Raw genomic sequence first — 144,179 nt, 5'->3', positions numbered from 1 at the left:
AAAAATTTGTTCTTACATTGTTGAGCAAGAAACCATAATATATATGTATTGTATATGAGTAAAAAATAAAAATATAAAAGAAAAAGAAATTAAGATATCGATTTGATTTTGTGATCGCATCCTCGACTCGATCGACATACATCTATCTCTGTTTTCGTTTCAATCTCCGTCCCGAGAAGCTTCTCCATCTTCTTAGTTTATTGCTGCTCCATTAAACACATTAGTATAAGGTATTCATTCTTGTTCTTCTTTCTTTTGCTTCCATCTATCATTTTATTTTGCATTTTATTCCGATTTTAATTTGTTACCAATTAATGTCACTACTGTTCATACTAATTAAAACCTTAAATTGAATTTTGATTGAGTTGCCATTTTGTAACATGGTTTTAAAAACAAATTTTGATTTTTGAGTGTAAAAACTTATATAAAAGGGTTCTTGTTTCTTCACCTTTCACGTTGAAATGGCAAAAAGTATAAAAAAATCATATCTTTGGGAATAATATATTATTTTTTTTGTTGTTAACCTCCCTTTCCCGGGGAAAGGGGTTGTGGTAATCTGGAGTTTGACATGGAGATAAGTAAAGTCTGACTAAGAACCGTGTCACTCAGGGATCGAACTCGGGTTCTCTCAAAGAATTTGTCCTTGGAGAGCTCCTTAACCATTTGAGCTCAATGACTTGATCCGTCCTTTGGGGATGGTATATATTAGACGCTTGTTGTGATAGACACAGACACTGTTGGAAGTTACAACTCGAGGAAGATTTAGTACCCTTTGACATTATCATGTGATTTTTCATAGAAAAGGGTTTTTTGTGCATAAAGGAGTTTGTTTTATCAAAGGGGAAAAGAATCTAGTTTGGATAATTTATACTTGTAATTTTCATGCATGTTATTTTGTAGTCATAATTTATGATGTGACGCAAATATCCAATCCCTTTGGTTCTACTCACGTGATTGATTCCTAAACATAATACATGACAATATAAGTTCCGATTCAAATAACTTGCTCCATGGCTAAAGATAGTTTCTAATGGTCTATCTATTCTATACCGATAATTGGAATGCTATATATGTATTTTGTAATTCTCTTTGGTAATATTTTTATTGCACTTTTTGCTGATTTTATATCATGTTATGTATCTGAAAATGTATACATTATGTATCAGAGAAAAACCCTTGAACTAGAAGAGTTACTTGATTTGATCAATGGCTACTGTGGGAGTAGAAGTGAAGCACGCACACAGTGCACTGGAGGATAATTGCTCTGCCAAACCCACCAAACCAGGTGAGGGTCTCCGCCAGTACTACTTGCAGGAGATCCATGATCTACTGCTCCAGCTTCGCCAAAAGACACATAACCTCAACCGTCTCAAGGCTCTACGGAATGATCTAAATTCTAAGGGTCTGTTAACTCTAATCCTCTTTTTATTCTTTAGTTCTTGTATTTATCGACAATTTGTTAGTTTTTTTCCGTTGGTCTCTACTACAATTATTCAATTCGATAAATAAGAGGAGGTGGTGGTTTTAGAGGATGGTCAAGTAGTGGGGAATTAGACGTTGGTGGTTACTAGGTTCAGATCGATCATATACGAGGAAACACTTCATGGTGCTGAGGGTGACGGTCTTTGGCTAACTTTGTTGTTTTTGTGCGGGTTTGAGTGTGGCTAGCATGGGGAATAGGTTTGGGTTCTGACTTGTGGGTGCATCTTGATGTCCATATCCTTATTAGGTGGATAAAAAGGTTTGGGGCTATTGCACCTTGCACGGTGTTGGGGAGGTTGACAATGGTAGAGAATAGTGGAGTATGGTAAAGTAAGGAGGCAGTGCTGAAAAAGAAGTAAAAAGGGGACAAGATCATGTTTTGTTTTTAATTTTCTATTTGAGATAGTGTTTTTGGATTGTATAGTTTTGCAATGAATGTTGCTCTTTTGGAAGTGTTTTCAAAGTCCTAGACCATTCTGTTTTGGAACTTTGTGGCTCTCAGAATTTGGGTTGGGTCTAATTCTAAGAGGCATGCCTCCCACTTATAAACACACCATATCTCATTTGACATGATATTTCACAAAATTAGACTGAATGAGCCAATTGCAAATAATCAGAATTTGACAATAGCAGGTTACTACTGATGGTTGATGATAGTTAAATCAAACTGTTGATTAAATTATTAACTTATCCAATAAAGGATACATGGGGGCATGGGGCAGCGTGGGCTGTAGCCACACTTTCCAACTTCATATTTTCTGTTTCACAAATTCATTAGGAAGTTTATTTAAGAAAAGTGCTTTTTTTTTTTGCAGTAAAATTAGTTTGCCTATCAATTGCTTTATTATAACTTTACATGCAATTACTTATGCGTGTGTGCACACACACTGGTACCTCCAAATTTATTTAAATTCATCAATGCTTAACTAATTTCCTATCATTTTTACACCTCTAATAATATGATGTATTACTGTCTTGAAAGCCATTGTCAAAAAATTTTGCCCCCGCCCCCTAATAGATTATGTATCTGTCCCTTATTCAATTTCAATATGGACAGTGAGGATGCTCCGAGAAGAACTGCAGCTTCTCCAGGAGCCTGGTTCATATGTTGGTGAAGTTGTCAAAGTTATGGGCAAGAGCAAAGTATTGGTCAAGGTCAGCTCATTTTCTATTCTGATTTCCTTTGATCGACCACAATGAATCAAACCTTTTTTCCTTTCTCTTTTATATTATCTATCATTATCATCTGCTTAGGGATGGCAATTTGACCCATACCTAGAGGGTACCCGCAAAAATTACCCACAACGGGTAGGGTAAAAACCCGCATTTTGGGTACGGGCACGGGTATGGGTAATTACCCGCAAAAATGAACGGGTATGGGTGCGGGTACGGGTACCTTAGTACCCACCCCGCCCCATACCCGCATAATATATATTTATTTATTTTATTTATATTATTATATTATAATATATATAAATCAATTTAAAACAATACAACTCTACTATACTATTACATATTTTTAATAAAAATGTTTATTTATAACATAATATAAAAATAATGTGAATATTTAACATAAATATGAACTTTAACATAAGGTTAGTAATAATTTTGTTTATAATTTTTATTAGTCAATATTAAAATCTTTGAAATTTTTTTAATTATATTAAAATTATATGATATTTTATAATTGATCAATTTATTTTTAGTAAAAATGCGGGTAACGGGTACGGGTATGGGTACCTAGGTACCCATAGGGTATGGGGACGGGGGTAAAAGTTGTTACCCACGCGGGTATGGGGATGGGTACGGGTATTTTTTCAATCTGCGGGTATGGGGATGGGTACTATAGTACCCTACCCATACCCTACCCATTGCCATCCCTACATCTGCTTGACTTGACATCTCTCTCTCTCTCTCTCTCTCTCTCTCTCTCTCTCTCTCTCTCTCTCTCTCTCTCTCTCTCTCTCTCCATTAATCATTGTTGCAATTGTCTGTGTCTCCCTATAGAAAAATAAATAGGAATGTTGTTTGAGCTTCCACTCTGAATCATGAATTAATGCAGTTTTGTAAAATTCTTCACTTACCTCGAGCAGAATGCTATCTGAGGGACGAATATGCATCGTGTGCTCCCTTGGCTTTAGTGTTTCATCTACTTTTATGGTCCTACACTTGTAGTCTTGCTTATTTGCATAGTGCATACCTTTTCTGTCCTTATATCATGCCGAGTCTTGTATGGCTTATGGAAAGTTTTATTCTAAATTTCTAATACAAAAATAAAATCACTCTGATGGTGCATCAGACTAACATCCATTCTTCATTTTCATGTTACTTCTGAACTCATTACTTTATCTAATGGTGGGCAATATTCTTCTGTGCATGAGAGTTGAGACTAATAAAACAGGAATAAAACCCTATTACCCTAGATGAAGTATTGATTGCTCCTTTCTTTACTTTACTTCAGGTTCATCCGGAAGGGAAATATGTTGTTGATATTGATAAAAATATTGACTTTACGAAGCTTACTCCTTCGACTAGAGTTGCTCTCCGCAATGACAGTTATGTGCTTCATTTTGTTCTGCCAAGCAAAGTTGATCCGTTGGTCAATCTGATGAAAGTTGAGAAAGTTCCTGATTCTACGTATGACATGATTGGTGGTTTAGATCAGCAAATCAAAGAAATGAAAGAAGTAAGTTGCATGACATTCTTTTGATATTAGTATTTAAACTTTAAATTGTCTGGTATATATGTTTTGTTTCCACTTGCTTATTTCACACAGATTAAGAAAAGACTAGATGAAAGAAAGGTGATAGTAATTTTACCAAATTAACCTTATTATCAATTATTGGTGTTTTCACTATTACCATAAATACATAGTGAAAGATATTGAGTTGGGACTTGGGAGTGATGCACACATAGTATTAATTAGGGGGTACAATTGGAAAAAATAACTAATATTACATTGAAAAATGAAAGTGGCATTCATTTTGGCACAATTTTGTTTTTGTAAATGTGACAATTATTGTGGGACAAATGCGGTAAAGTATATTAGAAATTTTTTTGCTGTTTTTTTGGGCCTCATGTATGTGTTCGAATTCGCAGGTCATTGAGCTACCGATTAAACACCCTGAGCTGTTTGAAAGTCTTGGAATAGCTCAACCAAAGGTAATATTCCCTCTGATTTATGGCGGAATTTTACATCCTCCATCACCATACGCAGCTGTTAATATTTTTGTTGATTTGCTCTCTTTTACATATCATAGGGTGTCTTGCTCTACGGGCCACCTGGTACAGGAAAAACTTTGCTGGCTAGGGCAGTTGCACATCATACCGATTGTACATTCATCAGGGTGTCTGGTTCTGAATTAGTTCAGAAATACATTGGAGAAGGTTCTAGAATGGTCAGGGAACTTTTTGTTATGGCCAGGTTAAAATCTTTTCACTCAAATTCTTCCACTTATTATCTGTTTCCTCGCAGCAAACATAGAAGGTAGAAAAAAGAAATCTTTTGACGATATGAATTTCGGAAGTCAATATATAAACCCATCTAATGGTAAAAAAAAATCTGTAGTAAATTAGTTTACCAATCTCAAGCTGAATTTTGTTGTAGAAAATCTATTTGGTGTGCACATTGTCCATTTCCCAATTTCTACTAACCAGTCTTTGAAAAGACTAAAATGAACCTTTTTATAACTCTAAAAAACTGTGCCTCACGATTTTAATTCACAAGTTCCCATGCCCAGTTAATGTAACATAATGAAATATGTGGGCTCGTTTGGCCCAACTTTTTTTAGAGCTTATGCAAAGAGCTTATGCAATTTTTATATAATATTATAAGTTTGTCAAGGTAGTTTATGATAAAATAGCTTATAAAGTTACAATTTTTACTAGTGTGAACTTATAAAATAGCATAAAACCTAATTTATATTGCATAAGTTGTTTGCACAAGCTCTAAAAAAAGCTGGGCCAAACGAGCCCCTTGGTTAACCAATGCTATCACGGAACACTATTTTTTCACAGGGAGCATATTCCGTCTATTACCTTCATACTCAGATCAACAACTATTCTTATATTCTCATATCATTGAATAATACTCTTTTTTCACAGGGAGCATGCTCCATCAATTATCTTCATGGACGAAATTGACAGTATTGGATCCGCCCGGATGGAATCCGGAAGTGGCAATGGCGATAGTGAAGTGCAGCGCACTATGCTGGAACTTCTCAACCAGTTGGATGGTTTTGAAGCTTCAAATAAAATCAAGGTAATACATTTGCTTTGTAACGAGGCTATAGTGTATTGAAGGGAATTCTAAAACTGGCATCATGCGTACTTCAGTAAATATAAATCTGTCACATAATGGACATTTATTTCTATCTGACTCATTTAAGATATACGTTCACAATTTGAGAAAACTCTGAACAGAAATATGCAATTATAGGTTTTGATGGCTACAAATCGGATTGATATCCTGGACCAAGCACTCCTAAGACCTGGACGGATTGACCGGAAGATTGAATTTCCAAACCCTAATGAAGAGGTTTGTATACTACTTCATGTTACTCTTTGATATGATTGTACCAAGAATGATGCACTTTCTGCATACGTAACAAAATTCCTGAAAATGACGTTATTTTTATGCAGTCTCGCCTCGATATTGTGAAAATCCATTCAAGAAGAATGAATTTAATGCGAGGGATTGATTTGAAGAAGATTGCTGAGAAGATGAATGGAGCATCTGGTGCCGAGCTTAAGGTATATTTTACTTAATTTGCAATGCATCTTCGGTTTTTCCTGCCGCTCTGTTATGATCTTAATATTTGTCTTTGTTGAAGCTATTTGTGAGGGAAAAGCTGAATACCTTTATCATTTCTCTTTTCACTTGTTGGGACAATGGATGCCTTTTGTTTTTGCAATATAATATTCCCATGATGCCAAGCACAAGCATGCATGTGTTCACTTCGTTTGATGGATAAGGTTTCAGAAAAATATTACATTGTAAAAATGAAATAAAAGTTTCAACTAACCTTAACTTGTGTTATTGTTCAAGATATTATCTCAGGTTATGAGGAAAAATGAAGTGTTTTGATAGTAAGAAATGTAAAACCGACGCCGGTGAGGTGATATAGATAAGTTCATCTGAGTGTAGAGCAAATAAACTGCAAGAAAGACTATATTTTTTTTTTACCAAATGCAAGAAAGAAACTTAAGAATAACTAGTTTGTGCTTATAAACTGCAATAATATTAGGAGTGAGTTGATCAAACAGAATCTGCATCATGCTCAACAGTGTGTATACTGCAGAAATCGGAATCATGAACTTGTTTGGTGTTTGACATGTAGGAGTATGACAAAAAATGCAGACCCTGTTATGAAAAAGTGAGGAGAGCCTCATTCTGCTGAAAATTTGTATGAAAAAAAGCCATAATGGTAAAAATGATTAGCTATGAATTTCAGTACTCATTCACTCTGATGACTCTGATGAGAGTGTAGAGTAATTTGTTTGTGATGTTGTTAGCTATGTTATGTGGCACCAATACTTCATACTGAATGTGGTCAGTGTATGATACCAACACGATACTAACATATATAGTTACATTCAATTGATCTATTTCATTTTCTCAAATTATTATCGATGTCTACATATTAGTATACGGTGGATGTTTTGGTTCTTCATAGGTTTTTTGCTTAAATTGATGCATTATTATTTCACGTGTGTGTCTGTGGCCGGCTGATTTTCGATCTCGGTTGCTGCTTTTATGCTGCAGGCGGTGTGCACCGAAGCTGGGATGTTTGCTTTGAGGGAGAGAAGGGTACATGTGGCACAAGAAGATTTTGAGATGGCTGTGGCCAAGGTGATGAAAAAGGAAACCGAGAAAAATATGTCACTGAGGAAGTTGTGGAAATGATTTCTATTTATGTATCTGCTCTGGTTAATTTATATTCTTGCTTATTTTGGCCTAGTTATGTACCAAATCATGATTTAGAAAAAGAAAAAAAAAAGTACCAAATCATGATTTAGTAAAAAAAAAAAGTACCAACTACCAAATCATTATGATTCTTTCCAATTTGATTGTACTTTTTATCATCCTCTTCGGTTAGTATTTTATCGGTTAGATTTTTTTTTAAGTACCCTAGCGGCTTGAAATTCCATTAAACCCAATGTTCCTAATTATTCTAGTTTTAGAATGCTTTTTATAATCACGCCGCGGATAAAACAACTTCAATTACTTGAAGATAAAAAATGAAAGTATAAAATATTGGTTGAAGCATTACATTCTATTTCATACATACATTGCTATAAAGTAATTAATTAGCATAAACACCAGCTTCGAAATTTTTATTCTAAATGATATATTTTTAATCATTAAACTACAAGTTAAAAGATTATATGATCTCCGGTGTCACAAAAAAGGACGAGTTTATATTTTTTTTATGAATAAAAAGTAAAGATACATAAGCAAAGTATGAATATATCAATTAAAAAAACATACATTGCTCATATTAATTCATCTACATCATTTACGCATCACCAGATCAACAAATTCACAAGTTAACACACTTTATTCATCTCAATTAGAAATGTAACGAGTTCATAAATGCAATTCTAATGCATGTGGTACCATCATACTCACTAAATTTTGGATATCAACATCTTTAACTGATTTTTTTTTTTTATATAGCCGAGGGCATAAGTCCAAATAGAATAAGAGACTAAATTACAATCATCCTAGGGGTAGTAATCCCCCTTGCATCATCTAACAATATGTCCTTAATTTCATTCGGACAATCATCATAAAAAATAATATCATGGTATAGAGAGCAACCAATATTTGCTAATGCATCCGCACATTTGTTTGCTTCCCGATAAACATGCATGATTTCCACTTCCCAATCCTTCTCTAGCAATCAACTGATCTTTTTAACCAATGCAAATCCAGTCACTCCTTTGGCTCGTCTTGCACTTATAACTTGCATAACAACATGTGAATCAATACACAACTTTGTAAAACCCATTCTATGAGCCATAGTTAATCCCTCTAACAATCCCCACAGTTCAGCGGTAAAAGCATTACAAATACCAATCCTTTTAGCAAAACCTCCAACCCATTCTCCTTGATTTCCTCTTATAACACCACCACAGCCTGCTTTCCTCCTTCTTTACAAGCACCATCAATATTGAGTTTTACAAAGTTTCCATGAAGAATTGTCCAGCCTATATGAGATATAACCCTCGGGCGCTGCAATATAAGATCATTCGGGCACATAACCGTCTTGTAATCTCTTGCTAACTTGCTAACATATTGCACTTGATCAATTGGTCTTAAAAAATTGCAATCATGCAACTCCTTGTTTCTCCAATTCCAAAAACAATAACACGACAAAGCCCAAAAGTCACACCACTCCACTCCAGTATTATCTTTATTTTTATTGTTGATGTTGTCACTAACCCACTCTTGCTAGTTTTGCATAAAGAAGCCTCCTCTTCTCTCAACAGGGAGTGTTTGTATCCAAAAATGCTTCACCAAGTTACAATCACATAATGCATGCATGGTTGGCTCTTCTAGCACACCACAGTAAAAACACATAGGAGTAGTCAACCCCATTTGATGTTTAAGAGAGTTTGTAAGTAGCCTATTCCACATTATCATCTACACAAATCCTCTCACCCTCTCTGTGACTTTTAATTTCCAATTTTTTTCCTACACTGGATCAATGTGTTTGTTTAATATAACCTAAAATATTAAAAAATTTAGCACATAGTACATAATAAGCATTTTCTTAGCAACTGGTAGAGCACTCATAGATGTTGAAATGGGTGAATTAATACTTAGAACTCATCGATAACAAATTATGTTCAATGTGTTTGAGGCAATGAAAAGACATGATGAAGACCCGGAGTGTTGTCGAGTTGATGTAGTAGAAGAGGTGGTTGATGATGTCTTGGTGGAACAAACTCCTACTCCTCCCTTGGAAAGGGTGATTGTTAACTCTATAGATGCATTGGAAGAGGAGTGGGAGAGAAATTGATATTTGTCTCAAGCAACTAGATGCTTGTCGGGTGGATGAGCAACCAAAAGTCGAAGAGTTGAAAGTTGAGACCAAGGTAGAGCAGGGATCTTTGAACATGAAGGAAGAGATAAAGCCAAGTCCACCAGAGTTGAAAGTACTTCCATCTCATCTCAAGTATGTTTTCTTGGGGAAGGATTAGCTCAAATCCGGCAATTATTAGTAATATGCTTAGTGCTTACACCCCTTGAGGAAGAAATTAATAAAAAAAATAATTTTATGTTGCCCAGGAAGACCATCACTCACGATGCTACTACTCTCTTGATGGAAGAAAACCTACTACCATGCCCATATCCCTTTTTAGAAGAAATCGATACACTGTTCCTAACTTCAAGTCTCTTTTCCTTTAATTTTGATTGTGATTTTGATTTTCAAAGGATGCGTAGTGGTTTTTTTTCTTTTCAATTTTATATTCCTTCATATCCCTTTATAGACACAAGTGTTGAAGGAAACACAGCAACTTATCTCTAAAATGATGTATAAATTAGATTGATGATATTTACATTGTAGTTTTGTCTTGGTTCTCTTGTGTCAAAAGCAATGTAATGAATGGTTGTACTTTCAATTTGCATATATTATGGTTCTATTAATTTGCATTGCAATTGTATTGTTTATTAATTAAAAGGAACAACTTTTGATAAAATACAACCAATACAAATCAAAGGCAATTGACTCAAGCCAATCCAATACAATCCAAAGCGACACTAATAAGATACGTATAAGATATCAAATCTTGATACTACCAGGTTAGAGAAAGATAAAATTATTTGAATTCCCTCAAAAAATTACATTACCTCAAAATATTCCCATCTAAACACACTCGTAAGTGCAATGCTACAATGAAAAAATAAGGGGGAGTTTTATTTCTTCAAAGGTGAAAATACAAATAAGAAAACCACAAATCCAAAAATGCTCAATTTCAGTTTTGCTACACTACTACAAAATTGATCATTAAAAGGAATTTTCCACTCCAAATAATTAATATCTATTCTCAAGTTTGAAAGAAAATGCTCAACCCTAATACCATATAAAATGGTTTATTATCATTGAAAGAAAAGTGTTCCCTTCTCTTTCACTTTGACCATTGATAATACAATTCACAATTTCTTCCAAGAGCAGAGTACGAAAATGTTCAGCAACATATCCAAATTTGTGTTGTTATTCCATAAACCGGCAAATAAAACTCCACATGTCATCTTCACTTATTATACTTCATTGTCTCTTTCTCAAAACCGATTGTGGGAAACTGCTTAGCATAATCTTCTACTTCACGGCGGAGATTAGCAATTTGAGATTGAATTTGTGCATCTGACTGCATAGCTTCCACAAAATCTTTCAACTTTGTACCTGAATTTATTTTAATCAATAACAAGAGTCAGCCAGCATAAGTGCAAGTCCAGATACCTTGTTTTGCATTCAGAACAGCAAATGTTATGACAAATAAAAAACTATGATGCAGGAAGGTAGAATCAACCTTTTGAATTTTCCTTAATCTGTAAGGCTATTTTGACTGCCACATCAAAGTAGTCAGCAACTTTTTTAAAATCGCCCTCAATAAAACCCCTGGATGTGAGAGCAGGGGTTCCTGAATCATGAAAACATAACATTAATCAACATGTAATTATCGATCCACCAATATATTTCATTCATATTAAAACATTACAGGCAGAGCCAGAGACTGTACCCATTCTGATGCCCCCAGGAACCATAGCAGACACATCCCCTGGAACAGTATTTTTATTGGCAGCTATATGGACTGATTCTAACACCTTTTCAACCCGTGAGCCATCAATGCCCTGTCAACAAATCAAACCAGGTAACAATATTAACATCTTTACAATCTAGGGTTAATCTAAATAATAGAAACAGTCGATAAAATAACTTGGTCATTTAACAAACACTTTGATTTATTTGAAGGTTCTAAGAACTGTCTAAATAGAAAATCTTATCATTCAGCATTTCAGCCTATCTATTATCCCAAAATAAAATGTCCCTCATAATTATTTTCTTTAAGAACAACGCCATTAAACCATATGTCACATTGTTCCCTGTTCATTTCAAAAATACTAAGGAAGGAATGAGGCTTTGTACAAAACTCAATGTAATAGCTGACTTACATTCTCAGTACTCAATTTAACTGCAACCTTAGCATATAAAGGTTGTTCGTAAATTGACAAGTATGAACAAAATGGCACCATACTATTTCTGAGATAAAAATATTACCAAGAAATTTTTAGACGAAAGAATCGTAACATTTACCATGTTTCTTAGGTTCACCAACACCAAATGGTTCTCAGTTCCACCAGATACAAGGTCATAGCCTTTCTCTAACAAACTCTGGAGATAAATTAACATAGCAAAGTCAAAAATAACAGTAAAATTTGTCAGGCTAAACAATCAACAGAAGATACACCTAATAACTAGTTTTCAATTGTTTAATACAGCACTGCTGTTCATCGTACAAACCACATTCAGGTTACCTGTGCAAATGCTGAGGAGTTACTCAGAACTTGTTTTTGATAATTCTTGAATTCTGGTGTCATAGCCTACAATAATAAAATGAAGAAAAAACTTAAATTGCATCAGCCAGACAAATATGCACAAGGATTATTTTTGCTTTTATACTGAAGTACATATTTGCTAAAAAAAAACTAAAATGACTTTTCATTTCTTCAACTGGTCAAATAAAGAACCTGCTTCAGTGCAACTGCTAAGCCTGTAATAGTGTGATTGTGGGGACCACCTTGAAGTCCAGGAAAAACAGCCTGATTTATTTTGTCTTCGTAGTCATACAACACCTGTCAGGATGAAATTCAACCCATGAAATTTTTGTTGAAGTTAACTAAATTAAATTGTTAGATTTTGGACTAGACTGAACCTAACTCAACCCCAAAAGCTAATTTGCCCATATACCCAGTTGATGGATTTTAACACACAGGAGTTTGGATTTATCACTTAAAATAAAACTACACACACATTAACTAATAACATAAACAACTTCATGGAAGTTATGATAGATTGATGCTCATTCTTTTTCTTCTTTTGTGGGGGGTACTCTATTTTTAATTCACTTTTCCTTATAATATTAATAGCATTAAATTTAGCATTTCAAACTTACGTCCTGCCCTTTCTTGTTTATCTCTTTCACGCCCTTCCTGAAGAATATCATAGCCCCACGTGGCCCACGAAGTGACTTATGTGTTGTGGTTGTTACAACATCAGCGTAATCAAAAGGAGAAGGAATAACACCTGCAGCAACTAATCCACTGATGTGTGCCATATCAGCCAACATAACTGCCTTTTGTTTATCACAGACCTAAAATAATTCATGTGTGAAAAATACAATATCATCACTCCTTTGTTATAAAGGTTCAAATATCTAAGTCTCTATAATCAGATATAGTTTACCTTGCGAATCCGTGCATAATCATAAAGACGGGCATAAGCACTAGCACCAGCAACTATTAATTTTGGCCTAAAAAGTGCAGCACTTTTCTCCATCTGCAGGTATTAGATGAGTCAAGGTATAAAAGACATGCTTAAACCCATGAAATGACATGCATGAAAGATGAAAATCATTGTGAATAAGCACAAACCTAATGCCTCTCACCATTCTCACAAAAAAAAATTGTTTATTGTTTTTACCATTTGCTAGGAAACTTAATGTGATAATAAAGAATAGATAGCATAATGATGAATGGTGTGGTAATCAGCTACAAAGCTGACAAACATTTTGAATCTGGGCATGAAAATGATTAAATTTATCTGAGAAAGCATGTATTGGCATAAGAATAAACAATGGTAAATGATGTGCAAAACACATTTGATTTCTTTTTTATGTGGTACAATAATGAGTAAAATTCAATAACATAAACTCATGAAAAGAAACTAGTCATATTTGAAATCTAACTGGAACTTGTATTACTAAAATAGCAAAATGGAATCTCCCACCTAAAAATAAGGAAAATGCCTCTTGGTTACACCAAAAGAAAGAGACAAACCAACATACAGGTATTGCTGACCTCCATGCCCAAAGGACCCAAACCTTTATTTTAGTTTTTGTTTAATTCAAGCTCTCTATTCCAGTTTTATATGAACCAATTATACCAAAAGTTTGTACTATCATGAATGAGTTTAAATTGCATCTCTGACACCCCCACCATCGCACAAGCGCTCCCTGGACTTGAAGCACGGAAATTGCACAAGTATACCTACCTTCTGTGCTGAAATTCAATCAATCATAAGAGAAACTGGGACGGATGACAATGATCAAACACTAAGATCACTTGTACAAGTTGTACATAGAAGCTCTGATACATGTCATGAGCCAACTATCTATCCTAACAGCTTATGCTAAAAGATGTGAATCATGAATGATTTTGTATCAAATCTCTTGATACGATCATGAGTTCCCTAAACATGTGGAAGGAAACTTATAAAAAAATGCATAAAAAAATATTTGGATGAAGATGCTTGAGCCCAACTTGAAGCCCAATTCATATGATAAGAAGCATCTTTGGGCTGAATTGTGGTCTAATAATATTGGACTAAATAAAAAAACAATTAAGTCCAATTTTCTTTATTTTTATTGTAATTTTCGTTTTTGGTATTAGGAGAGTTTTTAGATGACCTTTAGTTGCTCCCTAGGCTCTCTAGATGCTTCCTAGTGGTGCACTAAGTCATTATAGTGGCTTGTGGGAATTTATAAGCATGTTAGTGGAAATTTTCTAAGTCCTATGATGAATGTATGGTAGTGGACAATAAATCCTACTATGTAAGGATATGCTATAAATAGGACTATCATGTACTTTTCAAACAGCTTGGAATATAATCTAATTTGAGAGTTTCTCTTGTGAGAACTTTTTCTTTGTTCTTGTGATAAGAACATTGTTCTTGAGATAAGAACTTTATAGTGTTGGTTCTACCGGCAGGTCGCGGTTAGGGTCGCACTTTCTTTGATAACTTTGGTTCTACCGGCAGGTCGCGGTTAGGGTCAAGTTCCTCTTTTCCTTGATAACTTTGGTTCTACCGGCAGGTCGCGGTTAGGGTCAAGTTCCTCTTTTACCTGTTTTCAAGACGATCCTAAGCAGTCGCTTATCATCTCTTAACAAAGGGTTTTTGTTACAAAACAAACCAACAACAAGCTGATGGCAAACCTTTCCTCCGTGCCCACACTGGTTTCCCAATTCTTTGTAGCCATTCCCTAATTATACCTTAGTTATGGGAGAAGCTTGATCAATATCCTCATCTAATAAATGCAGTTTCTACTTATAGTTAATGATTTAAACACCATGATCTCTCCCAATACAAACTATAACCATACATTGAATGAGAAAATACTGAGCTCATTGGCAAAGATAAAGGTGACGCCAACTGAAATAAAAACAGTACAGACTATTTAGAATTAGAAAATTCTCTTTGATGAAAACATACATGTCCACAACATAGAAATACAATGGTACCTGCCTACCTGGTCATAATCAATATAACCAGTGCTCTCGTCCAATCTGTATGGCATTGTTTCAAAGAATATAGATACAGCTGATATCTTCTTGGTGTCAGTCTGCATGACACAGATATAAATAAAATTTAATATACAGAGAAATATAATACACGTTTTAATAATTTTAATAAATACAAATTCATGTTACAGTTGAATTACATAAATGACATCATTTGGCATGTATTGGTTGAATTTTGATCCAGAAAATGTTATAAATCAACTTTTAACAGCAAAATGAAAATTGGAAGGTTAATGTCAATCGAAAGTTGTGAATAATGAGCCATTTTGAATAGAACATGGAAAAAAAAAATCTGCATTGGCTTAACCTACAAATGCTATAAAAATTATATCAAAATCCCACAACTTACACAAGAGTGGAATAATCGGAAGAGATAGTACATGGAATTGCAGGAGAAGGATTGTGAGTGAGGTAAAATTAGAGGTCTTTTTGGATAGATTGAAGAGTTAGAAGGCATGTCATTTGCAATTTATATGCACTATACTGTTTTGCAATTTTATGAGATGCAGATATTTTTATAAATGTTTTGGGTCTATTGAAATTCTTTTTACGATATGAGTTATTGCTACAACATTCATTCATCGTGCAATGACAGCAGGTGAATAATCAAAAGCAGAACTTAACCTGATATCCATGTGATAGATGCCCACCATGGGGAAGATCGAGTGCCATAATTCTCTCATGAGGTTTCAATAAAGCAGTGTAAACTTGGAAGTTAGAAGGGGATCCAGATAATGACTGCACATTGACTGTCAAAGCAGAGTATGCATGTAAGATTCCAAAAAAACAAATCAAAATTTTGTTCACCTAAATTGCAGAGCAAAATAATAGAAAAGTCATACATAAATGATCCCATGAAAGAACATCATAAATTCACCACAAGAATAACAAGCTAATTACCCAACAAAGCAACAAGGAGGCTAAAATATTATAGTACATCAAAAGAAGGAGGAGAAAATTATTCCAGTTATATAAATTTCTTTAATGAGTAAAGGAGAGAATAAAAACTGTCTTTTACCCAGCTTTAAAATATAATGATTTAATTTGGTATTTCAGATGTTCACCATATAAGTGTTCAACAAGCTAAATTATTTTGCAGCTTGTTCCATTAATAGTAAAATAACTTTCAGTTGACCAGAAACTGAAGCACTAGACCCTGTGAATTAAAAAAGAGCAACCATGTTTTCTAATATATACAGTACAATGTAAAATGAGAGAAAGAAGAAAAGAGAATAAAAAGGAAATACATAAAACATCAAAGACAGCTGTTTTACAACAAAAGAAACTAATTTCACTCAAAATGTTCATTTCAACGCACACGCAGGTAAAGTTTACAGAAAAAAACAGAAAATTAATATTTTGTTCTGTTTTCTTGGTTATATCGTTTCAGTGGAACCAAGATCTACCATTTCTTTAATCTCGTGCCATGTTTTTGTTCTGTTTTCAAATTGCACAAAACATTGAATAGAACCACATGTCCTGTTGTGCGTCACTCTAACACATATGTGTAATGACTCTCCATGACTGAAACAAATATACTCTAATGTGATTTAAATATTTGTAAAGTTGTAATCACTATAATCAGGTACCTTGAATCCATGATTACCAATAAAAACAAGATATATTGGCAATGCTTTGCAGTTAGCATGGAGTAGCAAAAATTTGAACCAAAAAACAAATCAACAACTGAACAAATAAAAATTATAATGTTTCCAAATTCTTAGTCATTCATAGATGACCATTCTTGGTAAAAACTAAAGAAACTCAAATTGCAACATCAATGTTTATCATTTATGTACCTCCCCATTTTGCTGGATCCAACCCAAAAGTTTCCAATGCACGCTTCTGACACAAGGTCTCAGCCATGTCAATGTACCTTATCAAATTATACACAAAATCAATCCATAACAAACTTCTGAAATTTAAAAAAAAAAAAAAAAAAAACAAAACAAAACCATAACCAGATCCACAATTTCACATACTCATTTCCACCATAGTATCTAGCACCTGGATAACCTTCACTGTATTTATTCGTCATAACTGATCCAACCGCTTGCATAACCGACAAAGATGTAAAATTTTCTGAAGGTATAAGTTCTAGTCCCTACACATTCATAAAAGATAAAAAAAATGAGAACGTTATTCTCTGTTTGGTTCTTCCAAAAAAAACTGTAGAAATAAACTCCGATCCAACCTTCCATTGACGAGATTTTTCGAGTTCGATAATATCTTCGATCTCAGGATCCACCACTTCAAGAGGATCGTTTAGCTGCTTAATCCACTGCAATTTTTGAAATTCTAGATCAAAACAGATGCAAAAACGAAACATATATAAAGCGAATATTCAGAATCACGGCAAGGTGATTTGGTTAAAGTACATATGTGAAATCACGGCGAGTTTAATAAAATGACGGTGTGCAGGAGATTGCGCCGCCGTGAATTAAAAAATGAAATGAACGGAGTTTGTTGAATCTTAAAAGTGCTTACATCGGGATGAGATTTGTGATTCTTCTGTTGTGCGGAGAGAGAAGAAGATGACTGCAACGAAACATGGCGCAAAAACGGTTAAAACGTAAACGGGGAAATGAAAAAGCAGATTTGATCGATAATGAGATGTTTATAGAAGATGAGGTTAGTTACATACCATGCGATAAAGAGAAGCGGTGTTGTTGATGGAGGATGTGAGTCTGCGAAGAGCCATAGCCATTGTGGAGTTGTGATGGTTCTTCGTTTTCTCTTTTCGCTGTTTGGTGAGGAGGGTAGTGTTGGTAATGGTATACTATATATATGGGATGGCGGTAGTGGAAGGTGAGTGAGCGAGGTTGGTGGTGATGTTGATTTGATTCTATATACTACCATTTTTTATGCAAGAGAATGATGGTGTCCGTGTCTGAATGGAGAATGGATCTCTCTTTTTTTTTTTTTTTTTTTTATTTCATTACATGATATTACTTACGATGTTTTAACAGCCATTATTTTTTTTTTTTTTTTTTTTTGAAGCATGAGGAGTGCTAGGGTCACACCCTCTAACACACTCCTTTAACACATACCAATTACTATTAGCCATGTCATTCCATTTTAATTTCCTTTTACCTGATAACCGGTAGTGCAAGTTGCTCAAAAACATTTTTTATTTTTTTATTTAAAAAAAAAAAAACTGAATTGTCGGTTCTCCTTCTGTCCTTCACCACATGGTTCCATGGCTTCATTCTAATCTGTCCATGGCTCTTTCCCTTTCGATCTGTCCATGGCTTTTTCACTCCTTTTGATTTGTATTGTGTAAGCTCTCTGTCTTTTTCGCCAGGTTCAACTTGACCCATCTCGTTTTTGTTAGCCGCCACCGTATCGTGTTTGCTATAAGCTCCGGTGACCATTAATGTCAATCTTGGTCGACAGTTCATGTGGTCGTTGAGAGATGAGTTCTATTTTTGTTGCAGGATTTTTCAGATCTAGTTGTGAATTCATCAGAACTTTCACGTTTTGGAAAGTAAATTTTTCTATGTTTGAGTCAACGATGGATGGAAGACGAAAGAAATTAGGAGTATGCACGGATCTAAACAAGTTGCATCACTTGGTTCAATTTGTTATTTTAGTATAGTAAGCACCTTTGTGTTCCACATCTGGTTCAATTTTTGTGTGAAATCTATGAGAGCATGAACAACCATGGTGTGGAAGAAGATGAAGTTAAAATCTACATATAATAAATAAAAAATATAAAATAAATGGTTTCTAGAATGAATCCGGTAACTGGTAAAAGAAAATTAAAATGGGATGACATGGCTAATTGTGATTGGTATGTGTTAAAGGAGTGTGTAAAAGAGTGTGTCCTTAGCATTGCTCTTTGAAGCATTTAACTGCCATTATAGATAATGGAGAATGTTAACTTGTGCCCTTAAGGCACATGTTAAGGAAGCAAAAATAGAAGTTATTAAATGCTAATTTGTGCATTTTGACTTTTTTTTTTTTGCCATGAGAAAGGGGACTAAGCCCAAAAGAAAAGAGATTACAATGCAACACTACGGGGAGTAGTAACTCCCAATCTATCAGCAAAACATAACTGGTCTACCCCGGCAAGAGGGTCATCAAATAAAATGCATCCAACTGACTGGCACCCTATCGAAGCCAACGCATCAGCCACTTTGTTTGCCTCGCGGTATACATGCCGAATACGAACATTCCACTCTTCTTGTATCAACCGGCGAATTCTTCTAGTCAAACTCCTACCCCCATTGCTTCCGATGCTCTCTCCTCCAATAGTTTTCACCACCGCTAGAGAGTCGATTTGTAATTCAACATTTATCAAACCTCTTCTTCGTGCTAGACACAACCCTTCATACGCCCCCCATAATTCAGCAATGAAAGCATTTGTTGTACCTATATTTTTTGCAAAACCTCCAATCCAAGCTCCTCGATGATCTCGTAAAACTCCTCCACACCCAGCTATTCCATGTTGTACTGCACCATCCGTATTAATGCTGTTCCAAGAAACTAAAGGAGCTTCCCACCGGACATTAATAACAACACGTGGGTGCTCCATTATCAGTGCAATGCTACGATGGGCCTTATAATAATTCTCCACATAATTATGGATATATCTAGATGAAAGACACGGTCTCACATACTCAGTATCAAATTTTTCTTTGTTCCTCCATAACCAAAGATGAAAACAAGTAGAAGCCCAAATCACCCTCCATTCAATACCCCCTTCTAAAGATGTAACAGATTCCATGTTTCTTTGAAACCAAACATGGTAATTACAAGTAAAAAAGTCTAATCTGTTTTGTATAGGGACCAAATGTTGCCAAGTATTATGTGCCAAAGGGCAATCACGCAATGCATGAATTATTGTTTTGACTTTTGAAGCATTAAATTTCTTATATCATTAAATATTGAATTTCTATTTTGGTATATCTTAACATGTGCCCTAAGGGCACATGTTAACAAGACCCATAGATAATTAATCTCCGTCGGAAAATCTGTGGAGCATAAAAGTGTGACCTCTCAATCGAATTTTCATGAGTCATTAGTCAAATCTCTGACCACATGTTTAAAAAGACTAAAACTCTTACTACTTGGACCAATTCATTGTTGGTTGATCTCTCTATTTTTATTTTCAATTTTTACATTTCAATCGTTAATCAATTTTTCTCGATTTCTTTTAAATTTAAATATTATCTTATATATTTATAATTTAATGGTCTAAATGTCCATATTTCCTCAATTTTTCCACTTAACATAATTCTTTCTTGTGTGAGTGAGGTGTAAATTTAATTCATTAATTTTTTTTTTATGAAATTTAATTCATTGATCCATCCATCTATTACAAAATAAATTTTCTGCAAGAGTATGGGATACCGAATATTTTGCTTCTTTTTTGGTGTTGAAAATGTAATATTTTTTTTCTTTTACTATCGGTTTAATTTGATTTGGAGTATTACTTCTGGTATCAAGTGGTTTCAACACCCTCTTGATTGTAGTTGAAAATGTAATTTAATTATATGGTAGTATCATCAAGTATTTTAAATTTTAATGATTAAAATTCTATATTTTTTTTATGTTAAATAGTTTAATGACTAATTTTATTTTATTTTTAATAAACTAAAAGCATCTAGGTATATATTAAGGAGTGTGTAGACGGCCAATTAAGTTGGTACATGTAAACACTACCTTCGTATACTTATAGCTCATAATAATATATAAAAATAGAAAGAAAAAAAAATATGTACACGAGGCGACTAAATCTTACCCCCAAAATAATTGTAGTACCAAAAATTCATTCCTATAAAGGAAAATCGTAAAGAGCTCAAGCTATTAGTTTACCAAACCCCATCCCATTTCACAGTGACTTGTGAGATGGGACTTCCTTAAAACGAGAGTTATATGACTGCTCTCTGCTCCTAACCAATTGATTGTTCTTCTTCCTTTAACTTTTACTAATAATAGGAGTGAAAGGTTTCTTATCTTTTTTTATATCGGCTCAAGCTTGTTAAATCAATTGAAGTCATGCTCTAACCACCTCGTCCAATGGCGAAGCCACACAGGTGTCAGAGATGCAAGTGAACCCCCTAAATTTTTTAATTTTAGGCTAATAATGATGTGCTATTGTTATATGAACCCCTTCAAAGTTTAACCCTCGAACCAACTAAACTCTCTTTCTATCAATGTGACATTATGGTCAAAACAAATTAGCCATTGAATTGGGTGAAAAGAGAAGGAAAAAAGAAAAAAAATATGGATTTAAAGGTGAGGATCGAACAATTGAGAAATACGAGGGAAAAAAATTGAGACAATCCATTTTACTTGTTAGCTAGATATTTTATAATGTATTATAAACTTTTGAATGATAATTCAGAATGATTATTTATATTTACTCAATTGATACATTTTTTTACTAACAAAAATGTTAATTTAATTATTTTTATATTATCCATGTGAATTTTTTAATTAACTTTTTTTTTTTAAAAAAAAATATTGATGAGTAGCCCGTCATAGAAAATAAAATGGATATGATTTTCAATCTGCTACGAGTTTGGCGTGCCACATTACTTTTGGGAGATTAGTGGTGAAACGGGTTAGCCCTTTTTTCCACCACTACCTTTTCACCACAAGAAAACCCATGTGGACCTACATTGTTATATATATATATATATATATATATATATATATATATATATATATATATATATATATATATATATATATATATATATATATATATATATATATATATATATATATATATATATATATATATATATATATATATCAAAGTTATGTGTCTAAGAAGGGATATGGTTGTCTCCGGTCACATTTTTCTTCAACCATTAATTTTATTTTTGGCATGTGTCTAATTATAACAAAAAAAATGAATAAAGGGCGGATGCTAAAACTGGACACTCTCATGTAATATTTACACGGAAGAGAATCATCACTCGTCTAAGAGAATTTTCAATGGTTTTTCTTATGATATCTAATTTGAGTTGTATATACTACTAATAAATGGTCCCTTCAATGCTAGTTATATTTTTGCAATTCTTACAAATTTTGCTTCAATGAAAAAAAACAAACTAAGGTACCATATATTAATGATGATATTGTACCTTATTTAAATTTCTCCAATAAAATAAATAAATAAATAAAATCATTCTTCTATGAAACTAAAATACCCTTATTAAAAATGCTCTAATGATATGAATTTAATTTATATACATTGTCGGTGTAAAATTATTGTACACATGAATTCAATAATATATTTACACATCATGTAATGTGTTTTAAAACACATGACATGTCACATTCATTAAATGATCATGTAATGTCCAGGATCGATTCCTAAGTGAAACAATTTATTGGTTAGACTTTACTTACCTTGCGGCCGAACTCTGGACTACTAGGGCCCTTTCCCTAGAAACCAGAGGGTTATAAACCAAAAATATATATATAAAATAACTTTACACTGATTGTGCATGACTATTAAACTCAATGCATATAATCCATTACAGATTGACACAATGCTATGGATGGCAGTTTGACCCATACCTAGTGGGAACCCACATAAAATACCCAGAACGGGTAGGGTAAAAACCCGCATTTTGGGTATGGGGACAGGTATGGGTAATTACTCAAAAAAATGAACGGGTATGAGTGCGGGTACGGATACCTTAGTACCCACCGCACCCAATACCCACATAATATATATTTATTTATTTTATATATATTATTATTATTATATAATAAGCATGTTTATCAATTTTAAAAAATACAATAGTGATAAACTATTACCCGTTTTTAATAAAATGTTTATTTATAACCTAATCTAAACACAATGTGAATGTCAACAAAGAAATGAACTTTAATATGATGTTAATCAAATTTTTGTTTATAATTTTCATGAGTCGATATTGAAATCTTAAAAAAAAAATTAATCATATTAAAACGATATGATATTTTATAATTGATCGATTTATTTTTAATAAAAATGCGGGTAATGTGTACGTACGGGTATGTGTACTTAGGTACCTATAGGGTATAGGGACGGGTACAAATGTTGTTACCCACACGGGTACGCAGATGGGTATGGGTATTTTTCAAAGTGCAGGTATTGAGATGGGTATTATAGTACCCTACCCATACCCTACTCATTCTCATCCCTACACAATGCTAACGAACTTAAACATCATTATGCATCGTAACATTTTTTTTAGCAAAAAATGCATCATAACATATATGTTTTTTGTTTTTTATTTTATTTTATTTAGGTGATGAGAATCGAACCCAAAATCTCATGCATAAAATCCATATTCATCGCCACTAAATTATAACATATCTGGTTTTTTTTATAAAACAACATCAATCCATTTTTGGAACAAAAACCACATATGAGGACTATATGTCATAAACTCATCGATTTTGATGAACTATCCTTACATGAGAAATGCTCTACAAAATGCGATTTTTTGGTTTAAAATAACCATCACAATTTTTTAATTTTTTTTAAATGACCCTCTTTTTTAAATGACCCTTTTAAAGGACCCTTTTACTTTATCCATACTCTTCTTTAATAACTTCCAAAAATCAACTACTCTTCTTTAACTTCCAAAACCAACTACACACTAGCTAGCAATTTCTATTTATTTGTTCTATTCTTTTAGTTTACAAATTTTGTCCTTATTTCTTCAACAAAATTCATAAAAAAGAGATATATAAAATATCTAGATTATAATCTTTTACACAACTTAGCATAATAGAAAAATTTGACCACACAGACGGGCACACCACTAGTATTATAGGAGTATAAAGGAGAATGTTAACATGTTCATGTGTCGGGGCACATGTTAACATTCTCCTATAAATATAATATGTCAATTTATACTTAGAAATTAAATCGATGAATTTCATATACTTAAAGATTATTTATTATATTTATGTAGTTAAATAAATTAATTAGAAATATAATACAGTAATAATTTAGGGACTAATAATTGATATTTTGGTTCAAAACATTTATTATGGCTACAATTACGTACTATAGTGCATGTTTTGTTGATCAACAAACCAACACAAACACGTACAATATGCATGAATATTGAATAGAAGATGAAAATTGCATTACTTAAATATTAAATTTTCATAATTCACTTGTAATTGTACAACGTGTACTCTCCTCTCATTAGATGGTACTATTACCATACCTTAATCATGGTTTACTTGATATTTAATTGGACATGAAGGTGCTGCATATCTTGTAGAGAATCTATGACTTGAAGATTCTTCATCATCCTCCATCAAACCATCATCAAAGTTCTGAGAATAGCTTAAAGGGTCATAGCCAAAACCACCAACTGATTTGTTGCAAGTGCTTTTTTTCTTTCTCCAAGGAAGCTTCAATTTAAGACACCCCCAGCATGAAACTGTAAAACTTCTAGGAGATGATGAACTTTTCTCCATTAGTTTGAGAGAGCTTCATGGAATTGAACTTCACACGTGGAGAAGCCTTTGTTTTTATTCACTACTTTTTGCCAATGATTTTGAATGTGTGGTCTAGGGAATATGGTACTATAAAATGCTTATATATGATTTTTTTTTGTTAAATCGGGTATCATCTGCACGGAACTTCAAAGATAAATTCTTCGAGTCGGGTGCAATAGTTGAAAAAACTCTCTTGAGAGAGATTTAACACTACTGCATTTTCAAGATCGACTAAATTCGAATCCAAAGCTTAACATGATTTTATTCACAATAAGTATATAATTTTTTTTTTTGTCTTTTAAAAATAATTTTTTATTTTAGTACCCGCAAACCTTTTTCTTTTGGTTCTTGGTTTTTGTTTTATTACTTATAGAATTGGTTCATATTGAAATTTATCCTTAAAATATTCATTTTTTTTATTCAATTTTAAAATGAACTTAAAATATTCATTTTAGTCCTACTTTGAAGCATTAAAATCAAATATTCTTGGTTTAAATATGATTTAACCCTGCAATTATAGTTTTTTTTTGTTAGTATTAGTCTTGTAAGCTTTTTTGTTGTTTTTATCCGTCCTTATAAATTAATAGAACGTGACTATTAGTCTTGTTGCGTTGCCAACTTATTGGAGAAACATTGCGTGATTTTATTGGGTCACATATAACATCAGATACTAAAACAACAATTATTAAATTTGAACGGATTAAATCCAGTATAAGAACTTTACAATGACTAAAAAAGAAGAATGCTATAATTGCATGGAATAAAATAAAACAATAAGGACCAAAATGCAATATATGCTCCTTTAAATATATGATAAAATTAGATAATGAATATGGATGGCTTAAATTTTTTACAAATACAAAATAAAAGTATATTTTTATAGGAATTAAAATAAAAACTGAACAATTTTGAAACAATTTGCAATTGCATAGCTAAGCCAACTGTACTTTATGAAATCTTTTGGTCAAAAGATGCAACACTTTTGAGCTTGAAAAAGATTATATGAAATGAAAGTGAAGAATCTTTTTTTGTCGTTTTGAATGGATTGGTTGTATGGAAAAGGAATCTCATAATGCAGTAAAACTTTCATTCAAATGGGTAAAACATGGTGGGCTCACAACAGTTTACATGGAATCAGGAAGTGAAAATAAAATTGCTGACCCGAATCAGAGCACTTTCCGTATACAATCATAGGTTAATAATTGAGGATATTAAGTAGTAAATAATTAAATTAATAAATAATAGTGCCTTTCAAAACAAATAAATAATGACTATTAAAATAAGTTCATGCTTAAACTAGATATATTTATGAATTTATGGAATGCTGAACCAAATGAGTGTTAAGTTTAACGAATGAGGTTAGTTTTGTGGCAAACCACAGTTTTAATTTACATTAAGGAGAGACACTCACATTTATAGATGCTCAAGTGATAGATAGGATTATATGCAGGCTAAAAAAATAGTAATAACTCTTCTAATTTATTCTAGAATCGGTCTTTTTAAACATATTAGGTTAGTTTGTTTAGTGTGTAGCACTACTATCGTGTGGCTTATTATGTGTATGTATGAATTATAATTTTCCACATATATGAAAACTCATAAGCATTTATCTTTTCTCTCGAGTAATTTCTCCACTGATGTAAAAACTCTTAAGTAAAATTCACCATATTAAAAATCTCAAAATTGCAACTGTGTTATCAATTACATTGGATATTAGGTCCACCAATGTAAAAACCCTTGGGCAAATGTATTTTTTCTACTAGTTTATATACTAAATTTCAACTAGTGGACAGAAGTGCACTAAAAAATACTATACGTTAAACAGTGTTTTGTTTGCATTTAAGTGTAATGAGAGTTGTATGAAACTCTATATAAGCTATTTTCAAAGACAATATTTACAGGAGATAGAACTAGTACCATTGATATTAGTGGGCAAACATTAATGGGGACGTATATGAATATCTTGTATATTTGTATATGTAACGACCCGATTTTTAGTAAATCGATATTTTATATATTTGCATATATTTTGGGTTAGTGTTAAATATTTATTTACGCGACGTATAATTATTTATCGCGAACAGAAGTTTGTGAGCGAAACCTTTGTCGTGTTAATGGGCTTGGGGCGTGTGTGAGAGCTTAATGGGCCTAAGCCATTGGGCTTGGTTCATGACAATAGAGAGTGGTATAAGTAACCAAGTCAAACTAAGGAATAGTATCACAATTCATTTTTCATGAGAAGTTAGAAGTGGTGAGCTAGAGCAAAGCAAAAACCCTAGGAGAGCAAGAAGAAGAACACGAGCAAGGAGAAGAGATTTAGAGGCCAAGAATCATCATTCAACCCAAGGTGAGAGTGGTTAAGCATAAGCTTGGGTGATCCAAGAGAGGGGAGGTGTCTAGCCTCCATTCCTAAACTCTCTCATCCAATTTCTTTGGGGTTTGGGTGAAGTTTCTTTATCATAAACATGTCTTTTCATCTTAGTATGCTTAATGAACATCTAGGAGGGAATATGTATATGTTTGATGATGGTTTTGCATGTTTATGCAACTTTGCTTATTTTCCAAGAAATTGACATGATTTTGAGTGTTTGATGTATTTGGATGTTTGGAAGGGATGATTAATGTTCCTTGATATCATATATGCTCGGATTTGTTGTTTATAAGAATTTATAACATGTTTGAATGAATTTTTGGTTGGATTCAATGTTAAACCGCCTTATTGAAACTCAAGAACAGATATTTTTCTGGTGTAGTTCGCTAAGCGACCAGGAGTTCGCTGTAGCGAACATGTTCGCTGAAGCTCGCCAATGCTCGCCATGAGCAGGTGACTTCCTGGTGAGGTTCGCCATGTCTCGCTAAGCCCTCGCTTAGCGAAGGCCTCTGCGACAGCAATTTTTGTTAATGTTTATAAGTGTATCTAGGCACTTGTAACATGGTTTTGTTTTGGTTTGGAATTATTATATGTTTAATAATTGTGTTGTGTAATGGCATTTATATAAAATGTCAAAGAAGTATATGTATTTTTGTATATCGGGTTGTCCGATAAAGAAGAATATCAGTTTGTCTGATAAAGAAGTTTAATGGATTATGTTATCCATGTAGCGAGCAGTAGCTTCGTGCTAAGTGATTATCATATGTTTGGTAAATGCATGACATTCATAAATTCATGCATTATTTAGGGATATCAGACTTGTCTGATAAAGAAGGATATTGGACTTGTCCAATAAAGAAGGATATCAATGGTAAGTTCCTTGATAAAGAAGATGGTACCACATGCATTAGTCGTGTCTAGGTTGGCATGACATTGAATGTTTGGCATTAGTCGCATTTGAGTAAATGTGCAATTATGTGTTATGTGTTATGTGAGTTCTTTGTGTTGTCCGAAACGACGTGAAACTATCTGGTTGTGTATTTGTGAGTATGTGTTATTTGGTGTATTGCTTATGGAGGCATGTGTGTGAGTTAGTAATACGTGATAGGTTGAATATAGGTGCGTTTCTATATTCGTATGTATGTGATTATGTTTACTAACTCTCTACCTATTTGTTATGTGCTGGACCTTTGGGGGTTCAGGTATTCAGGTCGAGGTCTCGACGAGTTTTAGCTGCAGATCGTTTTGGTGTGGAGCACTTTTGGTGAGGAGCTAGTGTAGGCTACCTTTGTATAGTTTTGTTAAGTTTAGTTGGGTTGTGATGTATATTAGTGCTCTGGTATGTTGTAACATCGAGTCGGGGATCGTTTGTATTCCGTCGTATATCGATGCGAACATCTTAACTTATGTTTTAATGTTAATGAATTATCTTTTGAACTATTCGGTTCATTGCTTTGAAAATCCATTATTTAATGTTTTCCGCTGCGACGTTTCGTGTCATGTGCACGATCGTTTTAAAAATGTTTTCCGTAGCGCTCCGGCTACTTATCTTTAAAAAGTTTTTAAGATCACGTTTTTAAGGGTAGTTAGTTCGGGGTGTTACAATAGTTGGTATCAGAGCAGGTCGGTTCATGTGAGCCATTAGGATTTTCTTTCTCTTGTATGAAGCATGTGTTGGGTACACTGTTAATACATTCTAACGTCGAGTTGTGATTCGTTCAGGAATCATGGCTGCTGCTAGGACCAACGCTCAGATTGCACAAGCTTTGACTGCTTTGACTACATTGGTGGTAAGGGATAATGACCCGGAAAGGGATAGTGAGAAAAGATTGGAAAGGTTTATGTCGCATAAACCAACTCTGTTTACCGGAGGCTATAACCCGGAGGGAGCTATCAAGTGGTTAGATGAGGTTGAGATCATCTTTGAAGCAATGAGTTGTTCTGAGGAGAACAAGACTACTTTGGGAACTTATGCCCTTAGAGGGGAGGCAATTGTTTGGTGGAGGAATGTGAGACTCAGGATAGGAGTGGACGGTGTTGCTATCGTTTGGGAAACTTTTAAAAGGGAATTTTTAAGGAAGTACTTTCCGGCTGATGTGAAGAATAAGAAAGTGATCGAGTTCATGGAGCTCAAGCAAGGAAATTTATCGGTCGCCGAGTATACGGCTAAGTTTGAAGCTTTGTGTGTGTTTAGTCCACACTACAACACGGTGGAAGCCGAAGAGGATAAGTGTGTCAAGTTCGAGAGTGGACTTCGTCCGGATATCAAGCTTTTGATTGGATTTTCTGAAATCAGGGATTTTCCGACCCTTATGACCAAGGCAAGGATTTGTGATGAAGATAACAAAGCCAAGACCAACTACTATAAGGCTCTGAATGATAGGAAAGGAAAAGGTTTGGATCGTGGTAAGCCGTATGAGAACAAGGGCAATGGAAGTGGAAAGAAGAAGCAAGGAAGTGGAAGTTGTTACAAATATGGAGAGCGGGGTCATTTGTCATATGATTGCCCGAGGAAAAGCGACAAGTGTTTCAATTGTGGACAGTTTGGGCACAAGGCCGATGCTTGTCGGGTGAAAGTGTTTTGTTTCAATTGTGGCGAGGAAGGTCACAAGAGTCCGGTATGCAAGAAACCGAAGATGCCGCGTTGAGGGTTCGTTCTCCGCTTTATCTCTTAGGTAATTTCGAGGGCGAAATTCTTTTAAGGGGGGTAGAGTTGTAACGACCCGATTTTTAGTAAATCGATATTTTATATATTTGCATATATTTTGGGTTAGTGTTAAATATTTATTTACGCGACGTATAATTATTTATCGCGAACAGAAGTTTGTGAGCGAAACCTTTGTCGTGTTAGTGGGCTTGGGGCGTGTGTGAGAGCTTAATGGGCCTAAGCCATTGGGCTTGGTTCATGACAATAGAGAGTGGTATAAGTAACCAAGTCAAACTAAGGAATAGTATCACAATTCATTTTTCATGAGAAGTTAGAAGTGGTGAGCTAGAGCAAAGCAAAAACCCTAGGAGAGCAAGAAGAAGAACACGAGCAAGGAGAAGAGATTTAGAGGCCAAGAATCATCATTCAATCCAAGGTGAGAGTGGTTAAGCATAAGCTTGGGTGATCCAAGAGAGGGGAGGTGTCTAGCCTCCATTCCTAAACTCTCTCATCCAATTTCTTTGGGGTTTGGGTGAAGTTTCTTTATCATAAACATGTCTTTTCATCTTAGTATGCTTAATGAACATCTAGGAGGGAATATGTATATGTTTGATGATGGTTTTGCATGTTTATGCAACTTTGCTTATTTTGCAAGAAATTGACATGATTTTGAGTGTTTGATGTATTTGGATGTTTGGAAGGGATGATTAATGTTCCTTGATATCATATATGCTCGGATTTGTTGTTTATAAGAATTTATAACATGTTTGAATGAATTTTTGGTTGGATTCAATGTTAAACCGCCTTATTGAAACTCAAGAACAGATATTTTTCTGGTGTAGTTCGCTAAGCGACCAGGAGTTCGCTGTAGCGAACATGTTCGCTGAAGCTCGCCAATACTCGCCATGAGCAGGTGACTTCCTGGTGAGGTTCGCCATGTCTCGCTAAGCCCTCGCTTAGCGAAGGCCTCTGCGACAGCAATTTTTGTTAATGTTTATAAGTGTATCTAGGCACTTGTAACATGGTTTTGTTTTGGTTTGGAATTATTATATGTTTAATAATTGTGTTGTGTAATGGCATTTATATAAAATGTCAAAGAAGTATATGTATTTTTGTATATCGGGTTGTCCGATAAAGAAGAATATCAGTTTGTCTGATAAAGAAGTTTAATGGATTATGTTATCCATGTAGCGAGCAGTAGCTTCGTGCTAAGTGATTATCATATGTTTGGTAAATGCATGACATTCATAAATTCATGCATTATTTAGGGATATCAGACTTGTCTGATAAAGAAGGATATTAGACTTGTCCAATAAAGAAGGATATCAATGGTAAGTTCCTTGATAAAGAAGATGGTACCACATGCATTAGTCGTGTCTAGGTTGGCATGACATTGAATGTTTGGCATTAGTCGCATTTGAGTAAATGTGCAATTATGTGTTATGTGTTATGTGAGTTCTTTGTGTTGTCCGAAACGACGTGAAACTATCTGGTTGTGTATTTGTGAGTATGTGTTATTTGGTGTATTGCTTATGGAGGCATGTGTGTGAGTTAGTAATACGTGATAGGTTGAATATAGGTGCGTTTCTATATTCGTATGTATGTGATTATGTTTACTAACTCTCTACCTATTTGTTATGTGCTGGACCTTTGGGGGTTCAGGTATTCAGGTCGAGGTCTCGACGAGTTTTAGCTGCAGATCGTTTTGGTGTGGAGCACTTTTGGTGAGGAGCTAGTGTAGGCTACCTTTGTATAGTTTTGTTAAGTTTAGTTGGGTTGTGATGTATATTAGTGCTCTGGTATGTTGTAACATCGAGTCGGGGATCGTTTGTATTCCGTTGTATATCGATGCGAACATCTTAACTTATGTTTTAATGTTAATGAATTATCTTTTGAACTATTCGGTTCATTGCTTTGAAAATCCTTTATAGAATGTTTTCCGCTGCGACGTTTCGTGTCGTGTGCACGATCGTTTTATAAAATGTTTTTCCGTAGTGCTCCGGCTACTTATCTTTAAAGAGTTTTTAAGATCACGTTTTTAAGGGTAGTTAGTTCAGGGTGTTTCAGTATATATGAGCATATATACGTTAATGGCAACGTGTTCAGTCTTGGGGACAATTGAGCATTTCATACGAAAAGTTCTCTTCCTCCAACACCTTTGTATCCCTTTTAAATTTTCATTTTTGCCATATCAGGTACGATTCGGAAGCCATTTTAGCATCTGAGATGGTGAATGAAGAGTTTGCCTTAATATTTGGTAAAATGTCCCTTAGAAATAGAATAGCTCGGGTATGGCCAGTATTATAGACATATTAACATGCAACCAATGCATTAACCATATATACATCAATTTAGAACCGAAGTCCCATGCCACACACAGGCACACACTATGATTAATGCTTTAGTGTCTGATATATCATGTTCCTTCATTTCTTAACTTAAATTAAAGATTGCTTTGGTTGGGCAAAAGCCCTAAAACTTTTTCATTTAGCAAATCATCCCACAACTTGAAGCAAAACAATTATCATCCCAAGAATATCTTACATGATTAGATTTAAAACTTATCTCACCACAGTTGGAGAACAAGAATAAGTCAATACTAGCTCAAGAAATATAATTTGATCATTGCTCAAACAATAATTCAATACTCAACATTCTATAGGAGATTCAATTTAAGACATTCTTTGGAGAACACAAATTTGATATTAAAAATAAATAAATAAATAATAATCCATGATAATAAAATAATAATGGCCAAAACAGGGCACTACATTAACTTCTTTGCATCTAAATTAAGTATCAAATTAAGTTTCAATTTTTCCAAAGAATCCTTAATTTCTTCAAGAGATTATAAACCCATATTATCAATAGAATTATCCCACCAAGGGAAAGCAGAACCGGTCTTATCTACCTCGTCATTGATAGCTTGCGAATTCTCTCCTCTTCCTGAAAGGATTAATCAACATGAGGATGCTTTCCTTAGAGAAAGGAATCCACCTGCTTATATCAGCAGTATATGCTTATATTACCTAAAACAGAAGAGGGAAAAAAATTCATCTGAGTTATGTTATTCTAAATTATATTTTCATACACAGCAGCAGTGCACAAAACAGATCACCTCTGACAGCAATATACACATATAGGCCAACAACAATGGATTGGAAGAATGCAGACATGAAATTATCACCCAAATATATTTACTTACTTAGGCACCGTTCACATAAAACATTAGAATCAGAATATAATTCCAAAAGAAAAAGGTATCCCAACTAACCTTCTCCTGGATTGTGGATTCGTCGATCATCGCTTTGCTATTTCCAGCGCCCAATGAAAGCAACAAATGTTCCTTCTTCTATATCGTCAGCATCATTAAATGAAAAACTAATCTACAAACAAAGCAATTGCAAATGAATCTACACTGCAATTTCAGTTCAAATCCAAGACTAATATTACAAAAAGCCCAACTAACACATCCAAAGAATATTAAACCTTTATTCTACCTTCTCTAAATCTCTTATGTCTAACTTACTATATAACTTCCTGAAAGTTATCCTATCTCTTTTTATCTTCAATTCCAAACATAATCAGTGTTCCTTCCTTTCTAGATTTTGACATATGGGGAGTATATCAAAACATGATCTTGGAGATCAAACCTGAACTGTACCATTGTTAGTTCCATCAACAGGATGAGGTTGACTCTAAAGTTAAAAACTAAAAGTGCAACAATACTTGATATAATTTAAAGTGCATATTTATCTTAACTAACTCAAATTCAAAGACTTGGACCAGTATTAACTAAGCTATATGCCCCTTTTGGAACTTGAGGACATAAAGGACACCAATCTACAAGGGCCTCTCAAATCACATATAGTTGGAAGGGGAATTTTGGCTGATCAGACTCCACAGCGTGTATCCCTAAGTTCAAGATGATCTAAATGCAAGAATTCACACACACACACACAGTTAAATGCAATTACTGTAACAGTAGAAAAAAACTATTGAATTAGCCAGATGCAAATCAGTTTCATGTCTGAGAAGTTCCAGTCACCCTACGACCAATGCTGTTTACATCACGACACCCTTCATTATCTGAATTAGAATCAGAAGGAAATCAGTTTCATGTTCCATCACAGCTGTATTTGCAGCATATAGCCCATTGTAATCAGATCTTTGAAGATATACAAGTGATTGATTTTGCTCTTGATGTTGATAATCAACATGGCTGGTATCAGCCGATGCATTAGCAGTCACTCTTACTCCAGCTTCCTCAAACCACCCTCCATGCACTAGCAGTCACTCTCACTCGAGTTTCCTTAAACATCACACATCACTCCATGCACTAGCAGTCCTTCTCACTCCAATTTTATTAAACCTCGTCTAATAATAGCAGAAATCATTAACAGCTTACAAAATAGAATATTTAGTGCCAGAATATTGCATATAATACAGCAATTGAATACGAGTTAAATTCATCAAGAATCAAGATCATGCTTTACGTTATTGTATACTAGTAATAATTACAAACTAAAAAGTAAATGGAACTTGTAAAACAGACGAGGAATTAACTTTGTTACTGAAAAGAAGAAACAACATTGAAGGATCTAAGGTAAAACACAATAGTTTCTGTAAATTTGAGTTACTTCATTAAAAGCAATAATCGAGGTACAATATATTAACAGTTATGCTAATGCTTCAAATAACAATCAGTAAGTTATTCTAAGGGAGTTCAAGCTTTTTGATTCTGATACATTATGACGTACTCGTGGAGTCTCTCGGCTTTCTGTCTCATAGAATCAATAATGGCTTCAGTTTCATCATTTATCTTTTTAGGCAAATAAACTTCCATGAAATCAAACCACTCGCCTAAAGTCATCTTATTCAAATCAGGCCAATTATCATCCCCATTCAAATTCTCCTTTTCTCTCCCATCATCACAATTCACTTTACCATCTCCATCACCAACACACTCTTCCTGTAATTTCTTCTTTCCCTTGGCACCACCCTTCATTTTCTTTTTTACAACATTCTCCAACCCATCAACCAAGCTTGAATTTTCCTCAATTACAACCCTTTTATTCTTTGTATTCCTTGTCACCCTCCCGTTCCTCGGCCCCTCCGCATTCTCCTCCGCCTTCTCATTCACAGCATCCGAATCCCTAATACCTGATTCAGAAATCCCCATTTTGTTCAGCTTATTCTTCAAATTCCTTGTCACCCTCACATTCTTCAATTCCTCCACCTTCTCTTCGGGAGCTTTGAAATTCCCAATCGCATTCTTCTTATTCTTCGAATTCCGCGTCACCCTCACATTCTTCAGCTCTTCCACCTTCTCTTCAACAACATCCAAATTCCCATCAGCAGAATCAGAAACAACAACCCCACTCCATTTACTCCTCTTATTTCGTGTAACCCGCGTTATCTCAGGTCGATCCACATACTCAGAATCATCATCAACATCACTTAAAATTGCGTTTTCATCAATACTGTGAACAGGAACCCTAACTTTAACACCCTTATTATTATTATTACCTCTTCTACCCCTCATTGGTTTATCTTCAACTTCAGTACAAGTAGGGTTATTTTGGGGTTTAACAAAGTTAACGACGATGGAGGTAACCTCACCGATCTTAATGGTGGAACCATCATGTAGGTGAAAAGGTGTGTTGGGAGGAATGCGGTTGTTATCTAAAACGGTGCCGTTTGAGGAATCTAGATCTGTGAGTATCCAATTACCGGATTCGAATTGAATAGAGAGGTGTTTTGTGGATATACCTGGTTCTTTAATGGGGAGAGTGTTGCCGCGGATGACCCGACCAATTTTGATTATGGATTCGGATTGGAATTGGAGCGTTTCGCCTTTGCGAGGACCAGCGAGGATTTGAAGTGTGATAGAGGGAAGATCTTGTTGTTGCCGTTGTTCCATTTTACGGTGGGTTTGTTTTCGGTGATTTAGCGACGAGATTGACAAGCGAGAGGAGAAGAGCAAAGAGATAGAATTTCTCTGAAAGATTTAAATCACGTAACTTTGCCGCTTAAAGTTAGAGAATTGGGATCCGTTGCCAAACGGCACTGCTTTCAATTTTTTGTATTGTCACTCTTCCCACTTGCTAAATTATTGGTGTCGACGTGACATATGAGTCACACTTGTCATATGTCACATATGATATGTGCGTTGACTTGGTCAAAATCGACGGGTCGTCAATCTTTTGCAAAATGGGCTAAAGTTAGGGATCAAAATCATTATGACTAGAAATTTCATCCTTAAGGTGGATAAATAGGATGTCCGAGACTCGAATTCCCAACCCCAGCATATAATATGCAATGTTCCTTACCAACTGAATTAAGCTCACGAAGACAAGTGTATCAAGTTTTTTGCCATAAAAAAAACTAGCTAATAGCGTACTCCCTATGGTTCTAGTTCTAATTATAACAGAAGCTTCACTTTTTAAATATATTAAAAGTTTAATGTATCTAGTGTATATTATATTCTAGACATCAAACTTTTAATATATGTGTTTTTTTTTTTTTTTTTTATAATCAGGACACCAGTTAATTAATTAGTTAGTGCCTAAAAAGAAAAAGAAAAAAATTAGTTAGGGGAACGAACGATGCAAATCCCCTGTGGTCCCACACGAATTTATTTAAATCAATTCTTATAACTGTTACTTCAGATATTTTCATTCTTTCGTTTCTCTCTCTCCTTCTTCCAGCGTTTTCTCTTGTTTCGCTGCTCGAAGCGTCATCGTTCAATGGCGGATTCCTCTTTCATGGAACGAATTTCCGTTGTTTATCTTTTCCATCATTCAACGGGACCGAGTTTCCATCTTCCTGATCCGTTTAATCGCTGAGAAACGCCGATAAAATATAGGTAAAAACCAAACGAAAACATTCAAAACAAGAAATGCTGATCTTATTGCACCGTAACCGAATGCATATAGAAAACTATTGTAATTTTTTCTCTCTTTTAGATGCAATTTAGTGAATAGAAGAATTATTTTGGTTTTAGATTTTTATTTATTTTCGGATTTAGAATTGTTGCGGTGGTTCTTCTAATCGTACACTTAGCAGTTTATTTTATTGTCATATATAGGTTACTTTTGTGCTTGCTTTTCAATGGAGAATTGCGTTTGGATCTCAGGTAATTAAGAAAACGAATCTACAAGTGCTGTATATGGCTATATGCTAGTTATTCATTTTTATTTATTATTATGCAACTTTTGCTAGTTTCTTACTCCGGTACATTATAATGTACTTTGTTAGGGGGAATTGTATCTTTGGTTATATCATAGTATTGATTACCAAATTAAACTTAAACTTTACCTGTCAAATATTTTTATTTTTTTTTGTCAACTAGCCCGGTGGCTAGAATATAAGTGGTCTATTAGGGTTCGAATCTCAGTCTTGCGTAATGTTCCTACCAACTGAGTTATACTTACATGAGTTGCTTTTGTTCCTTCTCTTATTGGTTATTTATACACAATTTACATAATTACATAATTTATGGTCACAATATTAGGAATCCAAGAAAAGAAAGGAACTAAGGACATTTATATAGGAATTAAATCAAATATGTACAATTACAATATTTATATATATATATATATCCTAAATATAGTAAATATTCTCCTTGAATAGGAGATATGTTCAAACACTTCCCCTCAATATAGGGATACAAATTATCTATACCAAATACCAAACTTGTTACAAATGGACTGTCCTTGAGGAGCCCAAAATAACTGTAAGAATTAAAGAATATCTATAAGTTGAGAATTGGAATTAACAAATTAAATAGAAATTTCCTTAGTAAGAACTTTTTCCTTGATAAAGTGAACTATCATTTGTATGATTGGTTCATTCATGAAAAATTAGATTTGTGTAATAGAGAAGACTGATTATTATAACGACCTTCTTTTGATCAACACTTCCAAACTTTAACCCATGAAGTAATCATATAAGTTCACAAGTAATTTTGCCATAAGTTGATATCTGGCCTGTTGTGAAGCGGATCATTATGTATTCTCTAGACGCTTACCTTTGAATTGTTAGATAATAAGTCATTGGGCTTAAGCTATTGGCCCCATTAGGTTTATAGTCCACTAGGTTTTACTATATAATCTTTTGTAATTCTATTTTATAAAGTAATGCTATTCTATTCTTATGGAACCCTAGTAGCCTCCCTTTGTTCATTCTCTACTTTGTTTGTCTGAATCTAACATGGTATCGAGAGCATGGTACGATCCACCTTGAACTATTTGTCGCTTCCACTATCAAATCCCTAAAAGTTTGGGGATATGTTTATTGTGTTTGTTTGATGCTCGGTTGTATTGAAAGAAGAAAAAAAAAGTGAAGGTTAGAGTATTGTTGTTGTGTTGCTGTTATTGCCGTGAAAAGACCGTCGTGGTAATTGTTTCTTTTTGGTTGGATTTTGTTTTGTTTGTTTTCATCAAGTAGCGCGGCTGTGACTTATTAGTGGCCGGAATGCTTTGCTTTGTTCTTGATTTAGTGCTTGGAATTCTAGTCTATAAGGTCATCATATCAAAGCTATTTGACATTTGTTTTGGGAAAAACTTGGTACACGGCTTTTGTGATGTTGGATTTCTTCTCATGGACTAAATTGTATGGCTATTGGTTTGTTGGATATTGAATTTATTTGGGGGTTTGTTGCAAGTTATGTTGTGAAATTCTTGTCTCGGTAAAGTTGTCTTCATGATGTTGCTTGCTATTGGTCCTTTGCTTGTTGATTTGACTTTGTTGGTTTTGTCTGAATTAATTTGGTTGGCTTTGGTTTTCTTTTCTGATTGTATTGCACTTCTCCCCCTATTGCACTTCTCTTCTGATTGCATTGCATTTCTCTCTCATTGCACTTCTCTTCTGATTGCATTGCACTTCTCCCTATTGCACTTCTCCTATTGTACTTCTCCCTATTGATTCTTCTGATTGCATTACACTTCTCCCTGTTGCACTTTTCTTCTGATGGATTGCATTGCACTTCTCCCTCCTATTGCACTTCTCTTCTGATTGCATTGCACTTCTCCCTCCTATTGCCTCCTATTGCACTTCCCTTCTGATTGCATTGCACTTTTCTGATGTATTGCACTCCTCTCTCTTTGGATGTTTCTTTTTTTGTTTGGTTTGGTTACTCTCTTTTGTTGGTGCTCTTTGATGGTTTCTCTATTGAATGTGAATTGTTGCTGCTCTCCGTTGGTCGTGATCTTAATTAGTTTGATTTATTTTTGGGTTAATTTGTAACAAGCTTAAAGCTTAGTAAGCTTTAGCTTGAGGGGTAGTATTAGGATAATAAGTTTTGAGTTTATATTCTTTAAGTATGTTTTTCGTTTTCTGTTTGACAAACTCTCGATGCTGCATCGTGAGTTTGAGGATAGGTGTTAGATAATAAGTCATTGGACTTAAGCTATTGGGCACATTAGGTTTATAGTCCACTAGGTTTTACTATATAATCTTTTGTAATTCTATTTTATAAAGTAATGTTATTCTATTCTTATGGAACCCTAGTAGCTTCCCTTTGTTCATTCTCTACTTTGTTTGTCTGAATCTAACATGAATAAAACTATTTATCTTATGTTGTACGTATATGATTCTATGACCATGTCTTTATAGGTGGCCATCAAGACATAGGCCAATATAGGAGGTTAATGTGAAAATGAAAATTGAATTATTTCACCATAACTCGACCAAATATTTCTGTTCATGCCAATGTTGTTAGTTTCTCAATTCACCTTGTGATTGCTGGATATATGAAGTTTTCTAAGACCATCTCCAATGGTGTAGTACCTATTAGGTACTCATGGTACTTATTAGGTACTACCATTGGAGCAATACTCATTTGAGTACCTAATAGGTACTGGTTCTACAATAAGCATTGGTACCTATTTTGTTTTTGTGGGTCCCATTAATAAAGATGTATAGTTATTGGTGAGATGTGTTATTGGTAGGGCCTATTTAGAACTTTTTAAGAGATGTTGGATTGGAGGGATTGAGTACTTATTAGGTACTATTATTAAAAAATTATAAATGAGTGATGTGTACACGTGAGGCCCAGTTAAATACTAGTAAAAATGAGTATCTCCATTGTGGATGCTCTAAGTTTCTTAAAGAAAATGGCACAACTCACAACATAACTTGTGTTGATACTCCCCGACAAATGGTGGTTGCAAAAAGCAAGATCTGCTATCTCCTTGTTCCTCAAACCTATTGTGTCAAAGTTGTCTAAAATGTCTCTTATTTGATAATCAAGTTGAGCTTTTGTGTCTTGGATAGCATCAGCCTTATTCATCACGTTTTTCTTCCCTTCTACTCCATAATTTTTAATCTTCATTCTTGTGACTTTGGACATATTGCCTTTGTTTCATGCATATAATCAATCATGGAAAACTATATCCTTGAGCATTCAATTTATTTCATTCTTATGCTTCAAACAAGAAGGGTACACGTGTTATCACCATCAGAGTCGTCACCTTTTATAAAATCGAGTCTTTTTACACCAGTCCTTTAGGGGGAGAGTAGTCTACATAGCATCAAAGTTTTGCTGCAGCCATTGATTTTATAAAATGCATAACTCAATTCAAGAGACCTTAAAGGATGAAAATTGTTAGTTATGTGTATCCGAAAGCAATAAGGCTTAGAAGAGAATTGGGAATAGACTCCTATCACGCCTGCTAATATTCATTTCATATTAAAAGTACTTGAAGCTACAGACTGAAGGCAATGGGAACTTGTTCTCTGGTTTCATAACACATTCAAGAAAAATTCTTGCATCATTCACAGTTCCTTCCCATCTAGACATTACATAAGTAAACTGCACTTCAAATGAACATACACACGTGACAGAATGCTACAGAAGATGCATCATAAAACAATCACTTAAGATGGTTAATGTAGAAAATAATAAGTGAATACTGTTATATATTATTCCTCAGCTCAAGGCTGGTTTAAATAGGAAGAGTACAAACATAAAAGGAAATAATAGATAAGCTTAGAATCTCCTAGAAATAACAAACTAGGAAACTAAATATTTTCCAACACCCCCCCTCAAGTTGGTGCATAGATATCTATCATGCCCAACTTGCCGATCAAATGCTCAAAGGTGGGTCTTGCTAAGCTTTTGGTCAAGATATCTGCAGTTTGCTGACTCGAAGTTACAAAAGGTAGACATATGATTCCGGCATCTAACTTCTCTTTTATGAAATGTCGATCGATCTCAATATGCTTGGTTCTGTCATGTTGAACTGGGTTATGAGCTATGCTAATAGCGGCTTTACTGTCAGAGTATAATTTCAACGGAAGCTCAATTTTCATCTTAAGCTCTTCTAGGACTCTGTGGATCCATAATCCTTCACAAATACCTTGAGCCATAGCTCTAAACTCAGCTTCTGCACTACTTCTTGCTACAACTCCTTGTTTCTTGCTCCTCCATGTCACAAGATTACCCCAAACATAGGTACAATATCCGGAGGTTGATCTTCTGTCAGTGACTGAACCTGCCCAATCAGCATCGGTAAAGATAGACACATTTCTTTCATTAGTCTTCTTAAAAAATAATCCCTTTCCAGGATTTGCTTTCAAATATCGCAGTATCCTATAGACTGCCTCAAGATGTTCCTCAAAAGGAGAATGCATAAACTGACTTACTACACTAACCGAGAAAGCAATGTCAGGTCTAGTGTGTGACAAATAAATCAGTTTCCCAACCAATCTTTGGTACCTTCCAGTATCAACAGGAACACTACCTTCTTCCCAAAGTTTTGCATTAGGATCCATGGGAGTATCTGCTGGTCGACATCCACTCATTCCTGTTTCTTTCAATAAATCTAGAATGTATTTTTGCTGGGAAACTAGAATACCATCTTTTGATCGAGCAACCTCCATACCAAGAAAAGATCTCATGGATCCCAAGTCCTTGATTTCAAAGTCTAATGCTAATTTCTCTTTTACTCTTGCCATTTCAACTATATCATCTCCAGTAAGGACGATATCATCAACATAAACAATTAGGACAGCAATTTTTCCATCTTGGGAGAACTTTGTGAACAAGGTGTGGTCAGCTTGTCCTTGAATGTACCCTTGTTTCTTCATGGAATAAGTGAACTTTTCAAACCAAGCTCTAGGAGACTGCTTTAATCCATACAAAGACTTATTTAGTTTGCATACATTTGATCCAAACTTGTCTTCAAAGCCAGGAGGAATGTCCATATATACTTCTTCTTCTAAATCACCATTGAGAAAAGCATTCTTAACATCCAACTGATGTAGGGGCCAATCTAAGTTAGCAGCAAGAGACAAGAGAATTCTGACAGTGTTTAATTTTGCAACAGGAGCAAAAGTCTCTGAGTAGTCTATACCATAAGTTTGAGTAAAACCCTTAGCCACCAATCGAGCCTTGTACTTTTCGATTGACCCATCTGAATTATACTTCACAGTAAACACCCATTTGCATCCAACCGTCTTCTTGCCATCCGGTAGTGTCATAACACTCCAGGTTTTGTTCTTTTCAAGAGCTTTCATCTCCTCAAGTACAGCTTCCCTCCACTTTGGAACTTCTAGAGCAACCTGTACATTTTTTGGAATCTCTACACTAGACAATTTTGAGGTAAAGGCAGAAAAAGACGAAGACAAATTTGAATATGATATAAAATTGGACAATGGGTATTTAGTGCAAGATCTAATAGGTTTTCTAACAGCCACAGGATCATCGATATCGGGATACAAAATACGACTCTCAGAAACAGAGATAGACTTACCTTTTCTTTTTTTAGGAAGTTGATCATCCCCCGGTTCAGATTCATGACAGTGTTGAGATGTGGACTCATCACTTTCTTTGTGATTCTTTCTCACAAAAACCTTTCCTTTCCAAGTCTTGTTTCCTGCTTCAAACCTATTTATCTTTATATGACTCATTATTTTGTGGCATTTCAATTAGATCATCATTATCATTGTTTTCAAGATTCTCATTGTTTTCTTCATGAGAAAATGTAGGCTCGGATTCACCAAGCTCACTACTCATAACAGGAGTAGGATTAGATAAAGAATCATGGCCATTTTTCGTTGGTGCAGAAGTATAAGTCTTAGAACTTTGTGATACCGGCAAAGATAAATTATTAAAAAAACTCATGTCCTCAGTTTGAAACGAGTTAAAAAAACTCATGTCCTCAGTTTGAGACGAATCTTCATTTAAATTTCCCCCCTGAAGATGCGTGTCAAAAAAAGGTTTGTTTTCAAAGAATGTAACATCCATGGTGACAAACATTTTCTGATTTTTTGGATCAAAACATTTATATCCCTTCTGGGTTGGAGACCCAACAAAAACACATTTTATAGCACGCGGTTCAAGTTTGCTAATATTCTTATGTTCATGAACAAATGCAGTGCAACCAAAGATTTTTAAGGTCAAATCGTTTGAAACACGATCATTAGGAAAACATTCTTTGAAAATATGAATTGGAGTTTTAAAATTAAGAACTTTGGAGGGCACTCTGTTAATTAAGTATGCAGCAGTTAAAACTGCTTCACCCCACAAATACTTTGGTATTTTACTTGCGAAAAGTAAAGCTCTAGCCACCTCCAACAAGTGCCTATTTTTTCTTTCTGCAACTCCATTTTGTTGGGGAGTGTTAGGACATGAACTTTGATGCACAATTCCATTTTCACGAAAAAAATCACTCAACATTGTGTTAAAATATTCTTTGCCGTTATCACTTCTAAATACTTGAATATTTGTTTGAAATTGATTTTGCACCATTTTAACAAAATCTTTTACGGCCTGACAAACGTCAGATTTCCCCTTTAACAAGTACACCCAACAAACTCTTGAGTGATCATCTATAAATGTGATAAACCATTTTTTATGAGAAAGTGTACTCGTTCGGTTAGGGCCCCAAACATCACTGTGAATAACAGAAAAAAGTTTTGATGGTTTGTAGGGCTGTAATGGAAAATGAGAACGATGATGTTTTGCAAATTCACATGCTTCACATTTGAACAAAGATAAATCCTTATTACGAAATAACTCAGGAAATAAGTGTTTTAAATAAGGAAAACTAGGATGACCTAATCGTGAATGCCATAACATAACATCATCATTATTATTATTCAGAACTAAAAAAGATTCAAAGCATGAACTTATTGGTTTGGAAGGTAGTTGTGATTCAGGTTCAATGTCGAAGTAGTAGAGTCCTCCACTCTCCTTAGCACTACCAATCATCTTCCCCGAGTTCAAATCCTGAAAAACACAATGAGTACGAAAAAAATTAGTTTGACAATTTCTATCTTGGGCTAATTTACTGACAGACATGAGACTACAAGATAGATTTGGGACATGAAGAACATCTTTAAGGGTTAGACTTGGAGACAACACAACCGAACCTTTACCCGCAATGGCTGAAAAGGATCCATCCGCAATTTTTATTTTATGGTTACCTGCACATGGTCTATAAGAAGAAAACAGAGTAGAATCACCTGTCATGTGATCACTTGCACCCGAATCTACTATCCAAGCACGACTGGGACTAACACTAAAAAGGGCAGAAGTACCTTTGGGGGCAACAGAGCCAGAAAGTGTGTTAGATTCAAGAATTTTGTACAGTCTGTCTAGTTGTTCCATCGTGAATGAAAGCTGAATTGAAGAAGACTGATGCTCTTGATCAGAATTACTGGCTTGGAATGTATGACCCTCACCTCCACCTTTGTTCTTCTGATTTGAAGGTCGCGGAAGACCATGTAATTTCCAACATTGAAAAATAGTATGTCCCAAACGATGACAATATTTGCATTCACGACGATATTTGAAAGTGGATGATCGTCGTCGAGAATAAAAAAACGTCATAATTAATAATCTTAGCCAAGTAGTACCGGGAGCAGCAAAGGAAAAGTAAAACCGGTGAACAGTACTCGTGAACAGTAATCACGTGAACAGTGCCAACGGATGAACAGTGTGTATGAACAGTACCACGGGTGAACAGTACGTATGAACAGTACCAACGAGTGAACAGTTCACATGAACAGTGCCAGCGAATGAACAGTGCCGCACATAAAATCAGTTGCCGTGGTCAGATTGTAAACACGAAGGCGGCTAGGGTTTTGCGGAAGCGAGACCCCCAAAATCGGGAGCTCTCGATACCATGTAGAAAATAATAAGTGAATACTGTTATATATTATTCCTCAGCTCAAGGCTGGTTTAAATAGGAAGAGTACAAACATAAAAGGAAATAATAGATAAGCTTAGAATCTCCTAGAAATAACAAACTAGGAAACTAAATATTTTCCAACAGTTAATATTGAAGCATTCATATAAATGAAGAATGATAATATTCAACGAACCAATTCTAAGTACAAAAATCACAAAAAATCTAATCAAAGACACCAAAAGACATCCTTTGACAATCACAATATTTATAATCGATCATTCATATAAACAAATAAAGATAATTCTCAATCGACCAATGCTAATTGCAACAAGTTCCCATCAACAACCACTTATCTATAAGCAATTACGTACCATCTCGGGGCTGAGTTTGGCCAGCTCCAACCAATTCGGTTTCCTTAGGGATTTGTACTTTTGTATGGGAGGATCATCAGAGTGTGGTGCTATATCTCACCTTTCAAGTCGATTTTATAAGGATGAGTTAAGCCCAATCTATATTCTAAGATGGTATGAGAGCCAATCCTAGATCCATTTGGTCACCCATTATTGGGCCACCCAGCTCACACTAGATGTCTAGTTTTAGGCATGAGCACTCTGTTGCGAGTCCCACATTGGATGTGATATGACCTTAAAAAGTGTTTATTAGTGGGAGACATTCCTCAACTTACAAATCGGTTTTATAAGGAAGTTAAGACGCTTTTTCATTTATTTTTACGTGGGCAAAAGTTAGAATCATAGAGGGAGTAAGTTGAGCTTTCCATGTTACAGGAATTGCCATAATTGCCCTGACAATTGCATTTGAAACAATATGCACATACCGTGCATATAGTTTATCCAATGTACAATTTACACAACTTATTTGAGCGGCTGATGGTGAATTTTGATTTTATTTTATTAAACACAATATACATATGTTGAAATTACGCATGATATAGGGAGATATAAAATATTTTGCCTATGCCTGCAAGTTTTTTAGGAGTTCAAACAAAATCCATTACCAGTCAGATAATGTAGGACAATTTAGAATAGTTTGCATTATACAATAGTCTTTTCTTGACTTGAAGCATGTAGAATGGGTGGACCCATATACCTTCTGAAATTCAACTTGTTTAGAAGAAAGGGGAGGCAAGGGTTGAATTTTAAACTAGTTAGGAAATTAGGCTCTTATACCAGGTCAAGAACCCACTCTGAGAGTCTTTTGTTGTTTGGTGAAGACTCATTAATGATTTTATATCCAACATTAGGGGTAGAATTTTGAGATAGCAATGATTGCTTTCTCCTAGATTGAAGATCTTACAAACAGAGGGAAATTGGCATAATAATGCTCATTTATTTGGCTATATATATCGTAACAGTTTTGGTTCTGATTCTGAAACTGGAATAGCCATGATTGTAAAGTTTTCAAGAAAAATGCAAGTTTCATGTTCAAGCAGTGAATTTTCTTTTATTATCATAAATTGAGTTGCATATGGTTTTGTTCCATATATTAGTTATCATTTCATATTGAACTGTCCCCCTTATTGCATCCCTTTTCTATTTTTAACTGTTGGTGAGCCACATTGCATTAACGTGGTGCTGTAGGCTTTTATTTTCAATTTTCCTCTCTCCCTTTTAAATGTTAAAATATTAAGTCAAGAAGTCCAAAATGGTGGTCAATGTTAACCATTCATTTTTTTAATTAAGAGAAAATTAGGTCTAAATTTTACGGGTATGTTAATTTATGTTAATAGTCATTACTTTTCATGCATTGGTGATTAAGTTCATTTTGCTGGAATCTTTATATTCCCTATGCATTGATTTTGCCCAGTATGTTACCAACATCATGGATGCTTTAATAGTTTAATATGAGCTTTCACCCGTTTGAAGTTAGTGATAAATTTTTTAACACTAGTAAAATGGATTACACATCTGCTCAATTTGGAGAATTTCTTTGTTGAGTCTCAGCTCCACACGATGCTTCATTGTTCATCACACATACATGCTACATTTTTTTTTGTTTGTGGTTCATAATTTCAAATTAAATTCATTTGACGTAAATGGTTTGTGGCCTATATGCCACATTGATGTTTGAAATTAAAATCCGACTCCATTTTTCTTGATAGCAGGCGAGAAACACAGATCTCCAGGAAATGCATCAATGCAATTGTAGTCTGCTGAAGCAATCAAAACATTCTGATGTCAATAGTTTTTTATCATGATCAATGTTCTACTAGCTAAAGGATCAAAATCATACCCATGTTTTGTAGTTCCTGAGGGTGCTTTGTAGTGTTGTTGCTGTGGCTGGCTGAGCTGGAGATTCACAGGCACGTCGGAATCGTCTCCTTCTCCTATGCCTAGACCATCTGTGAGAACAAAATTTCTGTTTGTTCCATTCTTATCTTTTGTTCCATAGACCTGAGTTAGTGAAAGTCTCTTTTGGAGATCAGAATATAACACCTAACAAGGTTGCCTCGTTTAAAAAGTTCAAAATTTAGTTTCAGATTATTTTAGTTTCTATTGCCATACAAACCAATATGTTCTTTTTCAATTCCGTATTTTCTTGACAAATTAGGTTTACCTTCCTATATAGTTCCACATTTTCTTGGTGTATGATGTCTCCCTGCAGAATATAAATACATATTTTAATTATAATGAATAACTAAGTTCTTAATTTCTCTGTTTCAGGACTGACCTTTCGATTTAGTTCTTGTATTTCATCCATAAAAAGTTGCTCCTGTATAAGTCAATTGTATGTGAACTATGGTATCTTTAGATTCAAAGTTGATAACTGAATTTTTGACATAAATGCAAACCTTTTTCACACGAACACCACGGAGGCTGATTTCCAATTGGTTCTCTAAACTCTGTAATTCTTTGACTGTCAAACCTGATAATTCCCCGCCCATTATTTGCCTGTACAATCATGCTAATTATGAAATGTTTGGTTTGGAACCTTAAATCTTAGTTTACTATCTTGGGTAGGCAATGAATGTATAATCCAAAAAGATTTTGTTTAGTATTATTATTAGCTAATATTTGAAAGATACTTTCATTTTTTTTTTTTTTTTTTGTAACGATAACCTTACCAACACTTCTGTTGTCTTTTCAGGGTTGTTACTTGGAGAGGTAAAATATATCTAAAACATTCCTAAAGTCTTATCAGTATCCTTTGAAACAAAAATCTTATTCCTTAAGATTTTCTTTCTAAACTCTTTGAAGCAATGAAGTAAACCTCAACAATTGTCTTGCTCATTACATTATTAGACTGTTTGAATATGGATAAGTATTGGCCACAATATAATATGGCTGTGTGGCTGAAAATTTTGTTGCACATCTTCCCAACGGTGTCTTTGTCACTATGCAAAATCTGAACCAACTAGGTTGTGCACAATTCTAGCCATCTTCACCTGTGTTATCTTTCTAGCAGGTTTCATTTAGTCTTTTTATCTTCCGAGTCATTTTATTAAGTTGCCTTTTCAACTACAGTTTCTGGAGAACACATTTTATATTTTGTTTTATTAAGGTGGTTGTGAGTTAGAAGGAATCTCCTTTATACCAATTAGAATATTAGTCAACTGTAGTTATGATAATATCTGTTTAATAGCTTTATAGTTAGTCCTTGATTAGCTCCTCTACTTAATGCACTCATAGCATAACCTAAACACATCATTTTTCCCAAAACACTTTGTTTCAATAAGAACAAATGTTTCAAACTGATAATCAACGCACTTGAATCATTTTATTTTCTTAGTTTCCAATTAATTGTTATAATTTAATTCAATTTTTAAGAAAGCACCATTTTGCATCATGCATGGTAACCAGATTAACATGCTAGAATTCGGGTTGAGCCCGACTCAACTATACAAAACTAACTTGCAAAATAAGAGATGTCCATCCACCACTTATAAACACTTTTTAGGTTAATCACATCCAATGTAGGACTCCCAGCACACACACCCTCATATTCATGATTGGACATCTAGAGTGTGCCCCGATTAGATTAGGCTCAAATACAATAGTATAGTTCAACTCGAAATCTAAGTAAATCTTATGAAACTGTCTTTTATATGGTGTAGAAAGTCCCGTCACTTCTCGTTAACACTTTTTTAAGCTCATATCACATCTAGTATAGTACTCTAAACTACATAACATAATTTATTGCATTGTGTTGATAGCCTATGTAGTATTGTGTATTCTGTGTTGGTATCAGACATTTTTGGTAACTGTAATGGACCAATTTTCTGAAAAGTTAAAAGTTATTAGGGATACATTAGGTTTTATGTCTCTGCTAGAATATCTAGAAAAAAAATCTGAGAAATGGTGAGAAGTGGTTTTCATATATTTCATTGTATGCATTAATTGTTTCACTATTGTGTTGTAGTTGCTACCTTGTGATGGTGTTTTTTGAACCCTAGCCACTATCACTTACTCCATCCAATCTTAATCACTTTATGGAGTGAATACTTAGACTTATGATTCAAGTAATTAGTCTCAGTAGCCTGCTTGTTTTGCATCTCTAGTGGGTCCATAAACGATTATGACTATAACGAGGGAACTTCATTAGAGAAGAATGATGCCTGTGAGGCATTTGATTGTAAGGCCTCCTTAATTTTGATTTGGAACACAACGATTCCTGAGATGAGAACAAACTATATGCCCTTTATTCTTGGCAAATTTGCTACAATTTTCTCCAGACATTCTCCCAAGACAACCATTTTTAACACCAAGTACATACTATCAATTACAAATTAACCTATGGATTGAGTTGGATAAATATAAAAATTTGAAAATAGAATGTAACAAGAATGGTTTCACATTAAACAAGGTTGTTAAAAGGGTTTGATCTCTGTTAAAAAAAAAAAAAAGACTTGATCATTGAGTTTTTCTTTGGTTTAAATTTGGCGCAGACACTGTTCTGGTTCTACAATCTTTGATCGAAGGAAAGTCATAAATAAAGAACTTGTGTTCTTAACCATTTAATGCATTTGGCACCATCCTTGGGGATTTATGTATTATTTACCCTGGTAGTGGTTCTACTAATCACATGATCTTCTATTCCCTACATTTATCTTCTTTATAAACCCTTCTTTAATAAACATTCATATATATATAACTATATCTGTTGAATTCCATCTCTTCTTACACTTAAATAATGTGTTCCTTGTTCTCAAAATTTCCAATAATCGACTGTATTTTGACAGGCATACCAATTAAGTATGCAATAACGTTTCTCTATTCTCATTGTGTCTTTTAGGATTTTGTTTGGGAACCCGATTGGAGTTTCTAAGGAACAGGGAAAGTTGCATTACCTCTTTGGTATGGGCTGAATGTTGCCTCGCTTGTAAGTGACTACATCATGTAATCATTCTATCAGTACCTTATTTCTCAAATTTTCCTTCAATACAAAATCATCTTGAGTATTCTCCGTTTTCTTCGCTCAAATCTACACTTTCATCAGGTATTCCTTAGTCAAGTTTTAAAATTGTCAAATTGGTGAGTTTTCTTAACATTATTATGTAACTTTTTTCTCTTAGCTCTTCCACTCATCATTTCCTATTATTTATATACATAACCTACCTTACTAATCCAAACTTAACCCCTCACTCTAACTCCCTCAACTAATAAACTTTATTAGACTTACAATAGTTTGATGTAAAAAATGTTGTCCTGGAGCTCCGAAAATTGTATGTGAGATTTCCGTTGGATACCTCTAGTGGAAAGAATAATGCTAGCAACACACTCTTTAACAAACACACTTCAACACACTCTCTTTTATTGGTTGAAATTCACACGGACCCCATAAAAAAATGTGGACCCATATAACTTTTATGGGACCCATATAAATTTTAACCAATAGAAGAGAGTGTGTTAGAGTGTGTTGCTAGCACTCCTCCTAGTGGAAATAGCAGGGTTTACATCTGATTGGATTGGGAGGTTTACAAAAAATTACAGTTTCTTTGGGATATAAGCGAAGTTAACACGATGACACCCTCATCAGCTTTTCTTTATAAACTGCCTAGGAGCTAAACTAACAGGTTTACATATGTAGTTAAATCATGCTTAAACCAACTCCAACATATGTTAAACAAACTAACAGTTTTCAATTTTCTAAACAATACCATGACATGCTTGTCAAACCAGATTACAAATTCCAAACCAAAATACCAAACCAAATACCAGATACCAATCTAGATTATATACCAAAACAGATTAATATATATACCAATATCAAAAACTCATTAATTAATCTATAGACTCTTCAAGGAAAGTTACAACCAGCAATACATAGAAAGATGTATCTTTGAGGAAATATGTCCTGGATTTTTGCAGAAAGATGCTCAGGCATAAGTTTACCGGTTTACCTTTACCGGTTTCCCATTTAGCAGAATGATAGGATGGAAAATAATGAAGAGTCCATGATTGGTAAATTCTATAAGGAAAATAATATACTTGGTGTATACAAAACTTGATTTAGTATATGTTGTATTATTGCAAGCCAGTTCATGCTTGACTACTGGTAAGATATTTGCAAAGTCTTACAGGCCATGCTTGACCGGGAAAGAGATTTGCAGTGTGAATCAGATTCACCAGCATCTAAGAATCATGCTTGGAAGTGGATTAGTACGAAAGGGTGAAAATTTGACCACGGAGGAGTAAACAAATGCTTATACTGCAGGTTGAGTACAAATGCAAAATTTGACCATAGAGATGTAAACAAATGCTTATTATGCAGGTTTAGTTGCAAATACAGGGTGACACTTAAGGTCAAAATCTAGTAACATCACATGAAGGTAAGAGATAAAATGTAGTTGTTTGGTCAGGTGTAGGGGCCAAATTTTGAGCTATAGCGTAAGACGTTATTCTGGATTGAGATTATATTGCATGACTATAAACTAATTGTATTATGAATAAATAATTGAGAAAACAAGAATTAGTGTATAAATTAGTGGCAAAAAAACATATATCAAAAGGGTGTACCGGTGACTTTCTTGCAAATTATGCAATTGTTGTCTCAACATTGCTGCCTCCCTTTGCCAAAACTAGAAAACGGAAGAAACAAAATACATTCTGGTTATATATTAGAGGTAAATGATTAACCAAATACAAATACGTCTATCACAATAATCATTCAACAGAACTCGTGGGGATTCAAAGTTAAAATCACGAGTCAACAACAAAACATTCTTGAGGATGAGTACAACATCGATGAAATTCAAAGTTAAAATGTCAACCCGAAGACAAAAGCTTAACACAATTATGTGATCTATTCACCTGCAAATATTGGTATAAGATATTTATAAATACCTTAATTTCAGAGGATGAACTCCCAAGTTGATTATGTTCTTCTTTTGATTTGATGTATCGATCAATTACTGATCTCATGCTGGAAAAAGTCATTGAAAATTATTTTGCATAAGATATTTGAGCTGTTGACTGCTATACATTCAATTCAATCAAAAAATTTAGGTACATATACTGCATGCAGATAGAATATATTTATTTCCAAATCCAATAATAATAATGTAAAACTTGATACAAGTAGCAAGCTGTCTAGTGAGCATAGCTCAGTTGACTGGGGATCGAACCTCGGTCATCCCACTTATCCACCATAAAAAGTGGAATTTCTAGCCACTAGGCTACTTGACCAAAAAAGAAAAAAAATACAAGTAGCAAGCTGGCGAGTATATTTTAGGAGTAACAGATTTGGAGATGCTTTAAATGCAAATGTAGTTCGATTTCATAGACTTTATAGGAGCAACGCGACTTAATTTCACAGTAATTGCAAAAGATTTCACTTTCATAATATAAGCGATAAGTTTCACTTTCTTTCTAATTCTACTCTTTATTTATCGAAAAACAAGTGGTTTTGGATTAGTTGGCCCTAAATGGTTTCAACCATGCTTTTACGTTTTAACAAAGATTTGGGTATATCTGTGGTGATGATAATTTTAAAGCAACAAAGTCTTGGTTGGAACGGGGGTATTTCCCCACTACCCTCAAGGATACGAAATTTGCCTATTCCGAAGTGTGACAACTCATATTCTATGAGATATATCCGACCTATTTCTTGTTGTAATGTGCTATCCAAGATGATATCGAAAGCTAATAGATTGAAGGAGTGACTGTAAATGTGTATTGGAGGACCAGTTTGTGCTTGTGGAAGGTAGATCCATATTAGATAATGCTCTCATTGCAATAGAAGTAATTAACGCGTCAAAGACCTGTTAAAAAAAAAATTAATGCGTCAAAGAGAAAAGCTAGAGGGAGGAGAGGTGAATTGCCATTTGGAGATTAATGTCGGCAAAGTGTATGACATGGTGGATCTTATTAGCTAGAGGGAGGAAAGGTGAATTGCCATTTGGAGATTGTGAGTGTGGATAGTATGCAATCCCCTCTAATTTGTCCTCTTTGCTTGCATCATGCCAAGGAGGATGATAGACACATTTTGTTTGAGTGTGATCAGAGTCAAGAGTTTTGGAGTGCTGCAGGTCTGAGTCTGGTTATGCAGTAAGTTGTGATGGATGTGTGTTCGATAGAGTCACGAAACAACAAGTCATATGGTGTTGGTGGCATGGGGAATATGGAAAAATCAGAACAATTGGGTGTGGAATGAAGTAAAGATTAATGACATTCAGATTACTGTGCAAGCTAATAAGATGTGGGAGGAGTGGCATAATATACATTTCCAGTGAACAATACGGAGGAATGACAGTTTGAACAACTCAGCTAGGCAGAGGGAATCCCCTAAGTAAAAGGCGGCTAATATGCAATGTCTATGCAAGTTTTCGTGACAGTGTTACAAGCATGGGCTGCTACTACTTGCGTGACAATAATGGTATGTTTTTCAGAGTATAAAAGCAGGTTTGAAGGAGAAGTTGAAGCTTTGCTAGAGGCAGTCCAGCGGGTTAGTAATTTGGGGCATCAAAGAGTGATTTTCGAAAGTGAATTGCAGTCACTTGTGGAAGGAATTTACTCTCATATAACTCATAAGAGAGGTGTGTGTGTGTTTAGTAGTTTGGTTTTCCATATTACAAGTATTGTATCTCTACTTTCAAACTTTCAGGTAAGTTTTTTTTTTTTTTTTGTTTACAATGAGCTGAGGATCGAACCCAGGACCTATAACATACTACTCAAATCCCTCACCACTAGACCAAACCTAGTGGCTTAACTTTCAGGTAAGTTTATCAGACAACAAATGAACATGGTTGTTCGTTGCATAGTTAGAGGGGCCGATTTATGATTTAGTCATTGTATCTTTGATTTTATATATTTGTGTTTTGCGAATTATTTGATTATTCACGATTGAGTTTGGTTTGACAAAAAAATGGTTTCCATATGATACAATTTTTATTACATTTTTCTTCCTTCATGAATGCGAATTGTTTGATTTCCGGAATCCTTATTCGGGTGTTTGTTTGGTTCAAATTGACAAATCAATTTCAATTAATTATAAATTAAATCAATGACTAGGTCATTAACATTATATTAATGATATTACCAATTAATAAAAAAATAAGCCTTCTTGATATGTGTGTTTTTCTCAATGTGTTCCTTATATATAGGACCGGAGGGAGTATTTCATTGTGAAAACTTAGTAATTTGATCAAACTTGGTTCATCCTGTAACTCAATTCTCAATACAATAGTGGTGTGTTCGTCAAAAGTTTGACTAGACTAAGCCAAACTTAAGAAGACTATATAGTATAATCAAATTAACATTTGTATATTTTGGTGGTTTCGGCGGGACTTTCAGAAAATGTTTTAAAAATCGGACCGATTATCGAATCGATAAAAATACTAGGTCGTTGGTTCCTTAGTCGAACCAATAGGTCACTGGTCGAACCGCATGACTAAATTGGATAAAACCGAATAACTCGGTTAAATAAACCGTTCTCTATAAAAAACTATATATGTATTAAACCCGATGACTCGCTCTCTAAAAAATCATAACACTTAAAAAATATGAAAATTTTAGAATATGATAATTTTACAAGTTTATTCATTAAATTTAAATTCTAAACATAGCCTTCACTCACACATACAATAAAATAATACAAAATACAAATTCAAATAAATTTCTAACAAAGTCTAATAAAAAAATATGGTGTGGAAAAGTTGAGCAAGTTTTTAATTTTTTTTTCTCCCTAGTAATGGTTAAATTTCACCCACTTTTTATAAAGAAAACCCAATGATAAGTGGGTAATAGAATAGTAATATAAATTACCTCTCTTAATAACAACTCATTTCTCTCACGTTTTTCTTATAATATTTTTTAATAAAGTACTCCCTCTTAATATGTTGTCCTTTTATTTTTGAATAAATTATTCATCTCTTAACATATATAGATGGACTTTGCTTCAAAAAATAATATATGGGCTTAAACTAGTAACAACTCAATACTCATCTCTTAAAATAAGTGATAACTTGCGTTATTACACATAAATAAAGACCAAATTCAAAGTGTTTTAGAAGGATTTTACCTTGAGAAATGAGAAAAAGCACGTTATGGAGGTATTTTATCAAGGAAGAAAGAAGCTTAACTTACTTGGGTTGGTGCATTGGTATTGGCTTGGGAGTTGGGAGTGTGCTCCTCTTGAGGTCTAAGCTTCGATTCTCTCTGATGCCAATTTGAGTGGGCTAATTTAGCTTATTCAAAAAATAAAGGAAGAAAGAAGCTTTAACTTTGTGTTGAAAGCCTGTTTTTCGCCCCAATTTTGCCTGGGCGAATCTGGTGCGAAATTTGGTGATTTTATTGAACTCTCTGTCTTTACGCGTGGAAAATTCACCTGGGCGAATTTGGCGCGAAATTTTTACGCATTAGTTCGTTTGGTGCGTGGTTTGTGTGGAAGACTGCTTTTCACCCTATAAGGAGTTGTCACGTGTTTAATGAAATTTTGCCTGGTCCGAAATTATTACGCCTGAGGCGAAATTGGCGATTACAACTCTTTTGATCTATTATAAAAAGGGAAGCTGTGTTATTAGAAAAGGGTTCTATTTTTGGTTTGAAGTTTGGTGCACCTGCTCCATTTTGCAGTTCTAAGCTCGATTTCCACCATTCTTGAAGCAATTCTCCACTCTAGCAAGATTATTCACCATGATTTCACCATCTAGGAACCTTGCAAGATCTTCCATCATGTGTAGCTAAACTCATAAAGGTTGGATCTATTGTGATTTGTGTAATTTGATCAATGTAATTGTGATTTGGTTTCTAGTGAATGTATGAACTTGATGCTATTCAATTAATCTCATTCTTGATGCTTTTCATATATTGATCACATATGTTTTGATTTGAGAGTTCAATTTGCTATAGAATAGAGGTTGAATTTAGACCTAGATTAATTGTTCATGGTTCAATTGTTTTAGAGATATTGAATTGTTCATTGTGATTTTAGGATCAATGTTTTCTAAAACCTCAAGTAACTACAAATCTTACTAAGAAACTAGGGAGTTGTAGTTAAATGAGAGGATTAAGCACCAAGAAATTGGCTTTATTCAACGTTATTGATCTATCTTAGCATCAATGGATTATGTAACTAGAATTCAATCGATTACCAAATTACACGGAATCGAATGAGGCGAAGTAGATCCAACCGCTTAAAAGACCTTGTGAAACAATCTTTTGACTCAAATCTTCGCGAGAAATATACTTTACAAAACTTTTCCCCAATCATGTTATTTTTGTCAAAACTAAAGTTTGAAGTTCGATTGCGTTATATGAAATAAAACAATCCCCGAGGATGATCATTTTATTACTTGGCAACTATATAGTTCACTTGCTATAAAAATCTATCAATAAGAGTAAGACTACAAATTGAAACAACCCTAATTATCTATTATTTGTTGTCAATCACCTACCTCATCCTCCTCCTCTTCTTCTTCTACTTCTCCAAAATTTCTTCTTCACTTCTCCCTTCTCTGATGCTACTTCTATTCCCACAAGCATATATCATTAAAACTTATGAGAAGTAATAACATAATTATGAAATAGAGAATTTTGACTCTAAAATTGTAGGAATAAATCTATGTTATAGTTCCAATCTTCTCCTCCTTCTTATTAATTTCTTCTAAATCTCCCCTCTATGTTTCTACGGTTTCTAGTTTTATATATGACCCCCTTTTTTTATTTTTAAATAATGCAATTAGATTGGTCGGGTTTTCAAAAAACCGCCGATGGTTTTTTCGAGTTTGATCGGTTTTATTCGGTTTGTTTGCATAGTCGGTCCATTAGCGAATCAACACAGTGACCCCTCCAGTTCACGGTCCGACTGACCGGTCCGATTTTTAAAACAATGTTTTAGTAGAAATCCTCCAAGTTGAAGGGTTTGCACTAGCTATCGGGTTGATTGTGAACTAGTATAAACTTCTTGTGTTGATCTTTCTTTTGTTTTAAATTTGCAATTGTTTGAGTTCTTTCAAAAATATTTGCGCATAATTTTTTTGAAAAATGATTTTTAATAGTAATAATAATAATGAAATCAATATAAATTAAAATTATTCTACAATTTTTTATGCATTTGATGTAAAGTTAATTAATAGAGAACCTTCTTTTCTCAACCCTAGTTTATTCTTTTTCTTCATCCACCAAAGAGGGGTGGTTTTTGGGTCAATTTTTGATCCAAAATCACCCCTCAAAGTTGTTTTTCGTTTCACATTTGTTTGTTTTGATTACTCGTTTTTGTACGGTGTGTTTTTGTGCAATGTATTTGTTTGTCCCGTCTTTGTGCAGTGTTTATTTGTTTCAGATTGAAGGATTAATTCCGATATACTGCAGATTCAATCAACGTCAACTTTGGTGTCATCAACGCTACAAATTCGGAGACATGGATATTCCGGATACTTCAATATAGTCATATTTAAATTTGTAGGCATATGGAATTTGCTGTTTTATGCTATTAACATGAATACTGTGAGTTTGCTCGCAGATTTATCCTTTTAGTTTTTAGCCACTTTGAATTTGTATTACATCGATGTACTCTATCAATTTGAATGAATGAATATAGTTTATTTTAAGTAAAAAAATAGAAATAATAATAATGGAACACAATTGTTGGCTAAACTCTCTTTTGAATTTATTCTCTCAGAATGTTTTCTCTCCTATTATGTGGAAATATTCAGCACAAGTCAAATATGGAAAAGATTGAAAGTCTAATGCACCTTTACTATGATAAGAATAAAGAGCCTTAATAAGAATAACAAAGGCTTGTATTTCTTTTGTAAATGTACTTCACTCGAATTATGTAGCGGTGTACTCGGTTTGGGTTGGGGAGGATTTGGCTCAATCCGTTACCCAACCCGTTCAATATCTAATGGGTCGAGTTCATCATCAAACCCGCACTTTTACTATCAAATTCAAACCGAACCAACCCGATTATTAACAGATTGGGTTGGGTTAGCAGATTACTCATAAAATTGAAAATATTTTTTTTTTTGTAAAAAATTCAATTTTTAAAATCTTCTAAAAAACCTATAATACAATTGTGACGCATTTCTAACACTTAAATTGAATAAGACACCCTCATTTAAGTTCAAATAAAAATTCATCCTTAATCATAACACTTAATAAACTAAACAAGAGTAGCAAATTTTCAAAAAATACATCATTTTCATGACCGGGTTGGGTACACATGTAAATGGGTCCAAAAACTCAAATCTGACACCCAAACCAATTGCTTATGGGTATGGTGGGTTGGGCCGAATTCTACCCGCAAATAAATAAATGGGTTCGGATAAATAACAGGTTGGGTTGGATTGGGCCGACGGGTTCGCGGATTGACCCGCACTCATGAACACACCCCTACGTGTAGAGAACTACATAAACTTAAGCATAGGTTTGTTAGTAATAATGACGAGCAAAACAGAGTAACAAAGTAGTTTTCTCTTATAGTAATCAATCTTTTTTCTTTAGACATTTTATTTCTTCATACAAGTTTATTGTTCTAGCTAAGTTATTTTGTGTTCAACTTTAGTGAGACCTATTATTAGAAATCTATCTAGATCACCAGTATAATCTGAATCAACAAACCCGCTTATTTGACATGTATCTCCACCAAAACACAAACTAGTGTCAATGGTACTCTTTAAATACCTCAAAATCCATTTCACTGCTTCTCGATGCGCCTTTCCTGGATTCACCATAAATCTACTAACAACACTTAATGCTTGTGAAATATCCGAACGTGTAGACGCCATAGCGTACATCAAACTGCCAATTGTACTAGCACAAGGTACATTTTTTATGTTTGCCTTATCTACTGCTTTAGTGGAAGATTGGTTACTAGAAAGGTACATATTTTTATTTGCCTTATCTTCTGCTGTAGCGGAAGATTGGTTAATAGAAAGCCTAAAATATGGAGCTAATGGAGTATTCACTGACTTAGAATCTTTGAAAGGTTTGGAATCTAAGTCGGTAGACAAACATAAACAATGTACCTTTCTAGTAACCAATCTTCCACTACAGCAGAAGATAAGGCAAATATAAATAATGTACTTTATGCTAGTGCAGTTGGTAGTTTGATGTACGTTATGGTGTGTACATGTCTGGATATTTCACAAGCGGTAAGTGTTGTTAGTAGATTCATGACGAATCTGGGAAAGGTGCACTAGGAAGCAGTGAAATGAATTTTGAGGTATTTAAAAGGTACCATTAACACTAGTTTGTGTTTTGGTGGAGATACATGTCAAACAAGCGGGTTTGTTGATTCGGATTATGATGTTGATCTAGATAGACTTCTAATAAACTTGAGCATGAAATAATAGACTTCTAATAGAATAATATAAATAGGTCTTACTAAAGTTGAACACAAAATAACTTACATAGAACAATAAACTTGTATGAAGAAATAAAATGTCTAAAGAAAAAAGATTGATTATCACAAGAGAAAACTACTTTTCCATCAATTTCTAAAATGTCTAAATAAAATGTGTAAAGGTGCATTAGACTTTCAACCTTTTCCATATTTAGCTTGTGCTGAATATTTGCACAAATTAGAAACAAAACAAAGTATATTTTTATAGCCTGTAACAAATAGATGACTATAATTTAAGAATAATTTGTCTCCTTTTCCCATCAATTTACTCTGAGTTATTACGTACTCGCTTTAATTTCATAATGTATGTATTCTTATTTTTCTCTCCTTCTAAAGAGAAAATATATTGATCCCCCCTTTCAATTTAAGTAAAGGGATCCACTCGTCCATCAGCATTTTTGCAAAACATGTACTAAGAATATACTTCGTAGTACAAGTTTTGCATAAGAGTTGCTGGATTGATGAAACCCTCCACCTAAATCGGAAGGGGGAGATTGATGGGCTTTCCTCTTTAGGAGGAGGGAAAAAGAAGGATCGATAACATCACAAATTAAAGTGTGTACGAGATAACTTTTAGTAAATTAATGGATTATAGCTTTAATACACTCATTAGCTATAAATCATACCTTTTTTTTTCACCACCAGTATCCAGCTCATTAGACCACCTGATCTAATTCGGAGGGTCAGTTCTAGCCTCAAGTGTTTCAGTCTTCTCCCAATTACAATTGCGGGCGATCGAACTATCATCCTCCCTACCAAATTCAGCCCTGATCGCCACTAGATCAACTAATGTAGCTATAAAATCATATTTTGTGTCATTTATAATCATGGGAGAGAAAACCTTTTGAGAGAAAAATCCAAAGGAGAATTTAACCATAATTTATGCTGGTGAGATTGTAATTAATAACTATTTTTGTATTCTCATTAATTTTCAAAGAAAAGATTCTTTGTAACATTTTAGTAAAGAAATGGAAACTTCCATTGTCATAATTTTGATGTATAAATATTTAATTTTTGTCGCCATTTTTTTTTTGATAAGAAAAGGAATAATTTTTATCGCCATTTTAAAAATGTGTGTTTTTATATTGTGTATACCTTCCAATGTCTATAATTAATTAATTATATTATGGCTCGTTTGGTGCGCAGGATAGGATATACAAGCAGAATAATGATAGGATAGGATATCAGCAGGATAACAGTTATCATTAGTTATCATATCTTGTGTTTGGTGCACACATGATAACAAACATGATAACTATTATATCATATTTTTAACACATATTTGCTCATAACAATATGAAAAGATACATAACATATTTAAATGACAAAAATACCCTTGTAAAACAATTGTTATTTTTTAAAAATTATAGTGCAATACTTTGAATTTTATAAATAAAAATATAAATAAGTAATCAAATAATTTTATAAAATTTAATTTTTTTTTTTTTGTGAACTAAGAGCATAATGACATCAAAAGATCCAGAAGAACTCCCAACTTAGTTAAGCTAAATAAATATATGATATATCTCATATGTAAATAATAAAACTACCATTGCAAAAGAACTATATTTAATTTGTTATAAAATTTAAATTAATATCCCTATTTTACAATTTTTAATAATTATTTTATTAATTTTCAGTTTCTTATTTTAAAATATATTTTATAGAATAAATCAGAAAAAAATTCTTATCATATCCTGCTGGTAACCCAACTTAGAATTTTAACTAGAGAAACATGATAGGATAAGCTTCAGGATTAACTTATCATATCCTGTTGTGTCACCAAACACTGGATTGAGACAGGATATGATACCGTTATCATATCATGTCTTATCCTGTGTATCAAACGGACCCTTAAGGTATCATTTCTTAAAACTAATTTGTAAACATAAAAAAGTACTTTTATTTGTTTTTGGAATAAAAAGTAATTCTCTTTTGTTAAATATCAAAAGGTTTTCGTTGTTACTGGTGTATTAGTTAGTTTTGCTAATGATAATTGAAGCCAATATATGAAATGATTTTATCGTTACCTTTTGTGTAATCTACTTTTGTACTGTATTTGAGTTGAAATACTCGTTGTTCTCCCTTTTCTTATAATTGTCTCTTTTGTTGGTAAACAAAAAAAACTTTAAAAGGTTAGTTTTTTTTTTTTTTTGTGAGCTTAATAATTTTTGCTAGATATAAAGGGGTTACTTATAGGGATACGATCAGGCTATCGCCTTTCATTAAAAGAAATATTATATTTCAATTTTTCAAATATAGAAAAAAGAGTACAATACTATTTCAAAATAGAAAAAAGAGCTCCATATCACCTATACAGATGAAAGACTATTTTAAAAATACAGTTTTCTTTTTCTTTTCTTTTTGTAATTTTTTTTAATGGCTAAAAATACTGTGTTTAATGTGCCACTTAAAATTGGTACTTTGTACTTATCTCTTCTCTTTTATTTATATCCTACCTCTGTCCTTAATTATAAGACCATGTTTGATAAAAATATATTATTCGTTCACCTTGTTTTGACCATATTTTTTTAATAATATATAAATGTAAATATTAATTAGTAGTATATATGATCTTGTTCAATTTGTTTTGATGAGTATTTTCAAAATATTAAATTTTTATAAATTTTACTAATAGACAATTAAAAATTTTAGTGATTAAAATTGTGTATTGACATACTTGTAGTGATTAAATAGGGCCTTATAATTAGAGACGGAGGTCGTAATATATTTTAGCCTCTTCAAGAAAAAAATATGTGCCTCTTAAAAAAAGTTTAAGTGTGTGTCCCCGTGAGTATAGCTAAGTTGGTAGGGACAATGCATATAAAAGGCAGAGATTGAGGTTCGAACCCTAATACTCCCACTTATTCACCTTTAAAGGTGAAATTCTAGTCACCGGACTACTGGACCGAAAAAAAAAAAAAAAACTTTAAGTGTGATGTGAACCTTTATAGTTTTAGTGAAGTCCAAATTAGACATGTTATTTCTATTTGATGTTCCCTTAAAAAAATAATCAAAGGGATAAACAGCATTCAATTAAAGTTAGATAATATTATTGCATACCATTGCATACATGATACATTGCCCTAAAGTCGAACTTAATCATACCACGGTACCATTCATGTGTGTTTGTACTTTGTATAATATTATTGACCAGTCTTCGAAACTACATTACTACAAACAGTTTTATAACATCAATTTGAAATATTCAAGAGCATTTTCTTTAAGGGGACACTTTAGGTGTAATTACAAATTTTCTTATAGAAAAAGATTGTACTCTAAATAAAAATATAGTGTGGATTTGAGTTGATTGAAAACATATATCCCTCCATGTCTTATTTCTAAACTTATAAAATTTTGATCCCTCGCATAAATTTTTTAATGCACATGAACGCTTATAATATTGATCTAATCTCACATTAAAAATATATTGATCTAATCTCACGTTAAAAAAAGTTATGCTAACAAGTATCCTGAAGTTACTAGTTAAAAAATAAAAATATGTCAAATTGAAATTGGTATTAAAAAATACAGTTTTTATATTTTGAAAAGATATATTGCATAAGTTTCAAAGTTAATTTACTGTATTAAAGTTTACTTAACTAATGTTCTACAAAAATTAGTTAGCATTTTTTTAAAAAAATTAGGAAAAACTAAAATATGTCATAAAAGTACATGTTAATGATTCAAAAAAGAAAATGTTTTATCATAATTCATGCATATAATTCACTTTTTAAACTTAATCGTAAATTAATTACACAAAATTTAAGAAAATATTTCTAATTTTGGATTCTTAACATCAAGACCCAAAAAAATATTTATCAAATTTTTTTGTTTAAAAGAAAATAATGATCAAATCTTTTAGTTCAAAATTATGACAATATAGATCAAATGGATAAGGATCTTCTTAGTACTCCCTCCGGTCCTTATTATAAGGAACAATTTGGAAAAAACACACATACCAAGAAACCTTATCTTTCTTAATAAAAATTCTAAAATTTTACAATCTATTCCAAAACTAACCTTGGTGTATTAATTTATCCTTAGGGAATACTATATCACTCTAATTAATGCATAACTTTGGAATGGATACAATTTAATAAGGGTAAAAATGGAATTGTAAGAATAAATTTAATGATTGTTTCTTATAAAAAGGACCAAATTTTTTTTCCAAATTGTTCCTTATAAAAAGGAACGGAGGGAGTATTTAAGAATTAGGATATTTTATTTTAGTAAGCTTAAGCTACATATTTAAAACAGAAAATATAAATTAAACACATTGAATCTACCGAATAATTATAATTATATCTTAAGTCTTATCACTTTTGCATTAATAATATTGAGATCGTTCCATTTATTTATTAAAAATTAAAAACAAGTGTTTAAGACTGACATTCCGTACAGTTATTTTTGTTTGGGACAGTGCAATACCCAGTCCTAAAGAACATGGATGCCTCTGATTTGACAGAAACATCAATAATGTTATTTTCTTTATTAAAGTTTCAGATATGTGAAATGTTAATTATGTCACCACTTTTTAGAAATGTGAATTTTTACATTCAATTTTGTGCCTTGTTTTCTGCTAATCTATGAGCTTGTATTAGGACTCTTGTATTCATGTTTTGCAGCTTTGCATTGCCTTCATTTCCTAGTGCCAAATCTTCTGTTACAACTTTGTTTGTAAGTTTGAAAGAGAGGGAAGAGTTTTGAAAAGAAGGAACAAGTGAATAGAATACAAGTTTGAAAGGGGATAATTTTGGAAGGTCATTTTTTCATAATACAAAATTCTAAAAAAAATTAGATTTGAGTGTTTTTTTAGAGTTTATATGAATTTTTTAATTTATTTTATGTTATTATTATATTCTTAAAATTAAACCCGCAAACAAAACCTTAATAAATTGTTTTTTTGTAATTTTTTTAATATAATCTCTTAAATTTTTATTTTTTTTATAAGCAAATTAATACAAAGTCAACATTATAGTCGGATGACTCTATCCACCTTGTATAAAGAGTTGCAGAGCTCACACCAAATCATGTGTTACAAAGTTGGGACATAAATTAATGCGCATACTAGATTGGGGTTAAGTTAGGAAAAAAATACTTAGTATTATCCACCTATTTCATTTCAACTTAAATGGAGAATCCAAGGGACTCCAACCTATGAAACTATATAAATCACAGGTTCGCATTCTACTTCCAAAACAATTTTCTCTAAAATGAAACTACTGTCATAATGCCAACAAGCCCAAATATGTCACATATTAATACACTTCTTCCAACTTTCAATTTGATCGATGTTAGAGAAACTAAAGCTTCACTGATTCACATTTAAGAACTTAAGCTTTAATTTAACAAGTAACAACAGTAATTAACTGTCATATTTATTACAAAAACAGAAATGAAAATTGAAAACTAAACAAACTTTGCTATATATATATATATTCGAATCAGCATAGAGTTTGAAAGTGCAAATTAATAGAAACTTAAAAGTAAATAAGATCTAATTAAAGAGTTACCTGGTACTCGCGAAATCGTAGAGTTTTGCAGTGCTAGAGAAGATTACAACTCCAACTTCAGCATCGCACAAAATCGCAAGTTCCTTTGCCTTCTTCAACAAACCATTCCTTCGCTTAGAAAACGTAACTTGCCTGCTCGTTGAATTATCAATCCTCCTTATCTGGATCTTTCCTCTCCCCATTTCTATCTCCAAAAAACCCTAACAAACCAGAAAAACACTACTGTATCTGCAATCAGATCAAACAAATCAACACTTCAATATCGCTTAGATTAACAATAAGTAAGAACATAAAATCAAAAAACTTAATCAAAACAGCTTCTCTAAAAGAAATTTCAAAAGAGCAGATCCAGCGAAACTATAAATTATTATGCAATTTTTTGTTGCATTCAATATAAAAAGAAAGGAACGAAGCATGGAGGAAAATCCGATCAATTTTCCGAGAAAGTAAGAGAAAATCTACAGAAGATGAGAAAAAATAAAATAATTTCAGAATTAGGTTTTAAAGTAAAACAAAAAAAATCAAAATCAAAAGAGTAGACTAAAAAAACGAGTAGATCCTTCAATACTATAAATATTGCAGTTCAATAGAAAGCAACAGAAAATGGAGGAAAAAAATCGGATCAATTTTCCGAGAAAGAAGGAGAAAAGAAAAATTCAAAGAGAGAGAGAGAAAAAAAAAGTAGAGAGAGAGAGATAGCTTACTGGTGCGGAACGCGTTGGTTGTTATAACAGACAAAGCGACTGAATTGGTATCACAGTGAGTAGCTATATAAGGAAAGTGAAGAAACTGCTTTTGTTTGGTGGAGTGAAACCCAGAGTGGAAAACCGGTAATGGTTTTTTCAGGATGCCACGTGGACCAATTAGGGATTGACATTTAGGAAAAGATATTCATTTCTTGACTATTGTGTCAATCACCGTTGCATTGCTGACGCGTGGTATTACTATTACGCAAGCCGTAGATCGTACAATATTTCCTTTTTTTGGAAAATAAAAAGGCACTTCTTTCAAATATTCGTGAGGTCTGCGCCGCGAACGTGCACTCGCGGCTTGTACATTGTCGAATATGCCCCCTTTTATTATTTTTGGTGTGGAAACTTGAGCAAAATGGTTTTTTTTTTTTTTTTGAATGGTAATGTGTGTGCTTAGGGTAATTAGATAATAAAAAACATTGTTAAGTAATTAAATATAGATTTTTTTTTTGGAATTTATGTAAATAAATTAAATTTTTAGAATTATTTAATTAAATTTTTTTTCATGAATAAGTTTTACTTTTTTTTTTCATGAATAAATTGAATTGAGAGAAAATTACCAGAGATTAATTGGATCTTTACTCTTATATTTCTCCTTTATATTTTTGATAAATTCACTACATTTTTAGATATATATATTTTTATTTATTTTGAGTTATTTGGGTAAGAAACTTTCACCGCCGTAATTTAGATAATACATTTTTAAATATATTTACTACATTGAATGCATTTTTAGTTTGATTCATATTGTTTTCTAAATTTTTTGGATTACAAATTAATAGATTTTATTGAATAATAATTTAAAACTATGTTACACGTAGGGTTGGGAATAGGTCAGGCGGCTTACAGGGGCCTTCGGCCTAGCCTGTATAAGTCAGGCCTGGCCTGATTATTAAAAATGTCAGGCTTAGGCTTTGAAAACGGCCTGTTTACATAAATAGGTCAGGCTTAGGCTTCTAAAAAGGCATACGAAGCCTGATAGGCCGGCCTGTTTATAATAATTATTATTTATATAATATTATTATTTATATCTTATAAAAAATATTATTTATATAAATACAAAATATTGGAGAATGTTTTTTTTGACAAAAACAAAGAAAATATATTCGTAATCCTATTTGTTATTTTATTAGTTTTTAATTATTGTGTTAATCATATTATTAGCTTTTTCTTAATGTTGTAGAAATTATAAAAATTTAAATGTGAACTTTTTAAGGCCTGTTTAGCCTATTTAAAAAAACTATATAGAGAATCTTTAATGTAACACAGGCTTTTAAACATGCTACAAGGTCAGGCCAGACTTTTAAAAGGCTCAGGCCAGACTAAAAAAAATAACATTTGATAGGCCGCAGGCCAGGCTCAGGCTTGAAAAAAAATCGTAGGCCAGGCTCAGGCCTATCAAGGCCTGGCCTGGCCTGGCCTGTTTCCGACCCTAGTTACACGGATAATAACATTTCCCATTGAACTCTAAAATATATACTATAGGTTGCCATTTTCCCTTTGTACGAGAACTCATAGAAGGGAGCAAGAGACCCATACTAAATTATATTACATTGTGTATATATATAGTAAAAAATGGTAAATTCTAATATGGATCACTTCATCAAGTGGTCCATGGTAGATCAGTCACGAATAACATTATAACGAATACGAATTTTACAAAATCTACCGTTAGATTGAAAGTTTAGATCATATAGATCATCCATAGAAAAATTGAAAACCATTTGATATGTTATTGAGACACATCAAGATTAATGGTTTATTAAATAACGCAAATCTTGATGGGTCTCAATAAAACATCAAATGATTTTCAAAAAAATTTAAAAATTTTATGGATGATCTATACGATATAAACTTTCAATCCAATAGTAATTTTTGTAAAATTCATATTCGATAGATCACTTGTCCATGGTGGTCCACCGTAGCATTAGCCAATTAAAAACATGCAAGTGACTCACAATTTAGACACAATCACGTGAAGAAAGCAAACTTTTATGTAGTATTTCTTTACTAATGATCAGCCATTATTGATTAGTTGGTGTAGTGGATACTGGATAGTATTTAATTTCAATAATATTATCTCTATACTACAAATTCTTGAAATTTCAAATGTTATTGATTTTGATTCTTCTTCTATAAAAATCATTTGGTCGGGTCAAATTTTAAATACTTTTATAAAATCATGAGGATTTAAACGAATTTTTATAGGGTGAAGGTTTGGAGGATAAGAAATTATATTGGGTTAGATGGAATCGGATATGCTTGCCTAAAAACCAAGGTGTTTTACGAATTAAAAATTTAGAGGTTTTCAATGTAGGCTGGAAATGGCGGTTTATCACGGAGGAAGAAGCAATGTAGGCTGAATTGTTAAATTATAGACATAGTCATCTAGCCTCTAAATTAGTGTGGGGGGGAGAGGATTAATTTTTGAGCTAGAGACTCTACATGGTGAAAGAATGTTGTGGGAGTGGACAAATCAATACCGGAAGATTGGTTTCGCACAAATGTTAGTTGTATTGTTGGTATGGTGCTAATTAACATTAGTTTTTTGGAAACACAAATGGTTTGGGAACAATTCTTTCAGAGAACTATATCCGACTTTTTATGCTAAGGAGATGTACCAGGAAGTGATGATTGCGGCAAGATTGAAAAACAACTCGGAAGGTACAATTTGGAATTGGGAAAGGCGTGATATTATCTGATTTCTTTTTTAACACAAATAATGTGGATAGATGACATTGGATGCCGGATGTTGCAGGAATTTTTTGTGTCAATTCTTGTTATAATGTTTTGATAAAGCAAGGTAATTTAGATGCTACCCTCATTTAAAAAAATTTATGGTTGTTAAGAAACTATGGAAGAATGATATCCCGTCAAAAGTGAACTTTTGTTGGGTTGAGATTATTATTAGAGAAACTACCAATGAGAGCAGCATTAGTTTATAGAGGTATTTTGTCTAATTCGCGTAATTTTACTTGTGTTTTATGTTTTAGACATACAGGGGTTTGCTTCCATTTGTTGTTTAACTAGTATACGTACCCGTGCAATGCACAGGGCGACTATAGCTGATATGATTGAATAATGACATAGCTTTTTTAATATAATATTTAGACCTATGTTAATTACCCTAACAGAACCAATAAATATAATTGTTTATATATTTAAAACTTTAACTGAAAACCAAAAAACAACATTAGACAACAATACAAAGCATTGTTTAAATCAAAGGTCTAACTTAATAACATAATCAACTACAACACATTAGCCATGATAAGTTCATTTGACATAATACAATTACTGTTGTTGATCCATGACAACAACATTCAAGACTTGAGGTGGATCTGCTAAAGTGAAACGACATCTTGAGCCAGCTTGTATGTTAGCAAGATTAAAATACAATTTTAGGTAACATAAGCAATTTAAACTTATAGCAAGAATATTAAAAAACAAACTATATTCTTACCAAGACGATAAATACACATTAAAGTAACGTCTTTACCTCTCGATACTTCACCGAATACTCTAAGATTTTGACGAAGAACAACTGTAAAGTATGATATTTCTTTTTCACACATATGGAAAGGTTTAAGAGGTTATGCTATGGAATGATCTCCATAACCTCAATGTGTGGGTGGACTACTCATACATTGACATGGTGAAACTAAGCTATGAATATATGAATATGAATAAGAACAAGAACATAGAGAAAAATAAATAAAAGACTTTTGTTTGATAATATGGATTGTGATCGGTGTATTTTTAATGCAGTTTTTTTTATCTCGTGCTACGACAATTCTATGATTTCTCCCGTTATTTTTATTGTTTTTAGTGTGTTTTCTAAGTTTAGTTTAGTTTTTATTTTATTTTCTGAACAAATAGTAATCTGACACCTTCTTATTGCGCAGATCATAAACTAAGGAAGAAACCAACGTGTTTGATCAAGCTTCTCCGAGACTCAAGTGATGACTTCACGTCATTACTATGTTTTAACCACATTTTAGGGCATTTCTAGATAGCATTTAGTATGTTTTTATGCAAGAATAAAGAGGAAAAGAATCATGACAAGAATGCTCGGAACACAAGGATTTGAGGCCAAAAAGTGAAGGAATAGAAGTGTACTGCGCCTAGACCAAGAAAGCATCACGCGCCGCGCCCAGAAGCTGCTAGAAGTGTCTGTAGATTCTGTCAAGCTGGCGCGCCGCGCAGAAACGATGCTAGAATTGCCTGAGGATTCTGTCAGTCTGCGCGCAGCGCAGACGGGCTGGCGCGGGGCGCCGGTACGCAGATTACACCATATATATACTTTTTCTGTTCAGAATTAGGGTTGAACAGTTTTGACGGCGACAGAGGCACTTTTGAGATCAAGTTCAGAGCACGAAATTCTTCATTGTTCTTCATTGTAATGAATTCTTTCACTCTAATTATTGTTATTTGTATGATTATGAGTAACTAAACTCTATGATTGGATCCTAGGGGATTCTAGTTATTATTGTCTTGAACCATGAATTTCATATGATGTTTTAATATAATTACGAAGTTAGTTTCATTCTATTATCTCTTGTTCTTAATGCTTTATACAACGTCGCGAATTGTATGATGATGATAATTGTTTGTTTACTAAGACATTAGAAACGAATTGATTGACCTAGAGATAATTGTACAATTAACTTATTCTTTAGACATATAGGTTTGTTAATTGTGAATTCAAGGATTAAAGGGAAACAAACCTCAATTGATTATAGGTCATCCTAAGACATTAGGGATTGATAATCAATTGAGAGGACTATGTACCAAGACATTGGATATAGTTATTTATTTTAATCGAATCATGGAACTAAGTTTGTAATTTGTTAATACGCATGAGATATCTGAGACAATAGTGACCAGATGAACCGAAAAGGTCCAATCGCATTCGCATCTTGAAAGAAAACCTTATTTTCTTGTCATTTACTTTCTCAAGTCTGAAATCTGAACATTTCCCCCTATTTATTTTATTGCAAATTACTCTCGTATGATACCAATTTACTCCTATTTGATTCGGAACAATCCCTGTGGATACGATAATTATATACTTAATTTGATACTTCATCAAATGGCGCCGTTGCCGGGGATTGTTGATTGAATCAACAAGGCAATTGGACCATACTTAGTAGTTTTATTGTTTTATTTTTATTTAGCATTCCTCTAAGAAGAAAAACATATAAAAATTAGTCCTAAATTGTTTTTTTTTATTTTCTTTTTCCATTCTTGTGTAGTGCAGTTGCTTCTAAAAGGTATTTTCTGGTTGTTTATGCAAGGTAGGAAAGCAGCAAGAGAACTTATCTTTGATCCTGAAATAGAGAAAACAGCTAAAGCAAACAGAAAAGCAGTTCGGTTAGCCCGAGAGGTTGCCCGGTTAACAGGTGTTGCACAAGAAAGTAGTGAACAAGTGGTTTCTAGTCCAGACACATCGGACAACGAAGCCAACATCATGGCTGGAAATCCACCACCGCCTCCACCAGTTGTGCCTGAAAGGACGTTAGGTGACTATGGCCAAAGAAACAACGGAGGGCTTGCCAATCTGGGTTTTCAACCTAGGAATCCCGTGTCTTTTGACATCAAGAATTCAGTGCTCAGCGCCCTTAAAGAAAATCAATACTCAGGGGCTGAAACACAGTGCCCAAATCTCCATCTTGAGCATTTCTATGAAGCATGTGATTACACAGATCCACCAGGTGTAACCGCATCGGATAAGAGGTTGAGGCTCTTTAAGTACTCTTTAACTGGAAGAGCAAAAGACTGGTTAGACACAATACCACCGAATACTATTAACACTTGGCAAGAGTTGGAGATGAAGTTTATGGATAGGTATTTTCCCATTCATAAGTACCTTGAAAGAAGGCAAGACATAACAAGCTTTGAACAAGGAGATTCTGAAACTCTATATGATGCATGGGAAAGATTCAAACTTTATCTGAAGAAATGTCCTAAGCATGGGCTTGATAATCATACCCAGATGCAGCACTTCACTCAAGGGTTGAGAGCTCAAACTAGAATGTTCTTGGATGCATCAGCAGGTGGGTCTTTGAAGAATAAGAATCAAACTCAAGCTAGAGAGTTGATTGAATCCATGGCTCAAAATGAATACCGAGTTCAAAATGATAGAGGTGCAAAGAAAAAGGGTGGTATGCTAGAGCTTGATACACAAACTGCTCTTCTAGCACAATCCACTTTGATGAATGCTCAAATGGCGGCTATGTTGAAACATTTCACCAACTCTTCCAATTCCCAATTGCAAGTAAGGGCAACTCAAGATTTGAAGTGTGATTTTTGTGGGCAAGGTCATGCCAATGGTGAATGTTTTCCTGAAGGTTCGGAGGAAGCTAAATATTTAGCTAATTTCAAGAGGAGCAATCCAAATCATGACCCGTATTCGAACACTTATAATCCGAGTTGGAGAGATCATCCAAATTTTGGTTGGGGAGGAAATCAAGGCTCTTCTCAATCTCAACAACAATCATCTTCACAAAGTTCTCAACAAAGGAAACCGTCTCAACTGGAAGATACTCTTTCTCAATTTATCAAGGTGACTCAAGGAAATTTTGAAGCAATGAAGATTAGCCAAGACCAAATGAAAGCTAACCAAGATATTGCTAACAAGAATCATGAAGCTTCGATTAAAAACCTTGAAAATCAAATGGGTCAATTGTCAAGACAATTCTCGGCTACTCAAAATAACGGCTTTGAAGGTTCTACAAAAGACAACCCAAGGAATGAAACATGCAAGGCGATCAACTTAAGAAGTAGAGTGGTTCCTTCACCGGAGGTCGAGATGAAGAAAAAAAGTGAGAAGAGTGAAGAGGGAGTGAAAGAAAAGAAAGAAAAAAAAATGAGAATGAGGGTGAAGTTGAAAAAGAATGTGGAGTAGAAAATGAGATTGAAGGTGAGATAGAAGAAGTAGTCGAAAATGAGAGAGAGAAAAAAATTCAAAAAGAGAGTGATGAGAAGTTAGTTGAAAAGAACCACACTTTGAAGAAAGATCAAAGCTTAGAAAAGAAGGATAGCAATAAAGGGGAAAACACTTCATTCCATGCCAAGTTGCCGTATCCGCGAAAGAAGAAGGCTACGGAGAAAGAGCACCAACACTTCAAAAATTTCATGAAAATGCTTCATAGTCTCCAAGCGAATATTCCTTTTGCAGAGGCTTTGGAACAAATGCCCATATATGCGAAATTTATGAAGGAGCTTTTGACAAAGAAGCGAAAACCTCTTGATGACGAGACGGTAGACATGACCGAAGAGTGTAGTGCAATAATTCAAAAGAAGCTTCCACAAAAGAAGAAGGATCCGGGAAGTTTCACCATTCCATGCTCTATTGGAAACTTACATGTTAGGAGAGCTTTATGTGACTTGGGTGCAAGCATCAATTTGATGCCCTTGTCTATGATGAAGCGCATCCCGGGTGCCGTGGCTAAACCGACAAAGATGCAACTATCTCTTGCCGACCGGTCAATTACCTATCCACATGGAATTTTACAAGATGTTTTGGTAAGATGTGCTGAATTTGTATTCCCGGCTGATTTCGTGATTCTAGATATGGAGGAGGACGCTGAAGTTCCTCTCTTGTTGGGAAGACCATTCTTAGCCACCGGAAGGGCGCTAATTGACGTTGAGATGGGTGAGCTCATGTTTCGTCTAGACAATGAACAAGTATGCTTCAAGGTGTTTGAAGCAACAAAGTTTTGTGGAGTGGTACCCGAATGTTTCAAGGTGGATGTGTTAGAGGATGTGGCAAAGGATGTGAGAGAAGAAGAATGGGATCATGAAATTGAACTTTTTCTTCAACAATTGGATGAGTGCCAAGTAGCGGAAACGCTAAAAGTGGAGGAGACATTGCTAGTGGAGGAAGAATTTGAGCCAAGTCCTCCGGGGTTGCAAGAACTTCCTCCTAATTGGAAGTATGTATTCTTGGGAGAAGATTCAAAGCAACCGGTCATACTTAGTAGCTTGCTTACTCCTTTGGAAGAAGATGACCTTGTTAAAGAATTGCAGAAGGATTATGACACTTCGGCTTGGAATTTAAATGGTATAATCCCTGCCTTTTGGTTGCACAAGGTGTATAAGGACGAAGAAGTCAATCCGGGTGTGGATGCTTGTAAAATTGTTATTCCTCCTTTGGAAGGTTTAGTAAAGAAAGAAGTGACGAAGCTAGTTGAAACCGTCATGATGAGTTTTAGGAAAAAGAGTGTGGATGATTCTAAGGAAGGTCCAAAAGGAGCACGAAAGAAGAAAAGAAAGAAGGGGAGGAATAAGAAGATAAAGTTCATTCGCCGTCCGATAATAGTGAAATCATTGCTTGTTGATCAGAATAATTCTCGGTTGAAGAAAGAGCAAAAGAGGAGTTGGGGTGAAACAAGTCTGAAATATCCTCCCTAATTTGAAGTCATGGACCGTCAAGCTATTGACGTTAAAAGAGCGCTGCTTGGGAGGCAACCCAAGGTTTTATTCACTAAACAATGTTTTTCTTTGTTTTGGTTTTGTGTTTTGCAGGTTCAAGAAGACAATGGAGGAGTTGGAGTATAGTGCATTCGAAAGCTGAAAAAAAAAAAAAAAAAAAAAAAAAGAATCAGGTTTTCAGATATTACCTTCTCCATGTGTACTTTTTGGCCTGCTTCGTGCGTTTATGTTGAAGTTGTTACTTGCTCTTTATTGGTCATGAATAAATACTTGTTTTATTTGTTGTTTTCCTTGAATGTCTTAGTCTTTTTGAAAACCTCACACTATTTGAAATTTGTTTGGCTACCATCTTAGATTCAAAATTGTTGACCAATTGCATGATATGAATGTGTGATATTTTTGAATGTTTCTGATGCATCATAGTGATAATTTAGGCAAAGCTTAGGGACTCTCACAAATATTGACCATAGTTTAATCCAGCAAAACCGTGAGATTTTGAGCCCAAACACTGATTTTTGTTGATTATGAGAATTCCACACTTAGCTATGTCTATAGAATTTGCGCATGTTCTCTTTAATTGATTTATAGTTGTGATGCACACACGAGGCAAGTTGTTTGGTACCTTGAGCCTGTTTTAGCCACCTTTATCATTGCTTATCCTTTGTTTAACCCCTTTGAGCTTAAAGAAAAAAATGTTTTGTTTGTTATCTAACCCAAGTTATCAAAATAATATATAAAAAAAAAAATGATTTTCTTGGAGAATTAGATACCTTTAGTGATTTTTGCACAATGCATGTCACTAAGTTTGGGGTTGCTTTTGGAATTAGCAACAACTTAAGTTTGGGGTGGGTATACTAGAGAACTAAAAAAAAAAAATACAAAATTATGAAAGAAAAATTCAAAAGTTCACCGAGAAAAGAAGTTCGAAAAGAAAAAAAAATAAAATAATCATGCATGGTGATCTTGAAAACAAAAAGAATTCCTTGAAAGAAAATTGTTCTCTAGTATCAATTCTTAAAAAGTAGGGTGGGGTGTTGTATTTATTCAATTTAGTGGTATCTAACTTCAAGTTTTTTTACTCACGTACCAGAAATGCCACCATCCACCTTATAACCAGGCCACGTTATAACCTATAAAAGTCCTCTAATGTGTGTGCTCATGACATGGTGATTGATTTTTGAGAATGTCTGCAAATTTATAGTAGTCTAGTTATGATGTGTTGATTGAGTGAATATTACCCTTAAACAGGAGAGTCAGTGAGGGTGTGAAGAGATTAAGTATGGTCAATCTTTGTTTGATGCTCTTTGTTTTGCCTAAATTTGAAACTGTGTGTATTTGAATCATGACGAAATTGATCGTTGAAATATTATGCAAATTGCGTCTAACTTGATTGGGTTTGAGTTTGTGTAGCCAAATGGATTGAGGTAGTGTTTTGTTTTCTTAGAGATTGAGATATTCCTTGAGGACAAGGAATGAAATAAGTTTGGGGTTGTGATGACTTCACGTCATTACTATGTTTTAACCACATTTTAGGGCATTTCTAGATAGCATTTAGTATGTTTTTATGCAAGAATAAAGAGGAAAAGAATCATGACAAGAATGCTCGGAACACAAGGATTTGAGGCCAAAAAGTGAAGGAATAGAAGTGTACTGCGCCTAGACCAAGAAAGCATCACGCGCCGCGCCCAGAAGCTGCTAGAAGTGTCTGTAGATTCTGTCAAGCTGGCGCGCCGCGCAGAAACGATGCTAGAATTGCCTGAGGATTCTGTCAGTCTGCGCGCAGCGCAGACGGGCTGGCGCGGGGCGCCGATACGCAGATTACACCATATATATACTTTTTCTGTTCAGAATTAGGGTTGAACAGTTTTGACGGCGACAGAGGCACTTTTGAGATCAAGTTCAGAGCACGAAATTCTTCATTGTTCTTCATTGTAATGAATTCTTTCACTCTAATTATTGTTATTTGTATGATTATGAGTAACTAAACTCTATGATTGGATCCTAGGGGATTCTAGTTATTATTGTCTTGAACCATGAATTTCATATGATGTTTTAATATAATTACGAAGTTAGTTTCATTCTATTATCTCTTGTTCTTAATGCTTTATACAACGTCGCGAATTGTATGATGATGATAATTGTTTGTTTACTAAGACATTAGAAACGAATTGATTGACCTAGAGATAATTGTACAATTAACTTATTCTTTAGACATATAGGTTTGTTAATTGTGAATTCAAGGATTAAAGGGAAACAAACCTCAATTGATTATAGGTCATCCTAAGACATTAGGGATTGATAATCAATTGAGAGGACTATGTACCAAGACATTGGATATAATTATTTATTTTAATCGAATCATGGAACTAAGTTTGTAATTTGTTAATACGCATGAGATATCCGAGACAATAGTGACCAGATGAACCGAAAAGGTCCAATCGCATTCGCATCTTGAAAGAAAACCTTATTTTCTTGTCATTTACTTTCTCAAGTCTGAAATCTGAACATTTCCCCCTATTTATTTTATTGCAAATTACTCTCGTATGATACCAATTTACTCCTATTTGATTCGGAACAATCCCTGTGGATACGATAATTATATACTTAATTTGATACTTCATCATCAAGTTTGGCGCGTATTTTTCTTCAATGAATCTTTTGACTTCCCTATATAAGGAGCCGAAGAAATGAAGAACGTTAAGTTAGTTTGTGAGAAGTCTCTTGTCATTGGACTTGAGCAATTAGAAGTCTTTTGCTGAGTGCTTGTGGATTGAAAAGTCTCTTGTCAAAAGAGTTTTGCGGTAGAAGTCTCTTGTAGGTATACTTGAACATTGGAAAGTCTCTTGCTTTTTGCTTAAGCATTTGTAATCTTTGTTTTTTCTTTTTTTATAAACCATTTATGATCTTTGTTATTAATTATTATAGTGAAACTCCTTTGGGATTGCATAAGGACTGAACTTACTCTAGATTTGTGTGAGGAACAAGTATAAAATTGTTTTGTGTGTCTCTTTCTTGCAACAATAGTTTTATTACTTACATATAAGATAATATATATATTTATTTGACTTATCTGACGTATATAATTAAGTTATTTATTTTATCATAAATTTTTTATTTATAAAATTTAAAGTATTACAAAATAATTCTTTTTTAAAAAAATAATTGTTTTATAAAAATAATTTTATCATTTAAATATAATTATATCTTATAACATTACTATCGTATCTACATCAAACATATGTTAGGATAATTGTTATTCTATTTATATCTTATCTTATCGTATTTTATATCTTATATCTTATAACATTATTATCGTATGTACACCAAATATATGTTTGGATAATTGTTATTTTATTAATATCTTATCTTATCATATTTTATATCTTATAACATTACTATCGTAACCAAATATATGTTAGAATAATTGTTATTCTATTTATATTTTATCGTATTTTATATATTATCTTATTGCTCTCGCCCACCAAAATGTCCTAAAAGTTACTACAAGCTTTCAATAATCATTAATCAATTATTGTTAAAAAAAAAAGTGATCTCAATCTCAACCAGAAAGTGATAAAAACAGAACCAAAAGATCCACCGAACCTTGTGTTTTTTCTATTCCTCACCCAGGATCCAACCTTGTCCAAAAACACCAACAAATTCATCTCTTTCCTCGTATAATCCGAATCTCCCTTTCTCATCATAATAATATAAGATCTCTCCGTGTGTCAAAAAATAAAAAATATAAGATCTCTCTCGATCTCTCCCATTTCCTTTCAATTTAGTAATCAAAATCTCTCATTGATTTTATCTTACAAAGTACCTTTCAATTTTATTTTCTATCTTCTATAATGGAAGCTGCGTTGGATCAAGCTACTAGTACATGTTCTCACTGGTAAAACACCTCAAATTCTATAAAATTTATTTGTTTTATTTTTTTAATCTATGTTATATATCTTGTTTTATGTGAAATTGGGATTATTTGTTTTGTATGTAGAACCATGTTAATTGTAATCTTAGGAACATGATTATGATTAAGATGATGATTTGTTATTTTTTTTGTTGGTTAATTGGTTTCAGTGATCGAGCTATCCCTATTGCAAATGTTGACTTGCATAATGCTCATTGCTCAAGGAACCTTCAAAAATGCAAAGTTTGTGGTGATATGGTTCCTAAAAAAAATGCTGAGGATCATTATTTAACCACTCATGCGCCGGTATGTCATGTTTGTGATGCTTTTACCCTTCTTTTTTCTTATTAATCGTTCGATTTTACAGAAATTAGTGACAGATGTATGAAGTTCATGTTACTATATATGGAACAAAATTCTAAATATTGAGTTCGTAGGTTTTACCCCGCACCACTAAATAATAATGTTAAGAAGTCTCACATCGGTTGCGAGATGGCCTGGATATGTGTTTATAAGTGAGGGCAATCCTCACCATACAAGCCGGTTTTGTAAGGATGAGTTAGGCCCAACTCAATTCTAAGAAATAATAAGGCTTAGTGCATGTTTGGATTCACTTTTGGAAGAGTCAAAAGTGATTCTTAAGATATAAAATTGATTTTGGTATGTTTAAGGATTCTTGATTTAGACATTTGGAATTGATTATAACTTGGTAGGATTCGTAGATCTTGCCTCCAAACGTGATTTTTACACTCAAATTCATTGTTCAACTCAGTTTCACGTGAATGTATCTAAACGACTAAACATAAACCATTTTACCTTAAAAACATTTAACTAAAATCAATTTTACAAAAGAAATTAAATCACGATCTATTTTGTCCCCCCCCCCCCCCCCCCCCCCCCCCCCCCGCCCTCCTCCTAGAACCAAACACACATAAATATGTCATTTTATTTTCTTTATAGTCCTTACAATTTTTTTGTTCAAAATGATTGCTGGAATTCTTTTTTATCTCGATTTCGATCCATGTTGTGTGGTTGCTAATGGTAACTATTAAGGATGTATTATCTCAGCACATAAGTGACCAATAAAATGGAGTTTGTGTGGGAGATGCTGTGGCCAAGGAGGAGTAGTGAGGCGGAGAATGAGATATTGTGAATGAGAGGTGGAAAACAAGGAAGCTGGAGAAGGGAGACACTCATTCTGGCAATTGGAGAAGAGAAGAAGTGGAATTAAGGGGGGACATATAAAGATCAGTTCAAATATTTTGTAGATGATTTAAAGATTGTACACGACAATGGTAAGGACCATACACCAGATTACACTTCTGGTAGTCACTTGAAGTGGCTTGGTATTAATGATTCTAATCATAGTGCTTTCACGGTGCCGAGGAGGATGATTCTAGTCACAAAAGAAACCTACCCTAGGATAGAAACCTACAACGGATCCCCAGCCTCCATGCACACGGTTCACACTGTAACCATCATACAGTATGTCGGGTATGGCTCATAGTTTATTAATAAGTGGGCAGCTAGTATTTAAAAACAAGTTGCACTCTGAAATCATAAGCTTGAAAAATAGTTACTTTAGCCGCACTGCAGTCGGAGAAATAGATACAATTAGACAAACTCTGTGATCAAATATCGCGTGCTCTCTGTTTGTGTTTTTCGTAAAATCCACTTGTATGTTAGTTTTCTAAACAAAATTGTGGACTTGTGTAGGTTTCCTGTTCATTGTGCAGTGAGACAATAGATCGTGATATCATAGATATCCATAAAGGTGAAAATTGCCCTAAAAGGATTGTCACTTGTGACTTCTGTGAATTCCCATTGCCAGCTGTTGACCTAGCTGAGCATCAGGTGGTGCTTATGAAGAGCTTTTGAGTTAGAAGATTTTATTGACATATTTGCTTTTGCACTAATTTCAGTTTGTAATTCATACCTTGCAGGAAGTATGCGGGAATCGAACAGAACTGTGTCACCTTTGTAACAAATATGTTAGACTTCGTGAAAGATACACTCATGAAGCTAGGTGCAATGGGATTCAAGATAGCGCTGTTGGCTCTTCAAGGTAACATATATCATCATGATCATTCACATTAACAAACTCTAATACATTTTTTTTTTCACCGGTAGACTATAGGTAAAATTGTTCATAGACCGAATCGTGCAATTCATCTATCATCATAGTGTGCGTATATATTTCTCATTAGCAATTATATATGCCTCCTAACAAAGTATTTCAATTTTGATTGTTACCAACCGTCCTGAGTTTAAGGGATGGTCGAGTATCCCAAATCCCAACTGTTATGTTGATATTTCCAGCGTAACATGTTGCTGCTGTTTTTTTTTTTACTATGTTGGCGCTGCTGTTGAATAGCGGCTCTAACACTGTTGAATAGAGAAATTTGAACAAATTGATATTGTTACCCGATATGCTATTTAGTACAAAATATTGTCAACTACGGCTATAGCGGTGCTATAGCACTGTTGTATAGCAAAATGTGAACAAACCACTATTTTTTGCGATCCGCAATTGACAACGCTGCATGTTGGTTACTATCCTGTATCCATGATATAATCCAATCATGAGCTTTTCATCTAACAATTCATGTTTTAAGGAACAGTGGTCGTTATCAAAACCTCTATGACCAAATGGTCATGATTTCTATGCTTGCTACCTCAATCTTCATAATTAAGTTGAATTTCAGCATATGTTAGAATGTATTTGTGCTTGTCCACACTTGAACTCCAAAGTGCTCTTGCATGATGTTGTGTATTAAAGAAGTAAAGCCAATATTGAATCTGTTATAACCTAATAGCTTCAAGTTTTAGGTGATTTAGTCCTTGACCACTTCATATAACAAGAAATTGAACCACTTAAAGCTATTCTTCTTGTTTTCTATGTTTTATATTGTGATATGATCATAACTATCTAGTGCAAAATTGAATTATATTAATACCGAAGAAGCCTCAAAACATAGGACAATGGTAGGGACAATGACTACGAAATGGAAACAAACTATGGACAGCAGTAAATTCCTTGCAACAATAGAAATGAAAGACTAAACCTATTTCCTGAGGAAGATAGGATTCTCCAGTAAGCCTTACCAACCTAATTACTCACCAAACGATTGCCTACCTATTCCTTAATTCCACCTTCTATATATCCTTCTCTCTCCAACCTCCTTGTGCCTTCCATTCTCCTCCTCCACCACTTTTTTCCTTTGCTTCCATGTGTTTCATCCTTTCATGCACCAACAGGCATAGTTTCGTAGGCCCACAAACATCTTCTCTTACTCCTTCGGTCTTCTTCGTCCCTCTCCTCTTATATACATGTATGTGTAATGGGCCTATCATATTGCTCTAGAAGAGTACTACCTCCGGTCCTTTTTAGGTTAATGGAATAATTAATGTATCTGGTCTATAATATACACCAGATACATCAAATATGCAATGAACCTAAAAAGTGAGTCGTTTCTTATAAAAAGGACCGGAAGAAGTATTTGATGTTTTTAGGTGAGTAGGTTATTGCCATTTATTTTTTTATAGAAGCATGTAGATGTAATTTATAAGCTTTCATTTTGCATGTGAATACTATTTAAGCTTATTTCACTTTTCAATTTCTTTGGTATGAATTGGTGAAAGAAAAGCAAGATAAAATAACAAATAACTCATACAAATTGCATTGATTAATCCATCTATTTCAAGATAAACCAGTTTTACATTGACATCTAAAGAGTATCCATTGCTTTGCCACATCGTCCCTTTTAACGCTTATGTTTTTGAGTTTTCTAATTTTAGAATTTTCTTGCATATCGTGTACAAAACAATTTATTTTTATCGTATTTCACATTATCACACAATGTTTTTCGCTTACATTGTAATTAAGTTATTTACTTATGTTTTGTTTGAAGGAATGTGAGGGAGGCTGAAAGAGACGAAGGTGTTCAACGAAGGCGGCCGCAGAACGAGTTCTCAACTAAACGTCTTCTTTTCTCGATAGCCATCACTGGTATTGCTGTTATACTTGGATCTATTTTCCTACAAAGGAAAGCAGATCCCAGTGAGATGCATTAGCAACAGAGAGGAAACATATTAGGTTCTTCTGCAAATCTACTTTAATCTGTATAATCCATTTGCTGCTTTCAGAAGTCTTATGAGATGTAACTTTTTCTAGTGTATTTTGTAACACGCCAGCATTGTCATCATTTATATATTTATATATGAATAAATAACAAATAACCATATATACATTATTGAAAACGACCAATATAGTTCTTCATTTGATGGAAAAAATATTATAGCAAATTTTTAGATATATATTAGAAAAAGTTGATAGTATATTTTATTTTACTTTTGTATATAGATATTCTTAAAATATCTTTTTGTATATTGGAGTATTATATACTCCTATATACTAATTTAAAATATAACTTGTATTTAAAAAAAAATTTTAACCCATCAACTTAGTTGTGTTGGCTTGAAAACTTGGAGTATGCTCATTTTAAGGTTTTAGGTTCGATTCCTTTTAGTATCAATTTTGTAAACTAGTCTATACAAAACAAAAGACTCTGGCTTTAAATCGAGTCCTACAAATGGACGTTGGGATTGGTTCCCTCGGTTTAATCGATCATAGACTAGATACCAAGTTTTCAAAAAATTAAAATTACAAAATAATTATAATATGTTATGAAATATAAGTAATAGTAATAATATATAAGTATAGAGGAGAGAAGAAGAGAAGAGAGAAAGAATAGAGATTGTATTATTCTCATCAAGGTGTGTGTTTACATGACAATACAAGTCCTATTTATAGGACAATATAATGGGCCAGTGGAATGAGCCAATGCTTAATGGACATCCACCAAATTATTCATAACACTCCCCCTTGGATGTCCATCGAGGATATGCCTCGTTAAAACCTTACTAGAGAAAACCCATTGGGAAAAAAATCCTAGTGAAGGAAAAAGAGTACATCATCCTTTATGTGTGAACTGCCTCATTAAAAACCTTATCAGGAAAACCCAGTGGGACAAAACCATGGTTAAGGGAAAAAGAGTGCAGGACACAGTTATATCTCCCCCTCATGAAGACAATTATATCTGAGACGAATAAGAACAATTAATCTTCAATATAGTTGATCAGAAGCTTTACTTGATGATGACTTTGTAGAAAGATTTGATTCTTCTTCTTTAATATAATCTTATCTGAATTAGCTGTTGATGCAGTATTATCTTCTTCAAATTTCTTGTATGTGTAGAATCACAAACTTCAACAAAACCACACTCTGAACTTTCTGAATGTAGTGTTAAAACTTCCACATAATCGGATGATATTGTTGTATCTCTAAGATACAAATTATATACTTGACTTTGTTCCAATATCTTTGAGTTTATTGATACCATCACATACATAATTAGCAAAATGCAAGAGTGTTCTCAATTGAACTAAAATATGGTCCTTCAAGACCAATTCAAGTAAGTGATCATTTTCTTGAGACATGAAATGATCTTTGTTCACTTCAAGTGACAATAAATTATATTTGTTAATATCAAATATATTTCATTTCAAACTTTTCTTTAATCAATAGATTTCAAGAACTCTTCGGGAGTTTATGTCATCATATAACAAATTCATTTCCAAAGTGGCTTATTCATTTCATTAAGTCATCTCTTCGATAGTTTGAAATGTATGTCTCGTGGAAATTAAATCCTTCATGGAGTTTTATATAATTCACGCTAACAAGTGACATATAAATATAGCGTAACACATTTTTCAAATAAATTGAATTTTCCATGTGTTAATAAACTTAATCAAGTAAGACTTAATCAAGTAAGAGAAGGATTTTGATTTCACTTCAGGTGAATATTTCTCTTCACATTCAATGGCAAACTTTTACCAATATGCTTGAATAAAAAAAATCAAGCTTTTAATGTTTGTATGTCAACATTTTCTATTCACACGAAAATTAATTTGTATCTATCATGTTTTACATCTTCAGGTGTATGGACTGCTGGTCCAAAAATCTTCACTTTGCAAAGTGACTTTAATTACGTAGCAATTGTGTTTTCACTTAGACGATCATTGTCTATAATTCTCAATAGAATTTAGTTCATGATCCTCATTAACTCTTTTCACAAATAGCGCTATATTATATATAAAAATATCATCAACGTTGACTTCTTTTCGGTTCCATCATATTCCATTCATGACATAATTCGTCAAGATCTCTTTATTATCATAAATTTCAGGTACCTGAGAAGTTCTTCTGGAACTTAAAACTCAATTATGTCAAATACTCTTTTAAAGTTTTCATATCCTCACTTGGGTCATCTTTTTTTTTTTAGCTCCTTTTCTTATTTGAGGATTTTTAACGTTGGAACCGACTGATCTACCACACTTCAGGGTGGTTAATACTGATTTGCAAAATAAGATTGTCCAACAGGGACATCCATTTTGTTTGGAGCATTAGCAGCTAATAGTTGATTTCATAAATTTTGCAAATGATTTATATTTTGAATATTTGATTCAAACTATGAGGATCAATGTGAGATAATAACATTAATTTATTTCAAGTGATTCATTTGAACTTTTGGTTCATATTTTTCAGCTGCCTATTCTTCCCCCTAATATTGGGAAAATTAATTCATCACTTGAAAATCAGCCTACAGGGCTGTAAATAATTCTCCAATTTTTGGCTCAAGATGATTTATAATAGATGAAGATTCATATCAAATACATTTTCCCAATATTCTTTAAGAACCGTTTAAATGCATTCTATTGGAGCAATTGCACATACACAACACATCCAAAAATGCTTATATGGGAATCATGTTTATAAACAAAGTTCAAATTGTAAATTAGGGGAGAACTTATAATAACTAGTTGGCTTGATGCGAATTAGTATCTCAATATACATGTTTGAATGTTCCCAAAATATAAATTAGAAGTTATGATCTCATAAGTATCAGTCATGTAATTACTTTAGACGTCTAAAGAATGGATCTTCTAGTCCATTTTTTTGTATGATCATATTCTATTTGATATCGATTTTAATTGACATACGATACTTATCAAATATTTTCTAAGAATTTAGAAAATGAGATCTTAGCAAAACTATTTGAGAAAACAAACTCACAAACTTCTGGTTGTGAGTAAACATGCATGTGACCAATTTAGTTGATGCATCAATTCAAGTCACAAAATATCTAAATGGTCAAAAATCTCAAATTATCAATTTCTTTTGGGAATTAGTAACCGATAAAAATTATTAGAATGAAGGAACTTCAGGCCCTTCAATATATATTTATAGTCTTTTTTTTCGCATCATAATAAATCCGGGATGACCCAACCGGTATTGCAAACAATAAATTTAATATGATTTGTAAACTTCTGGTTTACAATAATTTGTGCTTCAATTGCATTATTATATATAAAAGTGTAGTATAAACTTCTGGTTTATAACTTTTTCATTACACTTAATTTATCCAAAATATGTGTGGTAATATATAGAGATATTCAGCATCTCTTCATTTTTTGTTTCCATATTGATATTCATATATGAATGAAAGAAGATTATACTTATGCAATCAATTGGGACTATTGTCATTTATGTACGTTTAAAAACGTTTCATCATATTAGCGAGTGAGTGCCTTTACCAATCATTGGTACATTTATATAAATGAGCTCCAAGCAAACTTCAGGTTGCCACTCGAATTTTTCCTTACAAATGAAGCCAATAAATTTTGATGACTTTACAAGTCATCTCAAATAGCCACAAATCAACGGTAAACCAATGTATAATAATAAAAAAAAACTCTTATAATAAATCAATGTAAGGATAATTTAATACTCAATTGTCTTAATAATTCCTCAAAATAATAATTTCAATAACAGTTTGCAAGTGAGCATTCAAATAACAACAAGACAATATAAAATTTACAAAATATTTACAAATATTCACATAAATAACATTTGGTGTAATAATTATCATAAAAAAACATTTGGTATAATAATTAACAAAATTGAGCCTAAAATAAATTTCCAAATAGAACACTTTAACAAAATAATTAACATTAGTGTTACAACTTTTAAAGTAAGAGAGAGTTTCTCATATAATATTTTAGGCTCAAATCGTAAGATTATATAGTTTAAAATTATATATGATTCTCAATTCTCACATTCAATCAACACCAAATATTTAAAAAATTTCACAAAATAAATTCAAATCCCATAAACCAAGGATATGATATTAATATCAAACAAATATTCTTGAATTGAATATATAAAAAAAATATTCTGGGTATAAATTATAATTAAATTTATTTCCAAAAGAAAAAAAAGATATGCATAAGGTATGAATTATAATTTTATTTCCAAAAGAAAAAAAAGATCAATTAAATTGATTTATTATGGAAGAAAAATATTTCCTTAATAAGACACGATTCACACCTTAAGCATTGTAGTAGCTAAATTAATTCATAATAATTCAGAGGACAAAATTATCGTATAAAATAAAATGAATGAAGTATTAAGTCATGCACACCTTTTATTTTAGTAACATTCAAACTTAGTATATGAAAGTAATAGGAAACATCACAATTGTCAAATATAATGTAAATAAATAATCACTTAATTCATCATTTAAAAGGTCAAGTTGATTTCATCTTGCAAAAATCCCAGAAGTAATAGGTAGTATCACAATTACAAAAATTTGGCTAATAGAAATCACAAAAGAAATTAAAGGATATGATATTTCAATTGATATTTGAAAATTTGTCAAATCAACTAGTTTTATTTTTAAAACAAATCATTTAATTTCAAATGAATCAATCATAATACTTCCTTAATCGATAATGTACTAAATTGAAAACAATAAAAGAAAGAAATAAAAGGCATTCAATTGTTTTCAATGAGATTGATTGACCAAATTAACATATGAATGACATTTTTTTTTACGGTACATAAGAATGACATATGAATGTATTAGTATTGTACTAAATTATTGAATTCTTCTAGAATTCGCATGGAATAATCTTGAGTTCTTCATGAACTACTCTTTTGAATTCTTCAGGAATTCATAGAGAATAATATGAGTTCTTCAGGAACTATGTAATAAATCACTATCAATTTACAATCCTTCAAGGATGTAGGAATATTGAATTCATCTAGAATTCATTGAAGAGAAAAAGAACTTGTTTTATTAGTTCTTCAAGAACTATATAACACATAAAAGTATTTTGATGTGCAATCCATTAGGGATGCATGGTGATAAATGGTGATATTTCGTAAGTTCTTCAGGAACAAAATTAATTTTTCTAAGTTCTTCGGGAACTAAAATTATGAATTCTTCGGGAATTCATGTATTAAATGTCTAAGTTCTTCGGGAACTAAGAATAGGTTCTTTAGGAACCAAGATTATGAATTCTTCGGGAATTCATGTATTAACTTTCTAGGTTCTTCAGGAACCAAAATTATGAATTCTTAAACATGTTTATGTTCTTTTGGATGATCGAAGTGTCGATGTTTCACCATACAGGTGTCGGTCACGAAGCATAACGATGCTTCACCAGACTATTGTCGGTCACGAAACTCAAACAATATCAAACATCCAAAATACATATTATAAATAAATAAATAATTGATCAACATTTTATGTAATATTAATGATCAAAGTGTTATGCTTCACCATACAAATGTCGGATATCACGAAGCGTAAACAACATTGAATCAATTAAATACATAAAGAAATGATGCTTATTTATTTATTTAATTATTTAATTATTATTATTTGATCTTTATAAGTATACAAGGTTCAAGCGATTCATAATCATATAATAATCAAAAATAAAAACTACTTGTGATTTCATTCAAATAGAATAAGAATTGCGTACCTGATAACGTGTTATGAAATATAAGTAATAGTAATAATATATAAGTATAGAGGAGAGAAGAAGAGAAGAGAGAAAGAATAGAGATTGTATTATTCTCATCAAGGTGTGTGTTTACATGACAATACAAGTCCTATTTATAGGACAATATAATGGGTCAGTGGAATGGGCCAATGCTTAATGGACATCCACCAAATTATTCATAACATAATAATAATAATAATAATAATAATTTGTTTTTTATGGTGGGCTTGTACCTTGATCGACAAAGAATTAATGTATAAAAGGCTTTCAGACAAGTAAGAGGGTAGTTAATTACATATTTGTATGGTGGATTATGACAAAGAACAAAAAGATGGGCAAGAAGTGGCATATAAATCGTGACTCATTCTCAAATGTTCTTGTTCACGTGACATTCCTCTAATCTTTTTCTTTTCCAAGTATAAATCTTCACTTACTTTTGCTTCAAGTTAAGAAAGAGTATTATAGTTTTAAGATTCAACACATCTTCATTAATAGGCTCTTCGCTAAAAAATAATGGATAACAGTACTTTATAGCGGGTGATTTATAGCGAATAGCTTATAAATTAGTTTTTAACTTATAGTGATTAAGCTAATTGATTGAATTTATAATGTTTGGTAAAATTAGCGGTTGAGCTAGCATATAAGTATGAAATGACATAAAAATTATGTTTAATTAATATTAAATTTTTTCAAATAAGAAAGCAAGAGTAAAATTGGATGAAAAAAATATAAGCTATGAGCTAATAAGCTACTTTAAATAACATTTGAAAAATAAGTTGTAGGTTCTTTTTAAAAAGCGTTTACCAAACAGATCTTTTTTTATCATATGCACTTATAAGCTAAAAATTATAAGCTATAAGCTCGAAATATAACCTTCCCAAACAGAGCCAACCAAAATACAGTCACAAATCACCAAATAAACGACGAACGAGACCTAATTTAGCGGAAAAGATTTGATAGACTCTTAGGATATGTCAAATTAAACTTAGAATTTTGAATAGGAAATATGAATGCTTCAAATAAAATTTTAGGGTTAAATATATTTTTGGTCCATATAATTTTTCAAAATTTTTATTTTAGTTCCTAAAGATTTTTTTTCACACTTTATAGCCCTTAAAGTTTTTTTCGTCAATGTTTTTAGATAAATTCTTACGATATGATAAATTAAAGTTCAAATTTATGTTTCAAATAAAATTGCTGTTTTCCTTTTTTTGTGTAAAAAAAGTAAACAATTACTCCATATCTGCCACGAATTGTTCACTTTTCAGCATATTTTTTTTTGGAGCAACACTTTTAAGCAACTTATTAATTAATTACAAAGGTACGCCACTACAGTGGCGATTGAGTAAAGAATTGATTATTAAAAAGAAAAAAGTTGATTGCTCAACAACTCCTATAAACTATTATAACTCAACAGCTTATATTACAAATAAATCAAATTTGTAACATAAAAACCTACATTGTAAAACTATAGATATAGCAACTAGTGAAGATCCTTCAATATGTCCTCACAAGTAGTGCAGTTGCATGTCAAAAAAAATCATGTAAGACATAGTTTTTCTTTCATTATATTATATATGTAAAGTTTGGAGTTTAGTATTATGAGTTTATATCAATTTTGAATTTTCTTTGTTACTTTGATCTTGAAATTTCAGGTAGTTTTGGACAATGGTATACTACAAGTGTATTTATCAAATCCAGATGGATTTGTGACTAGAATACAATATAATGGCATTGATAATCTGCTTGAAGCTCTTAATGAAAAGAATAATCGAGGGTACATCATAAGATTAATTTCTCTTTTTGCACTAATCATTCAATTATAACGGATCTGGATTTCACGCAATAAATATTTAAATCTTTTAAGGATGATCTAATGACGATTCAATGTGACTCAATCAATCTTAAATTAATGACCAAAATATATTGTTGACCTCAATTGATTAATAGGTATTGGGATCTTGTTTGGAGTGAAGCAGGAAGCACCGGAACAACCGGAACATCCGAGCGGTATGTTAAAAATGATAATCGAATGAAAGACAAAAATTATTGACAAAAACTATGAATTCCTCTCTAAAATTACTAATGAAAATATAAATTCATCTCTAAATTTTCTTCAATTTTTTCGTCGTTAATGCAATTTTTTTCCTAAAACAAGTTCACTAATAGATGTTTTGTTGTTTTAGTGTTGTTATTGTTATGATGTTGTTTGCAAGTAATTAGTTACACATGCAGGGTTGTGGGAACAAGTTTTAAGGTTATAATGGAAACAGAGGAACAAGTTGAAATCTCATTTACAAGAATATGGGATCAATCTCTAAAGGGAAAGCAATCAGCTCTAAATATAGACAAAAGGTACTATATAGGACCTATTTGTTATAGATTTTTTAAAATAAGTGTTAAATAATTTTGTGTAAAAATTTTTTTTTTGAAAAAGCATTTTGTGTAAAAATTACAAATAAACTTTTTATAAAAGCTTCAAATTAAAATTTGGTTTGAATAGTTATTCTTAAAATGTTATTTTAGGTATTTGATCCTTTTATTGAAATTTTTTTGGATGTCAAAATTTCGAAAAATCACTTAATTTTGTAGTTATTTCAAATAGATTTTCATAAAAATCATTTTTGTAATACAACTTTTTGAAAAATCTGTGATTTTGATTATGTTTTGATTTTCAATAATGTGTGTTTATGTTATATGATGACAAAAAAACATGTAATATTTTGAAAAATGGTTTTAGATAATCTATTTTCAAAAATACAAAAAAAAAAAATCCAATTTTTTAAATCTAAAACAAACAGTCCCATGTTAAGATTGAAATTAGTCTATAGTTAAAGATTACTCTGACAACAAGATAGTGACCATGATACACACTTCATAGAAGGTCGGCCCAAGAATAAACTTTTCTTATTCTGAGGGCCTAAAACAAACTTTAAAGTTTTTGTTTTTTTTTTCTTATTTAGAAAAAGAGTAAAAGTTTCAAACCAACATAGATAATATTAAAAGTATTTTTTTCTTAAAAGAAATTTCCCAAATACTTTTATGTTACTCATAAAATACAAAGTTTCATACTATTTTATACCATTAAAAACACTATTTTTTTCTTTTTAGAAGGCATTTGTCTTTTATTCCGAGACTCTTTTATTAATGTGAACTAATGAACTTATGACGGTTCCGTATAAAATGGACCCATGAATAAATTGGTCCAAGATGGACACCACAATTATTTTACCTTTGGATTAATTAATCCACACAATAGTATCATGCACTCTCTACACGCTATCTTTTCTAAGTAAATCCACGTTCCCCTTTCTTTTTCGTTTCGCCGAGAAATACAAGTTCTCTTCTTCAATCCATGCTTATGGAAGCAAGTTGTCTTCAACCTCAATTAACCGAAATTTATGATTAGAAATTTTCATCTTTAAAAGTTCTCATAGATCCCTTACTACCCCAATCAATTATGCTCCTAATTTCATCCGACTCAAATAATTAATACTACATTATTTAGAGAAAGATTAATGAGTAAGATTTTTCATAAAAAAACTAAAATTTTCTCATTTTATCTCAATTAACATTTCAGTGAATGAACACAGTACCAAAAAACACATTTCTGAAAGAACACACCATAAAAAAATAAAAATAAAAAACAGTTTTTAATGAACACTGTACAACAGAACAAATTTTGAATGGAAAAAATTACAAATACATAAGAAAAATACAATAGTGGATATAATTTCATAGTTGATATAATTTTGGGTATTTGTTACTAAAGTTTTGCAATGGTTTCTTACCATTACATATATATATTTTCTAGAGAAATAAAAACAGGAAAATATTTGTATATAGAATGATTTTCCTCTATAAATAAAAACAATTATTTTTTTTAAGATTAATTAAAGAAAGATGAGGTTGTTGAAGAGGTTGTTGAAGAGGATGATGTTTTACTTTCTATGTCATGTCTTGCTTAATTTATGGAAGAGGGTGAGGGTAATGTTGTGGTTGCTGGAATCTAGAAAGAGAAGAGAATAGAGAGAAGAAGATAAGAGAGAATTATATGTTATAGAGAGTGTATCACAAGATCACTGTGTCTACTTATGAGTTATGAGATAACTTTTTTTCTTGATAATTTTTTTATATCTTTGGGGGCCTAAAGTCCTTGCTTAGGCTGCCTTACCCTTGGACCGATCCTGACTTCAGATGTAACTCAGTTGTAGGAACTTAGTTTTATAACTTTAAGATATTGAGTTCAAATCCATAATCATCTCGAAAACGATTGTAAAATCGTAATGAATGATTGTGCAGGTATGTGATGCTAAGCAATTCGTCAGGATTCTACTCTTATGCTATCTTTGAGCACCTGAAGGAGTGGCCAGCTTTTAACATACCTCAAATAAGGATTGTTTATAAGCTTCGTAAAGACAAGTAAGCAACAATTACCCAATGAAACCACACACACATACAGAGTAGATATGTTTTTTTTATGAATTTAAACGACAAGAGTTTAAACGACAAGAATTGAATCTCAGTAAATCGTGGCAATAAAGCTAGCTACTCTGCCACTTATAATACTTCATTGTATATCACATGGTAGATAGTACTTATGAAAATAATAGACCATATAGTACTATGAAGTTAGCTTTCTGCAAATTATAATTTTTGAGGTCATAAATAACTCATATGTATGTATATAGGTTTCATTACATGGCTGTGGCGGATGATAGACAGAGGTTGATGCCTCTACCTGATGATCGATTACCCGGAAGAGGAGAAGAACTTGTTCCTCCAGAAGCTGTTTTGCTTGTTAATCCAGTTGAACCAGAGTTCACAGGAGAGGTACTTTTTATTCAAAGATTCATTTAAATTAACTTTGAATTTAAGAAAAAAAATACTAAAATTCTATACCGTAAACTTTAAAAATTATTTCATATATCTCAACTTCAACATGAACCTCTAAATATTTTCTCTTGAAATTTTAAGGTTGATGACAAGTACCAATACTCAAGTGAGAACATAAACCTTAAGGTTCATGGATGGATAAGTACAGAATCTGAAACAAATCCAGCAACAGGGTTTTGGGTAATCATACCCAGCAATGAGTTTCGATCAGGTGGCCTTGTTAAACAGAATCTCACCTCTCATGTTGGCCCCATCAGTCTTGCAGTAAGTATTCTTTGTAAAAAATTTCACCAACCTTTTTTACAATATACTATATTGATCGGAAGAGTGATATAGTAACGTTGGTTTTTGTCTAATATGCGCAAGTGAGATGATTTTTTTTATCATGCATAAGTTTGTTTTTATCATTGGATCAACATGTCATATTATATCTCATTTAATTCAATGGTCTAAACAAATTTGTGCATTGAGAAATACTTATCTTACTTGTGCACCATAGAGTTCGACCAATAACAATACATTTTAAGCACTCTTTCTAATACTCTCTTTTTAACACTCTTTATAATATTCACTCTCTAATATAGGTCTCTCACTTTGAAAATACTTGTATAAAGTGGTGAGAACTACTATGATTTCAACAAATTAGAGAATGAGTGCTAGAGAGTGTGTTAAAAATAGCGTATTTTATATGAAATGGGTTGAACGCATTGCAGTAAAGTTGCATTCAGATGCTCTGAGGCATGCAATTTTGATCGGACAACTACAAATTCATTAACCGCATGCAGTCATCATCATGGGTGGCAACTGCTCCCAATCCAGATCCGGATTTTGTATCACCATCTTATTATTAAGTTATGAAATTTTAGAACAACTTTTTTTTGAATGTAGAACAACTTCTTATCACTAAAATTATAAAATGATTCATAAAATTAAAATATTTAACCACATTTGCCATTTTGAGTCGACCAATTTAGTTTTAATATTGTTTAAAAAAAACTGATGTGATAGAGAATTTTCAATTTTTTAAGAATCATTCAGAATGTTTTAAATTTAAGAGATAAATTATTTTTGCTTCTACAATTTTAAAGATTAATTTGATGATCAACTAAAATGAAAATATTTTTAATATTTGTTGTATGTGTCAGATGTTTCTTAGTGCTCATTACGCAGGAGAGGATATAGTGCTTAAACTCCAGCCCAATGAGCCATGGAAGAAAGTTTTTGGGCCAACTTTTGTCTATCTTAACACCTTGTTGGATGGTAATGAGGATCCACTAGAGCTTTGGGAGGACGCCAAATACCAGGTTTAGAATTAACTTGTAGAAATTTTAGTTTCATTTAGCAAAAATACATGTAACAATTAAAAAAAGTATTCTTATTCTCCTCCGCATTGCTCACTCACATAGAAAAATACACTATTAAAAGATATCTTTCGATAAAATTTATTTACCGAAAAATATCTTCTAATAAAAGAGAGATTTTTGAGCAAATTGGAAGGAGGAAGAACGATACCAAAAAAAAAAAAACTACTAAAACAATTTAAAATGTCCTCTCTAGATGAACAAGGAAGTACAAAGTTGGCCCTATGATTTTCCAGCTTCAGATGATTTTCAAAAGCCAAACCAACGTGGCAGCGTTTGTGGCACATTACTAGTTCGTGACAGGTAACCCCATAATATATAAATTCTTGTGTGAGACAAATAGATTATTTATAGGCCTAAATAAACTAAATATTATTGTCTTCGTGAGTTTAACTCAGTTAATAGGGATATCATATATATTATGCATGAGTCGAGGTTCGAACTCAGACACTCCACTTATTCACCTTTAAGGTATAATTTATAGTCACCGGGCTACTAGACAAAAAAAAAACTAAATATTATTCGAAGATCATATTAAAATTATTTGATTATTAATATAAGATATTAATTAGTTGCACTTCATACTAGTGAAAAATGTTATACTACATTTTATTGTCAAAAAATTATATTTGTATATTTTTTACCATAATGAAATGCAGTTTATAAGTTCTGAAAATGAAAATTTTCAGGTGTGTAAGTGACGAGTGCATAATAGCTCAAGGTGCATACATAGGATTGGCACCACCAGGAGATGTTGGATCTTGGCAAAGAGAATGCAAGGTTCGTCATGATCAAATATCTATATATATTCAATGCAAAAAAAAAATCTATATATATTAGATATATATTGTAGAATTTTTTCACACCTCTAATATCATCTCATATGTATACATCTAAAAAACAATGTAAATTTTGTATCATCATTTAAAAGTACATTTTCGATCAAAATATGTCACCTGAAAATATATTTATGAAAAATACATAGATTTTTTTTAGTAATGTAATAGGACCGTAAAATTTATTCTCGTAAATTTAAAGATTGAAGAAGCGATTGGCGAGCAATTTTGACTCACAAGTCACAGTGTATTTTTGGTTAGGGATACCAATTTTGGACCAAAGCAAACAAGGAAGGCTACTTTTTAATCAATAATATAAGGAGTGGAGATTACAATCTATATGCATGGGTTCCAGGTTTTATTGGAGAATATTGGAACAATGGAGTCCTCAAAATAACCTCAGGTTAATTCTTCTAAATACATGCACTCTAGACTAGAGCAATGAATTTGAGAGCTACTTTAAAAAGCACATCTCTCTGAATTTAATAATTCAAATGAGAAAAATACTATTGATCTAACCTGACTAGAAATGCGACCCGCGCCGGCATTGCTCCGTTTATGCCCTCGATGAAGTGGAGGGGGTTGTGCACCTGCAGATATTTCGACGCTCAAAACAGTTTTGGTGTGGAGTATAGGTTTTCTCTAAGAATGAATACGTACCTTGTGAATGCATGGGAAGATTGTATATATAGTCCTCAACGCGAGGCCAAGGTCCTTGATGACATTAATGGTCATCAAGTGGCTGCCGGAAAACGGTTGGAAAGTTATGATGAACAGTTAATGTTCATCATTCCGGTGAACGACTGTTACAATGCGTTGAGCATTAAGACCGTTTGACTCGTAGTCGTTATTTGTGGGTCGTTCCTTATTGGGTCTTGCTCGACAGTCCAGCTAGCAAATCCCCAACTATTGGGCTTCTAAGCCCGGTCCAGAGCAATTATTTTACTAAATTTGAATAAGAGTGTTTTTTAGAAATCATAGAGATGGGAAAATAAGCACTCAGTTAGTCTGACCGAAAAGTAACCAAACTATTTTGGTTCGGCTCAACAGATCCGACTAAGCATCCTGCCTTGGTAAAGTTCCTTCTTGGAATTGGATTGGGTGCAGTCAAAATACCTATACAGTCACGCAATCAGATATTAGTGGTTGTCTGATTATGATCAGATGGTCCTGATTTAAGTACAATATTTTTAAAATTATTAAACAAAAATTAAATATGTTTTTCTTGGTCTGTCTAATATTAATCAGATAGCTACAAATATTGTGACTGCGTAGAATCCGTTTCGATTTAAAGCACATGATCTTAACATATTACTATTAAAATTTCAAAATTAAGTCTTCAAATGTATACTACTTTGCAAGGCTTATATTTTGTCCATGTTTGTTGATTTGAGTCAAAAACGAATGTTAATGTTTTGTTGAATCCTATGGAATATATGTAGGTTGTGAAATAAACCTTGGTGACATAATTTATGAGCCTCCAAGAGATGGTCCAACATTATGGGAGATTGGAATTCCTGATCGCTCTGCTGCTGAGTTCTATGTTCCAGATCCTAATCCAAAATTCATAAACAAGCTTTTTATTGACCATCCAGATAAGTTAGTCACCTTCCTTAAAAATAATTTTAGATAACAACAAAAAATTGTGGTTAAAAGTGAAAAATCGTTGCCTAAACTTTTATAGACATCTGATTGAAAATATTTTCAAGAAAATGCTAACGCGTGCCCTTACCATTAGTCTAGATGGCCGAAAATTATATTAGACGATTTTTTTTTTTTAATTTTTGCCCACAATTTTTCACGTAATCATTGCCAAAAAAATAACCTTAAAGGTAGTAACATTTTGATTTTATATGTGATCTACCACAAAACTAACCACCATCTATAATCTATATCTATATCTATATAATGATAAGTTATGTTGATCATTCACAGGTTTAGGCAATTTGGCTTGTGGGAAAGATATGCAGAGTTATACCCAGATGAAGATTTGATTTATACCGTTGGTATTAGTGATTACACAAAAGATTGGTTTTATGCCCAGGTCACCAGGTATACCGAGCTATACCTAATTTTTTAGTAAAAATTGGATTGATCAAACAATATTGTAGAACCTTTTTTAGTAAATTCAATCCATTAAATGTCAAATATTCACTACTCATGTCGCTAATTTATTCGACAAGCAAATAAAAGTAACCACATAAATAAATTTTTAAGTGGAGTTAAAGTTAGTTTGTGTGTAACAACGACAAATTTACTCTTGTCGCTAATTTTTGGAAATGGATTCAGTGTAGTCGCCTAAGATGCACTCAATGCATCATAGCCGTGTAATTTTAATTCGACGGCTCATATATAAAGATAGTTTTGATTTTTTTTTTTAAAATACAATAATTCCGACTTTCAAATATGAACCCTACGATCTTGATCGAACAGTCTTGATCGAACAGTCTTGATCTCACTTATTGCATGCAATCACGAGGTGTTGCTATTGACTGCACTCAATCCAAATCCGTAATTTTCAATAGTTGGTGGATAAATGTTTTTGTCTTTATAGTGATTTAGTTAAGTCGCTAAATAATTTTGTGCCCGATTTTCATAAAGTTGTTAAATCACAAGTTACTAATGTTATATTAGCAACTTATTTAACATTTTCTCCAATAACTGGTTGTCTAAATTAGGCACTATATATCAAAAAAAAATTATCAACTAATTTAGTGTTGCAAAAATTTTACCCTTTTAAGATGAATAAGTAAAGTATTCGAATTTATTAAAACAAAATTGAATGTTCGAAATTCAAACTCTAACTACTGTATATACAACAATTTTTCTATTGATCATTCTAAAGAAGTTAATTGCTTTTATTATTATTATTACTATTATACACACTCACACTTAAATATGTTAATCATGTTTGTAGATATTTGGATGACTTTTTATTATCAGTCTAGATTAAATACTACATATATGCATGAAATACAGGAAGAAATATGATGGCAGTTATCAAGGAACTACATGGCAAATTAAGTTCAACCTAGATGATGTGGAAGCAAATAGAATCTATAAATTGCGATTGGCTCTTGCAAGTGCAAATGTCTCTGAGTTACAAGTAAGTAATCATAAATTTATTAATACTTACACTTAATCTTACCACGTGTCTCATTCGATTAATATTGTTTCTTTTAAATATGAAGGTTAGAGTAAATGATTTGAAACAAGATCCTCCACTATTTACTACGGGTGTGATTGGAAAGGACAATGCAATAGCTAGACATGGAATTCATGGACTCTATTGGCTCTTCAACATTGATGTGTCAAGTATTTTGCTATCCCAAGGAGATAATACTATATTTTTAACACAAGCTATGGCTACTGGCCCCTTGGCTCTCTTTCAAGGAATAATGTATGACTATATTCGTTTAGAAGGCCCCAAATATGTTTCTTCCCATTAAAGAAAACTAGACGGCTGCCCGTGCGTTGCACGGGTTCAGCGGAACATGATTTATATACCAATCATGGTTGCTATGAGCCAAGGAAGCTAGTCATAAGCATATATGGACATTTCTTAGGGGGAGTATCATTTATATATCAATCATGGATGCTATGAGCCGAGGAAGTTAGTCATAAGCATACAAAAATTACTTTGGGGGAGCATCATTTATATATCAATCATGGATGTAAAGGATATGGTGCAATATGGATATATCATGTAGTGTAATAAAGTGTACAAATTATGATAGGTTAGTACAAAAAAAGTACGAACCATTGTTGATAATTATGGGGCGAAAACTAAAAATTTAGATAAGCGGCATGCAGAAATTACAAACCTTTGTATCAGGAACGCATAAAAATTAGGAATCTATGTGAATGCTCAAATATCGAAGTATCATGAAACTTATATGACGCAGAGATTAGAAATTCTCTGTTAGAAGATGACCTAAAGCGCAAAAATTAAGAAACTCTATTAGAAGGATACAAAAATTACGAACCATTGTGGATACTTGTGTCGAATAAAAATTATAAATCTCTCTATCGATATATAGAGGTTGACATATGATGCAGAGATCAAGAATCTCTCTATTAAAAGAAATTCTATAAGTGGCGCGCAGAGATCATAAATGTCTATATTGTAAGCACAAAAAAACTACAAACCATTGTGGATACTTGTGGCGCGAAAACTAAAAAATCATATTCGCGACCCGCAGAAATTACAAACTTTTGTATCAAGAACGCATAAAAATTACGAATCTATGTGAATGCTAAATTATCGTAGTATCATGAAACTCTATATGACGCAGAGATTAAGAAACACTCTATTAGAGGCTGACCTAAAGCGCAAAAATTAAGAAACTCTAGCAGCGCGCATAAATTATAAACCTCACTATTAGAAGGATACAAAAATTATAACAAAAAAAAGAAGGATACAAAAATTACGAATCTATATCGATACTCGGAGGGATCCCTTAACCATGGCTCCTTGATCCTTGTAGCTCATATGCTCCTTGATCAAGGAACACCATTTATATGTCAATCATAGATGTTGTCAATCATAGATGTTGTAGATCATGGTAAATTAAACATAATTAAGTGGATGCCTCAGTCATATCGAATTTTATAGTAGAGACTTCAAAAACCCGTTAAATGTATAAAATTTAATTTTTACTCTTTTTTGTGTGCAATTAATATGGTTCTAAAAGACAAACATCAATGATTTAAAAGAGCAAACAAACTTAAAAACCAAACCATAATAAGTACAATACAAAAGTGAACCACCCTATTGTTGGATGGTTCAGTCACATCGAATTTTATAGTAGAGTCTTCAAAGACCCGTGACACGTATAAAATTTAATATTTACCATTCTTTTGCGCAATTAATATGGTTCTTAAAGACAAATAAAAAATGGCTCAGTGACATCAAATAGAATTTCATAGTAGAGCCTTCAAAGACCCAAGTACTAATAAAAGATATCATGCTCATACTGACCAATAATGTTTGTTTTAATATGCCTCTAATTTATATAAACTGTTGACACAATAAAGCTGCACAAAGTAATTTTATATGTTCGTTTATCTTTCCTGCAAATCTAATGTTAGAAGCTATTTGAAGCAATTGATTTTGTAACTTTATGTATTTAGCAGGTTTGTTTGACTTTTTTTTTGTTATGGAAAGTTAAAGCAGTTTTGTTTAGTACGAGATCGCTTCACACCTCGCGGTGCTTACACCTCTTGCCTATCGAAGTTCTGTTCAAAAACCTCGTTCGAGAACTTGTATAGAGAAGAATTTCCCGCTTAGCAGCAGTTCTTCTATTAAATGAAAGATGTGATTAGTAATTTGATATCCAAATAAAATTGGCCATGTATAATGTGACCCAAAAAACTGGCCATGTATAATGATTCTATTCATAATTGAAACCCTCATTTTTTTATACAATGAGGATAATTAGTTGATAGATGTCAAACTCAGTACAATCAATTATATATTTTGATCCAAATAAAAACAAAACACCAACTGATATTTAAATTTAACATTTATTATTAATATTTGATACATCTCTCAATAAGAAAGACAGAGGTCCAGAGAGATACATAATACATAGAGGGATGCTATTATAAAGCATCAACTAAGCACAAAGTGCACATACAAACAAAGACAGTAAGACAGGGAAATAGCAAAACACCAAGAAACACACTTATTAGAAACAAAGGAAATATGACCATGAACATGGTCACTTAGCACCCTCAATCTTCACACATGGAAGCTTGGTTTCCTTTGAAGTCGTAACATCGCCTTCGTCAACATCAGCAGACCTCTTTCCGACTGGCTTGTTTGTTGGTGGATGAAGTATATCAGAGAGAGACTCATTGATCCTGTATCATAAGGATGAATAGCAATGTCAGTAACATGTTTGGTTAGGGTCACATTGATTGCAATGTCCATAACTAGGAACCGCAGTTCGGGGCATCGTGCACTTATCACAATAGAGCTGACCAGCAACTAAATTGATTCTCGAAGCACACCTAGTGCAAGCCTAGTAAAACCAACCTGCATCGGTATCGAAACTCACAGGCCCATGCCAACACAGAACCATAGCATTTCTACAGCAATAACAATAGTGTTGGTGTGATTAAAAAACAGATAATTTTCTACAATATTTTAAAATTGAAAACTAACCTGAGTAGATTCAATTAGCTCTTCAATAGTCATCCTAGGTGTTTGCAACAAATCATCAGCCACACTTAGTACCATAGAGCCAGACATTTGGCTAACAACTTGAGTTAACTCTACATTTGCAGCATTCATCCTTTTGCAAAATTTAGTAAAATAAAAATACAATTATACACTCAACAAATAAAGAACAACAGATACTCATAGAGAACAGTTGAAACATTACAATTACCTTTCTATGTAGGCAGCTACCTTGGGAAGTTCATCATTTAAGAATAACTTGGATCCATAAAAAGAATTCGAGACTCCCATTGAACCTAATCAATAATGACAAACAAATTCACTTGATGCACATAATAAATATGGAACTGAAATTATTCGAGTTCTCCTTACCAAGATATTTCTTAAGTTTGCACAATTGAAGTATAATTATCACAGGGAGGGATTGGTCATGGCTATCCAGATATTGTGTAACCTGTTCGCCTTCCAAACTGATGTTGGTTTAATTTTTGTTGTTTTCGTTTATCATTGTCTGAATGAGTTCCTTTTTTTTATGTTTAGATATGAAGCTGTATCCTATTTCCTCTACAACGAAAAAGAACCAAATTCATAAGTAAGTTCGAAACAATGATGGAATAAAGTGCATCATTGGAGTTAGATGAACAAACTTACTCCAATCCTTGTATTCTAGCTTAATGATGTCTGCTTACACAATTTCTATTGTGCAGAACTATTCTGCTTAAGAATGGAATTGAGAAATACATAAGGAAGGCAAAGCAAACACATGCCAACTATAAGGAAGCTGCTAATGATGCCTTGAGGGATTTGGGGCTGGATAATTACAACTTGTAGCTGATAAAATTTTCATCTCTATATTCTTTTTTCGTGTAACATTATCGATATTCTCTTGTTTCTGAAAAAAACACGAGTATGTGACGACTTCATATTTCTACCGTCTCTTTACCAAAATATATGTACATGTACTTTAAAAAATAGTAAAACCAAATGTTAGGAGTTTGTGTGATATAACTGGGAAAGTTGAATTCATAATCTCTTCACTTAAACATTGGATATGTGCAATTCATTGTTTTCACTTCTCTATCTATCATATTGTTGTGTCCAAAACCAAAATCCAATAGTTATAAGTGATATATATATTATTTATGAATTGCATATCATACATCTCTTTTGTATATTTACACATCTATGAAAAACAAATTGATGAAGATAAGATAATACTGACCAGCATCAGGAAGGCCATCTTTACGCAAAACAAATGTCCTCTTCTTTTCATGATCAATAATTGCAAAAAAAAACTGACACATAGCTACATCATCATTGGCTACACACATGTGAATAGAATAAGTCAAGTATTAGAATTAGAACAATACACATGTTCTTTTTTGCATATAAACTAAATGACTTTATGTTTAGAATACTGCATTTGCTTACTTACTGATGTTATAGATGGATGTTATTCTATTAGTTTCAACTTTCAAATTAGTACTACCTGCAAGCAGAATACTAAAATAAGTCTGCATCCTCTTGAATACATCACAAGAAACAGGTTAAAGCATATAATAATACCTCATCCTCAGTTTCTACTTGAATTCAAAAGATTCATCACATTAATGGAAAGTGTAGGAAATGAGGGAGCCTACAAAATTGATAGAAATCAAGAAATACCACTCAAACTCCAAAGTAAAAGAGAAAAGAGTACATGATTCAACATTGTTTACTTGAACAAAAGGAACATCAAAATGGGCAGATACTCCTTCAAAATCATTTGGTGATGAACCATACCTGTGATTGATGCTTATTAGTTTTAGGTATCGTCTGGCTAAATATAAAATACAACAAATTTTAACTATTGCCTTAAGCCTTAAAAAAGTGTTCTCTTAGATATGTTTAACAATTTGCTGTCGTGGCACCATGTATACCTTAATGGCTGCCTTCCTACAGACACCGTCTACCCTGTGCCACAGATGAGGGACACTACATATTTTTTTAAAGAAATGTAGGACAATGTGATTCTTTTTGTTGCAATAGAGACTTTTAGAAGAAAAAAAAATCCTTGCAAATCAGTATGAGAACTTAAAGTGAAAATTTTAGAATAGAAGTTATGAAACCATATGGGATTGCTAGCCTAGAACACTGCCTTTGTACTCAACCTTTCTTTACTTACAGTTACTTTTATCTTACTTTACTAAGCTTTATTGTTTCTGCCTTTGGCCCTGACCATCACATATGTAGAACGATCTTTTCCTTTTAATTACCAAAAATAATAAAAGTGACTTTTATTTGCTGGCACTTTAAGAATAGGGACTGGTCAAAAGCAAAAACCAACTCTCTAGAATATTACTTGACAAACCTTGACAATATGGAAAGTTTTTGAGAAAATGTGAAGTAGTACTTGTGGTCACCACTGAGAATTTGTAATTATTTTCCTTCAATTTGGTACTTAAGTTAGAAGTACACACAATCACTACTGAAAGTGCAATTCAATGAGGCAATCAATCAAACTTGTAAAAGGAGAATTAATTAAAGCTGTAAAATTTACACAAAAAGTAATAAAATAATAAAATAAATGCATCCAAGAATGAGAAAATAACTCACTTCAACATATGAGAATTATTTCTATCTTCCATTCCTCTCATCAGCCTTGAATGTATAAGGTTTTTCTAGGCCAGCCTCATTATATCCTATGAAGGCAAATTCAATTTACACAAACAACCACATAAATTATCATGGTGTACAGTTTGTGAATTACACCAGAACTAAACAATATGAAGAAAAAAAGTTTAAAATGCACAATAATTCGTCAAAATTAAACCATATGGCCACTATTATATAGTGTTTAGTTCTGGTGTTAGTGTTCTATATTTTGATCCACATCAATCATAGAATGAGATCTCATAATTCAGAGGTCTATATTTCCTAATTTTCATACAAATCCCTATAATGTACCAAGCATCAAACTCAGTTATATTGACCCTGTGGGTAGACATCAAACTCAGTTATATATACAAAAAAAAACATTTACCTTGCAGAGCTTCCATGGCGGTGAGAGCGCATTTGGGTTCAGTAAACTCCACAAAACAAAAAATCATAGCCTTGTCCCCACTCTGTAGTATGCATGATCATGTAAACACAATTAAATATCCATATTAAATCAAGCAAAATAATTGGTGTATATTAACATTCTACACTAAATATATTAGATAAGATTAGCTATGTATCATTAGAAGTAATGTTCTCTAAAGTTTCTTGTAAAGAATCCATGTTATTGTGTTTAAAATACACCACGGTGCTTCAAGAAAGATAAAGACCATTCTATGAATTGAATCTTGAACATGCTTGAACACCAGTGCTTGTAAACAAAGCCTCCACTGATCAAGTGATCAGCCGGGTACCAAATGTAGTTATTTTGCTATATTTTGAAACATAAAGTGAGTGAAGAAGAATTCAGTTCATTCTTTACACCATTCTAATAAATTTTAATGCAGAAGTAAATGAACTAATGTAAAACCATCAAAATAGTTCTATATATGTGGTGCATGGCTATCAATGCCCAATATAAATGCCATCAGAATAAATTGAGGAAAAAGTGAACAAAAATGCATAATGGATACTTAAAGTTATGCATACTTACGCAACACAAAATATGTAGCAAGAATGAAAAAATTATGAAAATCAACAATGAAAAAATATGTAGTTACATTGATGAAATAATATTTGTGTGCTCTATCAAACACAAAAACCACACGTATAATGGCAAATATCAGAAGTGCATACCTTCAAGTTCAATGTCATTTTGATGAGCTTCTAACCTGTTGTAACAACAAACAAACACACCTTATAGTTAATCAAATAATTAAAAATATAACCCAAACCCAAAAGATAATCTCAAATTAAAATGAAAATCATAACTATTTGGTGTTTTCTTCAATTGAAAATTCTCTGTCAAATTTATATACCTGTAAAGTGAAGGCAGTGACAATAATTGTCAAAGCAAGAGAACCTGTCTCAAGGAGGTTGAAGTTCAAGTCCATTTTCACACCCATTATCCAAACAACAATTACACAGAGTGGAACCTATAAATTGTAAAATATTAGTTTTCATTATTATTAAAATAAAGAAGACTATATATGAAAATGGTTTTAAGTTATAGTTCGCAACCGCAATTGCAGCCGTAATATAAAGGATATTCAGGTGTCTACAACATTATCGCGGCCGGAACTTTGACAGCATCAACCACATTTTTCCACTATATAAAAGTCCGCAGCGAAACCGCAACTGTGACCATAAGTGAAATTTAAAACCAAAGTATCGATAATTTACATTTAGATGGTGAGAGTATATTTACCACAAACATTGCAATTTGAGTAGCAGAGCCCAATGCAACAACTAAGGAAATGTCCTGCAGCCATGAAAGTACATCAGTCTCATTCTCATAACCAATTTAATCAAACAAAATCAGAACTAAATGCATGTTTAGAAAAACGATGAATTAGATTAAATCATAACTGTAATTCTGTTAAAGCTCAAAATGTAGTTTTTGCGAGGATTATGCCGGGCAATGACACACAGTAATTTGTCAAACTCATGGTAAATTCAGATATAATGAATTCATCACTCCAACCTAAATATCAGAAAGAAAAACACACTCCAATGACAATAACCTTTTTTACTGCCAATCTTTGTGAATCTCTTCGAGTAACCTCTACTAATCTCTGCTTTCTACACAAAATTAATTCCACATTATTAATTAACAATCTTATAATAAACTCAAAATTTAAACAAAAAAATGATCATCAATTAGTTAGTATACAATGTGAATTTGTGATAGAATGAAAACGAAATTGAATACCTGAAGCGCAACCTCAATATCGGCGTCGACTACGGCGTAGAGTGCGTCCTATGAACATGGTTATAACTGATAACCGAAAACAATGCAAGATCATCAATTAAGTCTATAAATTAACATATCTTAAAGGTAGGTCTACATAACAATAACATGCTTACTAATCTCTTTGAATAGTGAGTAGTGTAATCAAATCAACACAAAAACCACCGCTAGCAACTCTGGTTTATCCTAAATTCCACAACATATAGTCATTTCAATCATGCTAAGGGCTTGTTTAAATCATTAATTAGTTCAATTATAGAGTTATCCTAATTAATCCTAAAAATCCTAAGTTGACATGCATCATGAATTTGGGGAAAAGCTAATAAAGCTACTCTATTAAGTGAGAGTTTACCTAAAGGAACCCACCAGATTTAACAACAGTACGGCGTTATTTCGCAAGCCTAAAACCATCCTTTTGTGCCGCTCGAGTACCCAAACCTGTAGACTGTAGTCCTCAAAACACCATTTTGACAGCTTCAGTACCTCAACTTCAAACGCGTCCCTAGACCTCATTTCCTAATCAAAAATTATGAAATTGGCATCACAACGACCGGAATTGAGTTAGCTAACCACAGAAACAAACGGCATCTCAATCAGAGTTACGAGGAGTGAGAATTTATCTTTTTAGTGGAGACTTGTCCTAGAACACGGGTTTAACCCAAACTTCTTCAAAAATCACCGATCAAAATTCCAAAGCTTGCATCTTGTGCCCATGTTCATTGCTTCTGATATATTCCCAGAGAATCTCAATTCCATTAAACTCACATGCAATTTACCAAATGAGAAGAAGTGAAGAATGGTGTTTTGGATTTTAACTTGAATAGAAGAAGGAAAAAAAGTTTATGGTTCTTACCTATAACTTCTCTGTAAAACTTGAACGCCATCAGAACCTCACACATGCAATCAAGTTCATAATTGAGTTCTTAAAATGTGATGAACACAGCAAGAATTCAAAGGAAATCCATGGATGTTTGATACAAAATTACCCTTACCTTGGAGCTTGAGATGAGAGGAACCTATTTATGAAATTGCATGTTGATTTAAGATGAAAGTTCGGTGGTGTTTGGCTTGATGATGATGAAACGAGAGAGGGTGAGAGCACGAGAGAGAGATAGTGAGAGAGAGAGTACGAGAGAGAAAAGAGAGAAGAGAGAGAAAAAAACTTCACAAATGAAAAAAAAAATTGGGAAAAGACAAATATATATCCCACTAGGCCCAATACATGTGTTCCATATAGCAGGCCATGTGTAAGCTTCTGCTCCTCAACATGTGGTTTGCTAAGGCTATAGATGTCAATCAACCATTGGATAGAAATTAGGGTTTGCAATTAGGGTCGCATAGTTTACCATCTTATATATATAATATATATATATATATATATATATATATATATATATATATATATAGGGGGCTGCTAACTTAGACCCAGTTGGGTCTAAGTTAGCAAGGTGCACCTTTTGAGTTGGACAAAAATACCCATTTTTTTAATTTTTGAAAGAATAGAGCAACAGGGGCATTTCTGTAATTTTCTGCAATTTTACACGCGCCCCCCACTTCTTTTTCCCCCCCCAGGACACTGGCAGCTCCTGATTGCACAAAAATCACGCGCGTGCATCACAGGCGCCGACAGGCGCGCGTGGTGGAAAGGATGACGCGGAGAGAGAAAGCCTTTTGAAAAGGCAGGCCACGTGTCATGATATGATTGGCTGCGTTAATTTTTTTCCATTTAATACTTTAAACTCGATTATTTCGTCGTAAATTAATTTTTTATTTTTTAATTTTTATACCAAAATTCATAATTTTTTTTTCTCTACAAATAGAGACTTGGTTCGTTTGATTTGGACACCGAAAAAAAAACGCAATTTTTCACTACTTTAAACTCGATTATTTCGTCGTAAATTAATTTTTTATTTTTTATTTTTTATACCAAAATTCATAATTTTTTTTCTCTACAAATAGAGACTTGGTTCGTTTGATTTGGACACAGAAAAAAAACCCAATTTTTCACTACCTTAATCTCATTTTTCACTACCTTACATCAACTCACTGAAACCATTCTACCAGAAAAATGGTTTCGGAGTACAAATCTCTGAAACCATTCTACAAGCTAAATGGTTTCAGAAGCAAATAACTAATAATCAACTTACTGAAACCATTTTACCAGCAAAATGGTTTCAGATTACAACTCTCTGAAACCATTCTACCAGATAAATGGTTTCAGAAGCAAACACAATTAATAAATTACTCACTGAAACCATTCTACCAGTAAAATGGTTTCAGAATACAACTATGTGCAACCATTCTACAAGCTAAATGGTTTCAGAAGCAAATAACTAATAATCAACTTACTGAAACCATTCTACCAGCAAAATGGTTTCAGATTACAACTCTCTGAAACCATTGTACCAGATAAATGGTTTCAGAAGCAAACACAATTAATAAATTACTCACTGAAACCATTCTACCAGTAAAATGGTTTCAGAATACAACTATGTGCAACCATTCTACAAGCTAAATGGTTTCAGAAGCAAATAACTAATAATCAACTTACTGAAACCATTCTACCAGCAAAATGGTTTCAGATTACAACTCTCTGAAACCATTGTACCAGATAAATGGTTTCAGAAGCAAACACAATTAATAAATTACCCATTGAAACCATTCTACCAGTAAAATGGTTTCAGAATACAACTATGTGCAACCATTCTACCAATTAAATGGTTTCAGAAGCAAACATTAGTTTTTAATTACCGTTTTATCTCATTTAATTAACTAAAAATAGTTTCAGGTCTCCAAAAATTTCATAAAATATACCAAAAGTTCCAGAATATTATCTACTATTTTCCTGGTATAATGGTTTCAGTGAGTTGGTTGAGTTTACAACACACAAGTAACGTATTTAGTAAACAATAAAATGAGATTAAGGTAGTGAAAAATTGCGTTTTTTTTTTGTGTCCAAATCAAACGAACCAAGTCTCTATTTGTAGAGAAAAAAAAATTATGAATTTTGGTATAAAAAATAAAAAATTAATTTACGACGAAATAATCGAGTTTAAAGTATAAAATGGAAAAAATCACGCAGACCCATTCATATGCTGACACGTGGCTGCCTTTTCAAAAGCAAAATTTTCTCTCTCCAGCTTATAATCTAGTGTGGCGCAGACAGGATGATCTGATAGATCAGGATGATCTGGGCTGTCTGATTGATCAGACAGTCTTAATGAGATCACATCTTGGGTGTCTGATGGAAATCAACGGTCTGTAACCATGGTCCTTCCGTACGCGCGCGACACTGGATCCACGTCTATTAATTGTTTAAGAAGGTGGGGCGCGTGTTGTTATGTTTTTTTTTTATGTAAAATTACAGAAATGCCCCTGTTGCTCTATTCTTTCAAAAATTAAAAGAATGGGTATTTTGGTCCAATTGAAAAGGTGCACCTTGCTAACTTAGACCAAACTAGGGTCTAAGTTAGAAAACCCCATATATATATATATATAGAGGATGTATCACATGAGAATGATATCTTTATATGAGAATATGAGAATGAATTTTCAGCCTTTGGATTAAACTTAATGGCTTAGATTAAAATGTTCCACAAAACTTTAATGTGTGCCTCATCTCTTCTCCTTCCACAGAGCTTGCAACAAAAATCCTTTCACGACCAGATCTGTGGCCGTTGAACCACCTCCACCCCGGTCGCCACCGCTGACCATATGGTGTTCCGCATCTCTTTTGTTGTGCCAGTCTGCGAGATCTATTCCTTTGTCTTTTTTTTTTTTTAGGTAAAATGATGGCTTTAAAATCAAAAGGAAAATTTGGGATAATGGAATTTTTGTATAGTGCTAATCCCTTAACTCTCAAATTCAACGTTTTTTTGTTTAAGATAAGTTTACAATTTACAACAATATATCTCAAATTCAACGTTTTTTTGTTTAAGATAAGTTTACAATTTACAACAATATATGAAATCTAAAACCCAGAACAATGAATGAAAAACAAAAAAAAAAATCGACTTTGCCCCACAAAAAAAAAGATGATGTTTGAAATCAATTCATGTTACAAAAAATTGTCATGTGGATGAACATGAAGCGTGAGTGGCTTCGCCAGGAGAGAGACTTGATCGACGGAGGAGTGAGTTGGAACAGAGAGTTGATCGCCAGAGGACGGCAGAAATTGGCCGGAACATAGTGATTCACAGTCGGAGGAGGTTGGCCGGAACATAGAGAGAACGCAAACGAAATTTATGGTCAAAGGAGGTTGGCCAGATCTGTCGGTGGATGGCGGAGAGGAGATGAATAACGCGAGAGGTTGAGAAAAGCAAAAGTGTGGCACCTGAGAACGAGGAAGAAGAAGATAGAAAGATGGTTAGTGTGTAATTAGGTACAAGAGTCACTTTTTAATCTCAGCCTTTCATTTAAATCTTAATGATTCATATTCATTCTCATATTCTCATATATCTTTATCATTCTCATAATATACATCCTCTATATATATATATAGATATAGATATAGATTAGGCTCAATTATACATACAATATATTGAGGCAAATTAAATAAATCAATTGGTTAATTTTTTTTGTAAACTAAAAACATTATAAGACATCAATAGATATTATAAGAATATCTAGTAGCACTAATTCTATTCCGAATTTCTTAAATTAAATCATGAATATTTTTCAAAATAATAATATATATATAGTTCGGAGGTACAAAACGAAACCACAAAACCATTTTGCAAGGATATGCCCAATTTTTCATCAAGAATATTTTTGTGCAATTAACAATAAAAACACTTATTTATGTTTGGACAGTTTTCTATAAGATACTCCTCTAGTCTTGAATAAAAGCAGCAAGAAAAAAGCACATCTTTAAGAAAGTGGAGTAAATGATTAGATAAAGTTATGTCATTTTCAATTGGGTTATGTTAATGTATGTCATTAGGACACATGTTAAGATAACTTAATATAGAAATTCTACATTTAATGATGCAAGAAATTTAATGCTTGAAAGATAAAATGTACAACTAATTTCAATAAATACTTTCTAAATTTGCTTCCTTAACATGTGCCAACATGTGCCCTTAAGGGCACATGTTAACATTCTTCTTTCCAATTTTACCCTTACTTTTTGTTTTAAATTAAATTACTATTTATTACGCTTATAAAAAAAATTACTATTTATTATGGATAAAAGTGAAACTAAGGGTAAAATTAGAATATTGATAATCTATATCTATATCTATACTATATATAAAGATAATACATGAGTTTTGATGTGGACTTTTCATAATACCAACAATACCCTTGATTTTTTTTAGTAGCAACAAAAAAAATTTATTAACAAACTCACCAAAACATAAGGCACATCTTTTTTTTAGCAAACAAAAATATTTTTTTAACGAACTCACCATAACATAAGACATTTTTTTTTATATATTCGCGCCTGCCTGGCCCGATAGTACTATATATGAAGAGAATACATGAGTTTTAGTGTAGATTTTTCATAATACCAACAATACTCTTGATTTTTTTAGTAGCACAAAATTTTTTATTAACAAACTCACAAGAGGTTATAGTGCATAAGCTTTTTCCTTATGTACCATGCATAAATAATGAAAATTGCTTAACGCACCCCCAAATTGCTTAGAGCACCCCCAAATTGCTTAGAGCGCCCCCAAATTTTCTCGCGTGCCCCCCAATTTTTTTCGTCCCATAGGTTTTTTTCTAGCGCGCCCCCCAGTGTTTTTTTCCTCCCCCAGATTTCTAGCGTGCCCCCCCAGTTTTTTTTCCTCCCCCAGATTTCTAGCACGCCCCACTAGTTTTGTTTTCCTCCCCCAGATTTCTAGCGCACCCCAAGATTTCTATCACGACCCCCATTTCCAATTAAATAATTTTGTTGCTTTGAAGTACATACTATAAGAACTAATTTTAAATTAATTGTGTTGGATGATTATATAGCCATATTTTAATTTAAAATTACATATTAAAACATGTACTGTAATTATGGTTTAATTTATCACAATTAACATAAAAACTATTAAGTACATGTAATGGTTTTTTAGTACAACCCTCTGAAACTATTCCACAGCAAAATGGTTTTGGCATGATTAAGTACATCTAATGGTTTTGGAGTACATATCCCTGAAACCATTCCACAGCAAAATGGTTTTGGAGTACAGATTTCTGAAACCATTCCACAACAAAAATGATTTTAGCATGATTTTAGTTTAAAACTAATTACGAAAATATTTAACCATACATAATACTTTAAAAATTATCCCTAATCAATAAGCTAAAATTCAATTAATCAAAATTTGTATTAAAAATAAAAATCTGGGGGGCCTTAGAAATCTGGGGGGCGCGCTAAGCAATCTGGGATATTTGGCTTATGCATCATAACTTTGCCCCAAACTCACCATAACATAAAACACATTTTTTTTAGCAGCAAAAATCTGTTATTAAGCATTTTTTTTACATAAGTTAGACACAGGCAGACGCGAAACGCATCTGTCTGGACCGCTAGTAAATATAATGATTATAGTAGGTTTTTGTTTATATTTGAGACTTCCAATTTTTTGTTTTGTTGCTTATATATGAGACCGAAGAAAGTAATTAGATAGAATATGCATAATCGTCGATAAGATATCAGTGAAAATATTAATATTACTAGGCCGAACATCTTCATTCTTCTTGGATTGCCAATTGTATGTATAGTGATAAATTTGATGTTTTCTCTTTAGGCCCCCATCGTTCTTCCCCCCCCCCTCCCGGATTTTACTTTTTTGCCCTTCAATAAAAATTTCAGTTGCTACGAACCGAATTTTTTTTGCCTTGAAAATAAAATTCAGTTTCTGTTAACCGAATTTTCCTTGAATTTGAACTAGAAAAAAGTTTGATTTCTTCGAACCGAAGTTTTTAGCATGAACAAAATTGGAATATTTAGATGTATAAATGATACATGCGGGGCCTAGAGAGAAAACATCTATAAATTTAAGAGTGGACAATGGGCCGAGTTGGGTCGGATCGGGCGCAAAACCCTCACCCAGCCCAAACCACGGGTGAAGATATACTTAAAACGAGTCAAATAACTCGTTTTCGCTTCAAATTCAAATCACTCACTCCCTTCCATTGAGAAACTCCACCGCCCCTTTTTAGTATTACCTAATTACCTAATTCCGTCCGTGTCCACCGCCGTTCCACCGCCGTTCCACCGCCGTTCCACCGCCGTTCCACCGCCGTTCCACCGCAATGTCGAACTACGAGTACCCGAGGCTACCGAGGAAGGAAATAGTTCAAGTCTTATCCCAATTTGGAATAGCATCTGTCACCGAGAATGAAATCTCTAACCCTAAATCCGTTGTTGTTTTGGATCTCTACACTCGTATCCTGAACCATCTCGATTTTCTCCCTGAGTATATAATCTCTCTTCAATCCTTCACATCACACTTTTCTCATTCATTCACTACTTTTCTTGTTAACACTGTTTCTTTCTTTTATTTCTCACAGGGAAGACAATGACCAACTTCAGTTCGATTCGTTAGAGCGTCTTGAGAATCCTGATCTTCACCTTGGATCAGTTCGCGTTATCAAGATTTACCACAAGATCAAACAAATGCTCACCGCTCTTGAATGTCCGAACAAGTTCACATTTAACATGGCCGATCTTGTCAAGCCTGATCCTCATCGAACCGAGTTCTTCCTTGGCGCTCTTCTCAATTTCTGTCTCTACAGGTTGGTTATGGTTACTCTCACCTTTTCAACCATTTCAATAATTCAACAAAAGATAGAAAACTCTAGAATATGACCTAATTGTCAAATTTTTTTAATGTCAGGGATTCGAGAATGAATTCCATATCACCAATTGTTGACGAATTCAACGATTTAGAACAGAAAATATTGGACATTGAAAATACCAAGATAGTCCAGGTTATAAATTATTTATTTATTTTTTTTTTGTGTGTGTATGTGTGTGTTGGGATAGGTTATTTCGTTGATTGAGTTTGATTCCGTTGTTATAGTTGAAATTGGCGATTGCTGAAATCAAAGAAGCCAGGGAAAGAGATATGCCTTCTGTTCAGGAAGTGGACTCAAAAGTGAATGAGCTGCGTCAAACGATCTCAAACCTGAACAACAAACAGATGTCTCTGAGGACTACTCTAAAGAAGTTGAAGGAGAAAAATGTGGAAATGGATGATAAGGTGAGATTTTCATTTGATAGATCACAATCATAATATGCTTTGAACAATAGTTGAAGCTTAGTTAACATAATGAGTTACATAATCTTCTTTGATTTATGGGTTTTTTGAACAGTATATAGAAGAAAAATCAATTAATGCATAGGTTTTTGTGAACAATTGATGTTAGGATTAGGACATTGAACCTCTGGTTGTTTTTGTAACTTGAACATGTATAGCAGGATGCAGTTTTGGAAGGTTCCTTTTGTTCATTTTTGGTTTATAACCATCGGTAATTAAAGCTTAATCTGATTAGTTCCTAGTAAATGTTAGTTCCTTTGCAGCTTTGCGGGTATTTGATGATAGATTATGATATTTGTTGATAATTCTAATTTCTATTTCCTTTTCTCGCCCCAGATTTCTGGTGCTGAATTTAGACTGGTACAAAATGTTCAAGAGAATGGAAATCTACTGTCAAAGATTGTCCAATCACCTAATAAAGTACAGGTATCCTTTTCAGTTCATTATCTCCATTCGTCATAAATCAGTTGCCAATGAAAAATTTAATGTTGTAGTTTAGTCTATTCTATTGTTCGCAAAATCAAACTTATTATGTTCTCAGCTAACACAGTTGTAGTTTTAAACAATTGCTCTTTTCCTATAAATCAAAAGGTGCTCACTTGATGATCTTTTTTACTCAATGTCCAACAAGGGCTAAACTAATCATATTACAATGAAAAGTGGTGGTGGACACTATTTTGAAGATGTTTTTAAGTGTGAGAGTTGAATTGAAAAGAAATTGTAGGAATTAAATTTAAAGTAAGTGGAAACTAAAATTTAATTTAACCACGGAATTGTTATTGCAGTTCAGATGAACTAAAACCACAGTTATTTTAGAATGTACATTCCGTGTAGACTGTAGAGTGATCTAGAATGTTTTTCCTACTTCTACCCATTTAACTTTGCTTTCTTTTTTTTTTTTTTTTTTTTTTTATCTTGCATGAAGAGGGCTTTAGAGGAAAAGAAGTTAGCTCGAGAGGTGGCAAGAAATGCTGAAAGATTAGCCATGCACACTTTCCATGAGAAGACTTCCCATGTTGAAGTTTTATCCAAGGTATGTTGCCAAAGGCTAGTTTAATTTTGCTCTTCATCAGCATTTTGGGTCTGGGTTAAGTAATAATTTTGTTGGACTGTAGTGACTTTCTTTCTTAATTACTTAACATTTCTTTATGATGCAATTGCAACCCTATCCTAAACTTGCAATATGATTCAACTTTTGTGAAACCTCAACCAATAGGGCTGTATAGCAAACTTATCAGTCAAGTAGTCCATTTGGCGGTGCTGCCGTTGATGAAATTATGTTGTACATATGTAAAATGATTTTCCCCTTGTAATGGGGGCTTAAAGAATAAACATCAACATAAAGGGGGTAATCAGATTACTTAATCTGCTTTTAAGAATTTGCATCATAAATGTTATCATTCACTTTTCAACATGATTTATATTGGTTAACAGTTATGTTTGTTTGTAGCCATTTATTCATTTCAGAAAGCAAACTACAAAAACCTAACAGTATCTCATTCTCATGGGTCATGGGTTTGTGACTAATATTCATAATGTAATGTTTTTCCTCGATAATATATAGATCAATTTTTATCAATTCCTTTTCAGGTTCACAAAAAAATGTCAAAACACTACAGGCAGATGCAGGCTATACAAGAACAGGTATTCCCCGTCCTCTGGTTATTTGACCTCTGCTCTGTCATTTAACATGAGGATTTAAATTTTTGTTATGAGTTTTCCGCTGTATATTGAAGAACGAAAAACTTTCTCTTTTTGTATTTGAATGGAGCTCATGATGGGAAAACTATCATAGAGATATGAGATGTTATACGATGATCTGTGGGCTTTTTCTTCCTTCAAAGATAGTTATTGTGCAAAACCTATTGTTTGATTTTTTTAGAACTTCCTATAGGTGAGTTCTTCTAAATCTGTTGAAAAGGATCTCAAAGCAATAAAAGCTAAACTTGGCGATGAAGAAGTACTGGAGAAGTCACTTGATGTCAAATTGGTTGAAATGCAAAGTAAAGGTATGTTCTTGTGCAAGCAAGCAATGGCGGTACTCCATTTCCAAGTGGACGGTGTGATGGTGTACATTATATATGCCACTATGCCATGCTATGTTGAATTGATTTCTACGAGAAAACTTCAATGCTATATAGCATTGCTCTTTAAACATGTATATTATATGTGTTTGTGTTGTGTTTTCCCTTCATCTTTTTATGCTTGTTTTTTCCTCCTCAGTCGAGCATCTGGAAGGGTCGAAGAAGCAGTTGGAGAAAGAATGCAGTTCTGTGACCGAGGAAGGAACTAAATATCTAAGCAGTAAAAAATCAGAGGTGGAATCAAAGAGACTTGTCATTGAAACTAGACAGAGAAATGTTGAGGCTATGTTATCAAAGGTATCTTTTATTAAGTGGAATAGAAAACTGTTTGGAAAGTATAAACACTAAATACATCCATAACTAAAGAAAACATTGCTTCTTATCTGAATACTTATTATTTTTGAAAATGAAATCATAACTAGTATTCTTTAGGCACCTGTTAGCATTTTCTTTCATATTAAATCATGCAAGTTTGATTAAAGAATTAATTGTTATTTTTTGTTTACAATTGATAGGTGGATGCTGTAAATAGTACAATAACCTCGGTTAAAGAATCTGCAACAGTTAAAGTGGACCAGTTAGATGGTAAACGCAGAGAGATAGTCGAAGAGGTATGTGGCCATTTATCTTCTTTTGGAAGCCGGTGTCGCCTTTTACCCTGCTTGGCTTCAAAACATTAAATTCCAGCCATACCTCACAAGAGGAAAATGAAAATTTTAATTGGAATTCAAAAGTCACTATGTTAGTTGCAAGGTTTACATAGATTTTACCTTTTCTTTTTTTGGTAAATAGATTCCTTGCTCTACGCACTGCCATGTAACTGTTGATTACCAATTTTGAGTGGCGATTCTTGCGTTGCTTAGTGTGATTGTAAATGAGAAATAACTGAATTATTATTGTGTGGATTGATGCAGTTTCACAAGTATTCCAATTCGATTGCACATGTGGTTGAATCTGGGCTAAAGGATGCAACCATTAAAGGAGCTGGGTTTGACAATTAGGGTTCCCGAATAATTGTGGACTAGACTTGCGCTTCAATGTTGAGCACATTATCAACAAAACACTGGTTGAAATCAGTTTTATTTATTTTCGTTTGTTAACATATATGTCTAAATTTGTATATATAACTGTTATGCTTGATAGATGTTCAAATTATTGTATATGTAACTGTTATTTTCCTTTGATAAGACATTTCAGAGGTTTGTTTTTTGCTCAAATTACCAGTGTTACTTGTTGATGATTTAAGGCTGCAACAGATTTCGTTTATAGCTTGGCATGACTTTTTCTTGATGTGGCACATGTTCTTATGCTATGCTCCCAAGTCCCAAATGATTGGAACTAGGTGTTCTTTCATTCCATGGTTCTTGTGGGGTTTGGTCCTTGACATATGATGTTCTTGTTGAAGTAGTAGTTTTTTTTCCTCTTAAGATTAACGATGTGTTTCTTGTTGAAGCTTTCAAGGTTAAAGAAGATCACTGTTGTGTTTTTTTCTTAAAAATTCTTGGTTGAGACCAAAATTTAAACAATGTGTAAAAATAGAGGACAAAAAATTCTGGATTTTGAAATGAAAGGGCTAAAATCTTGTATAAATTTAAGATGAAAAAATGCATTTACATTTTTCTTATAAAGATATAACGATTCTTTGGTTTGACATTTAGAGGCCAAATGTACGTCTAATTTTTAGGATTTTCATTCCATTGGTGATTGATATTTGTTTTTACAAGAATGACAAATTTTTTGAGAATTGGTTGATCACAAAGTCCAATGGATTAGCCTAACTCAATCCAACTTTCATGTGGGCTAAATAGAATAGGACCAAGTGTTCGAGATGTTTTCTCAAGGTTTCTCATGTATCTTTTATACCCTAAATATTCTAATTTTTCCTTCGATAAAAATTCCGGTTTGCAGAAACCGAAGTGTTTTGTAGTTCAAATTCAGGAAAAATTTGATTAAAAGAAACCAAATTTTTTTTCAAGGAAAAAAAATTGGTTCGTAAAAACCGAAGTTTTTATTGGAGGGCAAAAAGTAAAATTCAGAGGGAAAAAAGAAATATGGAGGCCTAAAGAGAAAATATCAGTGTCCAATTATATCTATAAACTTTTTTAAGGATGTGTAATATCAGTGTCCAATTGTATCTATAAACTTTTTTTAAGGATTGACACATCCAAAATTGGTTCAATCCGCACATTTTTTACAACTCTACCGAGTCCTACCCTAAAAATATGGATAGAATATTATCTCTGCTATACAATAAGTGAACCAGTTAATTATTCTATATTATTTAGAGATATTATTTTGACCGTATTTTTTACTAATAAATAAAAATAAATTGAGAATGTTAACATGTGACCTAAGGACACATGTTAAGAAAGTAAATATGATATATATTTTATATACCTAAATACTAAATTTTTATTTTTAGATAACTTAACATGTGTCCTTAAAAGACACATTAACATGACCATTTTTAAGATGAGTACTTTACTTAATTAATATTCCTAATAGTACTTCTTCTATTAGAATGACCAACAACTAGGTACGTGTCAAATTGGTAAGAAAAAAAGTGTTGCGTGTTAATCACCCATAAACTTATAGTTTGTGTCATCACGCGTATCTTAACTTTGGTATACAAAAAAAAACTTTGGTATCTTAACTTTGGTTCAAAAAAAAAAAAACTTTGGTATACAAAAATACAAAAACATGATAGACAAAAAAAAATAGTACAGTACTCCAGAAAGATACAAACACAGAACTACATGAAATGGAGAGGATCCTAACTCATATTAATAAAACCAGAAAGATAAAAAAAAAAAAAAAAAACAGTAGCTACTACAATACATGTTTGTTGTTTCCTATGAAATGTTAAAGGACAAATATTTTGTTCGAAACTGGCTAGTACATATGTTCCATGAATTAAAAAAAGCTAAACATTAGTTATGCTGATTATTGAGTCTATTCTTGATGTTTTCAGCAGCATCAGCAGCCTCAACCTGTTTCTTTGTAGCCTCAAGTTCAGCTTCACTTGCTTCCTTCTCATTCTTTGCTGTTATAGTCTTTGCCTGTTATTTTTTTACACAATATTCACTTTTATTTTTTATAAAAAGAATCGGAGGAAGTAATAGCTAAAAATTAATGATACAATTGAAATATACTATAGCTATAAAAATCGAATTACCTGACCCACAAAGAAGGCTTTTGCATATCTAAAGGTTTCTTGTATAGAAACAGCAAAAGATAGGCAACTCTTTTTCAGGCTAGACCCAAAAGAAGTCTTGTTGTGATTTGGCAAAGGAGTTGAAGATGAAGAACCCATCTCTTCCATGTCTATCTGCTTGCTATACTACTATTTTAAGTATGGTTAGTTATAGTTTTAATTGAAGATGAAATGAAATATCCTTGTAACCAAGTCCTTTTATAAACGAAAAATAGAAACTTAAATTGTCCTTTTGGTCTTTAACTTTCATAGAATTGCATTTTTTGCATTTTAACTTTTATAAAGAAAATGTTAAATTCAGTGTTTCTCAAATGCTATTTAAGCTTATAATGAAAATTGTGCATTCAATGTATTAAAACAATAAAAAGTGATATTTTTAACATTAATTTTGTTTTTAATTTTCATTTTAGTATACTTAACAAGTGCTTTAGCACACTTTTTAACATGATCATTTTCGTAATAGTATTTTTAGTACCCTAGCTTTAGCCAATTTTATAAAAGGTTGATTTATTAATTTTGATCAAGTCAACGCACACATTGACAACAATTCACATGTCACATCAACATGATCTGGCATGTGAGTTCTTGTTCACGTGTGCGTTGATTTGGTTAAAATCAATGGGTTAACCTTTTGCAAAAAAAATGCTAAAATTATGGGCCAGAAGTGCTATTATAAAAGTTAGGGAACCAAAATCGCAAGTTTGTGAATATTAGAGACTAAACGTGCCATTTTCTATTGATGTCCTTCGTGGTTCTTACGCCCCTATTCAGTTTCTATTTTACCCTTCAGCTATTTAAGTAACAGACATTATAAAAAAATTGGAGAATTTTCGAAAATACTGTCTACTATTTAAGTAGTGGACCGGTTGGTGGTCAAATTTTCTGCATTAGTCAAAGATCTATCAAGTGGACAATATCGTAACACACAATCATAACACAACATGACCAAAGGAAAGCAGCCAAATTTTCTATAAATTCCCCTCATTCTCTTCTCTTACTCTTTTCTTCTATTTTTTTTTCTTCATTTTCCTTTGTTAGTTTTTTTTCCTTTCATATATTTAGCCGAAATAGATGCTACTCAAACGAGATTTTTTCATGCACAAATGAGATTGTCTTATGCTGCTAAATTGGTAATGTGGTAGTAGCTAAGTGGTCGCATGAAGGACTGGAAATGAAACATGGGCATTCTAAGTTCAAACTTGTAGAAATAGAAAGTGGTGAATAATCTGTCCCGATTCTTCACCATTACGTCAATAAATGTCGGCATGTGGAACGTGCTCTTCTTCATGGTCCTTATTGTTAATTTAATTAAATTTGATTTATTTTTTCTGTCTAATGTGTACTATTTAATTTTGCTCAAAGTAATATTTCATTCACTTTGAAGTCAAAACATTTGATGGAGTGTATTAGATGATGTAAGCTATCTATCTAATCTATAAAACTAATTTATTTTACGTTGTAACAAATCAATTTCAATGAATTTTTTGTTTTATTTCAATTTCGATCGGCCTTCTCAACATCAGTCTAGCCACGTCCATCGTGTGTCTTCTTTGATGAATGTTCCATATGCTTTTTAACATTTTAAAGAAATCTAAGTGTCGTGCATCTACCGGAATACCATACACCCGACCAGGGCCCACAAAAGGGACGGTCAAAATTATGGGAGAAATGATCTAAGAAACTTGATATCTTTAGTAAAGAAAAAGGTTCATATTTAACTTTAGCATTAAAAATGCTTGATTAAATTGTGTTAGTTTTTTTTTTTTTACACACGATTAAATTGTGTTAGTTAATAAATAGTTGTTTTGTAAAGAAAATTAAATAAATAAATAAATTATAGTATGATAAATATATCAAGCTTAATTACAAATATGTTTTGTAAAGAAAATTAAATAAACAAATATGTTTTCATTAAAGCTAAAATACATCACATTCACTAGCCAATAATATTACACTCACTAATTTCAATTATTAATCAATAATACTACTTATGAACAATCATATACAAAAGTTGAATCACAAGAAAAACAAATAGAAAGTATTTTATAAGCTTCGTGTAAACAACCAATATATTCAACTTTGAGTTTACATCTCTCTTGAACTTGTCATCATTTTCATATTTGTTGCCAACATTAGTTTTCATTTTATCATCTTTTACTCTTTCTTTTCTTTCTACTCTTTTTAAGAATCCATCTTTCAATGTTTACGAAAATGGTGATGGAGATGATTGATAAAAGTTCAATGAGAAGGTGAAGAAGATGTAGATTGATTTAGGGTTGTATATTTGGGGGTGATTTTATCTTTCAGACAATTTAGTACCTCAACGTTCATCTTCTTTTTTGATGTATTTTGCCTTCAATATGGTCCTTGTCTACGTAACATCAATTTTTAAAGTGAAAATTGCTTATGCAAATAAATAAACTTTTATTTTTCAGCTTAAGAAAATTGCTTATGCAAATACATAAACTTTTATGTTAATTCATAAGTGTTAACTAACAAAAATTGCATCTTTATAAGATATTTTTTCATAAACTATATGAAAAAACTTATATTAATACATAAAAACTTATTTATTTGCATTAATTATTTCGTATAAGCTAAAAAATAAGTCAATCCAAATGGACCCTGATTAGATTTTTTCATTGATTAAACTCTTTTTTTTAATAATTATTGACTAAACTTAAAAGCTCATTATTTTGGAGGGATTAAAAATTAAAAATATATTTAAAATCTTTATTGTTATTAATATTTGCAATATCTTACGCGACTGAGCGAAACGTTTACGAGGACAGCCCAACCCAGCCCATAAGAAAAAATATTAGAAGCCCATAAAAAACGTTTTCGAGGGTACAATTGTAATTGCAAACTATTCTCCAACCTTCACTATATATACCCTCATCTCCAAATTCTAGGTATAAAAGCCCCAAAATTTCTACCCTCGCAAACGCATTCAACAAACCCGAACGTTAACTGAAGAAGAACAACCAACACCACAAAGAACAACAACGCTACTCCGAATTTGTAATTCCGATCTCAATCCCTAGATCTTCCTCATCTTCATCACATACTGTTCTTCAATTTTTCATCATCATAATCGTTAATTATTATAATCATTGTCTTTCATTTTTTTCTTGATTTTTCGTATCTGTTTCAGAAAAAGTATTATAATGTTTGTTTTTTCGATGTAGATCGCGTTTTTAAAGGTAGAATGGCGACGTTCGAACTTTATCGTAGGTCGGAGATCGGAACATGCCTTACTGAGACTTTGGATGAGATGGTTCAGGCTGGAACTCTTAGTCCTGAGCATGCGATTCAGATTCTTGTTCAGTTTGATAAGGTAGGTTTTGGATTTGGTGCTAGGTTTCTGGTTTCTAGATCTGGTTGTTTAATTTAATTAATTTTGGTTGCATGAGGATTTTGTAGTCTATGACTGAGGCTCTGGAAACGAAGGTTAGGAGCAAAGTTTCTATCAAGGTAAAGCTGATTATTTTGTTTGCTGCTTATCTTTTGTTATGTAGTGTGATGTGTTGAATGACGGTTGTTGACTTGTTGTTGTTAGGATATGCTTAGGGCTGTTTGCTCTTTTGTTGGTTGCTTGTAGTTAGGACTGGAAGTGGCTTGTTCTGAGCTCTAGCTATTTGTAGGGTAACTGCATGTTGTAGTTTTATTTTCTTCTCAATAAGTTATGAGGGCTTTGTCCTCACACAAACACACATACAGAGAGTTTTTGAATGGAGTATGAGAGTTACCCTCGAGTCGCATGTACCGGCCCTTCCTATTTTGGTAATACCAGACTTCAAACTAAGGAACAAATAGGCGCGCATGTGTGTGGGTGGAGGGGTTGGGGCACGCGGTACAAAGGTTGATGTATTTATATTCAAGATTATTAATTTTTATGAGTTATATGATAAAATAGTTAATAAGATAAAATATCAATTAGTGTTTAGCTTTCAAATTGTATGAAATCTCACCAGCTTGAACAATTAATTGGAACTTTCAATCCAATGGCCGTGTCAATTAATGTTACCTTTCAATTAGTGTTTATCTTTTCTGGTGTATATTTATGGGCTTTATTTTCAGCATCACATCATCCTTTTTTCATAATAACTGTTAAATTTAATACGAATATCAAAATATTTGAAATACAATAAATATAATATATATTTCAATTATATTATTATATTTTTAGAATAAAATTTATTTAATATTTATGGTAGGATCTTAGGATCCCTGTTGAAATCCTGTGATTTACAATTTCCCTATTCCAAAATGATCTTAGGTGGGATCTTGAGTTTGACAACCATGTCTCCAAGAGTTATTCTAAATCCTCACCTTTGATTTCACTTTGATATAATGGATACAAGTAAATTTTAATTACACTTCACATGGAAGTTTTCCTGATCCTCTTCCTCACTTTTTCACGCTTCTTCTGTCAGTTATCTGATACTTGTTCACAAACTTTCCTATGGCTCCTTGCTCTCTGGCCATGAATTGCTTGGAAATTTTTGTAATTGGCTGTGCCATGAATACCACTTTTTTCTGAAACACATTATCCCTTTCCTAGCTTTTCAAATTCGTAAAACTGGCATCCCTTTACAGTATCCTTTGAAGAAATTTGTCCTGTGATTTGTGTGCTAACTCAGTGGTGTGTCTGCTGCTAAATGATGCCTGTTTTCTCTTCTTCAGTTAATGGGTCATAAGCGTCTGACTGTTTCTGGTGCCAATCAATAGATTTGTTCAGGATATTTTCTCGTTATCTTTAAAAATGATTTTTTTTTTCCTCCTGTTTTCTATGGTTGAGGTATTTCTAAGATGGTATCAGAGTCTCTCCCCGATCCGTTGGGCCACCTACCGTTTATATCCACGCACCAAGCCCAATAGTGCTGGGCGTGAGGGGGTGTGTTAAGAGTCCCACATCGGTTGAGATATGGCCTGACCAAGTGTTTATATACTAGAGGCAATCCTCACCTTACAAGCCGATTTTGTAAGGATGAGTTAGGTCCAATACTCATTTCTAAGAAGGTACACAATGGCTGTTAACATGCATTATTTTTAGCACAAGGAGTAACATTTATATGTAATCTTTGAGAATTGAGTATATATCATGCTGATCTTGATAATCAGTGTTACAATATCTTTTATGAAGAGGGACTGCAGTAATTTTATTCGTATATTTTCTCTTGCGTTTTCCTTGTATTTACAGTTATAATTAGGAGTCCGAAGCAAGAGAATATTTTTCATTTCACACCTTGAAAGAGACGTCTTATTTTTTCTTTTGTTTAAAAACTCTTTCTCCTTTTCCTATTTTTCTCCTCTGTTTTTGTTTGAGATTCAATTGCAAATTTTGTTCTATGGTGGTTCTGAGACACTGAAATTCAGAAATTTTTTAATGAAGTGTTGAAATATCAAATTTAGTGTCGAAATATATAAATTTCTTACACTTAGAGACACCCTCTCCAAATCATGATTTCCATACTTTTAAGTCTTCTGACTACCATTGAGACCATTTATTTGATCAAGACTTTTATCATTTGTTGCAGCCTTTTCCTCCATACTCTTTCAGTCTCCCATTTTTTTTCATCTCTTTTTGAGGGGATGGGCAAAGACTAAGTAGACTTTGATGGGTAGTGACGGTGTATACTATTATTGTATGTCTCATGTTGAATATAACAACTGTAGTTTGTTTATGAAGCAATTTTCTCTGTGGAAATGTCTTGTTGAACGGGTTTGTTTTAGTTCTCACGATGAATGTATATAGGGAACAGAAAATGGAAAGCTTTTGATTTAATTGACGCGAACTACAGAATAGTTTTATATGGGTAAATTGATGTTACAGTCATCCCTGTCATACCTCTAACTAAATATTCTAGGTTTGTGTTTGTCTCATAAAATATTTCTTTAGCTGATCTTTGAATTTTCTAGGATCTTAGTTTCTTATATTGATTTAGAGGACCATAGCAGAATATCAACATATTGGAATTAAATCTTTGGGGTTTTAAGATAAAATGTTACCTGAACCACATAACCAATTGAACACTATATTAATAGTTTAATGCCTCTCGTGTAGTCTTATTTTTTCTCATGGCTCCAACATAGTTTAAGATGACCAGATAATTTTTTGAGAGTTGATTTCCATGATTTGGCACCACTGTTTTCACTATGTTGCGTGAATGCATGTTTAAATTGCACTGTTTTTTGTTTCATAGAATATTAATTTGGATGTGGGTGCCATTTCGTTTACGTTGCCGGCATTTTTGGTAGCTCTTAATTCAACAACTTGCGTGTAGTGAATCATCCAACAACACCTTAACATTTTTTATGTTTGATACTGCATATATATGATTTTGGTGAAGCTCAAGTCTGCATAATTAATTATCATAATTATTTACCTTTTTCTTTTCACTTTTGAATCACAGGGACATCTCCATACATACAGATTTTGCGACAATGTTTGGACCTTCATCTTGCAAGATGCTTTGTTTAAGAATGAAGACAAGCAAGAGACTGTTGGACGGGTTAAAATAGTGGCATGTGACTCAAAGTTGCTCAATCAATAATGTGCTTAATTTCTATCACATTTTGTTAATGACGAGCATTGTAATCATCTATTTGTACTATGGGAATGGTGGCTAAACCATTGTGATGAATGGCCTTAAAATTATTGAAGGAACTAGCATATACATTATGTTATTATAAATTTAAAAGGCCTTCAATCTTTATGTCATGAGGTAGTTAATGTTCATATTGAGAATAACACATGGGAATTGGATGAATCTACTATCGCTTATCCGTATTCTATTTTATTTTTCCACTAGTCGTTAAAGGTTAAACTAATTTACTTATCTCCAGAAAACTATTGTATAAAATTAAAAAAAAAAAGGCTAGTTACCCCTAAGATAGTATTAAAGTTAATTATTTATTTATTTTTGTATACAATGTTAGCAATGAGGATGAAATCTAATACTATCCAAATTATGTTAGAAGTAGTATTTAGGCTATTTTTTCGTTTATATTCAATGTCTAGTGTCTACCAGTGCGGTTGATCAATTAAGGCTTAATTAATAATTAGTCTATTAATTCCTTAAAGACATTTTAGGTTTCACAATGATTTCTTAAAGAAAAAACGGTTCGGATTGGTCCTTTAAAAACACATATGTTTCTCACATTGGTCCTTTCCGTCAATTTTTTTTACAAAAAACGTTAGTTTTAGTTGACTAAATTATGGATATTATTAAGCATAAGTGGTCCACAAAAAACCTTATTAATTTTTAAAATTTTAACTAGTGAAATATTTTGTTATATTTGGAGTTAAAATTTAACGAAAATGACCAATATGACAAACATATGTCTTTAAGGACCAATCCGGGCCTTTTTTATTTAAGGGACCAATCCGGACTTTTTTTTAAGGGACCACTGTGAAACCTAAAATGTCTTTAAGGAACCAATAGACTAATGAAAATTGCTTTTTAGGCCCCCATATTGCTCTTACACCCCCAAAAATCCTAAAATACCCCTATTTTTCGACCTAGATTAATTTGGTTCATACAATCCGAAACGCCAAATATTTCGTATTACATAATACGAATACGCTCCAGTTCGTTTCGCAGGTACCGAAGTAGTGTTCTATGGCTACAACACGAGGTCGAAAATGGCAAGAAACAAGAAAACCCATGACTTCGTAAATTAAGACCCGAACTTGCTTCGATTCGTATTGTAACTTACGAAATTGCTAGTCTTTGGTTCTTACGAACCGAAGTGGTGTATTATACCGGCGAAACCCCATACACTTCATCACTTTGAAGAAAATTGAATTTTAGGGACAAAAACGGCTAACAAGGGTTTCATTCAATCAGTTTCGAATCTTATGAGGCGCTACGAGAACAAAGGTTTTAGGTTGGAAATTTTCGAATCTTTCAATCATACAGGTAAGATTTCAAAATAATAACTCTCATCTCTCATTTTCTTGCTTTGGATTATTTTCGTGATTATGTTTTGAACAAGGGTTTTGATTAGGTTTTGAATTCCATGAATTTAGGATGTTAATTAAAGTTAGGGCATAGGGTTTGTATTTTTAGTTTGATTTATGTGCACCAAATGTTTGAGAAAATGCTTGAATGAGAGGGTATAACATAAATTTACAAATTAACATGTATTTATGTGTATATACATGTTGTAGTGTAGTTCAAGATTGAGGATATATATGAACTTTAGTTGAATGTGGGGTCTTTATGTTTGTGATGAAAATAGACTAAATGCATATATTGAGAAGATTTATCATTGAATGCCATGTATATTAGTAGTTTAAATTGTTAGATAAATTGATTCTTATGAGTGCTAATTGGCTTGATTGATGAAATAGATACATATGTTACTTTATGAGGTTTGTTTTTATTATTAATAATTGTTTAAATTTACTAATTAGAACAGTATGGAGTGTAAGACTTGGATTGGTGCATTGGTATTGGCTTGAGACCTAAGAGTGTGCTCCTCTTGAGGTATGAGGTTCGATTCTCTCTGATGTCAATTTGGGCGGGCTAATTTAGCTTCTTCAAAAAAAAAAGTATAGAGTATAGGGAGAGAGATATGCTCAATCCTGAATTTTGGTTTTGTTATAGCCATTAGAACAGAAATGACAATACTGATAAATAAGAGACATACAAATAATAGCGCCTGAATTTTCGTTTTCTTATTTAGTACCGATACTCTGAAATTTTCACTAAGATTGTGAAACTAATCCTTATTGCCACACATATGGCTGATGCATCGCTAATCAAGAAACGATACAATCTTTTCCAAAGTGTCATTTGTTTCAATATGAGCCGCAATTAACATTTATGTCTTCATCAAACTCAACATAGTTTACTTTTTCTTCCAAAGTTGAAGACTCAAACTGAAAATGCCTTAACTCGGGACACTTATAGAATTCATTAGATTGTCTTCCTTTCCTCCATCGTCTTCCTCCACAACCATTTCCTCTTCCTCCTGTTTTCCCTTCATTTGTGACCTTCACAGCATGTTCATCTTCTTTATTCTCTTGAATGTGACATCCCGGTGTTTTTATTTAAATTTTATGCTAGAACATGTTTATCTTTATGGTTTATTCAGTGATGGTACTTTTTTTTATATATATATATAATTGAGATCTTATTCCTAATTATTTAGTGGATCTTATACTTATTTAGTACACACGTGAGTTTAGTTTTTGGTTAAGTCAAGTTGCTAAGATGTGAGCTTAATCATTATCCGTTACCCATTATTTTTAAACACAACATGTATATCTTATTAATAAGGAAGAGGGGATTAATATGATAGGTCCATGGGATATATACGGCTAAGGGGAAACTAAAGTAGTTCCTATTGTAGTGCAATTTGGTTAAATCCATCGTAAACGTAGGTAAACATATATAATTCTAAGTAGTGGATGAAGTTGTTTTAAAATATCAGCGTGTGAGGTTCGTATCAGATAACAACAGATCAAGTTCTCACTCCACTAGTCCTTTTATTAGGGAAGATGAGTTAGCTGAAGCATTATAAATAATCAGTCGGTCATTCTGAAAGCAGTTTGGGATGTTATAAATAATCAAATGAAGTTTATATATCTTTCTGATAACATAAAAATATAAACTCCATTTATTATTATATATATTTACAAGCTGCTTCATATTGGTTTTATAGTTATCCAACGGGATTTAAGAAATTATTGGTCTACATCAAGGAAAAATACAACAATCCTTTGATTTACATTATGGAAAATGGTAAATACATCAACCTTCACAGATATTACAAATTAACTTCTATGAATAAACATGAATATGTGGCCAATACACATATAACATATACAAACATATGGATAATGGATTTTTTTTTTCTTTTCAATTCTAGTTTTAGAGAAGTTGTTGTACTTCTTGTACCTATTTTCCCTTTACTTTCTTTTACTAATATAATTTAGCCTCTTTAAAAAAAAGTAACATTTGTGTTAATGCCTTGTGGTATAGGTTAAATAAGAAGGGTGTGAATATCGTTGCTGCTCTACTCTCATCAATAGGCCTCACCATAAATTTCTAATTTTTTTTAAAATGTCACGGTCAACAACAACGGTTTCCTATGTTCTCTAAAGTAGCACAGAAAACTGTTCTCTAAAGTAGGAAAAAGATAACGGTTTTTGCACATTACACAACACTTTTTTTTTTGTGTTGACGTAGGGCGAAAATGTTGCAATGTGTGATTTCGGTAGTTACAGTACGAACACATACAAATTTGTATTATAATTTCCAAATTGATTTTCAAGGGCAAAATCGTCAAGACGGGGGACCTCAGAGTAATATAGGGGCCTAAAAAGCAAATTTCATAGACTAATTAAGCCTTAAATTAATTAATAGTTAAATAAGTTATTCCATCCCGCCTTTAATATATAAATTAGAGAAAATTACAATGACATTGCATAAAGTTTATGTAAATACTCTCTCTAGTCCTTTTTTATAAGGAATACTTTGAAAAAATCACATAGACCAAGAAAATACATTGTAAATGGTTATTTTCAATTAACATTTTTTAAAATTTAAATTTATTTCACGTATACCTTTATTTAATTAATCTTAATTCAACTAACTTACTTATTTTTAATATTATCTTTCATAATAAATAAGTGAATAATTGAAACTAAACATTTAAAACATTTGAAAATTGATCAATGTTTCTTATAAAAATGATCAATTTTTTTCCAAATTGTTCCTTATAAAAAGGACTGGGGGAGTATAAGTTATACTCAGTCTAGTTAACCTCGGGGGATGTGGGAAGTCGGTGTTTAATATAGAAATTTTGTATTGCAACTTGTGCATTCAATATCTAAAAATTATAAAAAGTTATCTTTTCAACAATAATTTTATTTTTTATTTCCTTTTCTGGTATGCTTAACAAAAGACTCGGGGCACTGTTTAGCATGACTCATTAAAAAAACTAAAAAAGGAAATGTTATATTGAAAAGAAATTTATATATATATTTTAAAAAGATAGATTATACAAGTTTCGAGGTTATGTTACTAGTGCCTCGGAGACACTAGTTATGCGCACTAGTTATTATTTTTTTTTCTCTTACTATTTTATAACTCCATTCGTCCCAAATTTTTGTTCTTTTTAGAGTTTATTAATAAATAATGATAAATTAAGTTATTTTTACTCTTAATTTATTAAAACAGAAAAAATTACTTGAAAAATGCTAAACAGTACCCTTAGGGCACTGATTAAGCATGTTAAAATTGAAATTATGTCTCGAAATGCGTGCATTCAATCCTCGAAAGTACAAAAAGTTGTCTTTTCAATATAAATTTTATTTTTTTTATTTTTTTTTAGATATGTTTAACACGTACCCCGGGGACACTGTTTATCATGACCCAATTCACTTAAGGAATGTTTTAAGCGTTTGTAAGGGTATTCAATCATTAGTTGATTCAGTGATGATTGATGCTGAAGTTGGTAGGGAGAATCACGTTTTGATCCCTCCAACTGCGATCGAGAGGTGATTGAAACCACTTGATATCAAAACGGACACAAATTCACAACAAACTGATGGCGAAAAGCAACTATAAATGTTTGTATGTTATGAAATTTAAATATTTAATTATTTATTAGGTACTAATAGGATGATAAAATTACTAATCTAGTTATAAGCTGCAAATATTAAATTAAAACTTAAGGAAATTATGAGAGTAGAAGAGTTAGATGTATTCATATCATTCCTGAAAGGTGCATTTTACATTGAACACAAAGTGGCTTTTTATACTAGTAAAGTCATGAATAAAAACAAATTAAATTTACTATTCTAAGTTGACAAAGATAGATAATAATCTATATTACTATTTTAAGTTGACATTATCCATGAATATTTCAACATTAATAGTGAAACATCTCTTTCACCTTAATTTGATGATTTATTTAATTACTTATAACACTCCCCCTTTGAAATATTCATCATAGTGCTCCATTTAATTTTGTTGAGAAGAATGTGATGGGAACATACGTTGCCTCGTTAAAAACCTTATTAGGAAAAACCCATTGGGATAAAAACCTCAATAAGGGAAAAAGAGTACAACATTATGCTCCCCCTTAACCAAGCCTAGGTAATTCTTCTTCAAAGGTCTCGAAGGTGACGCATTCCAATACTTCGTACGTGTTTCTTGAAGACTGATGTGGAAAGTGCCTTTGTAAAGAGATCGGTCTCATTTTCACTCGAACGAATGTATTGAATATCAACCTCTTTGTTTCTTTCTAGCTCTTGTGTGAATGAGAAGAATTTTGGAGGGATGTGTTTGGTTCTATCACTTTTGACGTAACCTTCTTTCATCTGAGTAACACATGCAGCATTGTCTTCATACAAAATTGTTGGATTCTTATCAGTTGGTAAACCAGACGTTCCTTGGATATGTTGAGTTCCTGATCTCAACCATCTACATTCTTTGCTAGCTTCATGGAGGGCAATTACTTCAGCATGATTTGAAGAAGTTGCTACAAGTATTTGCTTTTGAGATCTCCATGATATTGCGGTGTCACCATATGTAAACACATATCCAGTCTGTGATTTAGCATTATGTGGATCTGACAAATATCCTGCATCTGCATAACCAAGTAAAACTGGTTTTGTATTGTTAGAATAAAACAAACCAAAATCAGAAGTACCTCGGAGATATCGAAAAATATGTTTTATTCCTTTCCAATGTCTCTTTGTAGGACATGAACTGAATCTTGCTAGTAAATTCACTGCAAATGCTATATCAGGCCTTGTACAGTTGGCAAGGTACATGAGTGCCCCAATGGCACTGAGGTATGGTACTTCAGAGCCAAGATCTGTTTCATTTTCTTCCTTAGGTCTAAACGGATCCTTTTCAACATTTAATGTTCTGCCCATCATTGGGGTACTCAAAGGGTTGGCTTTGTCCATGTTGAATCTTTTCAATACACTTTCTGTATAGTTTGATTGATGTACCAATATACCATTTTTAGTATATTCAATTTGCAAACCAAGGCAGAATTTGGTTTTCCCCAAATCTTTCATTTCAAATTCTTTCTTTAAGTAATCTCTTGCTTCTTTAATTTCTTTATTGGTACCAATGCTATTTAAATCATCAACATAGACAGCGATTATTACAAAACCAGATATTGTTTTTCTTATAAAAACACAAGGGCAAATAGGATTATTTACATAGCCTTCTTTAAATAAATATTCACTCAGTCTATTATACCACATGCGTCCTGACTGCTTTAACCCGTATAATGACCTCTGCAACTTTATTGCATACGTCTCTCTGGGTTTTGAGTTTTCAGGCATCTTAAATCCTTCCGGGATTTTCATATATATGTTACTATCAAGTGATCCATACAAGTAAGCAGTAACAACATCCATGAGATACATGTCCAATTTGTTAAACACTGATAAACCAATTAAATAACGAAAAGTAATGGCATCCATAACAGGAGAATATGTTACCTCATAATCAATTCCTGGTCTTTGGGAAAAACCTTGTGCAACAAGACGAGCCTTGTATCTTACAATCTCATTTTTCTCATTTCATTTTCTTACAAAGACCCACTTATACCCAACAGGTTTCACACCTTCAGGTATATCCACAATGGGTCCAAATACTTTTCGATTTTTAAGAGAGTTTAACTCAGTATTTATCGCATCTTTCCAATTTTTCCAATCATGTCTATTTTGACATTCATTCACAGTTTTGGGTTCAGGATCATCATTTTCATTTATGATTTCACATGCAATTGAGAACGAAAATATTTCATCAATTTTCATACCTTTTCGGCTCCACAGATTTCCTGTATTAACATAATTTATTGAAATCTCGAGATCATTCTTGTTATCAGCTTCATTATTAATGATCTCATTGTCATCATTTTGTGCTTCTTCGAGAGCACAATTTTTAGTCATGGATTTGTTGTTATCTAGTGTCTTTTCAGGATCACTTTCAATCATATTCACCTTTTCTGTTTCTTTTCTTTTTCGGGGATTTTTGTCTTTGGATCCCATAGGTCGGCCACGCTTCAAGCGTGCCTTGGATGTACTTGCTACATCATTTGTTTTTGAAATATCAATTCTAGCTGGGACATTTATAGCTGGTACATGTGACTTTGTCACTCTTTTCAAATCAGTGAATGAATCTGGCAGTTGGTTTGCTAAATCTTGTAAGTGTACTATTTTCTTTACATTTTCTTCCCATGATTTATTATATGGGTCCAAATGTAATAAAGATGGTACATACCATGTTATTTCATTTTCTATGTGTTTATTTTCTCCCCCTAGTGTTGGAAATTTTGTTTCATCAAAATGACAATCAGCAAATCTTGCCTGAAAAACATCACCTGTTAAAGGTTCAAGGTATCTAATAATAGACGGTGATTCATACCCTACATATATTCCCAATCTCCTTTGAGGTCCCATTTTTGTTCTTTGTGGTGGAGCTATTGGGACATATACTGCACAACCAAAAATTTTTAAATGGAAAATATTTGGTTCCTTACCAATTGCAAGCTGATAAGGGGTGTATTTATGATCAGCACTCGGCCTTAGACGGATGAGTGCTGCAGCATGTAAAATTGCATGAGCCCAAACAGTAACTGGTAGCTTAGTTCTCATTATTAATGGTCTAGCTATATATTGAAGACGTTTTATTAACGACTCAACTAAGCCATTTTGTGTATGCACATGAGGAACAGGGTGTTCAACAGTGATTCCAACCGACATGCAATAATTATTGAATGATTCTGATGTAACTTCACCAGCATTGTCAAGTCTAATTTTCTTTATAGTATAATCAGGAAATTGTGCTCTTAATTTAATTATTTGTGCAAGAAATTTTGCAAATGCCATATCACGACTTGACAATAAACAAACATACGACCATCTACTAGATGCATCAATTAATACCATAAAATATCTGAATGGTCCAGACGGTGGATGGATAGGTCCACATATATCACCTTGAATCCTTTCAAGAAATGCAGGTGATTCTATATGAATTTTGCCTGGTGAATGTTTTGTTATTAGTTTTCCAAGAGAATAGGCTTCACATGGTTTATCATCTTTTGTAAACTTTAAACCTTTCAAAGGATGACCATGAGTACTTTCAATTATTTTTCGCATCATTGTTGAACCAGGGTGACCTAAACGGTCATGCCATAAAATCATAGTTTTGGGGTCTTCTTTTACTACCAAATTACATTCAATTTTATGTATATATGTATAATGTAATCCCGAAGGCAATTTTGGTAGCTTTTCTAAGGTTTTCTTCTTTCCAGAAACATTAGTAGTAATATTAATATATTTCATATTGCCTTCAGTTACAGTTTCAGTGTCAAACCCTTGACGATATATATCATTAAAACTCAACAAATTTCTCTTTGATTTAGGAGAATATAAAGCATCATTAATGACAAATTTTGTTCCATTTGGTAACATGAACATAGCATTACCTGTCCCTTCTATTAAATCAGCAGGTCCTGAGATAGTATTTATCACACCTTTAGTAGAATTTAAATCATTGAAATATTTCTTACTTTTGAGGATCGTGTGGGTAGTTCCACTGTCCGGGATGCAAATGTCTTTGACATGTTCCATGTCTGACCTGGTGGTGATAAATCACTTCCGATAGAAACGATCGTGCTGATAACGTGTTATGAAATTTAAATATTTAATTATTTATTAGGTACTAATAGGATGATAAAATTACTAATCTAGTTATAAGCTGCAAATATTAAATTAAAACTTAAGGAAATTATGAGAGTAGAAGAGTTAGATGTATTCATATCATTCATGAAAGGTGCATTTTACATTGAACACAAAGTGACTTTTTATACTAGTAAAGTCATGAATAAAAACAAATTAAATTTACTATTCTAAGTTGACAAAGATAGATAATAATCTATATTACTATTTTAAGTTGACATTATCCATGAATATTTCAACATTAATAGTGAAACATCTCTTTCACCTTAATTTGATGATTTATTTAATTACTTATAACATTGTAATGATAAAACATTAATTGATTGTACTTTAATTTATTAAAAGAACTACTCCAAGAAGATAAAAAATTAAAAGCAACAAAGATTAGTTAATTAATTAGAGAGTAAATATTTCTCTCCTTACCTTTGTATAATGGTGTGTGTGAGGATGTAAGTCCCATCCCAAGAAGAATCCAGAAAAACAGGGGGCGTAACGTGAATTTTATCTAAGAAGATAAAAGACAAATTCAGTGGAAGGATACACCAAACCAAAGTTTACTTATCTCAATCAATTGGTGTTGTACAGTAAGGTAACATTTCCCTGTTGTTACAAATTAAATCATTAGAGCAAAGATATGAATGGCGTACCATCATTCTCTACATTCATTTTTTCACATATATTCATCATTAGATCTAGATCAAACGACCCAAATTTCAAACTACTCAAAATTTGTATAAATCTTGAACCGTTCGATGTTGATCGAACGATCACGAAGTTCTGAATACATGAATGCGTCGATAAAAAAACAGTATTGAATCCAATTTAATGGATGTTAAGCTGACGAGGATGGTCCCACGTGTCAAAATCAAGCAAAGATACGCATAAAATGACAATAAAATCAAATCAAAATTGTTTTGGATCCAAATCATTACCTTACTAGGATCTTAGTCAGCATAGATATTTCATATTTTTCTTGGATAAGGATTCACCTCTATTCATCATCATTAATTAATTCATACATATATATATATAATCTATGTTCTAATCTAATCTAATACACCGCAAATTTCTTCATAAGCTCTTTTCTATTTCCCATTTTGACCGATTATGTGAAGTTGCCTTGTTTTCAGCAAATTCATCCAAAAGGATCTTAATTTTGCAGGTAATTTTCTCTCTTAATTCAATTGGGGATCTTAAAATTTGTTTTATTTTTATTATTATGAAATCTTGTTGATGTTTTTGAGATTATGCTTTTTTGATAATTTTTTAACTTTCAAAATCATATATTGCTTTCCATATTCTCCCGGGCTAGTTTCTGTAGTTTCGAATTTATTCCTCTAAGTATTGAACATTTCCTGATTAATGAAATGAGTTAAGTTTGTTTTGGTTAAAAATAAATAAATTATATATTATTAGTGTTGTTTTTGGGGTTAATTCGACATTTGTAGTGATTCATAGGTTGTATTATTGGCCAGAGATTATTATTTGGATTGGATAAAACACTGCTCTCACAAGGACTTGATCTATAATATAAATAGTAGTTTAATTACAAATTTGGATTCAAAGTGAGTTTAGCATAATCATAGTGTATCACAATGATTTCATCCAAAAGTTACACTCTGAATAACAAAATCACGGTGCCACTATGATTTCATTAAACTCACCGTGATTCCAGACATAAAGATAGTAGGGAGGGAGATTCCTCCTTCATTAGTAGAGTCATTTTCAATGGACTCGAGAATCAAATTAGAGAAGTTACCAAATAACCTGTATAGTTCTAAATAGGCCAATGTTGTCAATTGTGAATAGTGGATTGTTAAAATTCCGCTATGCAATGATGCTATGGCGTGCTATAAGAGCTATTTGACAACATTTGGTACTAAATAGCATATTGTGGAACTTGTCCAAATTCCACTATGTGAAGTGAGATGCCATTGCCATAGGGAGATGCCAAATACACCGGCTACATCTAATATGTGAAGTGAATGCATTAGAGTGTTATGCTCAGTATGAAATATTGTACTTTATAGTTTGATTTTGCTTTTCTGTAATGGACTTTATGGCCTTGCTCTTGCTACTGAAATTTGCAATATCAACATACGACTTATTATTGATTGTGGGAAGCTTTTTAAAGCCTGCAGTTTTCAGCGCAATAGAAGCCTGCCTTTTATAAGTTCAATCCTTGTGACCAGTTTTGAATGCTCAAATATAACTTAGATTATTCTCAGACACCCACAACCACCTCATACTAAAGTAGATACAAAAACAACACAGGTCAATGTGATTGTGTTGGAAGGCATTAGCACTCTATGAGTGAAACATCCAGCTTTATGATATGAGCACTATCATTTTGTTTTTGGTTTTCTATAAGTTGGAAAGGTTCTAGTAACTGTCTCTGCCTATTTTTCTTGTCTCAGGATAGTGATATGTTGATTTGCATTGCAAATTGGCTTCCATATATTTATCATTGGTATATATTGATTGATCGAGTATTCATCCATATTCAATATTACTCACAAGTGACAACCTTTTTTTTTTTTTTTTTAATTACAGCAATCCTGTTTTGAGTTGTTAGATTAATTAAAGATGGTAGAGAAGTTCCTGACTGTGCCACCATTTGAGTGCGCGTGGCGAGAGGATTTAAAATTCCAGGAAGCAGGTAGGGGATGTGTGGCTTTTGATGCATTTGCCTGCAACGATGTCACTTTGGTTTTTAGGGAGAATGTGGGAAGCCAAGGGTACCACTACAAAAGAGATAGCAGTCCTCACTACACAATCATATTGGGGAGTCATAGGAATCGACGCCTCAGAATTGAGGTCAACGGTAAAACTGTTGTTGATGCGGCAGGGGTTGGTCTCTGCTGTTCCAACTCGTTTCAGAGTTATTGGATCAGTATCTACGATGGCTTCATCAGCATTGGTAATGGGAAATACCCTTTCCAGGATGTTGTCTTCCAGTGGTCTGATTCTCATCCCAATTGTAACGTTCAGTATATTGGCCTCAGTAGTTGGGATAAACATGTTAAGTACAGAAATGTTAATGTCCTCTCATTAACACACACTCTTATGCCTTTATCCAAGCATATGCTTTTTGGTGATTATCAAGTTGAGGAGGATGATATTGCTGCTACTGCTGACAAACAGTTGCATATGGATTATGACAATTGGGGTCTCAAAAATTTTCTGGAGAGTTGGGACTTGTCTGATATGTTATTCATTGTCGGTCCAGAGGAAAGACCTGTTCCTGCTCACAAGTCCATTTTAGCTGCTTCTGGAAGCTTCTCTTTCTGCTCCTCCTTTGCCATTACACTTCCCACTGTTTCTTATCAGCTTCTCCATGCACTGCTTCACTACATCTACACTGGCTGGACTGAGGTACAACTCCTTCCTTCTTATTGCTCAACGCAGATATATTATTGAGGCAATCATTGTGTGCTTTTCTTTTCTACTTTAATCATATTGCATTCCCACTCTCTATTTATGATAAGATAAGTTTGTCTTGTCTCTTTGTCTAGCTGATTATCATCTTTCTTGGCTGATTTTTATTTTATTTGATGTGTTGTTGTGTCTTCTATCCTTTAGATTCCACACGAACAACTTGATTCTTTGAGGATTTTAAGTCTACAGTTTCAAGTGATGCCACTAGTGAAGCAATGTGAAGAGATTATGGAACGTCTTAAGGCAGATATCAAGTTGTTTGAGACTGGCAAGAATGTGGAGTTAACATATCCTTGTATTGGACCTCATCGTTCAACGTTACCCTCACTTCCTGTCAGCATTCAGAGACTGGGGCAATTAAAATTATCGGGCCAGTACAGCGATGTGGACATCTACATTGAGAGTTATGGGTTTGTTGCACGAGCACATAGAATTGTTCTCAGCTTATGGAGTATCCCTTTTGCCAAGGTGACCCAATTTCACTATCTGATATCTGATAATTTGTGATTCGTAACAGCAAATTTATGCACCTACAGATTAAACTTTTCATTTTATAGAGGAAGTATTAACTTCAGTGAGCTTACTGATTTGAGATTTTATTACAAAATTGATGGGCTGTATTTCCAACAAAACTTTGAAATTATGTTTCTAAATTTCCCAAAATAACTTCTTCTACATCAGGAAGGATCTGAAATGTTTGTGATATGTTTTCTTTATGACTTTACATTCTAATATCCAAGGAATGACTATAAAAATTGATCAGGTAAATAAAACTATTATCATGTTTAGCATTATGCCTTGTTACAAGTATATTCCTGTGACTTGTCATGTTGATCAATAAACACCTCATTTAATTGTAAACAGTTTCACCATTCAATGTGTTTTAGTTGGGTCATTGCAATGTTAGTTAGCTAGCATATTGTCGAGAAACTAAGTATTTTAGGAAGTGGCTATATATTTTTGTATTCCGTCCATTTGAGCCATCAATTGAAGATGTTGTTATTTTGACAGATGTTTACAAATGGAATGAGTGAAAGCATGTCATCAGAGGTTACTTTACGAGATGTGCCTCCGGAAGCTTTCAAGGCTATGCTTGACTTTTTTTATGATGGACAATTGAATGAGGAAATTATTGATTCTGGCTCTTTGTTGCTCCAACTCCTTCTATTGGCTGATCGATTCGGAGTGACATGTCTTCATCAAGAATGCTGCAAAATGCTTTTAGAATGCCTTTCACAGGTAGTTGGGTAAACCTTACTCACAATAGTAATCAGTATTTCCACTCTTACCGGTCTCTGTTCGTCTTGTGCAGAGACCTGGTTATTATTAATAATATATTTGCCGTTCAAAAGAAACTAGGAAGTTAGAACAATTAATCCTGTGGATGCCACTTGGATTAAGTTATTGGAGAAGAGAGTTGCGGTTTCGGACTTATGAGAACAAAAGAAGTGAAGAGAACCATTTTTCAGTAATCAATTCTAAGATATTGATACTTCTTGTCTACACATCATATGCAGGGATGAAGTTTCTCTTTTGGGTGAAGGTCATACAACAGAGTTTTTCTATTATACAAATTAAATGGAGGAGGAAGCAGACAATTTTGGCAACTATTAATGCCGTAGCTTCTGAAGCTAACTATTGAACTTTGTTGCAGGACTCCGTATGTCCACTCCTCCAGGTGGTTTCTTCAATCCCGTCATGCAGACTTGTTAAAGAAACACTGCAGAGGAGAATTTCCATGAACTTTGACTATTTTATCAGTGCCAGTAATGACTTTGTTTTGTTAGATGATACAACTTTCTTCAATATCATTAAGGTGTGTTTCTCTTAAAGTTGCTCCATTTGTTGAATTTGATGTTAAATCCAAGGAATATAATTAAATGACAATGTATCTTCTAAAGATGTCTGCATATTCCTTCGCTTACACGTAATTCAGAAAAGTTTTATGAGTAGAAGAACATAAAGAATAAAGGTCTGGGATTACTTATGTGGATATGCCATCAAAGTTGGAATAATACTTCGGTTAATTCCTGCATGTGCAATTTGGATTGAACCTAAGTTGTTTGATTTGAGAAATGTAAATATCAATTCACACATTTGAAGTTCTAAGTTTCTCTAAGCAAAAGCCAAAACAGAAAATCACCTGGATATTAGTGTAGATATAATCTACTATACATCAGCAAATTGCCTAACTCTATCACACTAGGCCTTATTGTAAAATTTGAGCAACTGACTGATAATTTCTCAAATCTATATTTGAACGTTGCAGCATCCAGATCTGACAGTAACATCTGAAGAGAAAGTTCTCAATGCAATTCTAATGTTTGGCATGAATGCAAAAGAGTTATTTGGATGGGAAGTGGTGGATCAGTTAATAATACATTCAAAACCTGAGCTTCTTTTTGGGGAGAGGCTTCAGATAGTGTATGACTTGCTGTCATTTGTGCGATTTCCACTACTACAACATTCCTTACTTGACAAGGTTCGCCCACTCGACATTCAAACACTTATGACCAATTTTACAGGAGCAGGGTTTCATTAAATTCTTATTCTAATTACACCATTGTAATGTGCAGATGCAGAATAGCAACATTTTCAGGCATATTCCTGTTCTAAGAAGTCTCGTAAGTTTGTTTTCTTATTCCAATTGATTCAGTAGTATATTTAGTGCAGTTTTGTAAATATTATCTTTGATTAATTGTTTTATTGTTTATATTCTTACAGGTTCACGAGGCATTAAATTGTGTTAAGCATGAGCTGGGAAGGCCAGAAAGTGAAAATAAGTAAGTTCTTCATCATAGTTTGTCTCCTCAGATTCTTCATGTGGACATGGCCTCATGCTTTGTACTTTGAGCCAATTTTCAGAATTTAGATTGTAGCCTGTGCAGTGTATACCTATAGATTTTTTTATAATGAAAAAAATCTGCAATTCTTTCTTTTTTACTGTATTACAAACCTTTGAATCTATTTCTGGGTATTTGCTTTCTGATTCAACAAACTTATGAGCACAACCCCCATATGATAAATAAAATTGGATTACTTGGCTACCAAGTTAGGCATATTTTGATTTTGATTCAAGTCATGGACATTGTCTTTGTTCTTTTAGTTCTTGCTGTATGTTTTGAAATTATTATAATCTCCATCCCTAGCTTGCCCCCGCAAAAAAAAACCTAACTGGAGTTTACTTTCATCGGTTGCAGTGTTAGATTCCAACATAGACGGTCTAGTTACAAGGAGCTCCAGTATATTTGTGATGGGGATGACCATGGAGTTCTGTACTTCGCAGGAACATCATATGGTGAACACCAGTGGGTTAATCCTCTCTTGGCAGAGGTAGGTCATGCTTTATGTTTTCCCCTTTTAGTTTTTAGGAGTCCTTTTTTGCATGTGGCGGTCTTTAAACTGTATACATTCTCTTGTCAAAATAAAATCGTGGCAGTCAAAGAAAATTACCATCACAGCAAGCAGTCCCCACTCAAGATACACTGATCCCAAGGTTTTGGTCTCGAGAACGTATCAGGTATGCTAAATTTATTTACTGTGGTTTATTATTAAACTATTAATTTCGTTGATTGCACCTATTACTTCTTTTGGCTATGGCAGGGAACATGTTTCGCTGGGCCTCGTGTAGAAAATGGACATAATTGTTCCTGGTGGATGGTTGATCTTGGACAAGATCATCAGGTACATAACATGCTATTTGAGCAAGTGGATATTTATCATTTTTGAGTGACAATAACAAAATCTAGTTGAAGAAAAACATCAAATTTACTCGGCTGCAAAGTAAAACTTTCACTTTGATGATTAATGACCAAGTCATAAATGAAGTATTGAAATTATAATTACAACTCAATGAGTAGACCATTTTTGTTAGTTTGGAATCGGGCATCTGATCAAGAAAAGTTTTTTATTTTTATTTATTTCAGCTTATGTGCAACTTCTATACCATGAGGCAGGATGGCTCCAAGGCCTTTCCGAGATGTTGGAATATTCAGGTACATAATCTCTGCTATGTGGATGATTGGCTGCGTTGTTCAGTTGAAAGGAGATATTAACGGATTGGTGTTGCAATAAAAAAATGAAAAGCATTAATTTATTTTCTATATACTATCACCGTGTAAAACTCTTTTACACATGCATCAAATTGCATGTCATTATATAGATATTTTATAGCAAAGTGGCATTATGTTGTCTTTTCATTGGATACGTAACTAAAAACGTTTTACATTGTCTGTCTAAATTAATTTTGAATGTGATACCATACCATTTTATCTGATGTTATTGTAAAAGTGGTTTAACAAGTCGTTTAAATAAATCTTATATTAAAGGCTTTGCCTTTTAATAAGTCTTTCTTTTTTCTTGATTCCATAACAAGTGTCTTACACAACCACGAGTTTAGGACTCTATAATATATTAATATTGTGTGAAATTATCAATATCAGGGCTCGGTGGATGGAAAGAACTGGCGAGACTTGAGGGTCCATGAAAATGATAGGACAGTATGCAAACCTGGTCAGTTTGCATCTTGGCCTATAGTTGGTCCCAACGCCCTGCTTCCCTTTAGATATTTTCGGGTTGTTCTCACAGGACCTACTACCGATGCTACTAACCCTTGGAACTTCTGTATTTGTTACTTGGAACTTTATGGCTACTTCCTCTAAAATGCTTTTGGTTTGGCTCTCATCATACTTAGGATAGGCACTCCTGTTACCTATACATACATGTTTCCTTTTTACATGCTCAGCTTTGTTATGTATGTTCCCTTATTTGATTGAATAATGTAATAATATATAATTTCATATAGTTTTACTAAAGAATAATTGATGTTCAAAATTTGATGGTTAAATATTTGAGAAAAAGATGCACTGATAATATAAAATAATTTCAAATAATCACAATCATGTTTTCCGCTACGTCGCCCACTTAACACCACTTTCTTGATATGACCTAGAAGGTTGAACCATTTATATTGGTTGTCGGTGTAAAATTAATTTACATTGAGAGTGGGTGTCCTTTAAACTCTAAATATTTATTGTCATTCAAATTGGATTGAAATAATAAAAATAATGTTTTGCTTGTCTTGATTTTTTATTTTTTTATCTAGTAGTCTAGATTAGATTCATATTTAAATAAGGAGAAGTGTGGAATCCCAAATTTTAATTAGGGCATGCATATAATTATCCCTTAGTTATTCATTGAGTTGTACTTTACGAGATGCTTTATTGTCTTTATGTGGTCACCTCAAAATTTTAGGAGGTGTATTGGAGTGAGA

The 144,179-nt window shown here is 33.0% G+C and overlaps 11 protein-coding genes, 1 long non-coding RNA gene and 1 other non-coding gene across 47 annotated transcripts in view; 7 read left to right on the top strand and 6 right to left on the bottom strand.

Moving 5' to 3' along the window:
* Positions 1–7,566, top strand: part of LOC123920158 (26S proteasome regulatory subunit 8 homolog A-like) — a 7,609-nt gene extending 43 nt beyond the window's left edge. Inside the window, exons 1-10 of one of the 2 annotated variants that reach the window (XM_045972344.1) lie at positions 1–230; positions 1,167–1,402; positions 2,540–2,637; positions 3,944–4,168; positions 4,582–4,644; positions 4,743–4,906; positions 5,587–5,743; positions 5,921–6,019; positions 6,124–6,234; positions 7,247–7,566. The exon at positions 1–230 is cut by the window's left edge and continues 43 nt beyond it. In XM_045972344.1, coding sequence (XP_045828300.1) covers positions 1,207–1,402; positions 2,540–2,637; positions 3,944–4,168; positions 4,582–4,644; positions 4,743–4,906; positions 5,587–5,743; positions 5,921–6,019; positions 6,124–6,234; positions 7,247–7,387 — 1,254 coding nt within the window. In that variant the 5' untranslated portion in view covers positions 1–230; positions 1,167–1,206 and the 3' untranslated portion in view covers positions 7,388–7,566. Of the gene's footprint in view, positions 231–734; positions 1,093–1,166; positions 1,403–2,539; positions 2,638–3,943; positions 4,169–4,581; positions 4,645–4,742; positions 4,907–5,586; positions 5,744–5,920; positions 6,020–6,123; positions 6,235–7,246 lie in introns of those variants that run through there. The other variant, XM_045972343.1, reaches the window with a different exon arrangement.
* Positions 7,567–10,388: 2,822 nt separating this feature from the next.
* LOC123920157 (serine hydroxymethyltransferase, mitochondrial-like) lies at positions 10,389–17,973 on the bottom strand. Its single transcript, XM_045972342.1, has 15 exons — positions 17,715–17,973; positions 17,558–17,608; positions 17,265–17,351; positions 17,053–17,174; positions 16,870–16,946; positions 15,695–15,819; positions 15,019–15,111; positions 12,957–13,049; positions 12,667–12,864; positions 12,242–12,346; positions 12,029–12,094; positions 11,808–11,885; positions 11,233–11,344; positions 11,023–11,133; positions 10,389–10,895 (listed from the first exon to the last, which is right to left on the bottom strand). Exons 1-15 carry the CDS (start codon positions 17,775–17,777, stop codon positions 10,747–10,749), a joined length of 1,530 nt encoding a protein of 509 aa, XP_045828298.1. The 5' UTR covers positions 17,778–17,973; the 3' UTR covers positions 10,389–10,746.
* A 16,074-nt stretch (positions 17,974–34,047) lies between these two features.
* On the bottom strand, positions 34,048–35,635 carry LOC123920156 (FHA domain-containing protein At4g14490-like). Its single transcript, XM_045972341.1, has one exon. The coding sequence runs from the start codon at positions 35,477–35,479 to the stop codon at positions 34,283–34,285; it is 1,197 nt and encodes a 398-aa protein (XP_045828297.1). The 5' UTR covers positions 35,480–35,635; the 3' UTR covers positions 34,048–34,282.
* Positions 35,636–36,224: 589 nt separating this feature from the next.
* LOC123920155 lies at positions 36,225–51,688 on the top strand. 2 transcript variants are annotated; one of them, XR_006813557.1, is made up of 4 exons: positions 36,225–36,424; positions 36,647–36,694; positions 46,819–47,441; positions 47,802–51,688. It is a non-coding gene; the product is annotated as an uncharacterized LOC123920155 (long non-coding RNA). The 2 variants fall into 2 exon arrangements; XR_006813558.1 differs by having other exon boundaries at positions 36,226–36,424; positions 46,816–47,441.
* LOC123920154 (MADS-box transcription factor 23-like) lies at positions 46,614–65,800 on the bottom strand. Of its 4 annotated transcripts, none has more exons than XM_045972339.1 (9): positions 65,719–65,800; positions 65,015–65,242; positions 51,998–52,076; positions 51,671–51,732; positions 47,506–47,605; positions 47,385–47,426; positions 47,271–47,312; positions 46,947–47,107; positions 46,614–46,866 (listed from the first exon to the last, which is right to left on the bottom strand). In XM_045972339.1, the coding sequence occupies exons 2-9, from the start codon at positions 65,194–65,196 to the stop codon at positions 46,848–46,850; spliced, it is 687 nt and encodes a 228-aa protein (XP_045828295.1). In that variant the 5' UTR covers positions 65,197–65,242; positions 65,719–65,800; the 3' UTR covers positions 46,614–46,847. The 4 variants fall into 4 exon arrangements, with proteins under 4 accessions (XP_045828295.1, XP_045828296.1, XP_045828293.1 ...); XM_045972340.1 differs by having other exon boundaries at positions 46,614–46,863; XM_045972337.1 differs by having other exon boundaries at positions 46,614–47,107.
* A 5,840-nt stretch (positions 65,801–71,640) lies between these two features.
* Positions 71,641–71,746, bottom strand: LOC123882524. Its single transcript, XR_006799852.1, has one exon. It is a non-coding gene; the product is annotated as a small nucleolar RNA R71 (small nucleolar RNA).
* Positions 71,747–77,677: 5,931 nt separating this feature from the next.
* Positions 77,678–82,356, top strand: LOC123920153 (TRAF-type zinc finger domain-containing protein 1-like). The gene is made up of 5 exons (XM_045972335.1): positions 77,678–78,097; positions 78,283–78,418; positions 79,829–79,966; positions 80,056–80,177; positions 82,024–82,356. The coding sequence occupies exons 1-5, from the start codon at positions 78,054–78,056 to the stop codon at positions 82,184–82,186; spliced, it is 603 nt and encodes a 200-aa protein (XP_045828291.1). The 5' UTR covers positions 77,678–78,053; the 3' UTR covers positions 82,187–82,356.
* A 7,061-nt stretch (positions 82,357–89,417) lies between these two features.
* On the top strand, positions 89,418–98,990 carry LOC123920152 (probable rhamnogalacturonate lyase C). Of its 2 annotated transcripts, XM_045972333.1 has the most exons (15): positions 89,418–89,568; positions 89,680–89,801; positions 89,975–90,034; positions 90,260–90,379; positions 92,327–92,446; positions 92,716–92,857; positions 93,002–93,184; positions 94,066–94,224; positions 94,478–94,584; positions 94,971–95,061; positions 95,379–95,520; positions 96,560–96,716; positions 97,053–97,169; positions 98,097–98,223; positions 98,309–98,990. In XM_045972333.1, exons 1-15 carry the CDS (start codon positions 89,527–89,529, stop codon positions 98,564–98,566), a joined length of 1,947 nt encoding a protein of 648 aa, XP_045828289.1. In that variant the 5' UTR covers positions 89,418–89,526; the 3' UTR covers positions 98,567–98,990. The 2 variants fall into 2 exon arrangements, with proteins under 2 accessions (XP_045828289.1, XP_045828290.1); XM_045972334.1 differs by lacking the exons at positions 89,418–89,568; positions 89,680–89,801; positions 89,975–90,034; positions 90,260–90,379 and adding an exon at positions 92,026–92,234.
* A 1,618-nt stretch (positions 98,991–100,608) lies between these two features.
* On the bottom strand, positions 100,609–107,502 carry LOC123920150. 28 transcript variants are annotated; one of them, XM_045972315.1, is made up of 18 exons: positions 107,182–107,494; positions 107,043–107,079; positions 106,556–106,914; positions 106,151–106,216; positions 105,963–106,020; positions 105,647–105,700; positions 105,258–105,374; positions 105,076–105,110; positions 104,324–104,405; positions 103,897–103,982; positions 103,020–103,083; positions 102,886–102,937; positions 102,737–102,790; positions 102,524–102,622; positions 101,513–101,597; positions 101,287–101,416; positions 101,158–101,210; positions 100,609–100,982 (listed from the first exon to the last, which is right to left on the bottom strand). In XM_045972315.1, exons 10-18 carry the CDS (start codon positions 103,935–103,937, stop codon positions 100,841–100,843), a joined length of 720 nt encoding a protein of 239 aa, XP_045828271.1. In that variant the 5' UTR covers positions 103,938–103,982; positions 104,324–104,405; positions 105,076–105,110; positions 105,258–105,374; positions 105,647–105,700; positions 105,963–106,020; positions 106,151–106,216; positions 106,556–106,914; positions 107,043–107,079; positions 107,182–107,494; the 3' UTR covers positions 100,609–100,840. The 28 variants fall into 28 exon arrangements, 22 of the variants coding, with proteins under 22 accessions (XP_045828271.1, XP_045828269.1, XP_045828272.1 ...); XM_045972313.1 differs by having other exon boundaries at positions 107,043–107,053; XM_045972316.1 differs by having other exon boundaries at positions 106,556–106,892; positions 107,043–107,053.
* Positions 107,503–113,278: 5,776 nt separating this feature from the next.
* LOC123920148 (kinetochore protein NUF2 homolog) lies at positions 113,279–117,745 on the top strand. 2 transcript variants are annotated; one of them, XM_045972305.1, is made up of 12 exons: positions 113,279–113,373; positions 113,418–113,601; positions 113,696–113,920; positions 114,022–114,115; positions 114,208–114,387; positions 114,781–114,870; positions 115,370–115,477; positions 116,035–116,088; positions 116,339–116,453; positions 116,668–116,825; positions 117,044–117,139; positions 117,443–117,745. In XM_045972305.1, the coding sequence occupies exons 2-12, from the start codon at positions 113,438–113,440 to the stop codon at positions 117,527–117,529; spliced, it is 1,371 nt and encodes a 456-aa protein (XP_045828261.1). In that variant the 5' UTR covers positions 113,279–113,373; positions 113,418–113,437; the 3' UTR covers positions 117,530–117,745. The 2 variants fall into 2 exon arrangements, with proteins under 2 accessions (XP_045828261.1, XP_045828262.1); XM_045972306.1 differs by having other exon boundaries at positions 113,289–113,373; positions 113,407–113,601.
* Positions 117,746–119,232: 1,487 nt separating this feature from the next.
* On the bottom strand, positions 119,233–119,919 carry LOC123920149. The gene is made up of 2 exons (XM_045972307.1): positions 119,704–119,919; positions 119,233–119,587 (listed from the first exon to the last, which is right to left on the bottom strand). The coding sequence occupies exons 1-2, from the start codon at positions 119,848–119,850 to the stop codon at positions 119,459–119,461; spliced, it is 276 nt and encodes a 91-aa protein (XP_045828263.1). The 5' UTR covers positions 119,851–119,919; the 3' UTR covers positions 119,233–119,458.
* Positions 119,920–122,664: 2,745 nt separating this feature from the next.
* On the top strand, positions 122,665–126,484 carry LOC123920147 (transcription initiation factor IIA subunit 2-like). The gene is made up of 4 exons (XM_045972303.1): positions 122,665–122,763; positions 122,931–123,079; positions 123,166–123,216; positions 126,159–126,484. Exons 2-4 carry the CDS (start codon positions 122,951–122,953, stop codon positions 126,297–126,299), a joined length of 321 nt encoding a protein of 106 aa, XP_045828259.1. The 5' UTR covers positions 122,665–122,763; positions 122,931–122,950; the 3' UTR covers positions 126,300–126,484.
* Positions 126,485–136,380: 9,896 nt separating this feature from the next.
* LOC123920146 (BTB/POZ domain-containing protein At2g30600) lies at positions 136,381–143,727 on the top strand. The gene is made up of 13 exons (XM_045972302.1): positions 136,381–136,631; positions 138,023–138,844; positions 139,052–139,375; positions 139,919–140,146; positions 140,562–140,723; positions 141,177–141,389; positions 141,484–141,531; positions 141,632–141,690; positions 142,108–142,240; positions 142,347–142,427; positions 142,511–142,591; positions 142,834–142,902; positions 143,350–143,727. Exons 2-13 carry the CDS (start codon positions 138,056–138,058, stop codon positions 143,566–143,568), a joined length of 2,406 nt encoding a protein of 801 aa, XP_045828258.1. The 5' UTR covers positions 136,381–136,631; positions 138,023–138,055; the 3' UTR covers positions 143,569–143,727.
* Positions 143,728–144,179: the final 452 nt, after the last annotated feature.

This window comes from Trifolium pratense, linkage group LG4 (assembly GCF_020283565.1).
Source record: "Trifolium pratense cultivar HEN17-A07 linkage group LG4, ARS_RC_1.1, whole genome shotgun sequence".
Classification (NCBI taxonomy): domain Eukaryota; kingdom Viridiplantae; phylum Streptophyta; class Magnoliopsida; order Fabales; family Fabaceae; genus Trifolium; species Trifolium pratense.
This window is presented reverse-complemented; position numbering and strand designations above follow the sequence as displayed.

Coding starts and splice junctions, on each gene's coding strand:
- LOC123920157 (XM_045972342.1), bottom strand. CDS start 17,777: ATGGCTATGGCTCTTCGCAGACTCACATCCTCCATCAACAACACCGCT. Junction 16,947..17,052: donor AGATACTATGGTGGAAATGA/GTATGTGAAATT, acceptor TAATTTGATAAG/GTACATTGACATGGCTGAGA. Junction 11,345..11,807: donor TGGTGAACCTAAGAAACATG/GTAAATGTTACG, acceptor ATTTGTTGACAG/GGCATTGATGGCTCACGGGT.
- LOC123920156 (XM_045972341.1), bottom strand. CDS start 35,479: ATGGAACAACGGCAACAACAAGATCTTCCCTCTATCACACTTCAAATC.
- LOC123920154 (XM_045972337.1), bottom strand. CDS start 65,196: ATGGGGAGAGGAAAGATCCAGATAAGGAGGATTGATAATTCAACGAGC. Junction 51,733..51,997: donor GTTCATCCTCTGAAATTAAG/GTATTTATAAAT, acceptor TCCGTTTTCTAG/TTTTGGCAAAGGGAGGCAGC. Junction 47,606..51,670: donor AATTTGCAAGAAAGTCACCG/GTACACCCTTTT, acceptor ATGATTGTACAG/GCAAATAATGGGCGGGGAAT.
- LOC123920153 (XM_045972335.1), top strand. CDS start 78,054: ATGGAAGCTGCGTTGGATCAAGCTACTAGTACATGTTCTCACTG. Junction 78,098..78,282: donor ACTAGTACATGTTCTCACTG/GTAAAACACCTC, acceptor AATTGGTTTCAG/TGATCGAGCTATCCCTATTG. Junction 78,419..79,828: donor ATTTAACCACTCATGCGCCG/GTATGTCATGTT, acceptor GGACTTGTGTAG/GTTTCCTGTTCATTGTGCAG.
- LOC123920152 (XM_045972333.1), top strand. CDS start 89,527: ATGTCCTCACAAGTAGTGCAGTTGCATGTCAAAAAAAATCAT. Junction 92,858..93,001: donor AACCAGAGTTCACAGGAGAG/GTACTTTTTATT, acceptor TGAAATTTTAAG/GTTGATGACAAGTACCAATA. Junction 97,170..98,096: donor TTTTATGCCCAGGTCACCAG/GTATACCGAGCT, acceptor CATGAAATACAG/GAAGAAATATGATGGCAGTT.
- LOC123920150 (XM_045972310.1), bottom strand. CDS start 103,937: ATGAGAGGAATGGAAGATAGAAATAATTCTCATATGTTGAA. Junction 103,084..103,896: donor AATAATTCTCATATGTTGAA/GTGAGTTATTTT, acceptor CATCAATCACAG/GTATGGTTCATCACCAAATG. Junction 101,598..102,523: donor AGATGGCCTTCCTGATGCTG/GTCAGTATTATC, acceptor ATTATTGATTAG/GTTCAATGGGAGTCTCGAAT.
- LOC123920148 (XM_045972305.1), top strand. CDS start 113,438: ATGTCGAACTACGAGTACCCGAGGCTACCGAGGAAGGAAATAGTTCAA. Junction 114,388..114,780: donor ATGTGGAAATGGATGATAAG/GTGAGATTTTCA, acceptor TTCTCGCCCCAG/ATTTCTGGTGCTGAATTTAG. Junction 116,826..117,043: donor TTGAGGCTATGTTATCAAAG/GTATCTTTTATT, acceptor TACAATTGATAG/GTGGATGCTGTAAATAGTAC.
- LOC123920149 (XM_045972307.1), bottom strand. CDS start 119,850: ATGGAAGAGATGGGTTCTTCATCTTCAACTCCTTTGCCAAATCACAAC. Junction 119,588..119,703: donor AAGCCTTCTTTGTGGGTCAG/GTAATTCGATTT, acceptor AAAAAATAACAG/GCAAAGACTATAACAGCAAA.
- LOC123920147 (XM_045972303.1), top strand. CDS start 122,951: ATGGCGACGTTCGAACTTTATCGTAGGTCGGAGATCGGAACATGCCTT. Junction 123,080..123,165: donor TTCTTGTTCAGTTTGATAAG/GTAGGTTTTGGA, acceptor AGGATTTTGTAG/TCTATGACTGAGGCTCTGGA. Junction 123,217..126,158: donor GGAGCAAAGTTTCTATCAAG/GTAAAGCTGATT, acceptor TTTGAATCACAG/GGACATCTCCATACATACAG.
- LOC123920146 (XM_045972302.1), top strand. CDS start 138,056: ATGGTAGAGAAGTTCCTGACTGTGCCACCATTTGAGTGCGCGTGGCGA. Junction 138,845..139,051: donor TCTACACTGGCTGGACTGAG/GTACAACTCCTT, acceptor TCTATCCTTTAG/ATTCCACACGAACAACTTGA. Junction 141,390..141,483: donor AACATTCCTTACTTGACAAG/GTTCGCCCACTC, acceptor TGTAATGTGCAG/ATGCAGAATAGCAACATTTT.